The following is a 112,423-nucleotide window of genomic DNA, read 5'->3' as shown; positions in this document are numbered from 1 at the left end:
AAACGTGGACAACTTAAGATATGTAACTTTAAACACAGGAGGGTGGGTAAGAAAGATCCTCAAGAGAGGATCTACGACGTTTGCTACTGCTAAGAATGAAATTCTGGCCACTAACATTTTAATTCACAGTTCAGATTTTAAGACAACGTCCTTGTTTTTTCCATATACATATTAATTTGGAAATTAGGGAGTATACAGTTCAAGAGACATCCAGCTAATAACAGTTTACTAAAAACAGTAATCTTAGATTTATGTCCAGGTAAAACTTACATAAACAAAATCACACTGGCAAAACAAACCTGAATTTTTTTTCAAAAAAGACAGCAATAACTGTGTAGGTTTGAAGTCCAGCGCTATCATTTACTAGCTGTGCTGCTCTAAATAAGCTACTTATTAGCTCTATGCTCTATTCCTCGTTGCTAAAATGAAGAGTATAATAGCAAATACCTCATAATATTATTTGTTTAAAAGATGTAAAAGGAATACCATCTGGCATATAAAAAACCATATTAACTACTATTATGACAGAGGAACACTGAACATTTAGCTGGCTACATAACAAAGTACTAAAGAAAAATATCATTGTTGCAAAATAGATTATATCTACTTAACTCTTCCACTGGGGTAGGGTGGCATCCTGTTTTACAGAGAAAAACGCCCACTATCATCCAACACTTCCACCTTGTGGACATTTCAGGTAACTGCTGCTCATGACTGTTGAGGCATAGGTGCACTTTTGTTAATGTAAAGCGATCACTAATTATTGGAAAACCTGTGGTTTGGTGAAGAAAAAAACCAAAATCTTTGAAATCAGAAAGACTTGAGTTCAAATCCACCCTTGGCCCTTACTAGCTGAATGCTGTTATCTCTGTCTCCCTTAAACCCGTCTTTCTAGATGATACAGTTACAATTTTGTATTTCTCAGAGGATTTATGAGGATTAAGTAATCCATGTAAAGCATCTAGCACTTTAAAAACACTCAGTGTATCCTTATTTTGCTCGCTGCTGGTGACTTTTTTTTGTGATACATTTTGTAACACAGGTAAACGTTCATATTGTCAAAACAATCCATATTTTTATTTGTAATTTTCATTACTTTTATTTTTTAAATTAATTAATTATTTAATTTATTGGCTGTGTTGCGTCTTCATTGCTACATGCAGGCTTTCTTTAGCTGTGGAGAGCGTGGGGCAGGGGCTACTCTTCATTGTGGTGCGTGGGCTGGCAGTGGCTTCTCTTGTTGTGGAGCACAGGCTCTAGGTAGTTGTGGCGCATGGGCTCAATAGTTGTGGCTCGTGGGCTCTAGAGCACAGCCTCAATTGTTGTGCCACACGGGCTTAGCTGCTCCGCAGCATGTGGGATCTTCCTGCAGCAGGGATCAAACCCCTGTACCCTGCATTGGTAGGCGGATTCTTAACCATGGCGCCACCTAGGAAGTCCTATAATTTTTCATTACTTTTAGTTTTACAATTATTTTTGAAAACAGGTCGTACATATACATGATACAAAATTAAAAGGCTGAAGAGTGTAGACAGTGGAAAAAATGTTTCCTTTTAATACGTGTATGACTGATCCACTTTGTTGTACACCTGAAACACAATATGGTAAGTCAACTATACTCCAATAAACATTTTCAAAAAAGTCTTTCACCCCTGCCCACCGCCAACCAGTGCTCTTCCCAGAGATAATCACTGTTAGGTTTCTTTGGTATCTTTCCAGAAATAATCAGTTCAGAGACGAGCATACACCTAAGTGTGACTTCTCCTCGCCCACAACACAAGTGGTGTCACACTATCCACACTGCCCTGCACCCTGCTCTTTCACTTAACATCACTACATCTGAAAGCCCATTCCACATCACAGGGCTGTCTCAGTCTTTCAAAGGCTGCAGAGGACCTCATTGAATGGACATACACAACTCATTACTCTGTCCCCTCTGATGTGCATTTGGAGTATTTCCATTTTCTCTATTACAAACAATGCTATAACGTGTATGCTGTGCAGAATCATTTCAGTACACTTGTGGGATAAATTCCTGTAAATAGCAATTGCTAGGCCAAAGGATATTTGTGCTTGCAGTTTTGTAAGAATGCCAAGTGACTCAGAAGTTCTATTAATTTATAATCTCACTAGCGTTGTACCTCTATTTCCCTACTGCGTCAACCTGTTGGTCTTAGTTAATCTGAAAGGTTAAAAATGGTATTTCAGAATGTTTTTAATTTACATTTCTATTATTTCTGAGGCTGATAGTCTTTTAATATATTTAGGGGACATCCCTCCCTTTCTTTTTATGAATTGCCTGTTTTTCCTTTGCTTATTTTTCTAATAGGTTATTGGCTCCTCCCTTTTTAAAAATTGAATTATAATTGACATATAACACACTAGTGTCAGGGCTCCCCTGGTGGCACAGTAGTTGAGAATCTGCCTGCCAGTGCAGGCAACACAGGTTCGATCCCTGTCCGGAAAGATCCCACATGCCGCAGAGCAACTAAGCCCGTGCAACACAACTACTGAGCCGGTGCTCCACAACGAGAAACCACTGCAATGAGAAGCCCACGCACCACACTGAAGAGTCGTTCCTGCTTGACACAACTAGAGAAAGCCTGAACACAGAAACAAAGACCAATGCAGCCAATAAATAAATAAATAAGGTTTATTTATTTATTTTTTAAAAAATACACTAGTTTCAGGTGTACAACATAATGATTCAATACTTGTATATACTGCAAAATGATCATCACAGTAAGTCTGAAGTTAACATGTCACCATATATAGTTACAAATTTTTTTCTTGTGATGAGAAATTTCAAGAACTACTCTCTTAGCAACTTACAAATATGCAATACAGTATTATTAACCACAGTCACCATACTGTAAATTATATCCCCATGACATTTATTTTATAATTAGAAGTTTGTAGTTTTTGCCTACCCCTCACCTCCCACTTCTGGCAACCGCCAACACGTTCTCTATGAACTTTTTTTCTTTTTTTAAGATTCCACATATACGTGAGAGCATGCTGTATCTGCCTTTCTCTGATTTATTTCACTTAGCATACTGCCTTCAAGGTCCATCCTTGTCCCAAATGGCAAGATCTCTTCTTTTTTATGGCTAAGTAATATTCTATTGTGTGTGTGGGGGGGGTGGTTTAAATCTAGTCAGGAAGACCTGATTTAATGCATTTGTGAGAGGACAGCATTCACTGTACATACAAATTTTTGTTGTTTGATTTAGTCACTATACTTAATTTTTGACAAATCATAAGACTGAAAAGCATACGTTTATTGGAAGAAGAACTGGGTTAATTAGCAATGAGACCCTAGGGGAAAACACCTAAAAACTTCTTTTGGCCTAAGTTAGTTTTCTGCTTCCTATAGAAATTCTTATACATACATTTTATACATGTGTATGTATACATTAATATATAGAAATTTTCTGTTTTAAATGTCCAAATGAAGCCTCAATTCAGAGTAAATCAATCCAAAGAAGAATTAATATTTTTGCAAAGCTGATGTAGCTTAATGATTACAAGCATAGACTGTGAGACTTTTTTATAAAGAGATAGAACAGCTCATCGGTTAAGAGCACACACTCTGTCTGGGTTTAAATCCTGGCTCTGCTGAGTGATTTGGGGCAAGATACCAAATCTCTCTGTACTCCAGGGTCTTACCTACAAAACGGGGCTAACAGTAGTACCATCCTCCTAGGGGTGTTAAGGGTATTCAGTAAGTTAAGAAATGTGAAGCACTTCTCTTGTACATGTAAGCACTCATGAAGCATCCACTATCATTTTAATTATTCCTTGTAGAACAATTTCTATTAAAAGCCAGATCATTAGTGGTTAATTTCTATTGGTTTACAAATATAAATATCTTTATAAACTTTCTTTCAAGTCTGAGTAGGGTTTATTGATTAGGTAACTAATGTATTGCATCAATGTTAATATCATGATTTTATTCTAATTGCAGTATAATTGCTTTACAATGTTGTGTTAGTTTCTGCTGTATGGTGAAGAGAATCAGCTATATGTGTACATATACCCCCTGCCTCTTGGACCTCCATCCCCCACTGCCCCATCCCACCCATCTAGGTCATCACAGAGCACTGAGCTGACCTCCCTGTGCTAGTTCCCACTAGCTATCTATTTTACACATGGTAGTGTATTTATGTCAAACCTAATCTCCCAATTCATCCCACTCTCCCCTTCCCCCAGTGTGTCCACACGTCCCTTCTCTACATCTGTGTTTCTATTCCTGCCCTGCAAATAGGATCATCTGTACCATTTTTCTAGATTCCACATATATACGTTAATATACAATATTTGTTTTCCTCTTTCTGACTTACTTCACTCTGTATGACAGACTCTATCTAGGTCCATCCACATCTCTACAAATGACCCAATTTCATTTCTTTTTATGGCTGAGTAATATTCCATTATATATATGCACCACATCTTCTTTATCCATTCATCTGTTGATGGACATTTAGGTTGTTTCCATGTTGTGGCTATTGTAAATAGTGCTGCAGTGAACACTGGGGTACATGCGTCTTTTTGAATTATGGTTTTCTCAGGGTATCTGCTCAGTAGTGGGATTGCTAAGTCATAGGGTAGTTCTATCTTTAGGGTTTTTTTAATATTAATTTTTGGCTACATTGGGTCTTCATTGTTGTGTGCAGGCTTTCTCTAGCTGTGGCAAGTGGGGCATACTCTTCGTTGCAGTATGCGTGCCTCATTGCAGTGGCTTCTCTTGTTGCAGAGCACTGGCTCTAGGCACATGGGCTTCAGTGGTAGCAGCACATGGGCTCAGTAGTTGCAGCACCTGGGATCTAGAGTGTGCAGGCTCTAGAGCACAGACTCAGTAGTTGTGGCACATGGGCTTAGTTGCTTCATGGCATGTGGGATCTTCCCAGACCAGGGATACAACCCGTGTCCTCTGCAGTGGCAGGTGGATTCTTAACCACTGTGCCACCAGGGAAGTCCCTAGTTTTAGTTTTTTAAGGAAACTCCATACTGTTCTCCACAATGGCTGTATCAATTTATATTTCCACATGAAAGCTCTCATTAAGCATTCACTACCATTTTAATTATTCCTTGTAGAAGCAAATTCTATTAAAAGCTAGATCATTAGTATCTGAGTAAATGTCTACAAATTACCAGTATAAATATCTTTATAAGCTTTTAATGTGCTTTAATAATGAGCAAACTCTACCCTATTACTCCATCTAAAAATATTACTATGTTTTTAAAGCCTAAGTTCTGAGGACTGCCTAAGATCAAGTCCTGTCTCTACCACTAACGTGTGTTAACTTGGGCAAGTTTCTTACTCTCCCTGTGCTTCAATTTCCTTTTATTTTTTAAAAAATAAGTTTATTTATTTACTTATTGGCTGCGTTGGGTCTTCATTGCTGCTTGCGGGCTTTCTCTAGTTGTGGCGAGCAAGGACTACTCTTCGTTGAGGTATGCAGGCTTTTCTTATTGCAGAGCATGGGCTTTAGGTGCTTGGGCCTCAGTAGTTGGGGCGCATGGGCTCAATAGTGGCTAGTGGGTTCTAGAGCGCAGGCTCTTTAGTTGTGGATCATGGGATTAGTAGCTCTGAGGCAGGTGGGATCTTCCCCACCCAGGGATCGAACCCGTGTCCCCTGCATTGGCAGGCAGATTCTTCACCACTGTGCCACCAGGGAGGTCCCCCCGTTTCCTTTTCTAAATGGATAACCTAATAAACCTAATAAAGTTATTGTAGATGTAAATGAGTTTATACATGTACATATTTAGAAGAGTACAAACAGTAAGCACTCAATAAATCTAACTGATATTATTACCAAATACTGAGTATAATGCTCTCAAACTGCTTAAACTATCTCCATCTTTTTCAGACTTTTAGTATTCCCAAGTTGCTTTCCTAAAAGGCCTACTCACACAAACAGTTCATAGAACACAGGGTTCACCACGTCCTTAATAGGTACAACTACTAAAGGTTCCTTTTGCTGACTTGATACAAATATGAAAACCCATTATTGTCTGGTTTGCATTTTAAAAATTACTAGCAGGGTCAAATATTTTCCCTTTTTATTAACTAGCCATCTCCTCTTTCATCTCTCCGTGTCTTTTGTCCACTTATCAACTGAAGTTTAAAATTTTATTCTATTTTATTTATTTTAGGGTTTTCAAGATGCTAATCCTTTGTCATATTTTCTACAAATTTATTTTTCTTTTTTGTCCTTTTGAAATGCAAAATGGTGACTGGATAATACATCCCATAGTGCTACAGTGTTGATAGGAACTTGGGGAGTTCCTCAATGATGAAAAAGGGCTCATCTGCCTAAAGACTTTCTGCTTGGGTGAAATTTATCTAAATTGGTAAATGATGCTTACAAGACATAATAACGAGCAAGTCCCTAATTTTAAAGTTTTACATGACTAACTCACACCCATTTTTGGTGGAAAAGCATTTGAGGACAATAGGGCTGGTCTCCTCAAGTCATTTTGGACTTAAAAGACTTTTAGAACCTAATATGATTACAAGTAGAGAAAGTTCTCTAAGTTCCTCTCCAAAAGCTAATGGTATAATCCTTTGTTCAGGAATACTTTATCATTCCAAAACCTTGCCCCAAAATATGGGCAAAATGTATGTTTATGAATGTTCTGATTCTACGAATTTTACCTGGCATCTCTTTCCCCTTCCATTAACTTTCAGTAGCTTTTGAAATTTTCAAAGAACTCTCACTTTACAAGAGGTATTAAAGCACTTTGTATGACAATTGTACATACAGTATAAGTTTATGTAAAAACAATATGACATAGAGGACTCAAAAAAAAAAAAAACCTAAATCAACTAGATTGGTGCAAAAGTGGGTGATTTCTCTTTTAAAAAAATTTCCTTGCAGAGATAAAAAAAAAATCAGAAGGGGTAAAAATGAGTGTTATGTTAGAAACCAGTTGGTTGTGTCATAAAAAAAAATTAATGTGCCAGGGGATGTAGGCAAATGGGAGGGAAATGTGTCACTGTCAAACATTACATTAGGCTCTCTGATAACTGCAATAAAACACTAAGAAGATCACAAACAGATGGAGAGATATACCATGTTCTTGGATTGGAAGAATCAACATTGTGAAAATGACTATACTACCCAAAGCAATCTACAGATTCAATGCAATCCCGATCAAATTACCAAATGGCACTCCTTATAGAACTTGAACAAAAAATCCTAAAATTTGTATGGAGACACAAAAGACCCCAAATAGCCAAACGAATTTTGAGGGAAAAAAATGGAACTGGAGGAATCAGACTCCCTGACTTCAGACTATACTACAAAGCTACAGTAATCAAGACAATATGGTACTCGCACAAAAACAGAAATATAGATCAATGGAACAGGATAGAAAGCCCAGAGATAAACTATGGTCAACTAATCTATGATAAAGGAGGCAAGAATATACAATGGAGAAAAGCCAGCCTCTTCAATAAGTGATACTCGGAAAACTGGACAGCTACATCTAAAAGAATGAAATTAGAACACTCCCTAACACCATACACAAAAATAAACTCAAAATGGATTAAAGACCTAAATGTAAGGCCAGACACTACAAAACTCCTAGGGGAAAACACAGGAAGAACACTCTTTGACATAATCACAGTAAGATTTTTTTTGACCCACCTCCTACAATAATGGAAATAAAAACAAAAATAAATAAGTGGGATCTAATGAAACTTCAAAGCATCTGCACAGCAAAGGAAACTATAAGCAAGACGAAAAGACAACCCTCAGAATGGGAGAAAATGTTTGCAAACGAATCAACAGACAAAGGATTAATCTCTGAAATATATAAGCAGTTCACCCAGCTCAACATCAAAAAAACAAACAACCTAATCAAAAAATGGGCAGAAGACCTAAATAGGCTTTTCTCCAAAGAAGACATATGGGTGGCCAAGAGGTACATGAAAAGCTGCTCAACATCACTAATTATTAGAGAAATGCAAATCAAAACTACCATGAGGTATCACCTCACGCCGGTTAGAATGGGCATCATCAGAAAATCTACAAACAGTAAATGCCGGAGAGGGGGTGGAGAAAAGGGAACGCTCTTACACTTCTGGTGGGAATGTAAATTGATACAGCCACTATGGAGAACAGTATGGAGGTTCCTTGAAAAACTAAAAACAGAACTACCATATGACCCAGCAATCCCACTCCTGGGCATATACCGAGAGAACACCATGATTCAAAAAGACACATGCATTCCAATGTTCACTGCAGCACTATTTACAATAGCCAGGACATGGAAGCAACCTAAATGCCCATCAGCAGATGAATGGATAAAGAAGATGTGGTACATATATACAATGGAATATTACTCAGCCATAAACAGGAACGAAATTGGGACATTTGTAGGCCACGGATGGACCTAGAGACTGTCATACAGAGCGAAGTGAGTCAGAAAGAGAAAAACAACTATTGTATATTAACACATGTATGTGGAATATAGAAAAATGTTACAAACCAACTGGTTTGTAAGGGAGAAATAGAGACACAGATGTAGAGAAGAAACATATGGACACCAAGTGGGGAAAGTGGGGGGGCAGGGAGGGGGTTGGGGTAGGATGAATTGGGAGATTGGGATTGCCATATATACATTACTAATAAGAAAAAAATACCAAATTGTACACTTTAAATATATGCAGTTTATTGTATGTCAATTGTATCTCAATAAAAGTTCTTAAAGAAAACAAACAAACAAAACTAAGAAGCTAATGTGTACTGAATGTTACAGGCAGGCAGTGTTATATTCTTTGCATGCCCGGACTTGTATCTTGGCTGTAACCTTGGGGCTTTATGAACACCATGAACTTGGGAAAGTCTCTGAAATTTTGTCCCCTCGTCCTTCTGCTACCGCAGTTGTAAATACTGGGGGTAATACTGCCTTTGTAAGGTTGCAGTAGGGACTGAATCAGAGAATCGGGTAAAGCATTCACCCACTGTGCTTACTTCGCAAGGTATCTGCTACTCTTATTATCCTCACAGCAGGTGGGTACTGCTGCCACCCCCCCCCCCCCCCCCGTTTTACAGATGACCTGGGTTGGCAGTGGATGAGCAACAAGCCCAGATCTCCCAGCACCCCACCCCCACCAGGGGATTTTTCCTCTGTAACAATGTCCAGCTCTCCCCCAGGCACCACCGATTTTGTCTCTTTTTTGGCTGGGATGGAAGGGAGGCTGTGACACGTGAAGCTGGGACCCAATGAAACCATGATTTTCCATCTGGGACTTTGATCACCTGGAAACGCGGCTTCAGCCCAAGGTGAGAAGATGTGAGAGTAAACAAGCAGACCCTCCCCAGGTGGCAGCTGGAGGAGCTGGGGCAAGAGAGACACTCCCAAACAGGAGACTCTGGCCAGGCACTGTTTCACTCTCTGGCTGGACTCAGGCCCAAAGCTGGTCATTCTCTTGAACATATTGTCCTACTGAGGCAGGAGACAGATGGGCCCCCCAGGGCAAACAGTCTGAGTTCGTCCCCTGTGGACCGACACTCTGAGACAGGAATTCCAGGACAATTGGGAGAGGAGGCTGGGCCCTGCCCAGAGAGAAGATAAGATATCATGTATTTCTCATTCTCAAAGTCAGCCCACCTTCCCTGACTACACATGCACGGAAAGCCTCCTTGGAGGTCAAAAAAGGAGTGATGCCAAGTGGCCAAACCTACCCATAGGCCTCTTCGCTGGAATCCATCTTGGCTAAGAGATGCCCACGCACCCGTGGGAAAACCCTGAGATACATCAAATATGGACTTTGAAGCAGGCAAATCAGAATGATTGGTCAAAGGAAACATAGAAGAAGTGCCCTATATCAGTGATTCAAACTGCCACGAAGGCACGATTCTCTCTCTCTGAGCCCACCCGTCTGTCTATCCGCAAGTATACTGCTCCTTTTTACCCCAATAAATACTTGTTTCACTACTTTCTGTCTTTGTGGGAATTCTTTTCTGCAAAGCCGTGGGGCCAGGGCCTTGTCGCTGACCACTGATGTAGTAACTAGGATGCAGCGCTCTCACCGCTGCTAGTCGACCTCAAACACCGACTGCGAGCTGAACCCTCGCTCCAAGCTGCTGCCTGGCGGAGGCCACCCGCGATCACTACAGAAGCCGCAGGGCCAGGGAGAGAGACCGGGGCCGGCGGGCTCGCCGCTCCCCTCAGAGGCCCCACTTCTCCCGCTTGGGACCAGGAGGAGGGTTTCTGGCCAAACGAGGACGAGTCAGCGGGACTCTGGACGCTGAGGAACAGCCAACTCCTCAGGGTAGGCAGTCACTGGAAAGGCCACTCAACCCTGCTCAGGCGGAGAGCGGAACGGGAGGGGTGGCAGCGGCGACGCTGTGCGCAGGCGCGGCGAGCTCACGCACACTGCGCACGCGCCGGGCCGCCCCCTCAGGGCGCCCAGGACCAGTCTGAGTTGCCAGGGGCTGAGGACGCCGGGAGTTTCCTGTAGGTCGCACGAACCACCTGGCTTCCTAATGCCCGACAACAATTTCTTTTGGAGGAAACACCTTGCCATCGTCAAAACATTACGGTTTTGAAACTAAGTTCATGAACTCTCGCCCACCCACAGCTTTTCGTTGTGTTCATGCAGAGCGCTCAGACTTCAGGGCTTGAACCGCCGCTTTCTTCCTTTATTTATTTACTGCCTTCTTCCTCTCCTTCCTTCCTTTTCTACTCAGTGTCGGATCTGAGGTCCGTAAAGTGACACAAACCTCCCCTCCCTTGTGCTTCTGTGGTGCTCACTACTTTGCAGGTTAGTGCAGTGCTGAGTTCGTGACCTGCAGTTTAATCGAAGTGTGAGGTGCTTGTCAGAGGTGTGCTCTCCTTTTTCTTCTGTTTTCAGCTGGAAGCGCTTCTGCACTTTTCCCTTGTCTCCTCAAACCTCCAGCCTGGACACCTGCTCTCATTCGGATCAGGTGACTTTGCAGCTCATTTCGACAGAGAAAACAGACCTCCAAGCCACCAGACGTAAACACAAGCTTTCCTTTGCCCAATATCCACCCTCCCTTCCTTTCGTCTCTTCTGTTCCAGAGGGAAATGTCGCCCAGGTTAAAATCAGTCCTTCAGTCAGCGTTCTTGATCTCATTCTTTTTCACCTTCTTGAGGATTTTGCCCCATCAACCACCTCCACTCTGCCGTGTATCTCCAACCTTTCTTCTTAGGCTCTTTCCCTTAAGAAGAGTTAAACAAACTTAAATCTTTCCTGTTACAAACCAGCCAAACACATCTTTAATCCTGCATAGCTCTATCTCTGTATTATCTTTCAAAGTTAACTTTGAACCTGAATTTCACTCTCGCGGGAAGCTCTCTGCCCAGTTACTGACTTTATCAGTAAATCCATCAGCCACTTCCCTTAACTTCCTTGGCTTCTTGACAGGATTTGACACTGCTGTCTACTGCCTCCTGTTATAAATACATTCTCTTGGTTTTTCTCCTCTCTCTCTGGCAGCTGATTTCCAGGTGGTTTAGTCACACTGTCCTCTATGTTTCCATGGTGCCTAAGGGATTGAAACGCTTAAGTTATATATTACTTATTGGTGAACACCATGAGGGCAATAACAGTATCTGATACACCGGTAATGTTCGTAGGCCCTAGTAAACATTTCTAGTCATCAATATAAGTGAATAGTGATTAAGTGAAAAAAGAAGTTAAGAAGACTTGAGGCTCTTTTTCCAAAGGTGGATGAAATCAGTGAGATCTGGTAAAGTTCACTGTCATACAACATCCTTCGTACCACAATACAGGATTTTTTTTATCCCCTGCACCCTCTCCTGGATTTCCAACTTTCATAATGTGATCTCTGAGAACACAGATATGCCCTCCGTAATTATTTCTCTAGCTGTCTTATTTCTGCTTTCCCTTGTTTCTCAAAGAATTTTTTATTCTTTGCTTAAAATGTTACCCTAATTATTTTTAAAGCAAAATAACTTTAATCAAATAAAATTAAGAAAATACGTTAAAACTCATTGGGAACTTTGAGGGAAAGATAGTGGATTGAATACACATCTTTTGCTTCCTTTCAAAATTCCTTTAAAGTAGTGAAGAGATTTTCAAAAAGGATGGGGAGGATGGGAGAAAAGGTAGAAGGAAAATCTTGAAACTTGGAATACAAAAGGCAAGTGGAGAGCTGAGTAGTCAGAGCTCACAGGCTATCCTGTTCTCACTGCAGAAACTCCCCGAATCTCAAGAGTTTGTGGTTATAGGGATCTCTGGAAGTAAGGGGAGGGAGGAGAAGGAAAGGGGCTAGCAAAAAAAAAGACTGGTTGAGATTCTGTTTAAGAACTATTCAGGTCTTTATATCCAAGCAATTACCCCTTATTTACTAGCCCAAAGGGGTAAAAGAGGGGTAAAGGAGGGTCTGTGCATTGAGGATCACCAGACAGAATTGAGGGAGGAGTACCCTACACAAAATAGGTAGATTGGCCAAACACATGCCAGGTACTAAGACCTGCGTCCCTCAGTTAACTCTTAAAATACTGGCAACCAATCCCCCACCCTTCTTTTTTCTAGTGAAGAATAGGGAGAAGCTTCACTTGAGAATGTGACCAGTCTAAGAAGAAAGATCTAAGGAGCCCCAGTGACACTGACTCAGCCACCTTGGTCATCCTTCAGTGAAGTACACATGGCCAAATCCACATAGGCCCTTGGAACTTCAAATTACTTTTTGAGTTTCCCAATGCTAAATTTAAGTAGATAACCAAGGATTACCAAATAACAGAGAAATGCCTCTAATATGAGAGAGATAATCCAAAACAAAGAAGCAAACAAAGGAAACAAAAGTCAACTAAAACCAAAACAAACCCAAACTATTATTATTACTATATCCAGCTAAAATAAGAAATAGCAAACATGACCCAAAAACAAGGAAAAGAATATTCAGAGGACGAAAAAGAGGTGGTGGAAATTAAAACTATGATAGCAGAAATGAGAAAACTTGGAGAAAGCTTAGACTGATGAAATTCTAGCTGCATCTGAAGACCTGAGAGGAGATTTAAACAGAAGACCTAGATAGCTGTGGGGATTAAGATGTGTAAACAACTATGTATAAAATAAATAAGGTGGAAATTCCCTGGCAGTCCAGTGGTTAGAAATCCGAGTTTCCACTGCTGAGGGCATGGGTTTGATAGCTGGTCAAGTAGCTAAGGTCTTGAAAGTGGTGCAGTGCAGTCAAAATAAATAAGTAAATAAATAAATAAGCTACAAGAATATATTGTACAATACAGGGAATATAGCCAATATTTTATAATAACAATAAATGAAATATAACCTTTAAAAACTGCGAAACACTAGCTGTACACCTGAAACTTCTATAATATTGTACATAAACTATACATCAATAAAGAAAAAAAAGACCTAGAGTTGAACTAATGATAGATACAAAGAAATCTAAGAATTTAAGAATCATGCAGTTATTAGCTCTAGGGAAAATAAAATCTTGCATAAGAGAAGAAAGTACGTGTATTCGTGGCTACATAAATACTGAGTATTGACCTTAAAGAGTATATACAATTACACTGGAAGGGTAGGTTTTAGGAGAAGGTGGCATATGTGATAGAGAAGGGGGAGGAGGAAATAGAACGTAATCCTTAACTTCCATAGTGGGAATCAATATCTTAAAATTGAAAAATCAAGAAGGAGCAATAAGATCCTAATACTTAAAAGCGTTGGAGTGTGTGTGTCTGTATATATATATATTTTTTGCTATGCCACACAGCTTGTGTGATCTCAGTTCCCCGACCAGGGATTGAACCCAAGCCACAGCAGTGAAAGTGCCGAATCCTAACGACTAGGCCATCAGGGAACTCCCTAAAATCCTTGACATCGAGCTAAAAGAGTAGAATATGGCTGCATGTGAAGGGGGAGAAATGGGGAGTTACATCTTCCATAATAAACCTTGTACAACTATCTTTAAACATTGAGAATTTACATCCTTGTGAAAATGTAAAATGATTTAAAATATAATTTGCATAATAGACATGCATTTAATTTAAAAAATTATGAATAACAGTCACTCATGATTACAACTTTTAGTAATTTCCTTTAGTAACTTCTAAGAAAATGTTTTTTAAATAAGTCCGCTAAATACAAGTTCAAGACATATGCTCAGGTCTTAGTTATAATTAACCCTACATGAAGAGCCCAGTTATCATCTGGAATATCACTCTGCATTTCAGATAATATCCTGAGGTGAAACTAAGGAACAGAGGAATTGAATTACTCTTAAAACTGATCAAACTTTGATATGGATTTTTACTTTGTTCTGCAAACAAGGGTCAAAATTTGGTTTGGGAACTTGACTGTATTCAAATAACACATATAAGTAAGACATGATATTTATAAAAACACTAAGCAAAATTTCCAACAAGTTGCTTTCCCTCTTAGGCCACCTTTTGCTAATCTCTGATGGTTTCTTCAGTCAGCCATTGATATGGGTCTGTCCTGGTGCTTCTTGGATGTATCCGATCTCTGCATCTGAGCTGTCACTCTTCAGGCCTCTCTCCCCTACCTTGAGTCATTCTTCATACACCTCTGGATATCCCAATATGAATAAACAGATATTCTTTCCCATTTATTCATTGCAAAATGGTCCCAGAAACTTGCAGCCTGAGGCTGCACCTGTGTTGGGGCCCTCTGCTGTCCTCCCATGGCTGGTCACAGAGATTTGAGACCTGACCCTTAGAAGCCCAGAAGCTGCTGTACTGGAATCATGTGGGATCGGAGAGGAAGAAAAATCTCAGAATGCCCATGTGGGGGGAGCATACTAAATAATCAGAGAGATTCATTCCAACAATTAATATTTATTGAGCATGTATCATGTTACAGGCACTGTTCTAGGTGTTTGGAATATGGATGTAAACAAGAGTAAAACACTTCTGCCCTCCTTCCTGTGAGGACAGTGGCCCAGCATGGTGTGTCAGAGATGTAACACAGTAAAGAAGCTGTCCAGATGTGGAGGAAGGGGTGTTGGAATGAGGGGGTATCACAGCCTGAGTGGAGGGCATCTATTCCATGGTGTGGCGGTGTTGGGAGATTGTTTATATACAGGCAAATTGATCACATATATCTATGTGCCAAGGATATATTTTAAGGTTATGAAGGATAGTGGGTCCAAGGATTCTCACTGTCATACAAGGGAATTACCAACATGAAAAAGGAAAACAACTAGAATTAACCTTGTGGTGTGGGATTGGAACTGGAGGCATTATACAAATTCAATTTAAATAGATAAACATTATGTAAATACACATATCCTCTAGCTTTGTCCATTAATGGGGCCTGGGAACAACGACTCTCTAGTGCCCAGAGCTGCTTTTTTAAATACCATTATCTACTATGAGGAATAAGGGCACTTTGGAGAAGTGGCTGATTCCAGGCTGAGACAGGAAAAGAACAAGGTGAATCTTAGAATATCTTATGCCAAAATTCAAAAAAGTGCCCAAGAATGATGGGGGCACGTCAGAATGACCCAGAAGGTAGCTTGCAGAGGCTCTAGTGGCCAAATCAGGGACAATGTGAAGATCTAAACAAATGAGAGTAGTGGATTATGACTCATTATAATTTGAATAAAGTAGGAAGCCAGGGGTCCACACTGATAGAATAAGTAACAGCATACATTGATATTTGAGGAGGAACAAAATTTCTCAAAGTACCTTACCCTCTCCCACATCCTTCACAGAGGAGGTGGCTTGCAGACATCACCTTAATCAAATGATCAATGCAAGCATCATCAGTAAAAGAACATTTCAAAACTGCATGTCCCCTGAATGGATGCAAGAAGAGCACAACATCACATCTGTGGTGTCCATGCCAAAGATGCATAACCTAATCTAATCAAGTGAATATCAGAAATACCTTTGGTCGTTCCTCAACATAGCTGGTTTGTGGTCCTCAGAAGTGTTAAAGTCAGAAAGATCAAGAACAAAAGTAAAGAAGTGATCTAGATTGACGGAAACTGAAAACCGCAACAACCCAATATAACACATGATTCCAAATTAGACCTTTAATTAAGAAGGACTTATGGGGACAATGGAGGAAATGGAATAAGACCTGATGATGATGTGGTCCCAATCTGTCAGTGTTACGCTCCTGATTTGGATGATGTTTTGAGGTTATGTGGGAATTACACACTGAAGGATTCAGAGCTACTGGACACCCTGTTGGCAGCGTATCCTCAAACTGTTCAGAAAACATAAAAGGCTGCATTGTACTTGCAAATTCTGGGAAAGATTGAGATTATGTCAATGTCTTTAAAAAGCGGGAAAAACTCTATTCTTTCGAAAGTTATACTTCAGCAAGAAGACACAAATAAATGAATAAGTAAAACATGTCTATGAAATGGTTGTAGGCTTGAGCCCTGGGGCACTCCCACAGTTCACAATCAAACAACAGAGAAACAGCCAGCCCAGAGGGATTGAGAAGGAGCCATCAATGAGGCAGGATGTAAAGGAGGAGAAGCTGAGGGAGAAAAGGTTTCCAGAACTATCAATATGACGTGGTTCACTGTGTCCAATGCTGCTGAGAGATCAAGTAAGATGACAGAACACAGGTGATCACTAGCACTGGCCCCAAGGCATCACGGAGGGAGTTGTGTTGGAGCAGTTTTCAGCTGAGTGAGGATAGCAGTCAGATTCAGAACAGTTGAAAAGAGGAAGGGAGGTGAGGATGTGGAGCTGGTGAAGATAGGTACCTCATCCCAGAAGTGCTGCTGTAAAAGGGAGTGGAGAATGATGTTGTAGTTGGGGGGTTATGTAGAGCCCACAGAGAGCTCTTTGTAAGCTGGAGGGTTACCAGGGCAGTTTGTACAAGGATGGGGGTGAACCAGCAAAGAGGGAGAAACTCGGGGTGCAGGAAACAGCCTAAATTGGAGTAGTGAGAGGGCTGCAGTGAAGACTGCATGGGGAGACACTGCCATTGGGAAGAGCAGAGGCCCTTCATCCTAGTAATAAAGGGGAAAGAAGAGAGGATGGGCCCAGGGAAAGATGTGACCTCTGTTACAGTGGTGAGCAGGGGAGAACTTTGTATGAGGTTGCTTCTGTTGTCTCAGTGTCATTTGAGGCCAGGGCACCCACTGAGAGCAAGGAGTGTGGAAGGCCAGTGGTTGGGCGTGTGTGCTGGGAGGTTGAAATGAGAAGAGAGGGTGGTTTGGCCTGAAGTGATCCGCCACTGGAGCTTACAGGCTCTTTGGCGGGGCTGATGGCAGACTCTGGGAGGGCTCACGCCAATGAGTACTTCCCAGAACTTCTGCTACCAGGGTCCTTGTCCCTGCGGTAAGCCACAGCTGCCCCCTGCCTCTGCAGGAGACCCACCAACACTAGCAGTCTGTTGCATCTGCAGACATGGATTTCAACCAGCTGGAGGCATTCATGACTGCTCAAACCAAAAAGCAAGGTGGGATCTGACCAAGCTGCTGTCAGTTCCAAATCCTGGAAGAGTCATAAGACAAAAATTCGAGAGAGCCTCCTGAACCAGAGCCGCTGGGACAGTGGGCTTCCAGGCTTGAGCTGGAGGGTTGATGGCAAATCGCAGTCAAGACACTCAGCTCAAATACACACACCTGTTGCCATAATGGAGCTGCACCTAGGGAAACGTGGACAGGCTGTGCTGTGTGACCTGCAGGATCTTAGTTCCCCGACCAGGGATCAAACCCGTGCCCCTGGCATTGGGAGCCTGGAATCTTGGCCACTGGACCTCCAGAGAAGTCCCCACATGTACCATTTATAGAAAGGTTTTAAAAATATCCAGGTCACTTATAAAACATGCATGCGATGGTAAATAGTAGGTACCTCTGAGGAGTGGAGAGAGGAAAATGAGATAAGGGAAGAAAACAGGAGCACAGTGTAAACTCTTATTACTTAAAAAGTACCCAAGAACAGAAAGAAAATCTGAGTGTGTGTGCATTGTGGGGAAGAAGAGGTACTCACAGGAATTTAGCCTAAGGAAACACCCTGAGATCCTACAAATTTTTATTTGTGTAAATATTTATTATGGTATTTATGTGATGGAAAATTAGAAACACCTGAATGTCCAGTAATAGGTGAATGAATGGGGACCAGCGAAGGAGAATAAGTGAAGAACCGAATAAATGGTTAGATCCACTCTATGAAATACACTATAATCAATTTTTTTTAAAAAATAAATGTTATTACAGATTATTTAATGATATTAGAAAATGAGATAATGTTCAGTGTGGCGAAAAAAGCAAAGTACAGAACCATATATAAGTATGTGTAGTATAATCCAAATTTTAAAAAAGTTTATTGTAAGATACGTATAAAATCCACTTTTAATGACATTTAGTACATTCACAATGTGCAACCATGATAATTCAAGTTTTAAAAGTACATATTTACTTGCATAGGAAAAAAAGTCCCCCAAAATAAACAAGAAATGTTCTCAGAGATTACGTTTATGTGATGGAGATATCTGTATTTCTTATTCTTTATCTGTTCTAGTACTTTCCACATTTCCACATGCCTTGTTTTTTTTTTTCTATTCCTAGAGTGATCCTAAGCTTGAAAGTAGTAATGTTTATTTCTTTTGTTTTCAATTATTTAAATAAAATGTTTATTTTCTCTTTATTTTAGTATGTCATACAAAAGACTTGAATAATTCATTTTTGGCATGTGTCCAAGAAAATCCTATGCTGCATCAGGTTAATAATAAGGAAAAAAGTTAATTAAGAAATTGAATGAGGGACTTCCCTGATGGCTCTGTGGTTGAGAATCTGCCTGCCAGTGCAGGGGACATGGATTCAAACCCTGGTTGGGAAAGATCCCACATGCTGCAGAGTAACTAAGCCTGTGTACCACAACTACTGAGCTTGTGTGCCACAACTACTGTGCTCTAGGGCCCGCTAGCCACAACTACTGAAGCCCACGTGCCTAGAACCCATGCTCTGCAACAAGAGAAGCCACTTCACTGAGAAGCCCACACACTGCAACAGAAGAGTAGCCACCACGCGACACAAGTAGAGAAAGCCTGCATGCAGCAACGAAAACCCAAGACAGCCAAAAAATAAAAATAAAAAAAAGAACAAACAAGTAAACTACTATATGTCTTGTAGTATACACAAAGCCATGAAAAAAAGAAAGAAATTGAATGAGGTTTAGAATTAAACTCTTTGATAATGTTTTAGGTTCTTTTTTGTTATTGGACAACATTCTAAAAAGTTAAGGTTATCATTTCATCGAGGATTTAAAATTTATTACTAAATACTTGTGTTAATAAAAAAAAAAAAGAAAGAAAAAAGAAATGAGAGGAGAAGTGAATAGTGATGGTCATTTTGGAGAGTGAGGATACCAACACAGGATTGCAGAGAAGTGAATAAGATGACCAGGCAGACCTGAAGGCCCATTTGAGATCTGTGGTTATGAATTTAAAGTGAGGGGAATTCCCTGGCGGACCAGTGGTTAGGACTCGTGCTTTCACTGCCGAGGGCGAGGGTTAAATCCCTGGTGGGGGAACTAAGACCCATAAGCCATGTGGCGCACCCACCCCCCAAAAAAACAAACAAACAAAAAAAGTGAGATCTGTCAGCATGCTTATGGAGTTTTCTCAGGCAATATCCAGCTCTTGTGGCACAGGTGGGGATGCAGGAAACACTGTGTCAGAACACACATATATTTCTTCAGAGACACTAAATGGCTCTAAACAATGAAAGACAAGGTATGAATTGCAAAGCTTTTAATGAAAATGTTTGCACTTTTTACAGCACGCATAATTTTATATCTATGGTTAATTAGCAATTCTTTCAATACTTGCAACTCATCTGCCTCTGAATTTAGTCATAATACATGAATCTAAGTAAATAACATTAAGGAAACGCAACAGCCCATCTAATCCCTCCTTATATTCCTTCATGATCAGCAAGATGCATAAATGAGTTCTTTAGAAAGGGCTAAACTGGACTGATATGTAAATTGTTTGTTTTTAACGCTGTGTAAATGCAGCATTTCTAAGAAAACATTTAAACCAAAGGTCACACTTTCTGAGAACCAGATTCTTAATTCAGGCTGTTTCCATTTTTAGCCATTGGGCATTCTGCTCCTGTTTAAATTGTATACTGCCCAACAAAGACTGGTTCTCTTTTACTGTTTTTGGAAATGACAGAACATATGAAAGGGTCATATGCATATACAGGTGGGATTTTTCCTAAGATCATTTTGTTTAAAGATATTCTTTTGTTATATTTGTATTGCATATTGGGGAGTGCTTGCATCATTCAAGATTAAGTCTGGGTTATTCCTTTGATTAGGAACTGGATGTACTGCAGATATATTTGATAATTAAGGTTTTAGAGAAATATTCACCAGCATTAGTTCTATTAGCAAATGAAAAATATTGTAGGCCTAATATGAAACAGTAAATGCATGAGGTAAACGTTAAGCCTCTTAGAAGAAAGACCATATGTTCCTGCTTCTGAACAAATGTTATTTATTTGAAAGAATGGTAGACTGATATTTCACTCCACTATTACTTCCTTAATTTGAAAAGGAGACAAAATGAGCTGAAGAAAGAAAACTCCACAGTTACAGTTTGCAACCCTGTATATAAGGCCTGAGATCTTGGTTTTGACAACGACTTCTCCATGCCACCCTGCAGAGAAAGATGAAACAGGTGGTAACAAGGTTAAAACTTATATTCATCATAATATACCTACTTCAAATCCCTTGGGAGAACAAAATAGTTTATCAATACATGAAATACAGGCTATAGGTAGATCCAAGTATTGCTCTTTATTACATGGAGATAAGTGTACCAATACTTCCCATCTCCCCCAGGCCTTCACTAGAGCACAGAATGCTGAACAAAACTGTTGAGTTCTGTGTAGCCCACAAACACAACTGCCAAGTGCATTCCACATTTACTTAATTCCAAACATGATTTCAAGAGATGACAGGGAATTGGTAGTGCGGGGGAATCTTAAAAACTCTAGAAATCCCCTAAAATAAACTGAGGAGGAAATGAATAAGATTCTGAACTAGTTAAAGTAGGTTGTTTCTATGTAATATGTTGTTCAACATAAATCTAAGGCTGCATTTTTCAGTTCTCAGGAGCATCCTTTGGTCTTTGGAGATATCCCCCCACTTCTCTCATAACAGTAGGGTAAAACAGCTCTCCCCTTTCAGGCCTAACACACAGCACGCTCTGTGAGAGGCACTAACACACTGCTGTGGGTCCATTCTACTTCAAACACGAACAAACAAACATACAAATAAACTCACAGAAAAAGAGGTCAGATTTGTGGTTGCCAGAGGTGGGGGCTGCGGGTGGGGTGAGGGGTGGGGAATTGGATGAAGGCAGTCAAAGGTACTACAAACTTCCAGTTATAAGGTAAATAAATACTAGGGATGTCAGTTACAACGTGGTAAATATAATTAACACTGCTGTATGTCATACATGAAAGTTGTTGAGTGAGTAAATCCTAAGGCTTTTCATCACACACAAACATTTTTTTCTTCTATTTCTTTAATTTTATATCCATATGAGAGAATGGAATGTTCACTAAACTTACTGTGATAGTCATTTCATGATGTATGTAAGTTGATTCATTATGCTGTGGACCTTACACTTATACAGTGTTATATGTCAGTTACATCCTGATAAAACTGGAAGGGAAAAAAGACATACCATGCTTTAAGTCCTAGCTGACTGACAATCTTCTTTGCACATGCTACAGCTGGACGGATGTCATCCTGCAGCAAAGCTGAAAAAGAGGTGGTGAGAAATGAAGACAGCATTCATAGCAATTTCATGTTAACTTTAGATTCAGCCAGCTTTATTCTCTTAGGCTGAGGAAAGTACAACTAAAAGTACTTTGTAAGAGTTCGTGTATCTGTCACTGTTGGGGGGAAACTCTTTCTCCATTCCATCCCATTTGCCATGAAATAAAGCATTCTGTTTCTCATTTACCAAAGTCACAGGAAGCTCTGGGATTATTAACTAATGTGATAGAAGGTTTTCTTTTTACTATGCACTGTAAAAAAAAAACAAACCAAAACCAAAACAAACAAACAAGCAGAAACCGATCTAGCAGTTTTTTGCTCAGCAATTCTACTACTGGAAATTTATCCGAAACAAATCATAAGAGATGTATCCAAAGACGTATGTACAAGGTGTTTCATAGCAATTTATAAAAGGGGAAAATGGAAATGGCCTAAGTGCTTGACAGGAAGAGTTGGATTGATAAGTTATAGAATTTTTATATACTAGAATTCTGTTCATCTTAAATAAATAATAGATTGGTATTTGCTGACAAAAATAATTTTGTGTAATAAAGAGCAACTTGTAAAGCAGTAAATAGAGTACAACTTCATTGTCGTTGAAACGCACATTGCTTACGTTTGTATGTGGGTACATACGTGCCCGATATAGCTTTACATTCATATACGTGAGTGATGTCTATCCTGAAAGAATACGTGTGCCAAAAGTTGCCAGTGGTCTTACATCTCTGGGTAGTAAGAAATTTTATTCAATGACCACAGATTATAACATACTACAAAATATTTTTTTAAATACATTAACTGGATACAAAAGACTATTCTAAGACTAATCTCTATTAGGAATTTTAATATTTAAAAATTTAACAATATCGATTTTTCAAAGCTTCCCCAATACTTTATGCACTAAGACTCCCACATGTTATCTCTACTTTAAAGGAACTCAACAGAATATTTGTTTCATTTCAATTAAACAAATCCATAAATTAATTTGTTAGAATGACAATGTTTATATAGGAGCTTTAATTTTTGCAGATGCAAACTAAGGAATTTAGAGATGAAATGTCATAATGTTTCTAACTCACTTTGAAATCACTCCGCCAAAAAAAAAATATATATATATACACATAATGTATACATAAAAGAAGTAAATATGATGAAATGTTAACAGCTGTTAAAGTACATGATGAGCATATTGATGTTTATTATACTAATGTTTCTAATTTTCCACATCTTTGAAACATTTTCTAATAAAAAGTAAAAACGATTTTTTAAAAAGGACCACAGATATTGCTCCTCCTTGGCTAACTACTAATCCTTTTGTTTTCCAATAAAGGAGGGTAGATTTTAAGAAAATTTTTTTACGAAGACCACACAACCAAAGCATCCCTAAACCTCCCCAAACAAAGCAAGTGGAGAAACGACATTATCCTTACAAAGCATCAACACGTCCACTTATAATACAGTGATAGGTCACTCCAGAAACTTTCGTATATTAGAAAACAGCAACCTTTTAGCATACCAGCTGTTTAATTTCTTGCTTAAGGAATGATGAGGAGGATAATAGTTTCTAGAAGTGAAGACAGAGTTTTTCTAGGTCCCTGATGAACCCTTCAAGACCTTATCATTTGCATTGCATCTCTGTTCTCGTAAGTATAACCAGATGGGTTCTGTGCCATCACTCAACATTCTCTTGTCTTACCGCTGCAGGGTATACCACAGCCGTTAACTGCTCTTGGGGTTTTGCCATCGTTGCACCAGTAGCGGCTATTGATTTGAAATATCCCATAATCAGTGCTTCCGTCTCTATTGTGGTTTATAGCTCGTGTGTTATAACTGCTTTCCCATCTGGCCAAACACACCCCTGAAAAAAACATATTTTTAGTCATAAACAGCAACACCACAGGACTTACAGTTCATAGCATAATCCGTTCTACTTAGCTAATTCTATTTTACTAACGATTTACTTTATAAGATGTATTTTAGAACATGTTCACATTTTGGTGCTAAAGGGCCCTTAGGAGAATTCTTTTGTTAGAAAATCATTTGGTAATGCTAATGAAACAAGATAACATATTTCTTAAAATATTAAAAAGCTGTTTCCTCCATTGCTATTACCCTTTGCCTGCTCCCATCCCTCAGGTACGATTCAGCCTAGAATAGAAAAATCAGCGGAGTTGTGGAGTGGGTTTGGTAATCAGCAGCAGATGCATATGCGGATGGAAAAATGCTTTCTATTAAGAAAAGTAAGGATTTTCCTGGCAGAATGGAAATTTCCTATGATACCTAAAAGTGAATTTGGATATCAAATTAGAATCCGGACAGCAGACGTCATAGAACAGGAAAGATTGTGTTATCCATCCATCCATCAAGCCATTTGCTGATTCATTCAAAAATAGTTCTGGAGGGGGAATATCTGAATTCAATCTGAAAAATACACTGATTACATCGACAATTATGGACTAAAATCCAAAGTAACTTTTACTTAGGGCACAGCTTGAATTCCGTGGAAGCAAATGAAAAATAATCATCTAGAGTAAGAATAACAAAATGTCATTTCATGCTGCATTTCAGGGATCCTTATATACATATTGATTGAGGGGAAATAGGTTCCTACTCTCCCTGTTTTCAGAGTTCAATATAATTCTTAAAAACCTTTGCTGTTAAAAACCCAACATCATGGTTGGGGGATTAAAACTGAGAAAAATCCTGCATGACTCAGGCTTGCGGAACCCAAGTTCCAAACTGCAAATGGCTGGAGTCGGACACCAAGGGCTTGGCAGACATACCCCAGGGGCTCAAAGGTATCTCTCAGTCAGCCTACATGTGCCAGCTGGCAAATGTAGTGACACCAGAAAGTACCACAGGTCCTGGCCTGCTTAGAATGGTAGAGAATTTGGCCCTCCCATGCCTCAATCCTTCACACGCTCCATGTGATTCTAAAAGAACAAGTCGATGTTTCTCACCACTGTAAGTGTGCAAACCCTCAAAGGACTAAAACGTCCATTCCCTCAAAGTCCCTTGCTTAGTCTTCATCCTCTATTAGCATCTGTTCGGCACCCGATTAACTATCTGGAAGGATGAGGAGGAGTTAACTTACAGTTTGCCAGGCTAACTCCTTTATAGCCAGCCATTCCAAGTCTTTTCAGAGTGCTGGCAAGTTCACATGGATTATAGACCTTGCCCTGGACAGCGACAGAGAGGAGGAGAAGCCCCAGAATGAGGAGAGCCTTCATGCTGACGGAGAAGCAGGACCTCCAGGCTGAGCAGGGGAGCTGGCCCTGGTATTTAACATCTTTTCACTTCCCTCTTCTCAGAGCCGTTTGGGAACTCCACCCTTTGAGGTATGTGGAAAGCAAACTGTGTGTCACCTGTCTTTAAAAGTTTTCTTCCCTGTGTCTGAAGAGGAATATGCTGATGTCCTAAGAATTAACCTGCAAGAAAAGGATGAAATGGCGTTGCTGAAAGACCTTGCGCAGGAAGAACTGGGATTGGCACTATTGCCAAAAGAGGAACTTCCTCCTCTTTTATCATGAATTTGAGCAACTATAAAGGAAAAAAACAAACCTGAATGAGCATTTTACACAACTGCAAATGAGCTCCAAACTTTGATTAACATTCACCTTCATTAAATTGGTTTACGTGCCTTCACTGTGCTGTCTTCACCTCTTTCACTTAAAAACCTTTTACGTACACTTTCCACAGAAGCACATGACGCACTGCCCGTTGCTGTGACAGGTACACAGCACGACTCCACGCTGCTCAGCCAGATTCGTATACTAACTTTCTTGTTGCTAGTGTGAATTCCTAATTTATAAAGCACTGTTTTACTATTATAAAGAAGCCTCATGTGACCAACATTCCTCACTCCTTTCTGACAATGCCTTACTCCACATTTCCATGTGAGAGCATAACGAGTCATCAGAAAGCAAGGGAACTTTACAGGAAAACCTACACAAGAACACCAGAATATGCCACCGAAAATCTTGGCCGTTGGCATGAGGATTATTCTGAGCTGAAGGCAACTGAGAAGAAGCAGATCCAAGAAAAGTTCTCTGTCCTCCCCGTTTTCCTGAAAGCAGAACATACATTGTCCAGAAATGAATCACCAGCAACCCTGGACTCTTAGCCCCAAGACAGCACCAGAGGACTCCGCAAAACAGCCTTTACTGACTAGCTATTATCTTCCATTGGTTTCTTATATATTGATTGTCCCACAGTGTGCCACCCTTGGAAGCCTAGTGCTCTTTTTCCGCTGTCTTCTTGCTCCTCCAAAAGTAGACTGGTCTCTGGTTAAGATGATCTGGAGGTCCAGGGTGCAGCCACCTCTTTGAGTAACTCGTCCCTGTCTTTCTCATAAGTCTATGTGGGATATACTGATACAGGTTAATAAACTTGTTTTTCTCTTGTTAATGTGTCTTTTGCTGCAGAGCCCTAGCTGAGAACCTGAAAGGGTAGAGGGAAACCAATGTTTCCCCCTGTCCAGTTTCTGGTGATGAGGATGGGAGAGTAAAAGGCTGGAACTCTCCACTCTCCCTGGAGACTGCAGTTGGGATCTGGGATAACTGACAACAGCCCAGCAGCAGGTAGGTACTGTCAACATCCCCACTTGACAGATGGGGAAACAGAAACCCATTGAAGTCCAGCAACTTGCCCACGGCCCCTCTGGGAGTGAGTGGCAGAGCCGCCCTGCCTGTCCCCCGGCTTTCCCTGTGAGCTCTACCCAGGTTTTCAGTAAAGCCGCCTATTAGGGGCCCATCAGGATGCCTCGAACAGGCAGCTCAACGGAAAGCAGGCCTCTTTTGGCACAGTTGGGACTGGTGGGAAAAGGAAGGACAGGCTTGATGTCAGGGTGCTCTATTATCCTTTTTTTGTTGCTGTTTATTGAGCATTCCATTTACGTGCTTATACTAAGTTATGCAGAAGGAGACGCCTAACTGTTTTTTATTCTTATTTTTACTGGGGTGTAGTTGCTTTCCAATAATTTTTTGGTTTTTGCTGTACAGCAAAGTGAATCAGCTTTACACATACATATACCCCTCTTTTTTGGATTTCCTTCCCATTTAGGTCACCACAGAGCATTGTGTAGAGTTGCCTATGCTATACAGTAGGTTCTCATTAGTTATCTATGTTATTCACCGTATCAGCAGTGTATGTATGTCAAACCCAATCTGCCAATTCATCCCACCCCCCTTTCCCCCTTGGTATCCATATGTTTGTTCTCTACATGTGTGTCCAGTTGTGCTTTGCAAATAATATCTTTGCCTACCTGTATTTTAGTTTACAGGCTCTGGTTCTTGCAAGAAACTGACAGGGCAGGTAACCGAAGCCCGTGTTGTCACTGCAATTAGCAAGATAATTCCCTGGAACCACCAGCAGAAGAGCTTCAGGGAGAAGTCACAGTTCCCAGAAGCCACCAAATACTTGCAAATGCTGGAGTTTTACTTCCTCATCAAGGAAAATCCTCTGCAAAGAAGCATGGGAAACTAAGCATTCAAAGTCTTGAAAGTGTACACCTGTCTGGTGTGAATCACTACTTGCTTAATTAGGTGCTTCATTAAGAAAGCACTTTGGGGACTTCCCTGGCGCTCCAGTGGTTAAGACTTTGCCTTCCAGTGCAGGGGGTGTAGGTCCCATCCCTGGCTTGGGGAGCTAAGTACCCAAAAGCCAAAACATAAGACAAGCCACATTGTAACAAATTCAATAAAGACTTAAGAAGAAAGAAAGTTAGAAGGAAAGAAAGAGAGAAAGAAAAAGAAAAAAGTTAAGGAAGGATGGAAGGAAGAAAGGAGGAAAGAAAAAAAGAAAGAAAGGAGCTTTGTATGAGGACGGGAGTGGCGGGCATAGAAATGGGGTGGGTGAGGGTGGAAAGGAGCAGGCAGGTTAAATAACCGTCAGGTGAATTTTTTAATTCTTGTTTGGGTTTTTTGGAGTTGGTGATTTTTTGTTTCATTTTGGTTTGTTTTTTGGCACATCTTTCCCTCTAATTCTATAAGGTGAGAATGGCCAGGTAGAGGACAGACTTATTGATCTTAGTAATAGTCTCCAAAGTCACTTGTGACACAGTTGGTGGCACTTGACCTCCAAAAGCTCCTCTCTTCCCCTTTCTGAGAAAGGTGAGTATTGGCGTTGTTAATATTTGCACACAAACAGAAAACATCAGGGCTCTTTGTAAACTTCAGAAGAAGTTGGGTTTTGGCTTCGTGTTTGGGAGGGAGTTCCTTTAACCAGGAGAGTTGGTTTTGATCTTTCTAAACAAGGACACTTGCCTTGAATGGGCCTCCGTCTTTAGTGGCCATAGGTCTGGTTGTTTGCCCCCTGTGTGCACCCTCCCCTCCCTTTAACCACCCTGTGTGGACGCGGGAGAGTAATTAAAGCCTGTGAAGTTCCTTTTGTCTGAAGTGGACTTCTAGAGGGCTCTGCGTGAGAGGAAACTCATTCTGATTTTCAAGTGAGATAACATTTGCTAAAGTTCTAGTCATTCTGGAGCAGCACGCTGAGGTGTCTAGCCAAAAGTTAGCATCCTTGAATTATGGGTGGGGAGGCAACAGTTTAAATTCAAATCTTTTTCTTGCGTGTGTCGTGTGTAATCTCTCAAGGAAAATGTTCCAGGTGAATGACTTTTAGGTCATTAAATCGAGCATGTCCTTAAATGCCTTACCAACAACAGTGCTTGTCTGAGAACACATGGCAGCCTTAGAGATCAAGGAACTTGGCTATCAGCCTTCAGAAGAGCCCAAGCCTCATTGCCTTTCTTCCAGAAAAACTTGCTGAGGGAGTTTGTGTGCTGGGGAGGGGCCTGTGCTGCAAGGAAGATAATGAGCTAGTGTGTAGGATGTGGTGAGGCCGGGAACGATGTTCCTGTCCCCTGTGTCATGCCTGTGTCACCCGCGTGCCACCCTCCACCCAAGGAGGAGGAAATTTGCATGGAAAATTGTTGTTCTTTTGCAGGTAAGGTGATCCAAGCAGAGGCAAAGTAGGTCTTGGGAGAGAAGTTGTTATGAAGCTAGTAGTTGGGAAAGGGCAGTGTTTAAGATCTGTTGGAAGAGACAAAATGAGGTTATTACTCTGTTTCTTCATGGACCGAACCCCTCCGAAATTACTGGAGGTGCTGATTTTTTAAAGGAAGATTATTCTGTTCCCGGCCCCAAAGCTAATCCTAGGCCCCTAGAATCTGCTCCTTTAACAAGCACCCCATGTTTTTTCAAATACTGACTGTAAATCTTAGAGCTCTCCAGACTATTTCAGAGACTGAAGTGATATATCCATGTGCACAGTTGTACCCATTTCTCTCTCTTTTTTTTTGTTTAAACAAATTACTTCCATATTGAGAGTAATGGCTAGCCTGCAAAAAGGCTCCCTGACCTTCCTCATTTAGCTCTGGAAAGGATACTTCTATATATAGCATGATCCTCTGCCCCAACCATGGCTAAATGGTTCTTAGTTAGACCTGGGATACAAGGCTGTTGATCAATTAGACTTTCTTGAAATTTTAAGTAAAGAAGCAAAGGAATTTTGTTAGTCTGTGGTGGGTACTCATAAACCAGGGAACTGAGTGCACCATTGGGTCTTGTATCAGGGGCAAAGAGAGACTGCAGAGACAAGTTGAGCCTCAACCCCTGGACAGCTTTGCCCTGTCCCATGCACCTACAATTGGATAGGTTTGGGTAAAACGTTTGCCCCAGCTTCTCTTGGTAAACCAGGTTTGGTCATGATATTAGCCATGCATTGCCATACATAGTTACAAAAGTTCCTTTTCTTGGGATGAGGGTGTTTACTATGTACTCTTAGGAAATTTCAAATATGCAATACAGTATTATTAACTATAGTCACTATGCTGTACATTACATCCCCATGCTTGTTTTATAACTGGAAGTTGGTACCTTCGGACCCCCTTCACCTATTTCTCCCCTCCCCGCCCCCCACCACCTCTGCCAACCCATCTATCTGTTCTCCATATCAAAGACCTTGGTTTTCTTTCCTGTTAGAGATGTTGGCTATTTTTTTTTAATTCCACATATAAGTGAGATCATAAAGTATTTGTCTTTTTCTGACTTATGTCCCTTAACATAATGCCCTCAAGGTCTGTATATTGTCACCACTGGCAAGATTTCATTCTTTTCTTTATGGCAGAGTAGTGTTCTGTTGTATCTATATACACAGCATCTTCTTCATCCATGCATCTCTTGATGGGTACTTAGGTTGTTTCCATAACTTCACCATAATGACTAATGTTGCAATGAACATGGGATTTCAGATTAGTGGTTTGTTTGGTTTTTTTTCTTTTTTCAGATAAATACTCAGACGTGGGATTGCTAGAACATATGGTAGTTCTATTTTTTAATTTTTTAAGGAGACTCCATACTGTTTTCCAGAATGGCTATACCAATTTACATTCTCACCAACAGTGCATAAGGGTTTCCTTTTTTTCACATTCTTGTGTTTGTGTTTTTTAGATATATATTTATTTTTGGCCATGCTGCACAGCTTGTGTTCCCACCCAAGGACTGAACCGGGGCCAAGGTAGTGAAAGCACGAAGTCTTAACCACTGGAATGCTAGCGAACTCCCGCTTGTCTTATATTTTTGATAATGGCCATTTGAACAGGGGTGAGGTGATATCTCAGTGTGATTTTGATACACATTGCCCTGATGAGTAGTGATACTGAACATCTTTTCATGTACCCGTTGGCCATCTGCATGTCTTTGGGAAAATGTCTGTTCAGGTGTTCTGCCTATTTTTTAATTGTTTGGTTTTTGCATTTAAGTTGTATGTGTTCTTATATATTTGGAATATTAACCCTTATCATATATGTTTCTAAATATTTTCTCCCATTCAGTAGGTTGCCTTTTTATTTTGTCCGTGATTTCCTTTGCTGTGCAGAAGCTTTTAAGTTTGATGTAGTCTCACTTTTTTGTTGTTGTTGCCTTTGCTTTTGGAGTCAATCCAAAAAATTATGATCAAGACGGATGTCAAGCAACATACTGCCTATGTCTTCTCCCAGGATTTTTATGATTTGGGGTTTTACATTCTTTAATCCGTTTGAGTCAGTTTTTGTGCATGCTGTCAGACCATAGTCTAGTTGCACTGTTTTGCATGTGGCTGCTAGTTTTCCCAGAATCATTTATTGAAGACACTGTCTTTTCCCCACCATATAGTTTTGGCTCCTTTGTCATAAATTAATCAACCCTCTATGCCTGAGTTTATTTCTGGGCTCTCTATTCTGTTCCACTGATCCATGTGTGGATTCCTGGAGCTTTGTAATACAGTTTGAAATCAGGAGCATGATGCCTCCAGCTTTGTTCTTTCTCGAGATTGTTTTGGCTGTTTGGGGACTTTTGTGCTTCCATCCAAATTTTAGGATTGTTTGTTCCATTTCTGTGAAAAATGCCTTTGGAGTTGTGATAGGAATTGCATTGAATCTGTAGACTGCTCTGGCTAGTATGGACATTTTAGCAACATTAATCTTCCAATCCATGAGCACAGAAGACTTTTCCATTTATTTGTGTCTTCTTCATTGTCTTTGCTCAGTGTTTTTAGTTTTCAGGGTGCAGGTCTCTCACCTTCTTGGCTGAACTTACTCCAAGGTATTTTATTCTTTTTGGAAGGCAGCTATGCGCACCACCAAACCACCTGCACTATTTTATTCTTTCTGATGCAATTATAAACGCCATTGATTTTTCTTGATTTCTTCTTTTGATAGTTTATTAGTATATAGAAGCACAAGGTTTTTGGACATTGATTTTTGTATCTTGTAACTATACTGAATTCATTTCTTAGTTCTAGCAGTTTTCTTGTGTGGAGTCTTTAGGATTTTCTGTATATGTCATCTGCAAATAGTCTCAGTTTTACTTCTTCCTTTTTGATTTTGACTTCTTTTATTTTTTCTTGCCTAATTGCTGTGGCTAGGACCTCCAATACTATGTTGAATAAAGGTGGCAAGAGTGGACATCCATGTCTTGCTCCTCTTCTTAGAGGAAAAGCTTTTAGCTTTTCATTGCTGAATAGGATGTTACCTGTGTACTTGTCATCTATGACTTTTATGTTGAGGTACATTGTTTCCTCTATACCCACTCTGAGAGTTTTTATCATAAAGAATGTTGAGTTTTATCAAGTGCTTTTTCTGCATCTATTGAGATGATCATGATCATGTGTTTTATCCTTCTTTTTGTTAATGTGGTGTATCACATTGATTAATCTGTGGATGCTGAACCATTCTTGCATCCTTGTACTAAATTCCATTTGATCAAGGTGTATGAGCCTTTTCATGTATGGCTGAATTCAGTTTGCTAATATTTTTTTGAGGATATTTGCCTGTATGTTTATCAGGGTTATTGGCCTATAATTTTTTTTTTCTTGTGATGTACTTGTCTGGTTTTGGTTTGAGGGTACTGTTGGCCTCGTAAAATAAGTTTGGAAGTTTTCCTTCCTTGTCTACTTTTGGAAGAGTTTCAGAAGGATTTGTGTTAGTTCCACCTAAATGCATGGTAGAGTTCACCAGTAAAACTACCTGGTCCTGGACTTTTGTTTATTGCGAGGTTTTTGGATTACATTCAGTCTCCTCATTAGTGATCAGGCTATTCACACTTTCTATTTCTTCATGATTCAGTACTGGAAGGTTTTGTGTTTCTAGAAATTTATCCTTTTCTTCTGGGTTTTCCAATTTGTTGGCATATAATTAACTGTTCATAGTCCTCCCTTATGATTCTTTGTATACCTGCACCATCATTTGTAATGTCTCCCTTTTCATTTCTGATTTAATTTATTTGAACCCCTTTTATTCCTGGTGAGTCTAGTTAAGAGTTTGTCAGAGGAGGTCTGTTTTCACTTGGTTTTCAAAATTCATGCTGAGGAGGGACTTCCCTTGTGGTCCAGTGGATAAGACTCTGCACTCCCAATGCAGGGAACCTGGGTCCAATCCCTGCTCAGGGAACTAGATCCCACATGCATGCTGCAACTGAATTAGCATTCTGCAACTAAACACCGGCACACTGCAATGAAGATCACATACACTGCAATGAAGATCCCACATGCCACAACTAAGACACAACATAGCTGAAATGACTAATTAATTAATTATTTTCTTAAAAGCCATGCTGTGGAGGAGGACAAGAAGCCATTTGAATGGCAGTGCCAATACTCCTTGTTAGTTTGAAACTGTATTTTCCTCGTAAATACAGATATTGGGGACAAGTTTTCAGTCTGCATAATGATGTCCTGAAAATCAGGAAGAGAATAATTCCCTTTCATAACTCAGCTCACTTCCAGGCAGTGTAGGCACTCACATGTATGGGGGAGAATAAAATCCTTCTTAGACCAGAGAGATAGCAGAGTTTAATAGAAAGATGTCTTCAAAGCCAGATTTTTGAAATCTTGACTCTTTGACTAATTAGCTTTGTGAGCTTGAGTAAATTAAGCTGAGAAATCACCTGGTCTGCAGAACCATTTTTTTCCAGCAAATAATAATTACAACATTCTTTGTATTTCTTTGCCCTTTGAGGACCTATCAGCATGAGTCAGAGCTGCAGGTTATGAGGATATATAAGATCTCAGGTCTCACCAGCAGAAGGTGGTTATGAAAGCTTCCTCTCAACAACTAGGATTTGGAACTGTCATCTACTCTGTGGTACTCCTGAAACCAGCTCCCATGTCCCACATGTAAATCTTGTCTTATATAGTAATTCCGAGGCCATAGGTAAAGGTCTCTGCACAGTGCTTTCAGCTTGGGGCCTTTGGGTTCTCTGCTTTTGCCACAACAGACTTCAAGGTATAAACATGACTGGTCTGTTAAACCCATGGCTGGTAGAGAAAGAAGATGAAACAAATACTATATCTGTATGGTGTTTGGTTCTACAGGGCAGGGTACGGTCTCAGTGGGAACAGGGATGGTACAAATTAGAGAAATAGATCTCGTAAAGTCTGTACATACCCTTACTTTGAGTCTATGCAAATAAACCTTCTCCTCTTCCTTGGTGGCTTGACATTGTGATAAACTCATTTACTTGTTTTTCTGATAGTACTCTGGAAACACTATGGGTATCTTCTAACATCTTGTTTTTCTGCTTGGACTTCAGAACTTAAAAGAGGCAACCTACTCAAGGTTCCTGTGGCTAACAATGACCTTGTGGATGTGCATAATAGCCTGGTGTGCACTGCCCTCTGGGAAAAGCTCAGTGTCTTCTCTGAGATGGAAGCCAACTTCAAGAACCTGTCCCGGGGGCTGGTGAATCTGACCGCCAAGCTGACCCACAATAAGGATGTCAGAGACCTGTTTGTGGATCTTGTGGAAAAGTTCGTGGCACTCTGCTGCTCTGACCACTGGCTGTTGAATGATGTGCGGCTCTTCCTGGATCAGTACACGGCATCAGTCCACTCCCTAGATGGCTTCCAGCACCAGGCCCTCTGGGACCACTACATGGACACCCTTCATGGCTGTCTCCTGCTTCTCTATCATGACTGAGTCCCCTCCCCTCACCCTGCCCACACTGATAATAAAGTTGCCATGACTTTGAAAAAAAATTTTTTTTAAGAAATTCAAATCAGAAAAGAAGAAAAACTGAGACTATTTGCAGATGACATATACAGAAAATCCTAAAGACTCCACACAAGAAAACTGCTAGAACTAAGAAATGAATTCAGTATAGTTACAAGATACAAAAATCAATGTCCAAAAACCTTGTGCTTCTATATACTAATAAACTATCAAAAGAAGAAATCAAGAAAAATCAATGGCGTTTATAATTGCATCAGAAAGAATAAAATAGTGCAGGTGGTTTGGTGGTGCGCATAGCTGCCTTCCAAAAAGAATAAAATACCTTGGAGTAAGTTCAGCCAAGAAGGTGAGAGACCTGCACCCTGAAAACTAAAAACACTGAGCAAAGACAATGAAGAAGACACAAATAAATGGAAAAGTCTTCTGTGCTCATGGATTGGAAGATTAATGTTGCTAAAATGTCCATACTAGCCAGAGCAGTCTACAGATTCAATGCAATTCCTATCACAACTCCAAAGGCATTTTTCACAGAAATGGAACAAACAATCCTAAAATTTGGATGGAAGCACAAAAGTCCCCAAACAGCCAAAACAATCTCGAGAAAGAACAAAGCTGGAGGCATCATGCTCCTGATTTCAAACTGTATTACAAAGCTCCAGGAATCCACACATGGATCAGTGGAACAGAATAGAGAGCCCAGAAATAAACTCAGGCATAGAGGGTTGATTAATTTATGACAAAGGAGCCAAAACTATATGGTGGGGAAAAGACAGTGTCTTCAATAAATGATTCTGGGAAAACTAGCAGCCACATGCAAAACAGTGCAACTAGACTATGGTCTGACAGCATGCACAAAAACTGACTCAAACGGATTAAAGAATGTAAAACCCCAAATCATAAAAATCCTGGGAGAAGACATAGGCAGTATGTTGCTTGACATCCGTCTTGATCATAATTTTTTGGATTGACTCCAAAAGCAAAGGCAACAACAACAAAAAAGTGAGACTACATCAAACTTAAAAGCTTCTGCACAGCAAAGGAAATCACGGACAAAATAAAAAGGCAACCTACTGAATGGGAGAAAATATTTAGAAACATATATGATAAGGGTTAATATTCCAAATATATAAGAACACATACAACTTAAATGCAAAAACCAAACAATTAAAAAATAGGCAGAACACCTGAACAGACATTTTCCCAAAGACATGCAGATGGCCAACGGGTACATGAAAAGATGTTCAGTATCACTACTCATCAGGGCAATGTGTATCAAAATCACACTGAGATATCACCTCACCCCTGTTCAAATGGCCATTATCAAAAATATAAGACAAGCGGGAGTTCGCTAGCATTCCAGTGGTTAAGACTTCGTGCTTTCACTACCTTGGCCCCGGTTCAGTCCTTGGGTGGGAACACAAGCTGTGCAGCATGGCCAAAAATAAATATATATCTAAAAAACACAAACACAAGAATGTGAAAAAAAGGAAACCCTTATGCACTGTTGGTGAGAATGTAAATTGGTATAGCCATTCTGGAAAACAGTATGGAGTCTCCTTAAAAAATTAAAAAATAGAACTACCATATGTTCTAGCAATCCCACGTCTGAGTATTTATCTGAAAAAAGAAAAAAAACCAAACAAACCACTAATCTGAAATCCCATGTTCATTGCAACATTAGTCATTATGGTGAAGTTATGGAAACAACCTAAGTACCCATCAAGAGATGCATGGATGAAGAAGATGCTGTGTATATAGATACAACAGAACACTACTCTGCCATAAAGAAAAGAATGAAATCTTGCCAGTGGTGACAATATACAGACCTTGAGGGCATTATGTTAAGGGACATAAGTCAGAAAAAGACAAATACTTTATGATCTCACTTATATGTGGAATTAAAAAAAAATAGCCAACATCTCTAACAGGAAAGAAAACCAAGGTCTTTGATATGGAGAACAGATAGATGGGTTGGCAGAGGTGGTGGGGGGGCGGGGAGGGGAGAAATAGGTGAAGGGGGTCCGAAGGTACCAACTTCCAGTTATAAAACAAGCATGGGGATGTAATGTACAGCATAGTGACTATAGTTAATAATACTGTATTGCATATTTGAAATTTCCTAAGAGTACATAGTAAACACCCTCATCCCAAGAAAAGGAACTTTTGTAACTATGTATGGCAATGCATGGCTAATATCATGACCAAACCTGGTTTACCAAGAGAAGCTGGGGCAAACGTTTTACCCAAACCTATCCAATTGTAGGTGCATGGGACAGGGCAAAGCTGTCCAGGGGTTGAGGCTCAACTTGTCTCTGCAGTCTCTCTTTGCCCCTGATACAAGACCCAATGGTGCACTCAGTTCCCTGGTTTATGAGTACCCACCACAGACTAACAAAATTCCTTTGCTTCTTTACTTAAAATTTCAAGAAAGTCTAATTGATCAACAGCCTTGTATCCCAGGTCTAACTAAGAACCATTTAGCCATGGTTGGGGCAGAGGATCATGCTATATATAGAAGTATCCTTTCCAGAGCTAAATGAGGAAGGTCAGGGAGCCTTTTTGCAGGCTAGCCATTACTCTCAATATGGAAGTAATTTGTTTAAACAAAAAAAAAGAGAGAGAAATGGGTACAACTGTGCACATGGATATATCACTTCAGTCTCTGAAATAGTCTGGAGAGCTCTAAGATTTACAGTCAGTATTTGAAAAAACATGGGGTGCTTGTTAAAGGAGCAGATTCTAGGGGCCTAGGATTAGCTTTGGGGCCGGGAACAGAATAATCTTCCTTTAAAAAATCAGCACCTCCAGTAATTTCGGAGGGGTTCGGTCCATGAAGAAACAGAGTAATAACCTCATTTTGTCTCTTCCAACAGATCTTAAACACTGCCCTTTCCCAACTACTAGCTTCATAACAACTTCTCTCCCAAGACCTACTTTGCCTCTGCTTGGATCACCTTACCTGCAAAAGAACAACAATTTTCCATGCAAATTTCCTCCTCCTTGGGTGGAGGGTGGCACGCGGGTGACACAGGCATGACACAGGGGACAGGAACATCGTTCCCGGCCTCACCACATCCTACACACTAGCTCATTATCTTCCTTGCAGCACAGGCCCCTCCCCAGCACACAAACTCCCTCAGCAAGTTTTTCTGGAAGAAAGGCAATGAGGCTTGGGCTCTTCTGAAGGCTGATAGCCAAGTTCCTTGATCTCTAAGGCTGCCATGTGTTCTCAGACAAGCACTGTTGTTGGTAAGGCATTTAAGGACATGCTCGATTTAATGACCTAAAAGTCATTCACCTGGAACATTTTCCTTGAGAGATTACACACGACACACGCAAGAAAAAGATTTGAATTTAAACTGTTGCCTCCCCACCCATAATTCAAGGATGCTAACTTTTGGCTAGACACCTCAGCGTGCTGCTCCAGAATGACTAGAACTTTAGCAAATGTTATCTCACTTGAAAATCAGAATGAGTTTCCTCTCACGCAGAGCCCTCTAGAAGTCCACTTCAGACAAAAGGAACTTCACAGGCTTTAATTACTCTCCCGCGTCCACACAGGGTGGTTAAAGGGAGGGGAGGGTGCACACAGGGGGCAAACAACCAGACCTATGGCCACTAAAGACGGAGGCCCATTCAAGGCAAGTGTCCTTGTTTAGAAAGATCAAAACCAACTCTCCTGGTTAAAGGAACTCCCTCCCAAACACGAAGCCAAAACCCAACTTCTTCTGAAGTTTACAAAGAGCCCTGATGTTTTCTGTTTGTGTGCAAATATTAACAACGCCAATACTCACCTTTCTCAGAAAGGGGAAGAGAGGAGCTTTTGGAGGTCAAGTGCCACCAACTGTGTCACAAGTGACTTTGGAGACTATTACTAAGATCAATAAGTCTGTCCTCTACCTGGCCATTCTCACCTTATAGAATTAGAGGGAAAGATGTGCCAAAAAACAAACCAAAATGAAACAAAAAATCACCAACTCCAAAAAACCCAAACAAGAATTAAAAAATTCACCTGACGGTTATTTAACCTGCCTGCTCCTTTCCACCCTCACCCACCCCATTTCTATGCCCGCCACTCCCGTCCTCATACAAAGCTCCTTTCTTTCTTTTTTTCTTTCCTCCTTTCTTCCTTCCATCCTTCCTTAACTTTTTTCTTTTTCTTTCTCTCTTTCTTTCCTTCTAACTTTCTTTCTTCTTAAGTCTTTATTGAATTTGTTACAATGTGGCTTGTCTTATGTTTTGGCTTTTGGGTACTTAGCTCCCCAAGCCAGGGATGGGACCTACACCCCCTGCACTGGAAGGCAAAGTCTTAACCACTGGAGCGCCAGGGAAGTCCCCAAAGTGCTTTCTTAATGAAGCACCTAATTAAGCAAGTAGTGATTCACACCAGACAGGTGTACACTTTCAAGACTTTGAATGCTTAGTTTCCCATGCTTCTTTGCAGAGGATTTTCCTTGATGAGGAAGTAAAACTCCAGCATTTGCAAGTATTTGGTGGCTTCTGGGAACTGTGACTTCTCCCTGAAGCTCTTCTGCTGGTGGTTCCAGGGAATTATCTTGCTAATTGCAGTGACAACACGGGCTTCGGTTACCTGCCCTGTCAGTTTCTTGCAAGAACCAGAGCCTGTAAACTAAAATACAGGTAGGCAAAGATATTATTTGCAAAGCACAACTGGACACACATGTAGAGAACAAACATATGGATACCAAGGGGGAAAGGGGGGTGGGATGAATTGGCAGATTGGGTTTGACATACATACACTGCTGATACGGTGAATAACATAGATAACTAATGAGAACCTACTGTATAGCATAGGCAACTCTACACAATGCTCTGTGGTGACCTAAATGGGAAGGAAATCCAAAAAAGAGGGGTATATGTATGTGTAAAGCTGATTCACTTTGCTGTACAGCAAAAACCAAAAAATTATTGGAAAGCAACTACACCCCAGTAAAAATAAGAATAAAAAACAGTTAGGCGTCTCCTTCTGCATAACTTAGTATAAGCACGTAAATGGAATGCTCAATAAACAGCAACAAAAAAAGGATAATAGAGCACCCTGACATCAAGCCTGTCCTTCCTTTTCCCACCAGTCCCAACTGTGCCAAAAGAGGCCTGCTTTCCGTTGAGCTGCCTGTTCGAGGCATCCTGATGGGCCCCTAATAGGCGGCTTTACTGAAAACCTGGGTAGAGCTCACAGGGAAAGCCGGGGGACAGGCAGGGCGGCTCTGCCACTCACTCCCAGAGGGGCCGTGGGCAAGTTGCTGGACTTCAATGGGTTTCTGTTTCCCCATCTGTCAAGTGGGGATGTTGACAGTACCTACCTGCTGCTGGGCTGTTGTCAGTTATCCCAGATCCCAACTGCAGTCTCCAGGGAGAGTGGAGAGTTCCAGCCTTTTACTCTCCCATCCTCATCACCAGAAACTGGACAGGGGGAAACATTGGTTTCCCTCTACCCTTTCAGGTTCTCAGCTAGGGCTCTGCAGCAAAAGACACATTAACAAGAGAAAAACAAGTTTATTAACCTGTATCAGTATATCCCACATAGACTTATGAGAAAGACAGGGACGAGTTACTCAAAGAGGTGGCTGCACCCTGGACCTCCAGATCATCTTAACCAGAGACCAGTCTACTTTTGGAGGAGCAAGAAGACAGCGGAAAAAGAGCACTAGGCTTCCAAGGGTGGCACACTGTGGGACAATCAATATATAAGAAACCAATGGAAGATAATAGCTAGTCAGTAAAGGCTGTTTTGCGGAGTCCTCTGGTGCTGTCTTGGGGCTAAGAGTCCAGGGTTGCTGGTGATTCATTTCTGGACAATGTATGTTCTGCTTTCAGGAAAACGGGGAGGACAGAGAACTTTTCTTGGATCTGCTTCTTCTCAGTTGCCTTCAGCTCAGAATAATCCTCATGCCAACGGCCAAGATTTTCGGTGGCATATTCTGGTGTTCTTGTGTAGGTTTTCCTGTAAAGTTCCCTTGCTTTCTGATGACTCGTTATGCTCTCACATGGAAATGTGGAGTAAGGCATTGTCAGAAAGGAGTGAGGAATGTTGGTCACATGAGGCTTCTTTATAATAGTAAAACAGTGCTTTATAAATTAGGAATTCACACTAGCAACAAGAAAGTTAGTATACGAATCTGGCTGAGCAGCGTGGAGTCGTGCTGTGTACCTGTCACAGCAACGGGCAGTGCGTCATGTGCTTCTGTGGAAAGTGTACGTAAAAGGTTTTTAAGTGAAAGAGGTGAAGACAGCACAGTGAAGGCACGTAAACCAATTTAATGAAGGTGAATGTTAATCAAAGTTTGGAGCTCATTTGCAGTTGTGTAAAATGCTCATTCAGGTTTGTTTTTTTCCTTTATAGTTGCTCAAATTCATGATAAAAGAGGAGGAAGTTCCTCTTTTGGCAATAGTGCCAACCCCAGTTCTTCCTGCGCAAGGTCTTTCAGCAACGCCATTTCATCCTTTTCTTGCAGGGTAATTCTTAGGACATCAGCATATTCCTCTTCAGACACAGGGAAGAAAACTTTTAAAGACAGGTGACACACAGTTTGCTTTCCACATACCTCAAAGGGTGGAGTTCCCAAACGGCTCTGAGAAGAGGGAAGTGAAAAGATGTTAAATACCAGGGCCAGCTCCCCTGCTCAGCCTGGAGGTCCTGCTTCTCCGTCAGCATGAAGGCTCTCCTCATTCTGGGGCTTCTCCTCCTCTCTGTCGCTGTCCAGGGCAAGGTCTATAATCCATGTGAACTTGCCAGCACTCTGAAAAGACTTGGATTGGCTGGCTATAGGGGAGTCAGCCTGGCAAACTGTAAGTTAACTCTTCCTCATCCTTCCAGATAGTTAGCCGGGTGCCGAACAGATGCTAATAGAGGATGAAGACTAAGCAAGGGACTTTGAGGGAATGGACGTTTTAGTCCTTTGAGGGTTTGCACACTTACAGTGGTGAGAAACATCGACTTGTTCTTTTAGAATCACATGGAGCGTGTGAAGGATTGAGGCATGGGAGGGCCAAATTCTCTACCATTCTAAGCAGGCCAGGACCTGTGGTACTTTCTGGTGTCACTACATTTGCCAGCTGGCACATGTAGGCTGACTGAGAGATACCTTTGAGCCCCTGGGGTATGTCTGCCAAGCCCTTGGTGTTCGACTCCAGCCATTTGCAGTTTGGAACTTGGGTTCCGCAAGCCTGAGTCATACAGGATTTTTCTCAGTTTTAATCCCCCAACCATGATGTTGGGTTTTTAACAGCAAAGGTTTTTAAGAATTATATTGAACTCTTAAAACACAGAGGGTAGGAACCTATTTCCCCTCAATCAATATGTATATAAGGATCCCTGAAATGCAGCATGAAATGACATTTTGTTATTCTTACTCTAGATGATTATTTTTCATTTTCTTCCACGGAATTCAAGCTGTGCCCTAAGTAAAAGTTACTTTGGATTTTAGTCCATAATTGTCGATGTAATCAGTATATTTTTCGGATTGAATTCAGATATTCCCCCTCCAGAACTATTTTTGAATGAATCAGCAAATGGCTTGATGGATGGATGGATAACACAATCTTTCCTGTTCTATGACTTCTGCTGTCCGGATTCTAATTTGATATCCAAATTCACTTTTAGGTATCATAGGAAATTTCCATTCTGCCAGGAAAATCCTTACTTTTCTTAATAGAAAGCATTTTTCCATCCGCATATGCATCTGCTGCTGATTACCAAACCCACTCCACAACTCCGCTGATTTTTCTATTCTAGGCTGAATCGTACCTGAGGGATAGGAGCAGGCAAAGGGTAATAGCAATGGAGGAAACAGCTTTTTAATATTTTAAGAAATATGTTATCTTGTTTCATTAGCATTACCAAATGATTTTCTAACAAAAGAATTCTCCTAAGGGCCCTTTAGCACCAGAATGTGAACATGTTCTAAAATACATCTTATAAAGTAAATCGTTAGTAAAATAGAATTAGCTAAGTAGAACGGATTATGCTATGAACTGTAAGTCCTGTGGTGTTGCTGTTTATGACTAAAAATATGTTTTTTTCAGGGGTGTGTTTGGCCAGATGGGAAAGCAGTTATAACACACGAGCTATAAACCACAATAGAGACGGAAGCACTGATTATGGGATATTTCAAATCAATAGCCGCTACTGGTGCAATGATGGCAAAACCCCAAGAGCAGTTAACGGCTGTGGTATACCCTGCAGCGGTAAGACAAGAGAATGTTGAGTGATGGCACAGAACCCATCTGGTTATACTTACGAGAACAGAGATGCAATGCAAATGATAAGGTCTTGAAGGGTTCATCAGGGACCTAGAAAAACTCTGTCTTCGCTTCTAGAAACTATTATCCTCCTCATCATTCCTTAAGCAAGAAATTAAACAGCTGGTATGCTAAAAGGTTGCTGTTTTCTAATATACGAAAGTTTCTGGAGTGACCTATCACTGTATTATAAGTGGACGTGTTGATGCTTTGTAAGGATAATGCCGTTTCTCCACTTGCTTTGTTTGGGAAGTTTTAGGGATGCTTTCGTTGTGTGGTCTTCGTAAAAAAATTTTCTTAAAATCTACCCTCCTTTATTGGAAAACAAAAGGATTAGTAGTTAGCCAAGGAGGAGCAATATCTGTGGTCCTTTTTAAAAAATCGTTTTTACTTTTTATTAGAAAATGTTTCAAAGATGTGGAAAATTAGAAACATTAGTATAATAAACATCAATATGCTCATCATGTACTTTAACAGCTGTTAACATTTCATCATATTTACTTCTTTTATGTATACATTATGTGTGTGTATATTTATATATTTTTTTTTTGGCGGAGTGATTTCAAAGTGAGTTAGAAACATTATGACATTTCATCTCTAAATTCCTTAGTTTGCATCTGCAAAAATTAAAGCTCCTATATAAACATTGTCATTCTAACAAGTTAATTTATGGATTTGTTTAATTGAAATGAAACAAATATTCTGTTGAGTTCCTTTAAAGTAGAGATAACATGTGGGAGTCTTAGTGCATAAAATATTGGGGAAGCTTTGAAAAATCGATATTGTTAAATTTTTAAATATTAAAATTTCTAATAGAGATTAGTCTTAGAATATTCTTTTGTATCCAGTTAATGTATTTAAAAAAATATTTTGTAGTATGTTATAATCTGTGGTCATTGAATAAAATTTCTTACTACCCAGAGATGTAAGACCACTGGCAACTTTTGGCACACGTATTCTTTCAGGATAGACATCACTCACGTATATGAATGTAAAGCTATATTGGGCACGTATGTACCCACATACAAACGTAAGCAATGTGCGTTTCAACGAAAATGAAGTTGTACTCTATTTACTGCTTTACAAGTTGCTCTTTATTACACAAAATTAATTTTGTCAACAAATACCAATCTATTATTTATTTAAGATGAACAGAATTCTAGTATATAAAAATTCTATAACTTATCAATCCAACTCTTCCTGTCAAGCACTTAGGCCATTTCCATTTTCCCCTTTTATAATTGCTATGAAACACCTTATACATACGTCTTTGGATACATCTCTGATGATTTGTTTCGGATAAATTTCCAGTAGTAGAATTGCTGAGCAAAAAACTGCTAGATCGGTTTCTGCTTGTTTGTTTGTTTTGGTTTTGGTTTGGTTTTTTTTACAGTGCATAGTAAAAAGAGAACTTTCTTTCACATTAGTTAATAATCCCAGAGCTTCCTGTGACTTTGGTAAATGAGAAACAGAATGCTTTATTTCATGGCAAATGGGATGGAATGGAGAAAGAGTTTTCCCCCAACAGTGACAGATACACGAACTCTTACAAAGTACTTTTAGTTGTACTTTCCTCAGCCTAAGAGAATAAAGCTGGCTGAATCTAAAGTTAACATGAAATTGCTATGAATGTTGTCTTCATTTCTCACCACCTCTTTTTCAGCTTTGCTGCAGGATGACATCCGTCCAGCTGTAGCATGTGCAAAGAAGATTGTCAGTCAGCAAGGCATCACAGCATGGTATGTCTTTTTTCCCCTTCCGGTTTTATTGGGATGTAACTGACATATAACTCTGTACAAGTGTAAGGTCCACAGCATAATGATTGGACTTACATACATCATGAAATGATTGTCACAATAAGTTTAGTGAAGAACCATTATCTCATATGGATACAAAATTTAAAAAATAGAAGAAAAAAATGTTTGTGTGTGATAAAGTCTTAGGAATTACTTTCTCAACAATTTTCCTATATAACATACAGCACTGTTAATTATATTTACCATGTTGTACATGACAACCCTAGTATTTATTTACCTTATAACTGGAAGTTTGTAGTACCTTTGACTGCCTTCATCCAATTCCCACCCCTCACCCCACCCACAACCCCCACCTCTGGCAACCACAAATCTGACCTCTTTTTCTGTGAGTTTGTATGTTTGTTTGTTCATGTTTGAAGTATAATGGACCCACAACAGTGTTTTAGTGCCTCTTACAGAGCATGCTGTGTGTTAGGCCTGAAAGGGGAGAGCTGTTTTACCCTACTGCTATGAGAGAAGTGGGGGAATATCTCCAAAGACCAAAGGATGCTCCTGAGAACTGAAAATTGCAGCCTTAGATTTATGTTGAACAACATATTACATAGAAACAATCTGCTTTATTCTTTTCCTCCTCAGTTTATTTTAGGGGATGTCTAGAGTTTTTAAGATTCCCCCACGCTACCAGTTCCTTGTCATCTCTTGAAATCATGTTTGGAATTAAGTAAATGTGGAATGCTCTTGGCAGTTGTGTTTGTGGCCTACACGGAGCTCAACAGTTTTGTTCAGCATTCTGTGCTCTAGTGAAGGCCTGGGGGAGACGGGAAGTATTGGTACACTTATCTCCATGTAATAAATAGCAGTACTTGGATCTACCTATAGCTTGTATTTCATGTTGATAATTTATTTTGTTCTCCCAAAGGATTTGAAGTAGGTATATTACAATGAATATAAGTTTTAACCTTATTACCACTTGTTTCATCTTTCTCTACAGGGTGGCATGGAAAACTCATTGTCGGGGCAAAGATGTCGGGCCTTATCTTAAGGGTTGCAGACTGTAACTGGGGGCTTTTCTTTCTTCAGCTCATTTTGCCTCTTTTTCATATTAAGGAAGTAATAGTTGAGTGAAAGCTCATTCTACCATTCTTTCAAACAAATAATGTTTTTACAGAAACAGGAGCATATGGTCTTTCTTCTAAGAGGCTTAAAGCTTACCTCATGCATTTATTGTTTGATATTAGGCCAACAATATTTTTCAGTTTGCTAATAGAATTAATGCTGGTGAATATTTCTCTAAAATCTTAATTATCAAATATATCTGCAGTGCATTCAGTTCCTAATCAAAGGAATAACCCAGACTTACTCTTGAATGATGCAAGCACTCCCCAATATGCAATACAAATGTAACAAAAGAATATCTTTAAACAAAATGATCTTAGGCAAAATCCCACCTGTATATGCATATGACCCTTTCATATGTTCTGTCATTTCCAAAAACAGTAAAAGAGAACCAGTCTTTGTTGGGCAATATACAATTTAAACAGGAGCAGAATGCCCAATGGCTAAAAATGGAAACAGCCTGAATTAAGAATCTGGTTCTCAGAAAGTGTGACCTTTGGTTTAAATGTTTTCTTAGAAATGCTGCATTTACACAGCTTTAAAAATAAATGATTCATATATCAGACTATTTTAGCCCCTTTTAAAGAACTCATTTATGCATCCTGCTGATCATGAAGGAATATAAGGAGGGATTACATGGGCAGTTGCTTTTCCTTCATGTTATTAACTTAGATGCATGCATTATGAGTAAATTCAGAGGCAGATGAGTTTGCAAGTATTGAAAGAATTGCTAATTAACCATACGAATAAAATTATGCATGCTGTAAAAAGTACAAATATTTTCATTAAAAGCTTTGAAATTCATACCTTGTCTTTCATTGTTTAGAGCCATTTAGTGTCTCTGAAGAAATACATGTGTGTTCTCACACAGTGTTTCCTGCATCCCTACCTGTGCCACAAGAGCTGGATATTGCCTGAGAAAACTCCATAAGCATGCTGACAGATCTCACTTTTTTGTTTTTTTGGGGGGTGGGGGTGCACCACATGGCTAATGGGATCTTTGTTCCCCCACCAGGGATTGAACCCTCACCCTCAGCAGTGAAAGCACGGAGTCCTAACCACTGGTCCGCCAGGGAATTCCTCTCACTTTAAATTCATAACCACAGATCTCAAATGGGCCTTCAGGTCTGCCTGGTCATCTTATTCACTCCTCTGCAATGCTTCTGTGTTGGTGTTCCCACTCTCCAAAACGGCCATCACTATTCACTTCTCCTCTCATTTCTTTTTTCTTTCTTTTTTTTTAATAACACAAGTATTTAGTAATAAATTTTAAATCCTCAATGAAATGATAACCTTAACTTTTTAGAATGTTGTCCAATAACAAAAAAGAACCTAATACATTATCAAAGAGTTTAATTCTAAACCTCATTCAATTTCTTTCTTTTTTTTTTCATGGCTTTGTGTATACTACAAGACATATAGTAGTTTACTTGTTTGTTCGTTTTTTTATTTTTATTTTTTGGCTGTCTTGGGTTTTCGTTGCTGCGTGCAGGCTTTCTCTACTTGTGTCGAGTGGTGGCTACTCTTCGGTTGTGGTGTGCGGGCTTCTCAGTGAAGTGGCTTCTCTTGTTGCAGAGCATGGGTTCTAGGCACGTGGGCTTCAGTAGTTGTGGCTAGCGGGCCCTAGAGCACAGTAGTTGTGGCACACAGCCTCAGTAGTGGTGGTACACAGACTTAGTTACTCCAAAGCATGTGGATCTTCCCCAACCAGGGCTTGAACCCATGTCCCCTGCACTGGCAGGCAGATTCTCAACCACAGAGCCATAAGGGAAGTCCCTCATTCAATTTCTTAATTAACCTTTTTTCCTTATTATTAACCTGATGCAGCATAGGATTTTCTTGGACACATGCGAAAAATGAATTATTCAAGTCTTTGTACAACATTTCAAAATAAAGAGAAAAGAAACATTTTATTTAAATAATTGAAAACAAAAGAAATAAACATTACTACTTTCAAGCTTAGGATCACTCTTTAGGAATAGGAAAACAAAAAAACAAGGCATGTGGAAATGTGGAAAGTACTAGAATAGATAAAGAATAAGAAATACAGATATCTCCATCACATAAACATAATCTCTGAGAAGATTTCTTGTGTATTTTGGGGGACATTTTTTTCCAATTCAAGTAAATATGTACTTCTAAAATTTGAATTATCATGGTTGCACATTGTGAATGTACTAAATGTCATTAAAAGTGGATTTTATATGTATCTTACAATAAAAGTTTTTAAAATTTGGATTATACTACACATACTTATATACGGTTCTGTACTTTGCTTTTTTCCCCACACTGAACATTATCTCATTTTCTAATATCACTAAATAATCTGTTAAAAACATTTATTTTTTAAAAAAAGTTGATTATAGAGTATTTCATAGAGTGGATCTAACCATTTATATGGTTCTTCATTTATTCTCCCTCACTGGTCCCCATTCATTCACCTATTACTGGACATTCAGGTGTTTCCAATTTTCCATCACATAAATACCATAATAAATATTTACATAAATAAATATTTGTAGGATCTCAGGTTGTTTCCTTAGGCTAAATTCCTGTGAGTACCTCTTCTTCCCCACAATGCACACACACTCAGATTTTCTTTCTGTTTTTGGATATTTTTTAAGTAATAAGAGTTTACACTGTGCCCCTGTTTTCTTTCCTTATCTCATTTTCCTCTCTCCACTCCTCAGAGGTACCTACTATTTACCATCCCATGCATGTTTTATAAGTGACCTGGATATTTTTAAAACCTTTCTATAAATGGTACATGTGGGGACTTCTCTGGAGGTCCAGTGGCCAAGATTCCAGGCTCCCAATGCCAGGGGCACGGGTTTGATCCCTGGTCGGGGAACTAAGATCCTGCAGGTCACACAGCACAGCCTGTCCACGTTTCCCTAGGTGCAGCTCCATTATGGCAACAGGTGTGTGTATTTGAGCTGAGTGTCTTGACTGCGATTTGCCATCAACCCTCCAGCTCAAGCCTGGAAGCCCACTGTCTCGCGGCTCTGGTTCGTGTGGCTCTCTTGAATTTTTGTCTTATGACTCTTCCAGGATTTGGAACTGACAGCAGCTTGGTCAGATCCCACCTTGCTTTTTGGTTTGAGCAGTCAGGAATACCTCCAGCTGGTTGAAATCCATGTCTGCAGATGCAACAGACTGCTAGTGTTGGTGGGTCTCCTGCAGAGGCAGGGGGCAGCTGTGGCTTACCGCAGGGACAAGGACACTGGTAGCAGAAGTTCTGGGAAGTACTCATTGGTGTGAGCCCTCCCAGAGTCTGCCATTAGCCCCGCCAAAGAGCCTGTAAGCTCCAGTGGCGGATCGCTTCAGGCCAAACCACCCTCTCTTCTCATTTCAACCTCCCAGCACACACGCCCAACCACTGGCCTTCCACACTCCCTGCTCTCAGTGGGTGCCCTGGCCTCATATGACACTGAGACAACAGAAGCAACCTCATACAAAGTTCTCCCCTGCTCACCACTGTAACAGAGGTCACATCTTTCCCTGGGCCCATCCTCTCTTCCTTCTCATTTATTATTAGCCTGAAGGGCCTCTGCTCCTCCCAGTGGCAGTGTGTCCGAATGCAATCTTCACCGCAGCCCTCTCACCAATTTAGGCTGAGTGTTTCCTGCACCCTGAGTTTCACCCTCTTTGCTGGATCACCCCCATCCTTGTTCAAACTGCCCTGGAAACCCTCCATCTTAAAAAGAGCTCTCCATGGACTCTACATAACCCTCCAGTTACAACACATTCTCCTCTCTTTTACAGCAGCACTCCTGGGATGAGATACCTATCTTCACCAACTCCACATCCTCACCTCCCTTCCTCTTTTCAACGGTTCTGAATCTGACTGCTATCCTCACTTAGCTGAAAACTGCTCCAACACAACTCCCTCCATGATGCCTTGGGGCCAATGCTAGTGATCACCTGTATTCTGTCATCTTACTTGATCTCTCAGCAGCATTGGACACAGTGAACCACATCATACTGATACTCCTAGAAATCTTTTCTCCCTCAGCTTCTCCTCCTTTACATCCTGTCTTAATGACGGCTCCTTCTCAGTCCCTCTGGGCTGGCTGTTTCTCTGTTGTTTGATTGTGAACTGTGGGAGTTCCCCAGGGCTCTAGCCTACAATCATTTCATAGACATGTTTTACTTATTCATTTCTTTGTCTCTTCTTGCTGAAGTATAACTTTTGAAAGAATAGAGTTTTTCCTGCTTTTTAAAGACACAGACATAATCTCAATCTTTCTCCAAATGGTACAGCCATTATGTTTTCTGAACAGTTTGAGTATACACTGTCAACATGGTGCCCAGTGGCTCTGAATCCTTCAGTGTGTAATTCCCACATAACCACAAAACTTCATCCAAATCAGGAGGGTAACACTGACAGATTGAGACCACCTCATCATCAGGTCCTATTCCACTTCATCAATTGTCCCCTCCCCATAAGTCCTTCTTAATTAAAGGTCTAATTCAGAATCATGTGTTATATTTGGTTGTTATGGTTTTCAGTTTCTGTCAATCTAGATCACTTCACTTTTTTTCTTGACCTTTCTGACTTTAACACTTTTGAAGACTGCAAACCAGCTATGTTGAGAAACAACCAAAGGTATTTCTGATATTCACTTGATTAGACTAGGTTATTCATCTTTGGCAGGGATACCACAGATGTGATATTGTGCTCTTCTTGCATCCATTCAGGTGACATGCAGTTTTGAAATGTTCTTTTACTGATGATGGTCACATTGATCATTTGATTAAGATGGTGTCTACAAGTCACCTCCTCTGTGAAGGATTTGGGAGAGGTTAATGTACTTTGAGAAAGTTTGTTCCTCCTCAAAATATCAATGTGTGTTGTTACTAGTCTATCAGTGTGGACCCCTGGCTTCCTACTTTATTCAAATTATAATGAGTCATAATCCATTACTATCATTTATTTTGATGTTCATATTGTCCCTGATTTAGCCACCAGAGCCTCTGCAATCTACCTTCTGTGTCATTCTGACATGCCCCCATCACATCATTCTTTGGACAACTTTGTTCTTTGGTGTAGATATTCTAAGGTTGACCTTGTTCTTTCCCTGCTTCAGCCTGGAATCAGCCATTTCTCCAAAGAGCCCTATTCTTCATAGTGGATAATGGTATTTAAAAAACAAGCTCTTGTGGTGGGAGCTCCCCCAGGACAACACTACGAACCGGAGGCGATAACTCAACTAGAAAGGAATGCAGTTGGATCCTGCCGTTAACATTATGTGCCCATTAACTGTGAAGACCTTCTCACATGGTTCTGTTACTATGTAACTCCCGCCTAACTCTGTAACTTAGCAATGGCCCAGAGGCCATACAAGGGGATGTACCCAATCAGGTTATATGTTCGTTTGCTTGTTATATTATTTGGGAGACACAAAAATTCCAATGTACAGGAATTTAATGAAAATATATAAGGTGAGGCCCCGCTGTGTTCAGGGCTCAGCCTTTGGATATGAATCCGCTGAGCCTGTGCCGGTACAATAAACATTGTTTCCTGCTTATAGCCTCGGAGTCCTGTCTGCTGCTGCCAATTCCTGCTACACTCTGGGCACTAGGGTGTCACTGTCCCCAGGACCCATTAATGGACAGAGATAGAGGATATATGTATTTACATAATATTTATCTATTTAAATTGAATTCATACCATACCTCCAGTTCCAATCCCACATCACAAGCTTAATTCTAGTTTTTTCCTTTTTCATGTTGGTAACTCCCTTGTATGATAGTGAGACACCTGGCACCCACTGTCCTTCATATCCTTAACTATATCCTTAGCACATGCGTATGTATATTTGATCAATTTGCCTGTATGTAACCAGTTTCCCAACACTGCCACACCATGGAATAGATGCCCTCCACTCATGCTTTGATACCCCTCATTGGGCCACTCTTTCTTCCACATCTGGACAGCTTCTTTACTGTGCTACATCTCTGACACACCATGCTGGGTCACTATCCTTACAGGAAGAAGGGAAGAAATTTTTTACTCTTGTTTACACTCCAATCCAAACACCTAGAACACTGCCTACAACAGTTACATGTTCAATAAGTATCAATTGATGGAATGCATCTCTCCGATTATTTGGTACATTACCCCAAGCTGGGCATTCTGAGATTTTTCTTCCTCTCCAATCCCACATGATTCCAGTACAGCAGTCAGGTCTTCCAAGGGTCAGGTCTCAAATCTATGTGACCAGCCATGGGAGGACAGCAGAGAGCCCCAACACAGGTTCAGCCTCAGGATTCAAGATCCTGGGGTCATTTTGGGACTTCCCTGGTGGCGTGTGGTTTAAAATCCACCTGCCAGTGCAGGGGACCTGGATTCAATCCCTTGTCCAGGAAGATCCCACATGCAGATGAGCAACTCAGCCCAGGGGCCTCACCTACTAATCTGTGCTCTAGAGCCCACATGCCACAACTACTGAAACCCACGAGCCTAGAGCCCATGGTGCACAATAAGAGAGAGAAGCCACTGCAATGAGAAGCCCCTGCTCATAGCAACTAGAGAAAGCCCGCTCGCAACAACAAAGAGGCAATGCAGCTCCCCATCCAAAAAGAGAAAGACTCTGGGACCATTTTCATATGAATAAACAGGAAAGAATATAGATTTATTCATATCAGGATATCCAGAGGTGCAGAAGAATGACTCAGAGTAGGGGAGAGAAGCCTGAAGAGTGACAGCTCAGAGGCAGAGATCGGATACATCCAAGAAGCACCAGGACGGAGCCGTATCAATGGCTGACTGAAGAAACCATCAGAGATTAGGATACATTAGCCAAAGAGGGAAAGCAATGTTTGTTGGAGATTTTGCTTAGTGTTTTTGATAAAAAATTATGCCTTACTTATACCTATTAATTTAATACAATCACGTTCACAAACCAAATTTCAACTCTTATTCTGAGAATGAAGTAAAAATCCATATCAAAGTTTGATCAGTTTTAAAAGTAACTCACTTCCTCTGTTGCTTAGTTTCACCTCAGGATATTAACTGAAATGCAGAATGATATTCCAGATGATAACTGGGCTCTTTGTGTAGCACTAATCATAACTAAGCCCTGAGCATATGTCTTGAACTTCTATTTAGCAGACTTATTTTCTTAGAAGTCGCTACAGGGAATTACTAAAAGATATAATCAGGAGTGACTAAGTCATTCATAGATACAATGTTCTCCCATTAAATTCATGTCTATTATGCAAATTATATTTTAAATCATTTTAAATTTTAACAAAGTTATAAATTCCCAATGTTTACAGAGTCAGATAGTTCTCCAAGGTTTGTTATGAAAGATGTATGAGGTTTAGGCAAAAATTATCTGCACTGTGGTTATATTAAAACTTCTGTAGGCCACAGTGTCTTATCAGCGCTTTCCATCCAAGGCTATTGTCTCCCCAGTCACTATTGTGCAGGTGTGAATGTGTTACATCCATTCATTTGTAACTGTGGTGCAAGCAAAAATGGATGCCCCACTTGTGATTTGCATGCAAGAAGAGCATGGTGCAGTGATTTGTTTTTTGTGGTCTGAGGGAGTGCACATCCACACACTTCTGCCCACACTGTTGACACTCTGCAAAAACTTCATTTTGAGGTGTTAAAGCATCCTCCCTATAGTCCTGATCTTCCTCCATCAGACTTTCACCTGTTTGGTCCTCTGAAAACAGCTCTATGAGGATGAAGATTCACTTCTGGTGAAGAAGTGAAGAGAGTGGTGCATTCATCACTCGCTGCTCAGCCGAAAACATTTTTTAATGAGGGAATACGAAAGCTTGATGACAGATGGACAAAGAGTATTGAAAAGCAAGGAGATTATGTCGAAAAATGATATATCTCTCTCTTCTAAAACTTAAATTAAATTCTACAGCCAGAGTGCAGATAATTTTTGACTCATACTCATAACTCCGCATTTCTCCCCCTTCACATGCAACCATTTTCTACTCTTTTAGCTTAATGTTAAGAAGTTTAGGGAGTTCCCTGGTTGCCTAGTGGTTAGGACTTGGCACTTTCACTGCTGTGGCCCAGGTTCAATTCTTGGTCGGGAACTGAGATCCCACAATCTGTGTGGCACCACCCCCCACCCCCCAAAGAATTTTATATTTACTACCATGCTTGTAAGTATTAGGCTTGTATTGCTCCTCCTGGACTATTCCATTTTAAGATACTGATTCCCAGGATGGAAGTTAAGGATTAAGTTCTATTCCTCCTCCTCCACCTCCATCACTCATGGCACATTTCTCTAAAACTCATCCTTCCAATGTAATTATATATACCTTTCCAGATTAATACTCAGTATTTACATAGCCAGAAATACAATTACTCCCTTCTCATATGCAAGATTTTATTTTCCCTAGAGCTAAGAACTACTGATTCTTAAATTGGCTTAGCTTTCTTTGTGTCTCTCATTAGTTCAACTCCCAGACTCTAGATCTTTTTTTTCTTTATTCAGGCATAGTTGATGTACAATATTATAGAAGTTTCAGGTGTACCACATAGTATTTCACAATTTTTAAAGGTTATATTTCATTTAGAGTTATTATAAAATATTGGCTATATTCCCTGTATTGTACAATCTATCCTTGTAGCTTATTTATTTATTTATTTATTTTGACCCCACGGCACTGCTTTTGGGATCTTAGTTACCTGACCAGAAATCAGGTAACTGCCTAACAAAGACTAGTTATCTTTTACTGTTTTTGCAGATGTCAGAATAAATGCAGGGGTCACATTCATACACAGCTGAGATTTTGCTTAAGATCAATTTGTTTAAAGATATTTCTTTGTTATATTTTTATCACATATTGGGGAGTGCTTGTATCATTCAAGATTAAGTCTGGGTTATTTCTTTGATTAGGAACTGAATGTACTGCAGATACATTTGATAATTAAGATTTTAGACAAATATTCACCAGCATTAGTTCTATTAGCAAACTGAAAAATATTGTTGGTGTAATATCAAACAATAAACCCATGAGGGAAATGTAAAGCCTCTTAGAAGAAAGACCATAAGCTCCTGCTTCTGTAAAAACATTATTTGTTTGCAAGAATGGTAGAATGACCCTTCATTCAAATATTACTTCCTTAATATGAAAAACAGACAAAATGAACTGAAGAAAGAAAACTCCTCAGGTACAGTCTGCAATCCTTAACATAAGAGCTGAGATCTTGGTTTTGACAATGAGTTTTCCATGCCTCCCTGTAGAGAAAGATGAAACAAGTGGTAATAAGTTTAAAACATATCTTCAATGTGATATGCTTACTTCAAATCCTTTGGGAAAACAAAATATTTTATCACTATATGAAATACAAGCTATAGGTAGATTCAAGTATTCCTATTTATTAAGTGGTGATATGTATACCAAGTAATTCCCATCTCCCCCAAGCCTTTATTAGAGCACAGAATGCTGAACAAAAATGTTGAGTCCTGTGTAGTCCACAAACACAACTGCCAAGTGCATTCCACATTTACTTAATTCCAAACATGATTTCAAGAGAGGTCAAGGAATTGGTAGAGTGTGGAGAATCTTAAAAACTCTAGAAATCCCCTAAAATAAATTGAAGTTTAAAAGAATAAGATTCCGAATCAGTTTAAATAGGTTGTTTCTATGTAATATGTTGTTTAGCATAAATCTGAAGCTGCAATTTTCAGTTCTCTGTAGCATCCTTTGGTCTCTGGAAATATTCGCTCACTTCTCTCATAAAAGTAGGGTAAAACAGCTCTCCCCTTTAATGCTTAACACATACGATGCTCTGTAAGAGGCACTAACATAGTGTTGTAGGTCCATTATACTTCAAACGTGAACAAACAAACATACAAACAAGCTCATAGAAAAAGAGGTCAGATTTGTAGTCAGCAGAGGTGGGGGTTGTGGGTGAGGTGAGGGGTGCGGAATTGGATGAAGGCAGTCAAAGGTACTACAAACTTCCAGTTATAAGGTAAATAAATATTAGGGATGTCATTTACAACATAATAAATATAATTAACACTGCTATATGTTATATATGAAAGTTGTTGGGAGAGTAAATCCTAAGACTTCGTCACACACAAACATTTTTTCCTCTATTTTTTAAATTTTGTATCCATACAAGTTAATGGATGTTCACTAAACTTATTGTGATAATCATTTCATGATGTATGTAAGTCAAATCATTATGCTGTGGACCTGACACTTATACAGTGTTATATGTCAGTTACATCTCAATGAAACTGGGAGGGAAAAAAAAATACCATGCTCTAAGTCCTTGCTTACTGACAATCTTCTTTGCACATGCTACAGCTTGAGTGATGTCATCTTTCAGCAAGGCTGAAAAAGAGGTTGTAAGAAATGAAGACAGCATTCATAGAAATTTCATGTTAAGTTTTGGTTCAGCAAGTTTAGGTTCAGCAAGCTTTATTCTCTTACGCTGAGGAAAGAACAGCTAAAATTATTTTTTAAGAGTCCATGTATCTGTGAATGTTGAGGGTAAATTCTTTCTTCATTCCAGCCCATTTGCCATGAAATAAAGCATTCTGTTTCTCATTTACCAAAGTCTTTGGAAGCTCTGGGATTATTAACTAAAGTGATAGAAGATTCTCTTTTTACTAGGCACTGTAAAAAACAAAAACAAAACAAAACAAAAACAAACAAGCAGAAATTGCACTAGCAGTTTTTTGCTCAGCAATTCTACTACTGGAAATTTATCCTAAAGAAATAATAAAAGGGACTTCCCTGGAGGCGCAGTGATTAACAATCCGCCTGCCAATGCACGGGACACGGGTTTGATCCCTGGTCCAGGGAGATCCCACATGCCGTAGAGCAACTACACCTATGGGTCACAGCTGCTGAGACCACATGCGGAAACTATTGAGCCCATTTGCCACAATTACCTCATGCCCAGAGCCCGTGTTCCACAACAGGAGAAGCCACCACATTGAGAATCCTGCACACTGCAATGAAGAGTATCTCCTGCTTCCCACAACTGGAGAAAGCCCCTGTGCAGCAACAAAGACTCAATGCAGCCAAAAAAATAAATAAACATTAAAAAAAAAGAGAGAAAAGTTCAACATCCATTTATGATAAAAGCTCTCCAGAAAATGGGCATGGAAGGAAATTACCTCAACATAATAAAAGCCATATATGAAAAACCAAAAGCCAACATCGTTCTCAATGGGGAAAAACTGGAAGAACTCCCTCTAAGAACAGGAACAAGACAAGGGTGTCCACTCTCGCCATTATTATTCAACATAGTTTTGGAAGTTTTAGCCACAGCAATCAGAGAAGAAAAAGAAATAAAAGGAATCCAAATTGGAAAAGAAGAAGTAAAATTGTCACTCTTTGCAGATGACATGATATTATATATAGAAAACCCTAAAGACTCTACCAGAAAACTGCTAGCACTCATTGATGAGTTTAGTAAAGTAGCAGGATACAAAATTAATGCACAGAAATCTCTTGCATTCCTATACACTAACAATGGAAGAGCAGAAAGAGAAATTAAGGACACGCTCCCATTCATCATTGCAACAAAAAGAATAAAATACCTAGGAATAAATCTGCCTAAGGAGGCAAAAGATCTGTATGCAGAAAACTTTAAGACACTAATGAAAGAAATCAAAGATGACACAAACAGATGGAGGGACATACCATGTTCCTGGATTGGAAGAATCAACATCATGAAAATGACTGTACTACCCAAAGCAATTTACAGATTCAATGCAATCCCGATCAAATTACCAATGGCATTTTTCACAGAACTAGAGCAAGAAATCTTATGATTTGTATGGAAACGCAAAAGACCCCGAATAGCCAAAACAATCTTGAGAAGGAAAAATGGAGTTGGTGGAATCAGGCTTCCTGACTTCAAACTATACTACAAGGCCATAGTGATCAAGACAGTATGGTACTGGCACAGAAACAGAAAGGAAGATCAATGGAATAGAATAGAGAACTCAGAAGTAAACCCAAACACATATGGGCACCTTATCTTTGACAAAGGAGGCACGAATATACAATGGAAAAAAGACAGCCTCTTCAATAAGTGGTGCTGGGAAAATGGGACAGCAACAGGGAAAAGAATGAAATTAGAACACTTCCTAACACCATCCACAAAAAGAAACTCCAAATGGATTAAAGACCTACATGTAAGGCCAGACACTATAAAACTCCTAGAGGAAAACATAGGCAGAACAGTCTATGACATCCATCAGAGCAAGATCCTTTTTGACCCACCTCCTAGAATCATGGAAATAAAATCAAGAATAAACAAATGGGACCTAGTGAAACTTAAAAGCTTTTGCACAGCAAAAGAAACCATAAACAAGACTAGAAGGCAACCCTCAGAATGGGAAAAAATAATTGCCTATGAAGCAGCGGACAAAGGATTAACCTCCAAAATATACAAGCAGCTCATGAAGCTTAATACCAAAAAAGCAAATAACCCAATCCACAAATGGGCAGAAGACCTAAATAGACATTTCTCCAAAGAAGACATACAGATGGCCAACAAACACATGAAAAGATGCTCAACATCACTAATCATCAGAGAAATGCAAGTCAAAGCCACAATGAGGTATCACCTCACACCGATCAGAATGGCCATCATCACAAAATCTGGAAACAACAAATGTTGGAGAGGGTGTGGAGAAAAGGGAACTCTCCTGCACTGTTGGTGGGACTGTAAGTTGGTACAGCCACTATGGAAAACAATTTGGAGATTCCTTAAAAAACTACAAATAGAACTACCATATGATCCAGTCATCCCACTGCTGGGCATATACCCAAAGAAAACCATAATCCCAAGAGAAACTTGTACCATAATGTTTATTGCAGCACTCTTTACAATAGCCAGGACATGGAAGCAACCTAAATGCCCATCAACAAATGAATGGATAAAGAAGATGTGGCATATATATACAATGGAATATTACTCAGCTATAAAAAGGGATGAGATGGAGCTATATGTCATGAGGTGGATAGAACTACAGTCTGTCATACAGAGTGAAGTAAGTCAGAAAGAGAAAGACAAATATTGTATGCTAACTCACATATACGGAATCTACAAATGGTACTGATGAACTCAGTGACAAGAACAAGGATGCAGATACAGAGAATGGACTGGAGAACTCGAGGTTTGGGAGGGGGCAGGGGGTGAAGGGGAAGCTGAGACGAAGCGAGAGAGTAGCACAGACATATATACACTACCAACTGTAAAATAGATAGTCAGTGGGAAGTTGTTGTATAACAAAGGGAGTCCAACTCGAGGATGGAAGATGCCTTAGAGGACTGGGGCGGGGAGGGTGGGGGGGACTCGAGGGGGGGGGAGTCAAGGAAGGGAGGGAATACGGGGATGTGTGTATAAAAACAGATGATTCAACTTGGTGTACCCCCCAAAAAATAATAAATAAATAAAAATAAAAAAAGAGAGAGAGAGAGATGTACCCAATGATGTGTGTACAAGGTCCTTCATAGCAATTAATAAAAGAGGAAAATGGAAACAGCCTAAGTGCTTAATAGTAAGAGTTGGATTGATAAATCATCGAATGCTTATATAGTGGAATTCTGTTGATCTTTAAAAAATAATAGGGACTTCCCTGGTGGAGCAGTGGTTAAGAATCCCCATGCAGGTGACATGGGTTCCAGCCCTGGTCCAGAAGGTCCCACATACCACAGAGCAACCAAGCCCGTGTGCCACAACTACTGAGCCTGTGCTCTAGAGCCCATGAGCCACAACTATTGAGCCCGTGTGCCGCAACTACTGAAGCCTCGTGCCTAGAGCCCGTGTTCCACAACAAGAGAAGCCACCACGATGAGAAGCCCATGCACCACCACAAAGAGTAGCCCCTGCTTGCCACTAGCCCAGGCACGCAGCAATGAAGACCCAACACAGCCAAATAAATAAATAAATAACTCAAAAAAAATACAGTAAAAACAATTCTTTAAAAAGGACCACAAATAGAAAGGTATAACCTTCCAAGACAGAATCAGGAAGACATAGAAACTATGAACAGACCAATCACAAGTAATGAAATTGAAACTGTGATTAAAAATCTCCCAACAAACAAAAGTCCAGCACCAGATGGATTCACAGGTGAATTTTACCAAACATTTAGAGAAGAGCTAACACCCAGCCTTCTCAAACTCTTCCAAAACATTGCAGAGGGAGGAACACTCCCAAACTCATTGTATGAAGCCACCATCACCCTGATACCAAAACCAGACAAAGATGCTACAAAAAAAGAAAACTACAGACCAATATCACTGATGAATTCAGAGGCAAAAATCCTCAACAAAATACTAGCCAACAGAATCCAACAACACATTCAAAGGATCATACACCATGATCAAGTGGGGTTTATCCCTGCAATGCAAGGATTCTTCAATATACACAAATCAATCAATGTGACACACCATACTAACAAATTGAAGGATAAAAACCACATGATCGTCTCAATAGATGCAGAAAAAGCTTTTGACAAAATTCAACACCCATTTATGATAAAAACTCTCCAGAAGGTGGGCATAGAGGGAAACTACCTCAACCTAATAAAGGCCGTATATGACAAACCCACAGCAAACATCATTCTCAATGGTGAAAAACTGGAAGCATTCCCTCTGAGCTCAGGAACAAGACAATGATGCTCACTCTCGCCATTACTATTCAACATAGTTTTGGAAGTCCTTGCCACAGCGATCAGAGAAGAAAAAGAAGTAAAAGGAATCCAAATTGGAAAGAAGTCAAACTGTCACTGTTCGCAGATGACATGATCCTATACATAGAAAATCCTAAAGATGCCACCAGAAAACTACTTGAGCCAATCAATGAACTTGGTAAAGTTGCAGGATACAAAATTAACACACAGAAGTCTCTTGCATTTCTATACACTAACAATGAAGGATCAGAAAGAGAAATTAAGGAAACATTCCCATTCACCATTGCAACAAAAAGAATAAAATACCTGGGAATAAACCTAACCAAGGAGGTAAAAGACCTGTACTCAGAAAACTGTAAGACACTAATGAAAGAAATCAAAGAAGACACAAACAGATGGAGGGACATACTATGTTCTTGGACTGGAAGAATCAACGCTGTGAAAATGACTATACTACCCAAAGCAATTTACAGATTCAATGCAATCCTCATCAAATTACTAATGGCATTTTTCATAGAACTAGAACAAGAAATGTTACGATTTGTAAGGAAACACAAAAGACCCTGAATAGCCAAAGCAATCTCGAGAAGGAAAGACAGAGTTGGTGGAATCAGGCTTCCTGACTTCAGGCTATACTACAAGGCTACAGTGATCAAGACAGTATGGTACTGGCACAAAAACAGAAGCACAGATCAATGGAACAGGATAGAAAGCCCAGAGATAAACTATGGTCAACTAATCTATGACAAAGGAGGCAAGGATATACAATGGAGAAAAGCCAGCCTCTTCAAGAAGTGGTACTGGGAAAACTGGACAGCTACATGTAAAAGAATGAAATTAGAACACTCAACACCATACACAAAAATAAGCTCAAAATGGATTAAAGACCTATATGTAAGGCCAGACACTATAATACTCCTAGAGGAAAACATAGGAAGAACACTCTTCGACATAAATCACAGCAAGATCTTTTTTGATCCACCCCCTAGAGTAATGGAAATAAAAACAAAAATAAATAAGTGGGATCTAATGAAACTTCAAAGCATCTGCACAGCAAAGGAAACCATAAGCAAGACGAAAAGACAACCCTCAGACTGGGAGAAAATATTTGCAAACGAATCAACAGACAAAGGATTAATCTCTGAAATATATAAACAGTTCATCCAGCTCAATATCAGAAAAGCAAGCAACCCAATCAAAAAATGGGCAGAAGACCTAAATAGGCAGTTCTCCAGAGAAGACATACGGATGGCCAAGAGGCACGTGAGAAGCTGCTCACCATCACTAATTATTAGAGAAATGCAAATCAAAACTACAATTAGGTATCACCTCATGCCGGTTAGAATGGGCATCATCAGAAAATCTACCAACAGTAAATGCTGGAGAGGGTGTGCAGAAAAGGGAATGCTCTTGCACTGTTGGTGGGAATGTAAATTGAAACAGCCACTATGGAGAACAGTATGGAGGTTCCTTGCAAAACTAAAAATAGAACTACCATATGACCCAGCAATCCCACTCCTGGGCATATACCCAGAGAACACCATAATTCAAAAAGACACACGCACTCCAATGTTCATTGCAGCACTATTTCCAATAGCCAGGACATGGAAGCAACCTAAATGTCCATCAGCAGATGAATGGATAAAGAAGACATGGTACATATATACAATGGAATATTACTCAGCTGTGAAAAGCAATGAAACTGGAACATTTGTAGAGACATGAATGGACCTAGAGACTGTCATACAGAGTGAAGTGAGTCAGAAAGAGAAAAACAAATATTGTATATTAACACATATATGTGGAGTATAGAAAAATGGTACAAATCAACCTGTTTGCAAGCAGAAATAGAGACACAGATGTAGAGAACAAACATATGGACACCAAGTGGAGAAAGTGGGGAGGGTTGGGGGGGAATGAATTGGGAGATTGGGATACCAAATTGTACACTCTAAATATATGCACTTTATTGTAAAAAATAAAAAATAAAAAAATAAAAAGAAGGACCACAAATATTCCTCCTCTTTGGTTAACTACTACTATTTTTATTTTCCAATAGAGAAGGGTAGATTAAAAGCAACCAACCAACCAACCAACAAACAAAACAACCTACACAACCAAATTATCCCTAAATCTCCCCAAAACAAGGTAAGTAGGAGGAATGCCATTGTTGTTTGCAAAGCATCAACAAGCCCAGTTATAATAAAGTGATATGTCATTGCAGAAACTTTCTTATATTAGAAAATAGCAACCTTTTAGGATATCAGCTCTTTAATTTCTTCCTTAAGGAATTATGAGGAGGATAATCAAGAGTTTCTAGAAGTTAAGACAGAGTTTCCCTAGGTCCCTGATGAACCCTTCAAGACACTTTCATTTGTATTGAATCTCTGTTCTTGTAAGTATAACCAGATGGGTCCTGTGCCATCACTCAACATTATCTTCTCTTACTGTTGCATGATATACAACAGGTGTTAACTGCTCCTGGGGTTTTGCCATCAACACACCAGTAGCGGCTATTGATTTGAAATACCCCATAGTCTTTACTTTGGTCTTCACGACTGTAGTTTGTAACTTGTGTGTTACAATGGCTTTCCCATTTGACCACACACACCCCTGAAAAATTATATTTTTAGTAATAAAGAGCAACACCACATGCCTTATAGTTCACAGAGAAATCAGTTCTATTTAATTCTATTTTACTAACGACCTACTTTATAAGTGTAAGGATGTATTTTACTTGTAAAACATTTTCACACTTTGGTGTTAAAGGGCCCTTAAGAGAATTGTTTTGTTAGCAAATCATTTGGTAACACTAATGAAACAAGATAACATATTTTAAACAATATTAAAATAATTATTCCTTCCATTGCTATTACCCTTCCCTTGTTTCCATTCCTCCGGTAAGATTCAGCCTAGAATAAGAAAATAACCAGAGCTGTTGAGTGGGTTTGGTAATTAGCAGCAAATGCATATGCTATTGGAAAAATGCTTATTGTTAAGAAAAATAAGCATTTTCAGGGAGAAAGAAAATTTCTTACGAAACCTAAAGGTGAATTTGGATATCAAATTAGAATCCAGACAACGAGTCATAAAATAGGAAAGACTGTGTCATCCATCCAGCCATCTAGCCATTCGCTCATTCATTCAAAAATAGTCATGGAGGGGAAATGTTTGATCTCAATCTGAAAAATACACTGACAAATACATTGACAAAATGGACTAAAATACAAAGTAACTTTTACTTAGGGCACAGCTTGAATTCTGTGGAAGAAAATGAAAAATAATCATCTAGAGTAAGAATAATAAAATGTCATTTCATGCTGCATTTCAGGGATCTTTTTATACATATTGATTGAGAGGAAATAGGTTCCTACTCTCCCTGTTTTAAGAGTTCAGTGTAATTTTTTTAAAAAAACTTTGCTGTTAAAAACCCAATGTCCTGGTTGGGGGATTAAAACTGAGAAAAATCCTGCATGACTCAGGCTTGCAGAACCCAAGTTCCAAACTGCAAATGGCTGAAGTCGAACACCAAGGGCTTGGCAGACATACCCCAGGGGCTCAAAGGTATCTCTCAGTCAGCCTACATGTGCCAGCTGGCAAATGTAGTGGCACTAGAAAGTACCACAGGCCCTGGCCTGCTTAGAATGGTAGAGAATTTGGCCCTCCCATGCATCAATCCTTCACATGGTCCATGTGGTTCTAAAGGAACAAGTTGATGTTTTTCACCATTGTAAGTGTACAGACCCTCAAAGGAATAAAAAAGCCCATTCCCTCAAAGTCCCTTGCTTAGTCTTCATCCTCTATTAGCATCTGTTCCACACCCGGCTAACTATTTGGAAGTTTGAGGAAGAGTTAACGTACAGTTTCCCAGGCTGACTCCCCTATAGCCAGCCAATCCAAGTCTTTTCAGAGTGCTGGCAAGTTCACATGGCTTATAGACCTTGCCCTGGACAGCGACAGAGAGGAGGAGAAGCCCCAGAATGAGGAGAGCCTTCATGCTGACTGAGAAGCAGGACCTCCAGGCTGAGCAGGGGAGCTGGCCCTGGTATTTAACATCTTTCACTTCCTTCTTCTCCCAGTGGTGTGGGAGCTCCACCCTTTGAGTTACGTGGAAAACAGAAACTGTTTGTCAACTGACTTTAAAGGTTTTCTTCCTTATGTCTGAAGAGGAATATGCTGATGTCCTAAGAATTAACCTGCAAGAAAAGAATGAAGTGACAGTGCTTAAAGATATTGCTCAGGAAGAATTGGGATTAGCCAAAAGAGGAAATTCCTCCTATTTTATTATGAATTTAAGCAACCACAAAGAAAAAAAAACTGCAATAAACATATTACACAGCTGCAAATGAGCTCCAATCTTTGATTAACATTCATTTTCATTAAATTGTTTAATGTGTCTTCACTATGTTTCATCTTTTTCACGAAAAATTATTTTACGAGGGTGAGACAAAAATTATCCACACTCTGCTTATATTAAAACTTCTGTTGGCCACACTGTCTTATCAGCACTTTCCATTCAAAGCTACTGTCTCTCCAGTCACAGCTGTGCAGGTGTGAACGTGTTACATCAGTTCATTTGTAACTGTGGAGCGAGCAAAAATGGATGCCCCACTTGTGATTTGCACAAAAGAAGAGCAGCGTGCCATGATTCATTTTTTGTGGTCTGAGGGTATACCTGGCACTGTTATTTATTGAAGACTTTGTGCCCAGTATGGAGAAAGTGTTTTGTTGCAAAGAAGTGTGTATGAATGGATAGAGAAGTTCAAGGAAGGTTGCACTAGTGTTAGTAGCCCTACAAGGAAGAAGATTCACTTCTGATGAAGAAATGAAGACAGAGGAGCATTCATGGCTCTCAGCTCAGCCTAAAGTATTTTTTAATGAGGGAATACAAAAGCTTGTTGACAGATGGACAAAGTGTATTGAAAAGCAAGGAGATTATGTCGAAAAATGATGTATTTGTCTTTTCTTAAAGTTAATTAAAACAAATTCTCCAGCCAGAATGTGGATAATTTTTGATTCACCCTCGTATATACACTTTCCACAGAAGCACATGACCCACTGCCCGTTGCTTTGATAGGTGTATAGCACGACTCCATGTTGCTCAGCCAGATTTCTATACTAAACTTTTTGGTTACTATTGTAAATAACTAATTTATAAATCAATATTTTACTATTATAAATAAGCCTCATGTGACCAACATTCCTAACTCCTTTCTGACAATGCCTTACTTCACATGTCCATGTTAGAGCATAAAGAGTCATTGTAAAGCAAGGGAGCTTTACAGGAAAACCTACACAAGAACACCTGAATATGCCACCCAAAATCTTGGCCTTTGCCATGAGGATTATTTTGAGCTGAAGGCAACTGAGAAGCAGCAGATCCAAGAAAAGTTCTCTGCCCTCCTCCTGTTGTCCGGAAAACAGAGCATACATTTGTGCAGAAATTAATCACCAGCAACCCTGGACACCTATTAGCCCCAAGACAGCACCAGAGGACTCTACAAAACAACCTTTACTGACAGGCTATTATCTTCCTTCGTTTCTTATGTATTGGTCGTCCCACAGTGTGCCACCCTTAGAACCTAGTACTCTTTTCCTCTGTCTGTTGCTCCTCTGCAAGTAGACTTCTCTGGTTAAGATGATCTGGAGGTCCAGGTTGCAGCCACCTCCTTGAGTAACTCATCCCTGCATTTCTCATAAGTCTATGTGGGATATATTGATACATGTTGATAAACTTGTTTGTTTTTCTCTTGTTAATGTGTCTTTTGTTGCAGAGCCCTAGCTGAGAACCTGAAAGGGTAAAGGGAAACCAGTGTTTCCCCCTGTCCAGTTTCTGGTGATGAGGATGGGAGAGTAAAAGGCTGGAACTCTCCACTCTCCCTGGAGACTGCAGTTGGGATCTGGGATAACTGACAACAGCCCAGCAGCAGGTAGGAATTCTTACCATGTCAGTCTCCCAGATCTCTGTCTGTAGCGCACAGTCAAGACAGGAGGATAAACATCTCTCCTTGTCCCTTCCTTTCCAAATTCACAGTGGCAGGAGAAAAACATGCAAAAATAGGTCTTGAATTGTGACTCTTGTGAATTTGGTTTTGGTAATCAACACCTATGGGTACTGATTCTTAACTTCCCAGAAAGAGTCACCTTTTCCTTTGTCTCTGTCTTTTGTCATTTGTCAGAAGGATGAAAAACCATAAGATGAGAGTCTCTGTTTGTCTTGTTTTATGTACTGAGAACTTGGCTGTGTAACCAGTGAGAATATTCCCTCTGGTTTCTGCCACTTGGGGGTGCAGGTTGTCTGGCAGAAGACTAAGATGTGAAGTGACAGGCAACATTCTCTCTGTCCAACCATGCCGGCTCTCAGGGCAGTTTGTCAATAAAGAGTCTCAGTCCGTAAGGGGCCTTTATCACCTCTACCTTCGTTGCCTTGTTTGTGAGGGAAAAATTCTCACCCCAGTATCCCCTTTCTGGTAACACAGATTAGTAGGGCAGTGAATGAAGGTGTCTCACTTGTGGGAGAGAGAGGTGTCTTTGCCCCCTGTGACAATGAAGCTCTTTGCTTTCTTAGGCTATCTCCTGAGTGCCTTTGCATCTTGAGAGGGCTACATTTCTTAGGGGACACCTCTTGTGTCCAAGTTAAGCCCTAAAATTGGTTTTAAGCCATGAAAAGACTTACTGGTTTGGAGTCACAATTGAAATAGATATATTGAAGATCTGGACTTTTATATCTAAAAGGATTTTTAGGAGAGCTCTCATCTTAAGCAAATGTCTAGTTGGTACCTATGTGAAGATCAGATTGAAAATAAAAAGAAAAGGAAAAAAGGAAGAAAGAAAGAAAGAGAGAAGGAAAGAAAGGGAGAGAAAGAAAGAAAGGGAGAAAGAGAGACACAGGGAGGGAGGGAGGGAAGGAAGGAAGGAAAGAAGGGAGGGAGAGAAATAGATACAGAAGAATACCTTGGCTAGTGTGAGAAAAAAACAAAATATCTCAGTTGGTAAACTTAACTTGTTCCATCTGCCAGAAACACCATTTAGATCCAACTACTTTATAATAGTTAGAAGAATATAACTAATCTTTTATAATCCTTTATAAAACCATTCTTTTCTAAGTTCAGCCCAAGGTGCAGTCGGAACGGTTTGGAATTTTTATCCCTTAAAGGGAGTTAGCTTCCTGCCCTAGGAATTTCTTACCCGTCGGTAATTGTTTAAATGAATATTGTTATGCTGCAAAATTAGTTCTCAAGAACTTACACTTTTCTGGGACGCTGTCAGGTGATTCTCATTAGGAGCTTTGTGTTTTTGAAAGAATGAAGGCATCTATGTACAGATCTTCCTTGATTTACAGTGGGGTTACATTATGATAAACCCATGGGAAGTCAGAAATATTGTAAGTCAAAAATGCGTTCCATTTACCCAACGCACCAAATATCATGATCCTACCTAGCTTACCTTAAACCTGCCCGGGACACATACATTAGCCTACAGTCCCGCAAAATCATCTGACACGAAGCCTGCTTACAATACAGCGTTGAACATCTCATGTAATGTCTTGAATACGGTCCTGAAAGTGAAACGCAGAATGGTTGTCTGGGTACAGAATGGTTGTAAGTATACTTTTGTTTACCCTCGCAAACAAAAAATATCACTAGCCTGGGAAAAGATCGCAATTCTAAAACCAAGTACATTTGCTACTGAATGCATATCACATTCACACCATCGAAAAGTTGAAAAACCATAAGCCAATCCATCATTAAGTCAGGGACCTTCTGTACTATCACAGCAAATTCAAGCACAGTGCTCACCATGTGCCAGGCATTATTCTAAAAAGTTTACTATGTATTAACTCATTTTCTCCCCCATGAGGTAGGTATTGTCAACATCCCCACTTGACAGATGGGGAAACAGAAACCCATTGAAGTCCAGCAACTTGCCCACGGCCCCTCTGGGAGTGAGTGGCAGAGCCGCCCTGCCTGTCCCCCGGCTTTCCCTGTGAGCTCTACCCAGGTTTTCAGTAAAACCGCCTATTAGGGGCCCATCAGGATGCCGCGAACAGGCAGTTCATCTGAAAACAGGCCTCTTTTGGCGCAGCTGGGATTTTGGGACAGGCTTGATGTCAGGGTGCTCTATCATCTGTTTGTTGTTGCTGTTCATTGAGCATTCCATTTATGTGATTATACTAAGTTATGCACTTTCTTTTTTTTAATTAAATTTTTAAATTAACTTTTATTGGAGTATAGTTGCTTTGCAATGTTGTGTTGGTTTCTACTGTACAGCAGAGTGAATCAGCTATACGCATACATATATCCCCTCTTTTTTGGATTTCCTTCCCATTTAGGTCACCACAGAGCATAGGGTAGAGTTCCCGTGCTACACAGTGGATTCTCACTATTTTATGCACATTATCAACAGTGTATATGTGTCAATCCCAATCTCCCAATTCATCCCACACCCCCACTTTCCACCTTGCTATCCCTACGTTTGTTCTCTACATCTGTGTCGCTATTCCTGCTTTGCAATTAAGATCATCTATCCCTACCTGTGTTTTTTCACAAGTATTTCACCAAATACTTGCAAACACTGGAATCTTACTTCCTCATCAAGGATGATCCTCTCCAAAGAAACACGGAAACTAAGTATTCAAAGTCTTAAAATTATACACCTGTCTGGTGTGAATCACTCCTTGCTTAATGAAGTATTTCATTAAGAAAACAGCGTTGGGGCCTTCCCTGGCGGTCCAGGGGTTAAGACTTTGCCTTCCAATGCAGGGGAGCGGGTTCCTTCCCTGGTCAGCGAGCTAAGATCCCACATGCTTAAGATCCCACATGCCTGGGGGCCAAAACACCAAAACATAAAACAGAAGCAATATTGTAACAAATTCAAAAAAAAGAAAAAGAAAGAAGGAAAGAAAAGAAAAGAAAGCAGCTTTGATTGGAGGAGCAAGGGGCTGGGGGAGGGCAGGGTGGTGGAAAGGAGTGGGCAGTTTCTCATGGAGATTTCTACATTGTGGAAACCAAGGCCCCAAATGATTAAAGAATCTACCCTGTGTTACCCAGCTCATTGATAGCAGACAGACCTTGGATTTCTTATCCTGACCCCATGTGTGTGCTCTTTCCAGCCTGCTCTTCTACCTCCATTTTCAAGGAAGAATCTATTATCCAGTGGGTAGCCCATCAGGCTTTACAGGATTGGAAACCAGTATATGTGGAGATGGTTCAAGATGGCAGAGTAGGAGGACGTGTACTCACTCTCTCTTGCAAGAGCACCGGAATTGCAATTAACTGCTGAACAATCATTGACAGAAAGACACCGGAACTCACCAAAAAAGACACCCCACATCCAGAGACAAAGGAGAAGCCACAATGAGATGGTAGGAGGGGTGTAATCGTGTTAAAATCAAATCCCATAAATGGCGGGTGGGTGACACAAACTGGAGAACAGGTATACCACAGAAGTCCACCCATTAAAGTGAGGGTTCAGAGCCCCACGTCAGGCTTCCCAACCTTGGGGTCTGGTAATGGGAGGAGGAATTCCCAGAGAATCAGACTTTGAAAGCCAGTGGGATTTCATTACAGGACCTCCACAGGACTGGGGAAAAAGAGACTCCACTCTTGGATGGCACACAAAAAACAGTGTGCACACCAGGAGCCAGGGGAAGGAGCAGTGATCCCATAGGAGACTCAGCCAGATCTACGTCTGGTTTTGGAGGATTGCCTATAGAGGTGGGGGCAGCTGTGGCTCACGGCAGAGACAGGGCCTCTGGCAGCGGAGGTTCTAGGAAGAGCTCACTGGCATGAGTGGGAATGCAGCCCCACCCACTGGGAGACAAGGAAATTAAAGTTTACATTGAGCTCTTAAAACAGGGAGGGTAGGAACCTATTTCCCCTCAATCAGTATGTATAAAAGGATCCCTGAAATGCAGCATGAAATGGCATTTTATTATTCTTACTCTAGTTGATTATTGTTCATTTTCTTCCACAGCATTCAAGCTGTACTGTAAGTAAAAGTTGCTTTTTATTTTAGTCCATATTTGTCAGTGTAATCACTGCATATTTCAGATTGAATTCAGACATTTCCCCTCCATAACTGCTTTTGAATGAATGAGCGAATGGCTAGATGGAGGGATGGATAACACAGTCTTTCCTAGTCTATGATTCTTGTCTGGATTCTAACTTGATATCCAAATTTACCTTTAGGTTTCATAAGAAATTTTCTTACTCCCAGAGACTGCTTATTGTTCCTAATAAAAAGCATTGTTCCTTTAGCGTGCGCATCTGCTGCTAATTACCAAACCCACTCAACAGCTCTGGTTATTTTTCTATTCTAGGCTGAATCTTACCTGAGGGATGGGAGCAGGCGAAGCGTAATAGCAATGGAAGGAATAGTTATTTTAATATTTTAAAAAATATGTTATCTTGTTTCATTAATATTACCAAATGATTTGCTAAGAAAAGAATTCTCTTAAGGACCCTTCAACATCAAAGTGTGAAAATATTTTACAAGTAAAATACGTCTTTAAGCTTATAAAGTCATTAGTAAAATAGAATTAAACGAGCTGTAAGTCATATGGTATTTCTGTTTATTATCTTTTTCTCAGGGATGTGTTTGGTCAAATGGGAAAGCAGTTATAACACACAAGCTACAAACTATGGTCCTGAAAGAACTAGATACGGGATATTTGGAATCAATGGCCACTACTGGTGTGATGATGGGGGAACCCCCAAGGCAGTTAACGGCTGTGGTATACCCTGCAGCAGTAAGACGAGAAAATTGAGTGATGGCACAGGACCCATCTGGTTATACTTACGAGAACAGAGATTCAATATAAACGAAAAGGTCTTGACGGGTTCATCAGGGACCTAGAAAAACTCTGTCCTAGCTTCTAGAAACTCTTGATTATCCTCCTCATAATTTCTTAAGGAAGAAATTAAAGAGGTAGTATCCTAAAATGCTGCTGTTTTCTAATATACAAAAGTTTCTGGAATGACCTATCACTTTATTATAACTGGACTTGTTGATGCTTTGTAAAGAACAATGCCATTCCTTCTACTTACTTTGGGGAAATTGAGGGAAATTTTAGTTGTGTGCTTTTTGTCTTTTTTTAATCTACCCTTCTTTCTTGGAAAATGAAAGGATTAGTAGTTAAGCAAAGAGGAGGAATATGTGTGGTCTATTTTTTTTTAAAGAGGTTTTATCAAGATACAGTTAACATACAATAAACTGCATATATTTAGAGTGTACAATTTGGCATCCCAATCTCCCAACTGATTCCCCCCAAACCCCCCCACTTTCCCCACTTGGTGTCCGTATGTTTGTTCTCTACATCTGTGTTTCTATCTCAGCCTTGCAAATCGGTTGATTTGTACCATTTTTCCATTTTCCGCATATATGTGTTAATATACAATAGTTGTTTTTCTCTTTCTGACTCACTTCACTCTGTGTGACAGTCTTTAGGTCCATCCATGTCTCTACAAATGTCCCAGTTTCATTGGTGTGGTCCTTTTTTTAAAGAATTTATTATTTATTTACTTTTATTTTATTTTATTTATTTTGGCTGTGTTGGGTCTTTGTTGCTGTGTGCAGGCTTTCTCAAGTTGCAGCGAGTAGGGGCTACTACTCTTCATTGTGGTGCACAGGCTTCACATTGTGGTGGCTTCTCTTGTTGCGGAGCATGGGCTCTAGGTGTGCAGGCTTCAGTAGTTGTGGGACGTGGGCTCAGTAGTTGTGGATCATGGGCTCTAGAGCATAGGCTCAATAATTGTGGCGCACAGGCTTATTTGCTCCGTGACATGTGGGATCTTCCCGGACCAGGGCTCGAAACTGGGGAGCCCTGTGTGGTCCTTTTAAAAAAATGCTGTTACGTTTTATTATGAAATATTTTAAATATATAGAAAATTAGAAACAGTATAATAAACATCAATATGCTCATCATGTACTTTAACAGTTGCCAACATTTTGTCATATTTACTTCTTTTATGTATATATTTTATATATATATATACACACACACTTTTGCTGACTGACTTTAAAGTGAATTAGAGGGACTTCCCTAGTGGCGCAGTGGTTAAGAATCTGCCTGCCAATGCAGGGGACATGGGTTCAATCTCTGGTCCAGGAAGATCCCACATGCCAAGGAGCAACTAAGCTCGTGCACCACAACGACTGTTGTGGCCTGTACTCTAGAGCCTGCAAGCCACAACTACTGAGCCTGCATGTTGCAACTATTGAAGCCCGTGTGCCTAGAGCCCATGTTCTGCAACAAGAGAAGCCACTGCAATGAGAAGCCTGCGTACTGCAATGAAGAGCAGCCCCCACTCACCACAACTAGAGAGCCTGTGCACAGCAGTGAAGACCAAATGCCGCCAAATAAATATATAAAAATTTTTCTTAAAAAGTGAATTAGAAACATTATGACATTTCATTTCTAAATTCTTTAATTTGCATCTCCAAAAAATACAGTTCCTATATAATTGTCATTCGAACAAGTTAATACATGGATTTGTTTAACTGGGATGAGTTCCTTTTAAATTAGAGATAACATGAAATCTTTAGTGCATAAAATATTGGAGAAGAATTGCAAAATTAATATTGTTAAAGTTTTAAATATTAAAATTCCTAACAGAGGTTAGTCTTCGAATATTCTTGTATATCCAGTTAATTTATTTTTAAAAAATATTTTGTATTATATACTAATCTGTGGTCACTGAATAAAAACTCTTACTACCCAGATATGTAAGACCACTGGCAACTTTTGCTATATACATATTCTTTCAGGATATACATCAACATGTATATGAATGAAAAGGTATATTATGCACATATGTATCCACATACAAACATGTAAGCAATGTGTGTTCCAACAAAAAGGAAGTTGTACTACATTTACTGCTCTACAATTTACTCTTTATTACACAAAATTATTTTTGTCAACAATTACGAATCTTTATTATTTATTCAAGATGAATAGAATTCCACTATATAAATATTCTATAACTTATCAATCCAACTCTTACTGTTAAGCACTTAAGCTATTTCCATTTTCCCCTTTAATTAATTGCTATGAAACACCTTGTACATACATCTTTGGGTACATCTCTTATTATTTCTTTAGGATGGATTTCCAGTAGAAGAATTGCTGAGCAAAAAGCTTCTAGACTTGTTTCTGCTTGTTTGTGTGCTTGTTTTACAGTGCCTAGTAAAAAGAGAACCCTGTATCACATTAGTTAATAATCCTTGAGCTTCCAATGACTTTGGTAAACTAGAAACAGAATGCTTCACTTCATGGCAAATGGGATGGAATGAAAAAAGTTTTCCCCCAACATTCACAGATACACAGACTCTTAAAATATACTTTTAGTTGTTCTTTCCTCAGCTTAAGAGAATAAAGCTGGCTGAATCTAAAGTTAACATGAAATTTCTATGAACGCTGTTTTCATTTCTCACCACCTCTTTTTCAGCTTTGCTGAAAGATGACATCACTCAAGCTGTAGCATGTGCAAAGAAGATTGTCAGTAAGCAAGGACTTAGAGCATGGTATGTTTTTTTTCCCCTTCCAGTTTTATTGAGATGTAACTGACATATAACTCTGTATAAGTGTAAAGTACACAGCATAATGATTGGATTTACATACATCATGAAATGGTTATCACAATAGGTTTAGTAAACATCCATTATTTCATATGGATACAAAATTAAAGAAATATAAGAAAAAAATTTTTGCGAATGATGAAAAGTCTCAGGATTTACTCTCTCAATAATGTTCATATGTAAAATACAGCAGTGTTAATGGTATTTATCATGTTGTACATGACAACCCTAGTATTTATTTACCTTATAACTGGAAGTTTGTAGTACCTTTGACTGCCTTCATCCAATTCCCCACCCCTCACCCCACCCACAACCCCCACCTCTGGTAACCACAAATCTGATCTCTTTTTCTATGAATTTGTTTGTATGTTTGCTCATGTTTGAAGTATAATGGACCTACAACATTATGTTAGTGCCTCTTACAGTGCATGCTGTGTGTTAGGCATGAAAGGGGAGAGCTGTTTTTCCCTACTGTTATGAGAGAAGTGAGTGAATATTTCCAAAGACCAAAGGATGCTACAGAGAACTGAAAATTGCAACTTTAGATTTATGCTAAACAATGTATTACATAGAAACAATCTACTTAAACTGATTCAGAATCTTATTTTATTTTTCACTTTATTTTAGGGGATTTCTAGAGTTTTTAAGATTCTCCACACTCTACCAATTCCTTGTCATATTTTGAAATTATTTTTGGAATTAAGTAGATGTGGAATACACTTGGCAGTTGTTTGTAGACTACACAGGACTCAACATTTTTGTTCAGCATTCTGTGCTCTAGTGAAGGCCTGGGGCAGATGGAAAGTGTTGGTACACTTATCTCCATGTAATAAATAGCAATACTTGGATCTACCTATAGCCTGTATTTCATGTATTGATAAACTATTTTGTTCTCCCAAGGGATTTGAAGTAGGTATATTACAGTGAAGATATGTTTTAAACTTATTACCACTTGTTTCATCTTTCTCTACAGGGTGGCATGGAGAAGTCGTTGTCAAAACAAAGATCTCAGGCCTTATCTTAAGGGTTGCAGACTGTACCTGGGGAGTTTTCTTTCTTCAGTTCATTTTGCCTCTTTTTCATATTAAGGAAGTAAAAGTTGAGTGAAAGCTCATTCTACCACTCTTTCAAACAAATAATGTTTTTACAGAAACAGGAGCATATGGTCTTTCTTCTAAGAGGCTTAAAGCTTACCTCATGCATTTATTGTTTGATATTAGGCCAACAATATTTTTCAGTTTGCTAATAGAACTAATGCTGGTGAATATTTCTCTAAAACCTTAATTATCAAATATATCTCCAGTACATTCAGTTCCTAATCAAAGAAATAACCCAGACTTAATCTTGAATGATACAAGTAATCCCCAATATGCAATAAAAATATAACAAAAGAATATCTTTAAACAAATTGATTTTAGGCAGAATCCCAGCTGTATATGCATGTGACCCCTTCATCTGTTCTGTCATTTCCAAAAACAGTAAAAGATAACCAGTCTTTGTTGGGCAGTATACAATTTAAACAGGAGCAGAATGCCCAATGGCTAAAAATGAAAACAGCCAGAATTAAGATTTGGTTTTCATAAAGTGTGACCTTTGGTTTAAATGTTTTCTTAGAAATGCTGCATTTACACAGCTTTAAAAATAAACTCACAATTTACAAATCAGTCTATTTTAGCCCTTTTTATAAAGAATTTGTTTACACATCTTGCTGATCATGAAGGAATATAAAGAGGGATTAGATGGGCTGTTGCTTTTCCTTAATGTTATTAACTTAGATTTATGCATTATGACTAAATTCAGAGGCAGATGAGTTTGCAAGTATTGAAATAATTGCTAACCACAGCTGTAAAATTATGGGTGAGTGCTGTAAAAAAATACAAACGTTTTCATTAAAAGCTCTGCAGTTCGGAGATAGGATTAAGATGGCAGAGTAGGAGGACATGCGCTCACTCCCTCTTGCAAAAGCACCAGAATTACAACTAACTACTGAACAATCATTGACAGAAAGACACTGGAACTCACCAAAAAAGACACCCCACATCCAGAGACAAAGGAGAAGCTGCAATGAGACAGTAGGAGGGGCACAATCGCGTTAAAATCAAATCCCATAAATGCTGGGTGGGTGACTCACAAACTGGAGAACAGTTATACTGCAGAAGTCCACCCGCTGAAGTGAGGGTTCTGAGCCCCACATCAGGCTTCCCAACCTGGGAGTCCAGCAACGGGAGGAGGAATCCCCAGAGAATCAGACTCTGAAAGCCAACGGGATTTGATTGCAGGACCTCCACAGGACTTGTGGAAACAGAGACTCCAGTCTTGGAGGGCACACAAAAAAATGTGCTCAGCAGGACCCAGGGGGGAGGAGCAGTGACCCCATAGGAGACTGAACCAGACCTACCTGCTGGTGTTGGAGGGTTGCCTGCAGAGGTGGGGGGGGCAGCTGTGGCTCACCGAGGAGGCAGGGGCACTGGCAGCAGGGGTTTTGGGAAGTGCTTATTGGTGTGAGCCCTCCCAGAGTCTGCCATGAGCCCCACCAAAGAGCCTGTGGGCTCCAGCACTAGGTGGCCTCAGGCCAAACAACCAACAAGGTGTGAACACAGCCCCACCCATTAGCAGACAAGCAGATTAAAGCTTTACTGAGCTCCACCCACCCAGCCCTACCCACCATCAATCCCTCTCATTAGGAAGCACAAAGGAGGCTCCTAGATAGCTTCCCCCACAAGAGGACAGACAGCAGAATCAAGCAGTATCAGCAGTATTTCACCTTGTGGAACTGAAAACTGCAGCCACAGAAAGATAGAGAAAATGAACAAGCAGAGGACTTTGTACCAGATGAAGGGACAGGATAAAGCCCCAGAAAAACAACTAAATGAAGAGGAGATAGGCACCCTTACAGAAAAAGAATTCAGAATAATGAGAGTGAAGATGATCCAGGACTTTGAAAAAAGACTGGAGGCAAAGATCGAAAAGTTTACCAAAGACCTAGAAGAATTAAAGAGCAAACAGAGATATGCAACACAATAACAGAAATGAAAAATACACTAGAAGGAACCAATAGCAGATTAACTGAGGCCGAAGGGCAAATAAATGACCTGGAAGACAGAATGGTGATCATCACAGATGCAAAAAAGAATAAAGAAAAAAGAATGAAAAGAACTGAAGACAGCCTAAGAGACCTCTGGGACAATGTTAAATGCACCAACATTCGCATTATAGGGGTCCCAGAAGGAGAAGAGAGAGAAAGGACCTGAGAAAATATTGGAAGAGATTATAGTTGAAAACTTCCCTAACATGGGAAAGGAAGTAGCTACCCAAGTCCAGGAAGTGCAGAGAGTCCCAGGCAGGATAAATCCAAGGAGAAACACACCAAGACATATATTAGTCAAGTTGACAAAAATTAAAGACAGAGAAATGTTATTAAAAGCAACAAGGGAAAAATGACAAATAACATACAAGGCAACTCCCATAAGGTTAACAGCTGATTTCTCAGCAGAAACTCTGCAAGCCAGAAGGGAGTGGCATGATATGTTTAAAGTGATGAAAGGGAAGAACCTACAACAAAGAATACTCTACCCAGAAAGGATCTCATTCAGATTTGATGGAGAAATCAAAAGCTTTACAGACAAGCAACAGCTAAGAGAATTCAGCACCACCAAACCAGCCTCACAACAAATGCTAAAGGAACTGCTCTAAGCAGGAAACATAAGAGAAGAAAAGGACCTACAAAAACAACAACAAAACAATTAAGAAAATGGTACTAGGAACATACATATCGACAATTACCTTGAATGTAAATGGACTAAATGCCCCAACCAGAAGACACAGACTGGCTGAATGGATACAAAAACAAGACCCATATATATGCTGTCTACAAGAGACCCACTTCAGACCCAGGGACACATACAGACTGAAAGTGAGGGGATGGAAAAAGATATTCCATGCAAATGAAAATCAAAAGAAAGCTGGGGTAGCAATACTCATATCAGATAAAATAGACTTTAAAATAAAAAATGTTGCAAGAGACAAGAAAGGACATTACATAAAGATCAAGGGATCCATCCAAGAAGAAGAGATAATTATAAATATATATGCACCCAATATAGGAGCACCTCAATACATAAGGCAAATGCTAACAACTATGAAAGAAGAAATAAATGCAAGGCAGAAATAGAGACACAGATGTAGAGAACAAACACATGGACACCAAGTGGGGAAAGCGGGGAGGGTTGAGGGGGAATGAATTGGGAGATTGGGATACCAAATTGTACACTCTAAATATATGCTGTTTATTGTCTGTTAACTGTATCTCAATAAAAGTTCTTAAAAAAAAAAAAAAAGCTCTGCAGTTCATACCTTGTCTTTGTTTAGAGCTATTTAGTGTCTCTGAAGAAATACTTAGGTACATATTTGTAAAAAAAATGATCTGACACTTAGTATTTCCTGCATCTTCACCTGTACTAAAACAGCTGGATATTACTGGAGGAAACTCCATAAGCATGCTGAGAGATCTCACTTTATGTTTTTTATTTTTTTGGCTGCACCGCATGGCTTGTGGGATCTTAGTTTTTATTTTTATCTTTTTTGGGGCCGGAGGGGTGGGGCTGCATTGGGTATTGCTTCGTGAGGGCTTTCTCTAGTTGTGGTGAGCGGGGGATACTCTTCATTGTGGTGCACAGGCTTCTCAGTGTGGTGGCTTCTCTTGTTGTGGAGCACGGGCTGTAGGTGCATTGGCTCAGCAGTTGGGGCACAGGGGCTCAGTGGTTGTGGCACACAGGCTCTAGAGTGCAGGCTCAGTAGTTGTGGGGCATGGACTTAGCTGCTCTGCAGCATGTGGGATCTTCCCCAACCAGGGCTTGACCCCATGTTCCCTGCATTGACAGGTGGATTCTTAACCACTGTGCCACCAGGGAAGTCCGAGATCTTAGTTCCTGACCAGAGACTGAACCCACACCCTCAGCAGTGAAAGCACAGAGTCTGAACCACCTTTATCCATTGATGGGCATTTAGGTTGCTTCCATGTCCTGGCTATTGTAAATGGTGCTGCAATGAACATTGTGGTACGTGTTTCTTTTTCGATTATGGTTTTCCCAGGGTATATGCCCAGTAGTGGGATTGCTGGGTAACTCATATATATGGAATCTAAAAAAACAGTATTGATGAACGCAGTGACAGGACAAGAATAAAGATGCATATGTAGAGAACGGACTTGAAGACATGGGGTGGGAGGTGAAAGGGAAGCTGGGACAAAGTGAGAGAGTAGCACTGACATATATACACTACCAAATGTAAAACAGATAGCTAGTGGGAAGCTGCTGCATAACACAGGGAGATCAACTCCATGCTTGGTGATGACCTAGAGGGGTGGGATAGGGAGGGTGGGAAGGAGTCACAGGAGGGAGGGGATATGGGGATATATGCATAAATACAGCTGATTCACTTGTTGTACAGCAGAAACTGACACAACAGTATAAAGCAATTATATGCCAATAAAAAGTTTAAAAAAAGAGTTAAATGAGAGATGCAGGGCTTAGTAACTGGCATGTGTTTGGCTAATCTGCCTGTTTTGTGTAGGGAACTCCTCCCTCAGTTCTGTCTGGTAACCCTCAATGCACAGACCCTCCTTTACCCCTGTTCTATCCCTTGAGGATAAATAAGGGATAATTGCTTGGCTGTAAGGACCTGAACATTTCTTAAACAGAATCTCAACCAGTCTCTTTTTGCTAGCTCCTCTCTTCCTCCTCCCTCCCCTTACTTCCAGAGATCCCTATAACCACAAACTCTTGAGATCTGGGGGGGTTTCTGCAGTGTGAACTGCATAGCTTATTAGCTCTGACTACTCAGCTCTCAGGACTGCTCTACACCACTTGCCTTTTGTATTCCAAGTATCAAGATGTTGTTTCTGCCTTCTCCCCCATTCTCCCCATCCTTTGTAGGTTTATGCCTTTTTGAAAATCACTTTACTTATTTCAAAGGAGTTTTGAAAGAAAGCAAATGATGTATTCAATCCATTATCTTTCCTTTAAAGTTCCCAATGTGTTTTATTTTCTTAATTTTATTTTATTAACTGTTATTTTGCTTTAAAAAATACTTAACGGTAACATTTTAAGCAAAGAATAGCAAATCCTTTGAGAAATGGGGAAAGCAGAAATAGGAAAGCTGGAGAAATACTTACAAGGGGCTAATTTGTGCTCCACAGATCACATTCTGAAAGGTGAAATCCAGGAGAGGGTACAGATGACAAAAAATCCTGTATTGCATAGAAAATCCTAAAGATGCTACCAGAAAACTACAGTGCTAATTGATGAATTTGATAAAGTATCAGGATACAGAATTAATGCACAGAAATCTCTTGTATTCCTATACACTAACAATGAAAAATCAGAAAGAGAAATTAAGGAAACACTCCAATTTACCATTGCAAAAAAAAAAGAATAAAATACCTAGGAATAAATCTACCTAAGGAGGCAAAAGACCTGTATGCAGAAAACTATAAGACAATGCTGAAAGAAATCAAAGATGATACAAACAGATGAAGAGATAGACCATGTTCTTGGATTGGAAGAATCAACACTGTGAAAATGACTATACTACCCAAAGCAATCTACAGATTCAATACAATCCCTATAAAATTACCAATGGCATTTTTCACAGAACTAGAACAAGAAATTTTTCAATTTGTATGGAAATGCAAAAGACCCCAAATAACCAAAGCAATCTTGAGAAGGAAAGACAGAGCTGGAGGAATCAGACTCCCTGACTTCAGACTATACTACAAAGCTACAGTGATCAAGACAGTATGGTACTGGCACAAAAACAGAAATATAGATCAATGGAACACAATAGAGAGCCCAGAGATAAACCCACACACATATGGTCACCTTATCTTTGACAAAGGAGGCAAGAATATACAATAGAAAAAAAGACAGCCTCTTCAATAAGTGGTGCTGGGAAAACTAGACAGCTACATGTAAAAGAATGAAATTAGAACACTCCCTAACACTATACACAAAAATAAACTCAAAATGGATTAAAGATCTAAATGTAAGGCCAGATACTATAAAACTCAGAGGAAAACAAAGGCAGAACACTCTATGACATAAATTAAAGCAAGATCCTTCTTGACCCACCTCCTAGAATAATGGGAATAAAAATAAAAATAAACAAATGGGACCTAATGAAACTTAAAGGCTTTTGCACAGCAAAAGAAACCATAATCAAGACAAGAAGACAACCCTCAGAATGGGAAAAAATATTCGCCAATGAAGCAACTGACAAAGGATTAATCTCCAAAATATACAAGCAGCTCATGCAGCTCAATATCAAAAAAACAAACAACCCAATCAAAAAATGGGTGGAAGACCTAAATAGACATTTCTCCACAGAAGACATAGAGATGGCCAAAAAACACATGAAAAGATGCTCAACATCACTAATCATTAGAGAAATGCAAATCAAAACTACAATGAGGTATCACCTCACACTGGTCAGAAAGGCCATCATCAAAAAATCTAGAAACAATAAATGCTGCAGAGGGTGTGAAGAAAAGGGAACCCTCCTGCACTGTTGGTGGGAATGTAAATTGGTACAGACACCATGGGAAACAAAGGAGGTTCCTTAAAAAACTAAAAATAGAACTACCATATGACCCAGCAATCCCACCACTGGGAAGATACCCTGAGAAAACCATAATTCAAAAAGATATATGTACCACAATGTTCACTGCAGCACTATTCACAATAGCCAGGACATGGAAGCAACCTAAATGCCCATCAACAGATGAATGGATAAAGAAGACGTGGCACATATATACAATGGAATATTAGCCATAAAAAGGAATGAAATTGAGTTTTGCAGTGAAGTGGATGGATCTACAGTCTGTCATACAGAGTGAAGTAAGCCAGAAAGAGAAAAACAAATACCATATGCTAACACATATATATGGAATCTAAAAAAATGGTACTGACGAACCCAGTAACAGGGCAAGAATAAAGATGCAGATGTAGAGAACAGACTGAGTACACGGCAGGGGGAAGGGGAAGTTGGGACGAAGTGAGAGAGTAGCATGATATATATACACTACCAAATGTAAAATAGATAGCTAGTGAGAAGCTGCTGCATAACACAGGGAGATCAACTCGATGATGGTTGATGATCTAGAGAGGTGGGATAGGGAGGGTGGGAGTCAGGCTCACGAGGGAGGGCGTATGCGGATATATGTATAAATACAGCTGATTCACTTTGTTGTACAGTCGAAACTGGCACAATAGTGTAAAGCAACTATATTCCAATAAAGACCTGAAAAAAAAATCCTGTATTGTGGTATGAAGGATGTTGTATGACAGTGAACTTTAACAGATCTCACTGATTTCAACCACTTCTGGAAAGAGTCTCAAGTCTTCTTAATTTCTTCATTTCTCATTTATTCACTATTCAGCAAACATTGATGAGGAGAAATGTTTACTAGGGCCTAAGAACATTAAGGTGTATCAGATACGATTACTGCCCTCATGGAGTTCACCAATAAGTAATATATAACTTAAGTCTTTCAATCCCTTAGGCACCATGGAAACATAGAGGACAGTGTGAGTAAACCACCTGGAAATCAGCTGCCAGAGAAATAGGAGAAAAACAAAGAGAATATATTTTAAAAAAGGAGGCAGTAGACAGCAGTGCCAAATCCTGCCAAGAAGCCAAGGAAGTTAAGGGAAGTGGCTGATGGATTTACTGATAAAGTCAGTAACTGGGCAGAGAGCTTTCCGTGAGGGTGAAATTCAGGTTCAAAGTTGACTTTGAAAGATAATACAGAGATAGAGCTATGCAGGATTAAAGATGTGTTTGGCTGGTTTGTAACAGGAAAGATTTAAGTTTGTTTAACTCTTCTTAAGGGAACGAGCCTAAGAAGAAAGGTTGGAGATACACGGCAGAGTGGAGGTGGTTGATGGGGCAAAATCCTTAAGAAGGTGAAAAAGAATGAGATCAAGAACGCTGACTGAAGGACTGATTTTAACCTGGCCAACGATTCCCTCTCGAACAGAAGAGAAGAAAGGAAGGGAGGGTGGACATTGGGCAAACGAAAGCTTGTGTTTACGTCTGGTGGCATGGAGGTCTGTTTTTTCTGTCGAAATAAGCTGCAAAGTCACCTGATCCGAATGAGAGCAGGTGTCCAGGCTGGAGGTTTGAGGAGACGAGGGAAAAGTGCAGAAGCGCTTCCAGCTGAAAACAGAAGAAAAAGGAGAGCGCACCTCTGACAAGCACCTCACACTTCCATTAAACTGCAGGTCACGAACTCAGCACTGCACTGACCTGCAAAGTAGTGAGCACCACAGAAGCACAAGGGAAGGGAGATTTGTGTCAGGTTACGGACCTCAGGTGCAACACTGAGTAGAAAAGGAAGGAAGGAGAGGAAGAAGGCAGTAAATAAATAAAGGAAGAAATCGGCGGTTCAAGCCCTGAAGTCTGAGCGCTCTGGATGAACACAACGAAAAGCAGCGGGTGCGTGAGAGTTCATGAACTTAATTTCAGAACCGTAATGTTTTGGCGATGGCAAGGTGTTGCCTCCAAAAGCCAACTTCCCAGTCATCAAGAAGCCAGGTGGGCTGGGCTGGCGACAGGCCAACAGGAAATTCCCGGAGTCCTCAGACCCTGGCAACAAAGACCGATTCTGCGGCGCCTCAGGGCAGCGGCCCGGCGCGTGCGCAGTGTGCGTGTGCTCGTCGCGCCTGCGCACAGCGTCGCCGCTGCCACGCCTCCGGTTCCGCTCTTCCCCGGAGCCGGACCGAATGGGCTTCCTGGACGCCGTCCGCGGTGACGAGTAGGCGATTCCTCAGCGCCCGGAGCTCCGTTGACTCTTCCTCCTTCGGCCAGAAACCCTCCTTCTGATCCTGCGCGAGAGGAGGGGGGGTGGGGGTCTCTGAGGGGAGCGGCGAGCCCGCCGGCCCCGGTCTCTTTCCCTGGCGGCGGCGGCTTCTTCCGTAGGACAATATGTTCAAGAGAATGGCCGAATTTGGGCCTGACTCCGGCGGGAGAGTGAAGGTCAGTGCCCGGCCCACGCCTCCGGCTCCTCCTGGCGCGGCCTGGGGAGGGTCTGCTTGTTTCCTCTCGCGCCTTGTCCCCTCGGGCTGGAGCTGCGGTTTCCAGGCGGAAAATGGGAAGTCGTGGTTTATATTGGGTCCCTTCTTCATGGGTCGCTGCCTCCTTCCATCCCAGCCAAAAACCGGACTTAATCGGTGGTGCCCGGGGGAGAGCTGGACTTTGTTGCCGAGGAGAAAGCCCCTTGGGGCGCTGGGAGATCCCGGCTTGGTGCTCATCCGCTGGCAACCCAGGTTACCTGTAAAACGGGGGTGGGGGGTACCCACCTATTGTGAGGATAATAAGAGTAGCAGATCCGTGCGAAGTAAGCACAGTGGATGAATGCTTTACCCGATCCTCTGGTCAGTCCGTAATGCAAAAGCAGTATTACCCCCAGTATTTACAAGTGTCCTAACGGAAGAACTGGGGGATAGAAAAGTTCAGAGACTTCCCCAAGTCCATGGTGTTCATAAAGCCCCAAGGCTACAGCCCGGATAGCTAATCAAGGCCTGCAAAGAACATAACACTGCCCGGCACACCGGGAACATTCAGTACAGATTAGCTTCTTAGTTTTTAATTAAAGTGATCATAGCGCCGAACATAATGTATGATACTGTGACATATTCCCCTCCCAGTTTCCTACATCCCCTGGCACAATAATTTATATATATATATGTGTGTGTGTGTGTGTATATATATATATATATATATATATTTTTTTTTTTTTTTTGGCTGCGTTGGGTCTTTGTTGTTGCGCCTGGACTTTCTCTAGTTGCCACGAGTGGGCGCTGCTCTTCCTTACCGTGGGCAGGCTTCTCATTGAGGTGGCTTCTTTTGTGGAGCATGGGCTCTAGGCGCGGAGGCTTGAGTAGTTGCAGCAGGCTTGGGCTCTAGAGCACACGCTCCGAAGTTGTGGCCCACAGGCTTAGTTGCTCTGGGGCACGTGGGATCTTGCCCGACAAGGGATCATCGAACCCATGTCCCCTGCGTTGGTAGGCATATTCTTAACCACTGAGCCTACAGGGAATTCCCCCTGGCACATTAATTTTTTATGAGACAACCAACTGGTTCCTGATATAACACCTGTATTTACCCCTTCTGATTTTTATATGCCGCAGAAAGGAAAATTTTCTTTAAAAAGAAATCACCTGCTTTTGCACCAGTCTAGTTGATCTAGTTTTTTTTTTGAGTCCTTCTCTATGTCATACTATTTTAACATAATTTTATATTGTGTATACAGTTGTCATACACAGTGCTTTAATACCTCTTGTAAAGTGGTTCTTTGAAAGTTTCAAAAGCTACTGAAATCTAATGGAAGGGGAAAGAGATGCCAGGTAAAATTCATAGAACCAGAAGGTTCATAAACATACATTTTGCCCACGTTTCGGGGCAAGGTTTTGAAATGATAAGAAAGGACTACTGAGCAAAGGATTATAACACTAGCTTTTGGAGAGGAACTTACAGAACTTTCTCTACTTGTAATCACGTTAGGTTCTAAAAGTCTTTTAAGTCCAAAGTGACTTGAGTAGATTAGGCCTGTAGTCCTCAAATGCTTTTCCACCAAAAATGGGTGTGTTAGTCATGTAGAACTTTAAAATTAGGGACTTCGTTCTCCTCCTTGCTGATTGTTATGTGGTTTTGTAAGCATCTTTTTCCAATTTAGATGTTTCATCCAGGTAGAAAGTCTTTAGGCCGATGAGCCCCCTTTTCCTCACTGAGGGAACTCCCCAAGTTCCTAGCAACACTAGCGCTACAGGATCTGTGAGGGTGAGTCAAAAATTATCCTCACTCTGGCTGTAGAATGTACAGAAGTTTTAATATAACTGGAGTGTGGATAGTTTTTGACTTACCCTCGTATTATCCACTCACCATGTTAGTGTCCCTTGTAGTTGTTCACTCAGGCCTTAGATGCGAGGCCCCATCTTTGGGTGCCACAAAAGGGCACTTGCTGTGATTTTTTTTTAAGTTCGTGTGCAAATTGCTTGCCTTCTTCTGAACTAACTTGAGGCTAATAGGTGTTGGATTTATTTGTGAATTATCTAGTCACAATGAAAAGATTTTCCATTTTTTCACTGCTTTCCCTCATTTCTTATTAATTGTTGATTATATTTGCACAGCTCTTTTCACATGTGATGTATCTTGCTCTTGGACCTCACATAATTCTTACTATTGAACAATTGGTCTCAAATTCATGAGCCCTCTTCAGCATTTTCTCTTCACTTGAAATTTTTTCTCTCTCCTTTCCATCATAATCTGCCTTTACGCTTACCAGATGTGATGAGAAACATGTATGGCCATCTCAGAACTGCACACAAATGTAGCAAACATGCCATCAGTCCAGGGTTTACCAAGCTTGAGTCATCCAGGTGCCTCTTTGCCATTATCTGAATCGAAAAGTAGTGTTTAACAGTTTCGTTTAAAACAATTTTTTAAAGCCCCTTCCTATGCATCACTACTTTTGAAATTGTGGGTTTGAATTGCTAGTTATAGTTATGGTTTTTCTAACACACATTAAACACAAATAATAAAAGGAAAACGATTCCCTTATTCTACCTAAAATCCTCTTCCAAGCTGCCTTTAATTTTTGTACTGAGCTTTGGAAAACCCCCTGCTGTAAGCTGGTAAATAAGGACTCTACTGTCAGGTCATGGCAGTCAAAGTTGGTGACTGTTATTCCAGACTGGTCTTTAAAGTTTGTAAACAGAGCCTTTTCTGTTTCTTTAAAAAAAAAAAAAGAAAGAAAGAAAGAAAAAGGAAAAAAAAAACTTCTCAAAGTACTTTACATGATTTAAATAGACATTTTCAGAGTGGGAACATTGTAATTAATGTGATGTTAATTATTCATGGTAATATGAAATGAGGCTAATTGTCTGGAAATGATTAGTTGAGGGAAATCCATGTTATAAGTAAACTTTAGGTTTTTAGGTTGCTTCCCATTTGTGAAAACAAACTTTCAGAGTTCTCATTCTGTTTATTTGGGTAATGATACAATGTTAATTGGTGTTCAAATTATTTTCCTTGTAGGGGGTTACTATTGTTAAACCAATAGTTTATGGTAATGTTGCCCGATATTTTGGAAAGAAAAGAGAAGAGGATGGGCACACCCATCAGTGGACAGTGTATGTAAAACCATATAGAAATGAGGTAGGTACTTGTTTTTCCTAAAACTTTTTTGAAGCTATAGGTTTTTTTTTTGCTCAAAGATAAATTGTAATATTATTTTATGGTAACTGATAATAAAATTGGCCCATTGTAGAAATGTTACCAAAAAAGTTGAAAGAATAAAGTAAGAGCTGTCATCTTTGTATAATTGTTAGTAGAAATCAATTTTCCAAAAATGTTTTCTAATTAAAATTAAGTTATGGTAACAAGAACTATGCTATATATACACAGTATGTCTTCCAATCACCACATCTTAAGGTAGCCTAGTATATAATAAGGTGTTTCAGGAATAGTAAATTTAAGTGATAATTTGGTAATCAGACCATCAGAAAACATGAAAGACAAACCTTCATAATCTAGCTGCTGGCAATTTGGTTTTGCTACTGAATCTCTAAAGCCTGGAATGCAGTCAGTACATAGTAGGTATTCAACAGATACTCCCTGAATGAGTAAACTATTCCTCTATTTAAAACCCTGCATTCTGCATTTCAACTATCATTCATCCCGTATAGTGGAAGCAAGCAGGCAGGTGAGAATTTATGTTATTGTAATCATTTGACACCTTTTGAAACATCTGAAAAAGGACTTAGATATGTCTTAAAGAGTTGTTACTTCGAAAAAGGTGAAAATGGTGCCACATGGCCCAAGGGTAGATTCAGAGCTTGATAATGGTAAAGGTAGTCTTCTTCAGACACTGTGAATTATATTTTACCACATGTAAGAGACTAGAATTTGGGACATACATTTACTTTATCAAGGAGGTACATGTTTTGAATAAATTTAATAATTATTCAAAATAACTTTATAGCATCAGTTTTAAGGGTAGAGATGCTAACTTAGCATTCAAAATTACTTCCAATGCTGAAATATTTCTTCCCATGTAACTCCATAGTATGTTCAGCCACATTTAATAAATTAAGAGATGATAAATTTAGAGGTAAATCAAAAGAGGGACAATATGCCACACATTAAACTGCCATGTAGGACAGTTTACAGTGGCTGAACTCATTGAAGCTCTAGCCACAATTTAAACCTGACCACTTGAATTAGACCTCTTGAGCTGAAATTAAACATCAATAGGACAAGTAGTGATGCAACCCAAAGTTATCTTAATTTCAAGGACAAAGAAGACTCCAGTTGACCTTTGAGTTCTATTTATCTTTTCTATATACATTCCACAAAAAGAGTGAATTAATGCATGTTGAAACCAATTAAGCTTGATAATGTTTTTTCTTCAGCATTTATACTGTCCTCTATCAAATAAAGTTAGAAGACAAAAGAAAAAATGAAAACCTTCGAAGTCTACACAAAAACTTGTATATGAATGTTCATAGAGACATTTGTAAGAGCCCAAATGTCTTTAAACTGATGAATGGATAAATAAAATGTAGTGTATCCATACAGTGGAATGTTATTAAGCAATAAAATAAAGTGTTGATACATGCTACTACCACATGGAAGAGATTAGGAAACATGGCAAGTGAAAGAAGCCAAACACAAAAACCACATACTATATGATTCCATTTTTATAAAATCTCCAGAATAGGCAAATCCATAGACAAAGAACAGGAATTAGTGGTTGATGGTGGGTGTTCCTGGAAGAACAGGTATGAGGTTTCCTTTTGTGTGATAGTTATACAACTCTGTGAATATATTGAAAAATTATTGAATGGTAAACTTTGGCTAAATTGTGTAGTATGTGAAATCTCAGTAGAGCAGTTATTTTTAAAAAACAAAACAAAAAATACCTTCAGTGACTACCTATTGCCTTCATGATAAAGTTAAAGCTATCATGTTTAGAAGGCCTACCATGACCTTTCCCTGTCCTATCTCAGCAGCTTTATCCTTTGTCTGTTTGCCTCATTGCTTTATATCCTACCCTCTACCAATACTAAATTACTCTCAGCTTCCTAAAGGAACACCCTTAAACCTTTTCCTTCCCACCCACTCCATTCTTATTGTTCCCTTAGGTCTTAGTTCAGGTGTATTTTCTTTAGACCCACTTTCTTGATCTCCAAAGACTAAATTAGGTGCCCCTCCTATGGATTTGTACCTAATGTCCTCATAACACATGACCCTAATATACACATAACAGATTACACTGAAATGCTGATTTTCTTGTCTGCCCTGTACTCTACAGTGAGATCCTAAGGACAAGGTTTTGTTATTTATCATTATAGTATCTACCAATATTGGCAGTCACTCATATTTGTAGGAAAAAAATGAATGAAAGTATTCCCAAAATACTCTTCAAAGATGCTAATGAAAATCTGCCTCAGGAAAAAATTCACAAAATAATGTTGAGATGAAGGCAGATGGTAATATATTATTACAGTAGGATCCCAGTTTTAAAATATATGTAGATAATAAGCACATAAAAATTCCTAAAAGCAAATAGAAAGATTAATGAACATTACTGTTGAGTGTGACTTACTCTGTTTTCTGTTTTCCTGTTTTTCTGTAATGAATTATTTTTGAAAAAGCCACCTTCAGTAGCAGAATCCCTTTTGTGTGCCGGAACTAATGAATATGCTTTTGTGCTTCAAAATAAAATTTGGGAAAGGAAGCGTTTTGTAGGCAACAGTTTTAGGTTGCTTAGTTTAGTTGACATTTATATAATATAATTTTGGTTTTTGAGGTTGCTTAGTTCTTAGATTTTCTTTGGTGTATATGTTTATTTCTATAAAAAATATTGGAAATGTACTATTGTTCTTATAGAAAAATCAAAATTGATTTTAAGTATTGTCTACGGAGATATGTAAAAACAGGATTGCAGAACAGTGAATTAGGGACATATATACTTCTATATATTATGAGTTATGAAAGAACTCAGCACAGGCTCCCTTTGTTTAAAATAAAAAACAAACCTCCAGGGTATAATTCATGTTTCTTAGAAAACTGGTTTCCATAAAATTTAAGGGAAAATGTATGTTATAAAATTGGTACGTGTGCTCAGTGGATTTCCCTCCTAATTTTCATGTGTAGGTGGCAGAACTAACTAATTCCTCTGTGTTTTAGGATATGTCAGCATATGTGAAGAAAATCCAATTCAAATTACATGAAAGCTATGGCAATCCTTTAAGAGGTACGGTAGTTTTTTGATTCATAATATACAGATTTTAAAAGAGTTAGGAAACTATCAATAATTTACAATTAATAATTGTTTTATTTTTTCTTTCTTTTAGTTGTTACTAAGCCTCCATATGAAATTACTGAAACGGGATGGGGTGAATTTGAAATAATCATCAAAATATTTTTCATTGATCCTAATGAAAGACCTGTGAGTAATATTAATCTTTGCACATATAAAATGGAGTTTTTAGTAATTGTGAAAATTTAACACTATTCAATAGCTTGTTATATGTTGACATTTTTATTCAGGTGTACTTTATGTCAGCTTATGATTTGGTGTATCTTGCCATGAGTTAAAGTTTTTCATTTTTAAGTGAAGTGCCTTTCAAAACTCCTATTTTTCAAGTGTAAAAAGAAGGGATACAGTGTGAACAGGTATTGGAAAGAAATCATGGAAATTACATGATTACTACAGCAAAAAACTTTAAAATCCATTAGTATCATTTGGATTTTAGTAATAAACAAGTGGAGTCCATGCGCTTTCTGAAATTAGAGTGTCCAGTGTTTTATAGTTAAAAGCCCTAGAAAATCTTTTTACTTTTTCAAACTATCATCAGTACTAGCAGCTTTATCTTATTTCTGAATCCTTCTTTATAAGCACTGATGTTTTCATCATTTGCTCTGTTCTTCAGATTGTTGCTTGATAGTGTAAAAAGTCTCTCAAAGCTTTTACTTTGACCCCTTAGCAACTTTATGAGGTTGGTAAGATCTTCATTTTAGAGATGAGGATACGAAGGCTGAGAGAGTCACGTGCTCAAAAACATGCAGTTAATTGTGGTGGAGCTAGTTTTTGAACCCAGGTATTTGCATTCAGACCTCACACTCCTTCCTTTACTTTTGTTTTTGACTAAAACCACTAAGTCTGTTTTATTTTTAAACCTAAGGGATCACAACTCAGGCTCTCTCATTGCACATTTGTGTGGCTGGTGTTTAACTCCAGTTTCAGGGCTTTACCATTCATCACAATTAATTTTCATCTTGATAGAGTCAGCTCATTCCTTTAGCACATTTACACTTTATCAGATTACATTTTTAAAACTATGTGCTTTTAAAGAAGTTGAATATCACCTGGGCCAGTGGTACAGAGAATTAGTACCTAACTGACTGCATCAGAAATACCTGAGGTGTTTTTTAAAAGTTAAAACTTCTAGGCCCCATTCCCCAGAGCATGATTCATAGGTTTCGAGAGGAGCCAGCACTCCAGGTAATTGTGATGCACAGTGAGATTTACGACCCGTTGAGGTAGACCACACTATTCCCACATAGAAGTTCCTTTAGGCAGTCCAGTATAGCAAGAAGAGAATGTTGACTTCCATCATTAAGTGAAACATCCTACTTAGGTTTGGGGTAGTTCTAGTTTTAAGAAAGCTCTACTTTAAGTTAAGCTTCCTTGAACTTTTTACCGATAACTATTCATACTTTTCTTTTCTCCTGAAGAACCATCTGTAGCTCATTTAAATATCTTCTATGTGATAAGGATTCCAGATCTCCTACCATTTTTGTCCTGGCATACTCTCACAGACATTATATTCTGCTTGACAAGAAATTATTAAATATCCATATTTGCAAGATACTGCTCAAGGGGTGTGATGGAAAGATGAGACAGTACACCTGTTCTTAACCAATGAGTCTGGTAGGGAGAAAAGACACAGAATATGGCAGATGTTGAGAGAGAGGGAGAAGAAGTTGGTCATGTTACTAGAGCAGAGGTTCTTGATAACTTTGTCAGATTGCTTTGAATTCATTTTATTTTCGGAATGTGCTGCCTTACCTCTCTGCCTCCTCATCTGTCTTCCCCTTCTCTCCTCCCTGCCTTCCCCCCGATTGAAAATACATCTCTGAAAGAAATCATTATATCATGTAACCTCATTATGAGACAGCTCTCAAAGTCTGCTCTTGGGAAAGAAAAGTAATATGATCTTTTGCATTTCTGGAGTGGTTAATTTGTTGAATAGGTTTCCATTTACATCTACATGGGCCTGAATTTTATCTCCTCCAACCTGTTGTAGTGCTCTTTTAATGCAGTGAAAGCATTATAGTTTTTCAATAGTTGACTCTTAACAGAAAATAAGTCATGTGACGTTTTATTTAAAATATAAAAGAAAGACACAAGCAACTTGTAATTTACTTCTGTTATCTAGGCACCTATTACAGGTCAATCTATTATAAAAGGAATGGTTGTTTCTAAAAGCAAAATGCTAATATTTTTATTCCTAGAAATCTCTCTGACAAGTATAGTCATTTTCATTGCTCTAAGAATCTTCAAACACCACTGAAAATTAAACATGTCTGTCTTGAAATTTTTCATTGCCTATATCTGCATAAATGACTCTCAAAGTCTGAATAATAAATTTAGGAAAGGACAGTTTTATGTAGTTTTTTTTTTTTAAGGTTTATTTATTTATTTATTGGCTGTGTTGGGTCTTCGTTGCTGCACACAGGCTTTCTCTAGTTGTGGCGAGCGGGGGCTACTCTTCGTTGTGGTACAAGGGCTTCTCTTTGTGGTGGGTGGCTTCTCTTGTCGCAGAGCACGGGGTCTAGGCACATGGGCTTCAGTAGTTGTAGCATGCAGGCTTCAGTAGTTGTGGCTCGCAGGCTCTAGAGCGCACACTCAGTAGTTGTGGCGCACGGGCTTAGTTGCTCCACGGCATGTGGGATCTTCCCAGAGCAGGGATCGAACCTGTGTCCCCTGCATTGGCAGGCGGATTCTTAACCACTGCACCACCAGGAAAGTCGCTCTGATGTAGTTTTTAATACTTCTTAAATTATAAAAGACATACATATGGTTTTTTTAAAAGATTTAAAAAATAAAAAGTACAAGTCTCCTGTATTAGTTCCCTGGGACTGCCATAACAGAATACCACAGTGAGGGGAGGTGGGTGTTTGGGCCATGGCTAGATGCCAGCTCAACCCACATATTTGCCAAGCTGTTTCCCCTGCCCTCTCCTGATTCCCGTACTCTCTCACAAGTTTCAACTGACAGCAGTTCCCCTCAATAAAGCACTTTGACAAGAAAACAAACAAACAAACAAAAAAACCCCAAAGTACCACAAACTGGATGGCTAAAAACAACAGAAGTTTATTCTCCCAGTTCTGGAGACTATAAGTCCCAAATCAAGGTGTTGGCCATGCTCTCTGCAAAGCTTCTAGGGGAGGATCTTTTCTTGCCTCTTCTAGTTCCTGGTCACCCCAGGCGTTCCTTGAGTTGTGGCAGCCTAACTCCCATCTCTGCCTCCATTGTTGCATGACCTTCCCCCCCCCCCCCCCACCCCGTCTCTGTGTCTCTTCTGTTTTTATGAGGACACCAGTCATATTGGATTAGGGTCCACCCTAATGACTTCATCTTAACTTGATTACATCTGCAAAGACTCTGTTTCCAAATAAGGTCACATTTACAGATACTGAGGGCTAGTACTTCAACATATCTTTTGGGGGACACAATTCAACCCATAACATCTTCTTTCCCCCCTCTCTGACCCCTTCCTCAGGAAAACCACAGTCACTGTTTTCAGTTCCTCTAGAAATTACTCCCATACATTGCATGTATTGAAATCCCTAAGTCTGAATTTTTCAGTTTTAGATAGTGCCTGTCAGCTCCTGGTGATGACAGATGATCCTTTTTCTTCATCTTTGTTGGTTTCCTTTTTCATTTTGCTGGAGGAATTTCTTCAGAAAGGATGCGTGAGAAGTGAAATTTCAGAGCCAATGCTGTCTGCAAATATCTTTATTTCTCCTTCATGCTTGATTGTTTGGGTGAGAAATTCTAGGCTCCACAGGAGGACATGCTGTCCTGTCTGTGAGTGAAGGGAGAAAAGGGAAGGCTAGCCGGCCCAGCCACCCCACAGCATGCTTGGTTTCTGTAGCTGCCAACTTTGAGCTTGCAGCCTCTCTGGGGCTCCACTGGGGGCACTGGCTCCCACCTCCAATGCAGTTTTCTTCCTTAAGTTTTTAGGTTATGGATTTCCGTGTTATGCTTTATCCATCAGTGTAGTCTCATCTGATTTCCGTCTCTTCGAGAAATTTGTCAAAGTATCTGCTTTAGATATGGCATGTGATGCATACTCTTATGATGGTTTTAGGTAACTTTTTGGCAAATTCTTTGAGGCCTCTGAATTGGTTGCTACAACTTCAACATGAACTCTGTTTTACCAGCTAGGTTTTGTTTTGCTCAAATAGTCACGCGTTGTGCTGCCAAGCTTTTCTTTTGATGTCTTACTGTATCTGTTTTTAAGTATTTTGAAGACATGTTGCTCTTACCGAAGTGAATTTTCACTAACTTTTTTGTTTATTGTGCTACTTATGTATTAATCTCATCATTACACTAAGGAAATTAACTTGTCCTCCTTGAGCACTTTCGTATTGATCATTCCTTTTGAAAGTATCAAATCTTTTTCCCCATTGTAAATTTGTAAACTTTAACCATCACAATTAATCAAATTTCACTTGTGTAAGTATAAGAATTCATCTTAGTGATTTCCCAGTTTAATTTCCATAGCTGTATCTTGTGTTATTTGTATATCTAGTCACTCCCTAGAGATGCTTTGTAACCAATCTTTACTTACCCTCTTCAAAACATACATATTGAGTAGATGTGGACAGATGGTAATACCTAATAGGAAAATAAAAGTATAGAGAGGTCAGGTGATCTGCCACAGTAAATTGTAGCTGAGACAAGATCCTGAATTTGAGATGTTTACTAATTCAGTCTCTAAATCAGTTACAGAAATGCCGATGTCTCATGATGATGATATAAACATTGCACAGATGCCATGTCTGTTTTCATTTCACAGGTAACCCTGTATCATTTATTAAAGTTGTTTCAATCAGACACCAATGCAATGCTGGGAAAAAAGACAGTGGTTTCAGAGTTTTATGATGAAATGGTAAGAATATTTTATAACGAGAGTTTTTAAAGCATTTTAAATTGTAGATTTTGAAGTCATTGGGCTTTTTTTCATTCTGTCCCATTAGATATTTCAAGACCCAACAGCAATGATGCAACAACTATTAACCACATCTCGTCAGCTTACCTTAGGCGCCTATAAGCATGAAACAGAATGTAAGTGCCATGAGTTCATAATTAATCCTGAAAATAATGTATTCTGTGATGGTGAAAGCATTGTATGATTAGTGACTACTAAATTTTTTTCCTTGTTATATATAGGTAAAATTTTTAGGAGTTAAAAAATAAAATATGTATTACTAAAGAACAGGTAAGAAGAATGTTTTAAATAGTTCTCAGGTAGGCCTACTTTCAAAAAGGTAAAAGGCAGCCTGTCACATACTCTGAAATACTGTTTGTCTTTTATTCACTAATTACGTTTAAGCATAGATTTTCATTAATCTTGCTTAACCTGCACTCAATCATTTTCTGTTTATTAGTCTTTGCTAGCAAAATCAGCGTGAAGAACCTTGCAGGACATAATTATACTTGAGTATACTGTGAACTGGTTTCTCTCTCTCTGTCTCTCTTTTTAACCTGTCACTTTACATAGTTCTGTGTTAACGCTGGTGAAGACCAGAATGCCATGTTGATAGTCAGCCATGGTGTCTTTTCCCTTTAAGCTGACAAAGCCTCAGAATGCCCTACACATCATTTCATGCAGCTGTTGCCAATCATTTGCAGTTGTCATTCAAGATGAAACGTGTTTACCAACCCCATGTTGACATTTATGTCACCATTTATTCATTTGTTCCTTTGATCTTTCATTTATTTGCTTACAGTATATATTGAGCACCAGTAATATGCCAGGCATTGTTCTAGGTTCAGAGGATAGAGCAGTGTCTAAACAGACAAAATCCCTGCCCTCATAGAGCTTATATTCTAGTGGAAGGAAGACAGGTATTAAATAGAACAATAAAGTGTAAGGTAGTGATTGGATGGCATGGGGAAAACTAAAGCAGGGGAAGGAACACTTTTGGTGGGAGGAGATGGTTAGAGTCTTAAATATCAGGTCAGAGAATGCTTCCTGAAATGGTGGCATTTGATCAGATCCCAAAAGGAGAGGGGAAATGCCCCATGCGGCTCCCTGTGGGAAGAATGTTACGTGTAGGGGCAGCAAGGGCAGGAGCCCTGAGGGAAGAGCACGCCTGGCATATCTGAGGAACAGCAAGAAGGCCGGTGTGACTGGAGCCCAGGGAGCAGGGGCACAGGGAGTGTGAGCTGAGGCCAAAGAAGTTAACAGGGGACCCGCTCATATAGGGACTTGTGGGGAGGGAGATGTGAAGGCTTTTGTGGGTTTTGAGCAGAAGGGTGACATTATATGACTCACATTTTAAAACGATCAATCGCCGTGGTTGCTGTGTTGAGAACAGACTGTAAAGCAGAAAGGGTAGAAGCACAATAGTTAGGAGGCTATTGCAGTAATCCCGTCATGATAGAATTGCGGGTCGTACCAGAGTGATAGCAGTGGAGCTGGTGGGAAGGGGTCAGGTTCTGTTTTGAAGATAGGTACAATAGGATTTGCTGATCGTTTGATAATAGGATGTAAGAGAAGGAGATGAACAAAGAATGACTCTTAAGGTTTGGGGCCTGAGGAAACAAAACAGTATTGTTGTTGCTTTTCCTAGAGATGGGACGTCTGGGAGGGGCAGGTTTCAGGGGAAAGATGAGGAGTACAGTTTTGGACATGATGGTTGTGTGGTGCCTGTAAGTGGAGATGTTGAGAAAGGAATTGTACTCAAAGCCTGGTATTCAAGGAGAGATCTAGGCTGAAGATATAAATTTGGAAGGTAATATATAGATGGATTTATAAATTGTGAGGTTAAATGGTATCATCACAGGAGTAAGTGAAGATACAAAAGAGGTTCAAGGATTGAGCCCTGGGCACTCCAACATTTAGAGATTAAGGAGATGACCAGCAAAGGAATTAGGAAAAAACAGTGAGTGTGGAGGGAGAAAAGCTAGGTGCACATAATATCCTAGAGCCAAGTGAAGAAAGTGTATCAGGACATAGTCATTAGCCAGTCCAGTAAGATGAGAGCCAAGAAGAGGCTAGAGCCAGGTGGAGATCCTTGGTGACCTTAACAGGAGCAGTTCAAGGAGAATATCAAGGACAGAAGATCAGTTGAAATGGATCAAGAGAGAATGAAATGAGAGTTCCCTGGTGGTCTAGTGGTTAGGACTTGGCACTTTAACTGCCATGGTCTGGGTTCAATCCCTGGTCAGGGAACTAAGATCCCACAAGCTTCATAGCATGGCCAAAAAAAAGAGAGAATGAGAAGAAACTGGAGACAGGCTCTGTGGACAGCTCTGTCTTGCAGCTTGACTGTAAAGGGAAAGTAGCCCTTGAAGCAGTAGCAAAAGCAGGATTTGGGGTCAAGAGAACAGAGTCTATTTCCCCAATAGACCAGTATCATTGTAAGCTGAAAGAATTGATCCAGTAGAGAAGGGGGGGAGGGGGAGAGGTTGCTGTTTAACCATTATTGATTATAGTATTGTTTTGTTTGTATTTTCATGAAACCCATGACTAAGAGTTAAAAGATCTGAATACTGATTATAATTGCCACTTGATAGTCATTTAAAATTGAAAATCCCACTCATTAAAAAACTTTGTTTCACTTGCTACATCTGAAAAAATGTTTACTTGAACTACTTTGTTATGAACATACAACAGTATGTATATGATCACTTTGAAAAGATGAAAAGCACTAGTCATATGCTATTTTACTGTTATCGGTGAGTTTTTCTCCATTATAGATCTTCTTTCTCCCATACTATGAAATGTGCCCAATTCATAGAGCAAACTTCTCTCTTAAACTTCAAGTGCCCACATTTCTGTGTTTTCAGCAAAACTAATATCATTAATTCATATCTGTGTAGCAGTAGAGACAAATGTGTTTTATAAAAAGACTTTTCTACAGATTAATTTTCAATGTGTTAAAACTTAACATGTGGAGCTTTATAACCTTGGGAAGTTTTCATCAGTAAGTTGCATGTTTTGTATTATCTGCAGGTTATTTTCTCAATAGTATCAAATCCATAAAGAAGAAAAACATAATTCTGTAAATGGTACTGGAACAATTGATAAGTTTTGAGAAGAAAACTTAATTTAGATCATTGCTTCATAGCACTTATCAAAACAAATTCCAGTTTAATTAATGATAGTTAACTGTTTTTTTAAAGTCACTTAAGCTATGTGAAAAATAAGAGAAATGACTTTCTGTCCAGACTAGGGAAGACTTTCTAAATTTGAGGTGTTAGAAGAAATCACATTAAAAGAAAGACAGACTTGATTTTGCAAAAAAATTTAACTTCTTCATTTCAGAAGGGCAAAAAAGAAAGATAAATTTGTAGAAAATATGAAAGGATGAATATCTTTAAAACCCTAAAATAAATAAAATAGAATAAAGTTTTTTTTTTAATTTATTTTATTGGCTGTGTTGGGTCTTCGTTGCTGCACACGGGCTTTCTCTAGTTGCAGTGAGCAGGGGCTACTCTTCCTTGTGGTGCGTGGACTTCTCATTGCGGTGGCCTTTCTTGTTGCAGAGCACGGGCTCTAGGCGCATGGGCTTCAGTAGTTGTTGCACATGGGCTCAATAGTTGTGGCTCACGGGCTCTAGAGCGCAGGCTCAATAGTTGTGGTGCACGGGCTTAGTTGCTCCACAGCATGTGGTATCTTCCTGGGGCAGGGATCGAACCTGTGTCTCCTGCATTGGCAGACGGATTCTTACCCACTGCGCCACCTAGGAAGTCCATTAAACTAGAATAAAGTTTTTTTCTTGTTGTTGTTGTTTTTATAAATTTATTTCTTTATTTTATTGGCTGTGTTGGGTCTTTGTTGCTGCACACGGGCTTTCTCTAGTTGAGGTGAGTGGGGGCTGCTCTTCATTGCGGTGCACAGGCTCCTCATTGCCTTGGCTTCTCTTGTTGCGGAGCAGGGGCTCTAGGCACATGGGCTTCAGTGGTTGTGGTACACAGGCTCAATAGTTGTGGCGCAAGAGCTTAGTTGCTCCGTGGCACGTGGGATCTTCCTGGGGCAGGGATCGAACTCCTGTCCCCTGCACTGGCAGGCGGATTCTTAACCACTGCACCACCTAGAAAGTCCCTAGAATAAAGTTTTAAACTTCAGTTGATAAATGGACAGAAGACATGGGCAGAGGAAAGAAGAGATGACTAGAAAATAAAAAGGGAAAATAATTGACCTTGCTAGTAATTTTTAAAATGCAAACCAAATAATAATGAGTGGTTATATTTGTATCAAATAAGCAAAAGGAATTTTTAATAGCTGTACCTATTAAGGATGTGGTGAACCCTGTGTTCTATTAATTGTTTAATTAGGCCTTCTAGGAAAGCAACTTGGGAATATTAATCAAAGGTCTGAAAAAGATAGGTACACTTACCAGTTTGAGAGCGTTCTACTCAATATTTGGTAATAATATCAGATTTATTGAGTGCTTACTATTTGTACTCTTCTAAATCTGTACATGTATAAACTCATTTACATCTACAATAACTTTGCTCAGTAATCCATTTAGAAAAGGAAACTGAGGCACAAGGAGGGTAAGAAACTTGCTCAAGTTAACACGAGCTAGTGGTAGAGCTAGGACTCAATCCTAGGCAGTCCTCAGAATTTAGGCTTTAAAAACATAGCAATATTTTTAGATAGAGTAGTAGTCAGGATAGAGGTTGCTCATTATTAAAACACATTAAAAGTTTATAAAGATATTTATACTGGTAAACCTATGGAAGTTTACTTAAGCACTAATGATCTAGCTTTTAATAGAAATTACTTCTACAAAGGAAAAGTTAAAAAGATAGTGAATGCTTAGAGAGAGTTTACATGTACTAGGTAAGTGTTTTTCATTTCTTAACTTATTGAATACCCTTAACCTTAGGAGGAAGGTAATACTGTAGCCCCATTTTATAGGTAAGACCCTAGAGCATAGAGAGATTTGATATCTTGCCCCAAATCACTCAGCAGAGCTAGGATTTAAACCAAGGTAGAGTGTGTGCTCTTAACCAATAAACTGTTCTATCTCTTTGTAAAAAAGCCTTACAGTCTGTTCTTCTAGTCAGTAAGTACATTGGCTTTACAAAAATAATAATTCTTCTTTTGATTGCTTACTCTAAATTGAGGCTTTATTGGAAATTTAAACAGAAATTTTATATATATTGGTATATACATATATACATACACACACATGTATATATCTTAAATGTATGTATAAGCATTTAATATATAGGAAGCAGAAAACCAGAACAGGCTAAAATAAGTTTTTTAATGTTTTCCCCTAAGATCTCATTGCCAATTAACCCAGTTTTTCCAATATATGGTACCCTTTGCAGTCTTATGATTTGTCAAAAATAAAGTATAGTGACTAAATCAGACCACAAAAATCTGTATCTATAGTGAATGCTGTCCTCTGACAAATGAGTTAAATCAGTTCTTCCTGACTAGATTTAATACTACCTGTCACAGTCATACAGGGCTCTGTTGTTTCCCAAATCTTTCTGTACTCTTTCCAGGGCCTGCTATGTCCACTTCATCTACCTAATTCCTTTCTCATTCTTTAAAACTCAATTCAGATTTTACTGCTGCCAAGAAGCCTTCCTTGATGTGCACACACACCCTTTCCACTCGGTATGAATCCTGTCTGCTCTCATAGCTCCCTGTGGTTACCTCTTGACACTGTAATGCATCTTTCTTTCTTGTCTATCTCCTACCTCTGTATCCCAGCATCTCACAATGTGCCTTTCACTCCATATAATGTTTTATAATTGATATGGAGAGAGAGGGAGAGCAAGGGGATAAAAATTTCTGCATAGTAAGAAAAGCATTGTCAACAAAGTCTAAAAACAGACAAGCCGTGAAAAAATATTGTACTCATGTCACAAATGACTACTTTCTATAATGTATAAAGAGCTCCTGCACATCACTGAAAAAGACCGATAACCAAATAACTAAAAAGCTTCTGCAGAGCAAAGGAAACCATCAATGAAATGAAAAGGCAACCTACTGAATGGGAGAAAATATTTACAAATCATGCATCATAGGGGTTAATATCCAAAATATATAAAGAACTCATACAAATCAATGGCCAAAAAATGCATACAATTCAATTAAAATGGGGCAGAAGAGCTGAGTAGACATTTTTTCAAAGAAGACATGCAGGTGGCCAGCAGGTACATGAAAAGGTGCTCAGCATCACTAGTCATCAGGGGAATGCAAATCAAAACCACAATGAGGTATCACTTGAGAGACTGGCTATTATCAAAAAGACAAAAAATAACCCGTGCTAGCAAGGATGTGGAGAAAAGGAAACCTTGCGCAGTGTTGATTGGTGCAGCCAGTATGGAAAACAGCATATAGGGTCCTAAAAAAAAAAAAAAAGAAGTAGGACTACCATATGATCCAGCAATTCAACTTCTGGATACGTATCTGAAGAAAACAAAAACACTAACTTGAAAAGATATATACACACCCATGTTCATTATGGCATAATTTACAATAGTCAAGGTAGGTAAACAAAAGTGTCCACCAACAGATGACTGGATAAAGAAGAGGTGTTTTTTTTATATATATATATATATATATACACACACACACACATACACACACATATGTACACACACACACACATATATATATATACAATGAAATATTACTTGGCCATGAAAAAGAAGAAATCTTTCCGTTTATGAGAACATGGATGGACCTCGAGGGTGTTATGCTAAGTGAAATAAATCAGAGAAAGGCTAATACAGTATGATCTCACTTAAATGTGGAATTTAAAAAAAAAAAAGCTCATATAGAGAACAGATAGGTGGTTGCCAGAGGCAGGAGGTGAGAGGTGGGCAAAAAGGTACAAACTTCTAGGTGTAAAATAAGTAAGTCACAGGGATGTAATTTATAGCATGGTAACTGGAGTTAATAATGCTGAGTTAATACTGTATTGCATATTTGAAAGTTACTAAGAGTAGATCTTAAAATAGCTTATCACAAGAAAAAAAATTTCTTAACTGTGCAGTGACAGATGTTAACTTCAGACTTACTGTGATCATTTTGCAGTATATACAAGTATTGAATCATTATGTTGTACACCTGAAACTAATGTTATATGTCAATTATACCTCAGTTTTTTAAAAGGGTGGTGGGGAGCCAATAACCTAATAGAAAAATGAGCAAAGGAAAAACAGTTCATAAAAAGAAAGGGAGGAATGTCACCTAAACATATTAAATGATTGTCACCTTCAGAAGTAATAGAAATGTCAATTAAAACTATTCTGAAATACCATTTTTAACCTTTCAGATTAACTAAGACCAAAAAGTTGATGCAGTAGGGAAGTAGATGTACAACGCTAGTGAGATTATAAATTAATAGAACCTCTAAGAGTCACTTAGCATTCTTCCAAAATTGCAAGCACAAATATCCTTCGACCTAACAATTACTATTTATAGGAATTTATCCCACAAGTGTACCAAAATAATTATGCACAGTATACACGTTATAGCATTGTTTGTAATAGAGAAAAATGGAAATACTCCAGATGTACATCAGAGGGTACAGATTAATGAATTGTGTATGCCCATTCAATGTGGTCCTCTGCAGCCTTTGAAAGACTGAGACAGCCCTGTGATGTGGAACAGGCTTTCAGATGTAGTGATATTAAGTGAAAGAGCAGGGTGCTGAGCAGTGTGGATAGTGTGACACTGCTTGCCTTGGGGGTGAGGAGAAGTCACACTTAGGTGTATGCTTGTCTCTGAACTGATTATTTCTGGAAAGATACCAAAGAAACTTAACAGTGATTATCTCTGGGAAGAGCACTGGGGGGCAGGGGTAAAAGGATCCTTTTTTTTTTTTTTTTTTTTTTTTTTTTTTAATTTTTATTGGAGGATAGTTGACTTACAATGTTGTGTTAGTTTCAGTTGTACAGCAAAGTGAATCAGTTGTACACTTATTAAAAGGAGACATTTTTTCCACTGTCCACACTTTTCAGCCTTTTAATTTTGTATCATGTATGTACTATTTTCAAAAATAATTAAAAAAATAAAAGCAATGAAAGATTACAAAGAAAAATATGGATTGTTTTAGCAGTATAAAAGTTTGCCTTTTATGTATTACAAAAAGAAAGTCACCAGCAGTGAGAAAAATAAGGACACATTGAGTGTTTTTAATGTGCTAGATGCTTTGTAATATTACTTAATCCTCATAAATCCTCTAAGTACAAAGTTGTAACTGTATCACATAGAAAGAAGAGAGGAAAGGAGACTTAGAGATATCAGCATTGAGCTAGTAAGGGGCCAAGGATGTACTTGAACTCAAGCCTTTCTGCTTTCAAAGGTTTAGATTCTTTTTTTCTTCACCAAACCACACTGCTTCCTATTAGTGATCCTTTTATATTAACAAAAGTCCAACCATGCCTCAGCAGTCATCAGCAGCAGTTACCTGAAATGTCCACAAGGTGGAAATGTTGGATGATAGCAGGCATTTTTCTCTGTAAAACATGATGCTACCCTATCCAAGTGGAAGAGTTAAATAGATATAATCAATTTTGCAGTAATGATATTTTTCTTTAGTACTTTGTTATGTAACCAGCTAGAATGTATTAAATATTCAGTGTTCCTCTGTCATAATAGTAGTTAATGTGGTTTTTTATGTGCCAGGCAGTATTCATTTTAAACCTTTTAAACAAATAGTCTTATGAAGTGTTTGCTATTAGAATCTTCATTTTAGAAATGAAGAAGTGAGCATAGAGCTAATAAATAGCTTATTTAGAGCAGCACAGCTAGTAAATGGTAGAGCTGGACTTCAAACCTACACAGTTATTGCTGTCTTTCTTGAAAAAAAATACAGGTTTGTTTTCCCAGTGGTTTTGTTTGTGTAAGTTTTACCTGTACATAAATTTAGGAATACTGTCTCTTGGATTGTATACTCCATAATTTCCAACTAAATGTGTATATGGAGAAAAATAAGGACATTATGTCTTAAAACCTGAACTGTGAATTAAAATATCAGTGGCCAAAATTTCATTCTTAGTGGTAGAAAACATCTTAGATCCTCTCTTGAGAGTTCAGACTTTCTTTTCACCCTCTTGTGTTTGAAGTCACATATCTTAAGTTATGCACATTTCATCATGGAAACACTGACCTAAGGAAATGCCATATTTAGTACTGTATGACATATCTTGTACATGTGAGAAAAATGAAATAAATCAGTAAAAGTGTTTGTTTTCTTTAGTTGCAGAACTTGAAGTGAAAACCAGAGAAAAATTAGAAGCTGCGAAAAAAAAAACAAGCTTTGAAATTGCAGAGCTTAAAGAGAGATTAAAAGCAAGTCGTGAAACTATAAATTGTTTAAAAAATGAAATCAGGAAACTCGAAGAAGATGATCAGACAAAAGAAATATAAATGGTTCTGAAGAGAATTCGATAGTAAGCAAAATGAAAAATAAGGTGCACTGTAAAGGACAGATGGATTGCGAATGCTGCCATGTTTCTTAGGGAAACTGCACATACAGTTGTCGACCATAGATTTCTCAGCAATGGGGTCAAAGTATTTGTACTTTACAAGCAATCTTTAATGTGAAATGTGTGTGTATAATAACAATGAATGCTGTATAGGCATTTTATCAACCCATTTCCAGGTAGTTCTGTGATATTAAGCACAATTTTAAAACATTTTTATTGCATTGTATGTATAGATTATCCTTTTGACAGGCGTCAAAATTTCATTATAAAGTATAACGTACAAATTTTGTACTTCCCTAGTAGTTAGAATTCTTGGTAAAGTTAATGTGTCTACTTAATTTCTTAAGTTCTTACCTGCCCCCTTCCCAACTCTTTTGTATCTGATGTGCCCAGTGCCCAGTAAGCACTCAATAAATGCAGTTTACAGATGATGTTTCTGCCTCCTGATGTGTTTCTTTGCCTTGAAGCACCAGGAACTCTCTCCTTACAATCAGTGTATCTCCATAAGTATTGTGACCGTGCATCTCTTATTTGCAGTCGTAGCATACAGAAGCTCTCTGATGGCCAAGATCATATCAAGTTTTGTTCTGCCTAACTACCACAGTGTCATTGGTTTTCACATAGAACAATATTCAATCCCTCATGCATGTTCCAAAGACATATAGCAGGGGTCCTTGACCCCCTGGGCTGCACAGCAAGAGGTGAGCGACAGGCGAGCTAGCAAAGCTTCGTCTGTATTTACAGCCGTTCCCCATCGCTCACATTACCACCTGAGTTCTGCCTGCTGTCAGATCATCGGCGGCATTAAATCCTAATAGAAGCAGGAACCCTACTGTGAACTGCGCATGTGAGAGATCTAGGTTGCACACTCATTATGAGAATCTAATGCCTGATGTTCTGAGGTGGAGCTGAGGTGGTCCCATCACCCTCAGATGGGACCATCTAGTTGCAGAGAAACAAGCTCAGAGCTTCCTCAGATTCTGCATTATTGTGAGTTGTATAATTATTTCATTGTGTATTACAGTGTAATAATAATAGAAATAAAGTGCACAATAAATGTAATGCACTTGAGTCATCCCCAAACCATCCCTCCCACACACACATACCGCCGCCCCCCACCCCAGTCTGTGGAAGAATTGTCTTCCATGAAACCAGTCCCTGGTGCCAAAAAGGTTGAGGACCACTGACATATAGGATGGAGCTGAGCATCAGTTTCACATACTACTGTTAACTTCTCTACCTTCTCAGGCTGTCCTGTTCGCATCCACATGGTGAGCCCTCTACTTTTGACTCATCTAATTTGAACTGTTAGTGGTACTTAATTTTTAAGGCCATGTTGGCTGACTCATCTTGGCAACCCAGGAAGGACAGTAAGTAGGAAAGTATTTTGGAAAACATGTAATGTTAGTATGTTACAAAGCTCCTAAAAATGGAAACTGTGCCTATGCCTAATGCAGATTCTATACCTTCTGTAGAGTGATAACTAGCCACTCTAGTAGTTTAAGATACTTTTTATCTGTATGCCCTGGTGGATTGGTTAATTTTTACTTTGTTGCTTTATTTTCTAGGTCATGACATTTATAAGCATTATGGAGGTTGGACAGAGCTCTGTGTGGTCTGAGATTTCTGCTGGGGGTTCTCTGGGGGGTTGGAGATGGCACTTCTAATTGTGTCAGGCATCATTCAGCTTCCCCCGACCTCTTACCCCAATACCCACAGTATAGGGTAGGACTTGCGGAGAGATCAGAAAAAAGAATGGGGAAAAGGTCCCATTCTATTGGGTTGACCAAAAGTTTCGTTCATTTTTTCCATAAGATGGCCCTAGTAGCACTTAGTTGTCTTTTTAATTTAATTTGAAACAGTTTTGTTAGATTGTATGTGACAGCTGTCATAGTGTACATTTAAAAAAAGACATCGAAATTGGTGAATTTTTGTGTAGCCATTTTAATATTGAAGATGGAAGAAAAAAAACAACATTTTCGGCATTTTATGCTTTATTTTTTCAAGAGAGGTAAAAACGCAACCAAAACGCAAAAAAAGATTTGTGTGGTGTATGGACAAGGTGCAGTGACTGATCAAACATGTCAAAAGTGGTTTGCGAAGTTTCATGCCAGAATTTCTCGCTGGACAATGCTTCACAGTCGGGTAGACCAGTTGAAGTTGATAGCGATCAAACAGACATTGAGAACAATCAACATCATACCACCCAGGAGATAGCCCACATACTAAAAATATCCAAATCAAGTGCTGAAAATCATTTGCACCAGCTTGGTTATGTTCATTGCTTTGATGTTTGGGTTCCACATAAGTTAAGCAGGGAAAAAATGCTTCTTGACCATATTTCCTCATGTGATTCCCTACTTAAACGTAATGAAAACTTATCATTTTTAAAACAAATTGTGACGGGTGACGAAAAGTGGATACTGTACAATACTGTGGAGTGGAAGAGATCATGGGGCAAGTGAAATGAACAACCACCAACCACAACAAAGGCCAGTCTTCAGCCAAAGAAGGTGATGTTGTGTATATGGTGGGATTGGAAGGGAGTCCTCTATTATGAGCTCCTTCCAGAAAACCAAACAACTAATTCCAAAAGTACTGCTATCAGTTAGACCAACTGAAAGCGGCATTTGAGGAAAAGCATCCGAAATTAGTCAACAGAAAATGCATAATCTTCCATCAGGATTATGCAAGACCACATGTTTCTTTGATGACCAGACAAAAACTGTTACAGCTTGGCTGGGAAGTTATGATTCATCTGCCGTACTCACCAGACATTACACCTTTAGATTTCCATTTATTTCGGTCTTTACAAAATTCTCTTAATGGAAAAAATTTCAATTCCCTGGAAGACTGTAAAAGGCACCTGGGACAGTTCTTTGCTCAAAAAGATAAAAAGTTTTGGGAAGATGGAATTATGACGTTGCCTGAAAAAATGGCAGAAGGTAGTGGAACGAAAGGATGAATACATTGTTCAATAAAGCTCTTGGTGAAAATGAAAAATGTGTCTTTTATGTTTACTTAAAAACTGAAGGCACTTTTTGGTCAACCCAATACTTGAACCCTTGCATGGGAGATCATCCCTCCATTATTCTTGTCAGCTTAGCCCCAAGAATGTATTGATTCATAAAACTAAAGTTCATGGAGGTAATTTTGACTTTATGCATGGATGAATACAAAAGTTCAAAATACATCATCATGAGTCAATCTTGCCCTTTGTCAGCTCTTATTCTGTGTTGGCTTTAATCTAAGTAGGACCTACAATAAGTATGCAAAGAACTCTTACACGTAACTCAAAATAACAACCCAATTTTTACATGGGCAAAGGACTGAATAGACAGTTATCCAAGGAAATACAAATGGCTAATAAGTACACAAAGGGATGCTGAACATCACTGATCATTAGGTAAATGCAAATCAGAACCAAAAGAATGTACCAATTTACACCCACCAGGATGGCTATAATTTTAAACAAAACAAAAAGTAAGTTGGTGAGGATGTAGAGAAATTGGAACACTCATACATTGCTGATAGGAATATAAAATGGTACACCCACTTTGAAAAATGGTTTGGCAATTCCTTAAAGAGTTAAGCTTGATTAATGACCCAGTAATTAGACTCCTAGATGTGTACCCAAGAGAAATGAAAAGACAAAACTTGAATGTACATTTATGTTCATGGCAGAACTATGCAATGATAGTCAAAAAGGAAACAACCCATGTATTCATCAACTGATGAACAAATGAATAAAAGTAGTATATCTAAACAATGGAATAGGGAGTTCCCTGGTGGTGCAGTGGTTAAGAATCTGCTTGCCAATGCAGGGGACACAGATTTGAGCCCTGCTCTGGGAAGATCCCATATGCCACAGAGCAACTAAGCCCATGGGCCACAACTACTAAGCCTGCAGGCTGCAAGTACTGAAGCCCACGTGCCTAAAGCCTGTGCTCCTCAGCAAGAGAAGCCACCACAATGAGAAGCCCGCACACTACAACAAAGAGTAGCCCCCACTCACTGCAACTAGAGAAAGCCCTTGGGCAGCAATGAAGACCCAACACAGCCAAAAATTTTTTTAATGTAAACAAACAGACAAACAAATGATGGAATAGTCTTCAGACAGAAGAAGGAAATAAGTACTGATTGTGCTAGAAAATGAATGAATTTTGAAAACATATGCCAAGTGAAAGAAGCCAGACACAAAAGCCACATACTGTATGATTCCATTTATATGAAATGTCCAGAATGGGCAAATCTTAAAAACAAACAAACAAAAAACAAACAAAAACAATTGATTCATTGTTGCCAGGTAATGAGGAAAAGGGGATTTCCATTTGGGATGATGAAATGTTCCGGAATTAGTGGTGATGATTGCACAATCATGTGACTGTATTAAAAACCCTCAATTGTACATTTTTAAAATGGTTTCAGTGAATACTGTGTGAATTTTATCTCCCCAAAAAAGTTTTAAACATTTAAGTGGCATATTTTGTTTGGAATTATAAAAACTTTAAAGGTATTCTACAAGGTCCTGGGACTTCCCTGGTGGTCCAGCAGTTAAGACTTCACACTCCATGCAGGGGGCCCAGCTTCGATCCTGGTCAGGGAACTAGATCCCACATGCCAAAACTAACAGCCCACATACCACAACTAAAGAGATCCCTGTGCAGCAACTAAGACCTGGCACAGTTAAATAAATTAAATAAATAAATAAATAAATAAATAAATAAATAAATAAATAAATAAAAATAAATATTTGGAAAAAACACAATAGATCATTCAGAAAGAGAATTATTAAAGTAAATAAAAATATTCTACAAGGTCTTGATTTCTATTTCTCCATTCTTCTACAAGTAGAAGAGAATATTTACCAAAGATTAATTACAATACTTCATTGAGATGAAGACTAAGAATAATTAAAGGAAACTCATGTAATTAGGCAGCTCCCTTCTTTAAAAAGGATCAAAGTATAAATCTCATTTTTGTAAGCAATGTGGTAGTGTAACAGGAAAAAGCTGGATTGGACTCCATGTTGGGTCTGTTTCTTTGACTTTAACCTTTGTATTCTATTGATTTTGCTACAAGTTTAGAACCTTGCTTTATAGCCTGAAATATACAGGATAGCCCATTCGCAAGCCTCTGACCTTTAAAGGTATAACACTTTTCCATTCATATAAAGTTGCAGAACAGAGAATACCATTTGTCTTATTGGAGGTTTACAGGAACATCATGACCTGACCTATGTGGACACCTGCAAGAACATAGGATTCTGACACCAGGAAGTTTGCAACAACCCCACCCCTCTCCTTGTAGCATAAAAGAAACTGGCATCCAGAGCCCAGCAAGATGATTTTTTGGAGACACTAGTCTGCCATCTTCTCGGTCTATCAGCTTTCCAAATAAAGTCATATTCCTTGCCTCAACACCTCATCTCTGATTCATTGGCCTGTCATGCAGTGAGCAGAGTGAGCTTGGATTTGGTAACAGTACATAGGTAGTGCTGCTATCCATATTTTAGAGATAGGAGCTTAAGGGACTATAGCTATATGTTGAGTCAACAAGCAATGTGACTAAGTCTAGTAATGTTTCTGCCTCAATAATACTTAATTTTTTTCATATTCAAAGCATTAGCATTTTTAATTGCCTGATGCTTATGCCTAAATACTCTTCAAATCTCCTTTCTTTAACTAATAGGAGTAATTTATGACTATATGAACATCAGGTGGCATGGATGTGAAACACTGAGATAAGAATCTTGCTAACCAGTAACATGTGAGAAAATTCTAGTGTTAAGTCCCATTGGATGGAATATTAAAGAATACATATTTGAAATCTCTTGTAGAAGACATTTCAGGCACCTATTCCTTAGTGTTACCCCAAATGTCTTCAGTTTGATTGTTGTGTTAGCTTTTTTAAAAAATAGTAATAGACTTCAAACTCTTAAGATTGAAACCATAGAAAATGAGATCATACAAGTACTAGCTAGAAAACACATGAGTAAATATTTTTCTGGAGGTGGAAAGAAATTTTAAAGTACAATGGGAAGCCCAGAAATCATAAAGTTCTGGCTCTCAAATTGAATGAGTTTAGGAATCTCCTAGGATTTACTTTAAAATAATCTGGGGAGGAGAAAGATGGCAGTGAAGTAGAAGAACATGGAATGCATCCCTCTCCACAGATGCATCAGGAATACATCAAAAGACACAATAATTCCCACAGAGAACAAGCTGAACACCAGCAGATGACCTCAGACACCAGAAAGGACTGCAAATATCCTGATATAACTGGGTAGGACAGAGGGGAAAATAAAAAGGAGAAAGAGGAGGAGAGGAAAGGAAAGAGATGGGTCCCACTCCGGGGGTGAGGGGATCTGAAACAGAGGGGAGATTGCTGAATTCGTGGAAACGTTCTTTGTCTTATGGGGAAACCCCTTCTCCAATGGGGAGTTTCCCTGGTTCAGAAGGGAGGCATTTGGGACTGTTCAAAGAGGGTGAAGTGGCTGAGCTGTGGCAGACAGGAAAAAGCGAGAAACACACTGAGTGTCCACACCATGGCTCAGTGTGTCCGGACTGAGACGATGGTTCACAGCTGAACGGGGGTCTGGGAGCTGGAACATGGGAACTGGAGAACTGGTTCAGGGTGAGAAACATTGTTCACAGTGGGGAGATGGACTGAGAGGATGGGGGGAAGAAATTGCAGCAGAGAATGCCTACAGCAGAAAGCTGGGCAGCCATGGCGGCAGCTCAATACTGCTGACTCACAAGCAGGGGGGAGGAGCCACGGGTGTAGCCTCTCTCTTGGCACCTGCGACGGACAAAGGAAGGACCCCTCTGGGCCTGGCTAACGCACTCAGGGATAACAAAGGCCTCTGGGTGGGGCTGGCCTACAGTGCCTGCAGCCGAGAGCCAAAAGTCCACAGAGTGTCCCAGCTCTGGAGACATTCTGTTTACACCTGAGCCTCTGGCGTCCCTCAGCAACAGGCACCACCCCTGACAACTGAGCCACTGTTACCCAGGCGGGGCGCCCTGGTGGAGTTGTAGCAGGGGGGAGGAGCCGCAGTTGTAGTCGCTCTCTCTCGGCCTGAGCCACCAGTGTCCCTCTGCAACAGGCACCACCTGAGCCACCCGAGCTGCTGAGACCCAGGCAGGGTGCCACTGCTCACTCACTCCCAGGGGAAGGAGCCACTATTGTACCCTCTCTCTCCCCATACACTGGCACTTACAGATGAACAATAAAGGAAGCTCTGCTGGTTGCAGAGTAATACAAAAAGCCCAAGGCAAGTAGACGGACACTTACAGCTGAGATCCCAAGGAAACAGAAATATTATTAATTCTATTGATCTGGTCCATTCTGGGGTCAGTTCTAGTTTTTCTTTTTTAATTAATTATGTTCTTAGTTCTAAGGGATCTACACATTTCACAATATATTTTTTATTCCATTTGTTATTCTATTTTTATTTTTAGCCTTTTTATATATTTCTATTTCTAGCTAAGATTTTTTAGTGCTGACTGTGTCTCTCCTACCTTCTTTTCATCTCTATCTTTTATACATTTCTATTTTTCTCTTTTTCTTTTCATATTTCCAGTCACATGATGTTCTTCTGTTGCCCTGTCTTCTATCCTTTTTTAGTTTCTTTTATCTTAATATACTTATAATCAATATTATCACTTGGCTCTGTTTCCTTGCTTTATTCTCCAGATGACACACTGCTTTGGTTTTTATTATTAGCTTTGGTCTTTATCTTAGTTCTGATTATAATTGTCTGATTTTGTTTTTGGAATCTTCAGTCTGTCTGATTGTACTCTTGCTCTTTATTATATTTGATCCTAGCTTTCAAAATTTCCCTGGATATGTGTTTGTGTGTGTATGGTTTTTTTTTTTTTAATTAATTATGATCTTAGTCCTAGGGAATCTACACATAACACATTTTTTATTCTTTTATTCTATTTTTTCTTCTATTTTTATTTTTAGACTTTTTACATATTTCTATCTCTAGCTAAGTTTTTTCTGGTGCTAACTTTATCTCTCCTACCTTTTCTCCTTCTCT

General features: G+C 39.5%; 4 protein-coding genes and 1 pseudogene across 6 annotated transcripts; 3 read left to right on the top strand and 2 right to left on the bottom strand.

Moving 5' to 3' along the window:
- Positions 1–20,441: 20,441 nt before the first annotated feature.
- LOC130856817 (lysozyme C, milk isozyme-like) lies at positions 20,442–25,045 on the bottom strand. The gene is made up of 4 exons (XM_057741696.1): positions 24,848–25,045; positions 23,450–23,611; positions 21,659–21,734; positions 20,442–20,623 (listed from the first exon to the last, which is right to left on the bottom strand). The coding sequence occupies exons 1-4, from the start codon at positions 24,981–24,983 to the stop codon at positions 20,557–20,559; spliced, it is 441 nt and encodes a 146-aa protein (XP_057597679.1). The 5' UTR covers positions 24,984–25,045; the 3' UTR covers positions 20,442–20,556.
- A 3,577-nt stretch (positions 25,046–28,622) lies between these two features.
- LOC130857606 (acidic fibroblast growth factor intracellular-binding protein-like) lies at positions 28,623–34,225 on the top strand. The gene is made up of 2 exons (XM_057743349.1): positions 28,623–28,698; positions 33,822–34,225. Exons 1-2 carry the CDS (start codon positions 28,623–28,625, stop codon positions 34,205–34,207), a joined length of 462 nt encoding a protein of 153 aa, XP_057599332.1. The 3' UTR covers positions 34,208–34,225.
- Positions 34,226–40,826: 6,601 nt separating this feature from the next.
- On the top strand, positions 40,827–74,710 carry LOC130856515 (lysozyme C, milk isozyme-like). Of its 2 annotated transcripts, none has more exons than XM_057740940.1 (4): positions 40,827–41,050; positions 42,287–42,448; positions 73,478–73,553; positions 74,581–74,710. In XM_057740940.1, exons 1-4 carry the CDS (start codon positions 40,915–40,917, stop codon positions 74,693–74,695), a joined length of 489 nt encoding a protein of 162 aa, XP_057596923.1. In that variant the 5' UTR covers positions 40,827–40,914; the 3' UTR covers positions 74,696–74,710. The 2 variants fall into 2 exon arrangements, with proteins under 2 accessions (XP_057596923.1, XP_057596924.1); XM_057740941.1 differs by lacking the exons at positions 73,478–73,553; positions 74,581–74,710 and adding exons at positions 44,166–44,241; positions 45,251–46,179 and having other exon boundaries at positions 40,838–41,050.
- Positions 54,543–64,080, bottom strand: LOC130856516 (lysozyme C, tracheal isozyme-like; annotated as a pseudogene).
- An 8,605-nt stretch (positions 74,711–83,315) lies between the features above and the next one.
- YEATS4 (YEATS domain containing 4) lies at positions 83,316–104,810 on the top strand. 2 transcript variants are annotated; one of them, XM_057743434.1, is made up of 7 exons: positions 83,316–83,639; positions 86,700–86,819; positions 89,856–89,922; positions 90,023–90,117; positions 94,760–94,852; positions 94,941–95,028; positions 104,151–104,810. In XM_057743434.1, exons 1-7 carry the CDS (start codon positions 83,589–83,591, stop codon positions 104,318–104,320), a joined length of 684 nt encoding a protein of 227 aa, XP_057599417.1. In that variant the 5' UTR covers positions 83,316–83,588; the 3' UTR covers positions 104,321–104,810. The 2 variants fall into 2 exon arrangements, with proteins under 2 accessions (XP_057599417.1, XP_057599418.1); XM_057743435.1 differs by lacking the exon at positions 86,700–86,819 and having other exon boundaries at positions 83,370–83,639.
- Positions 104,811–112,423: the final 7,613 nt, after the last annotated feature.

Source organism: Hippopotamus amphibius, chromosome 7, assembly GCF_030028045.1.
Source record: "Hippopotamus amphibius kiboko isolate mHipAmp2 chromosome 7, mHipAmp2.hap2, whole genome shotgun sequence".
NCBI lineage: Eukaryota > Metazoa > Chordata > Mammalia > Artiodactyla > Hippopotamidae > Hippopotamus > Hippopotamus amphibius.
This window is presented reverse-complemented; position numbering and strand designations above follow the sequence as displayed.

Excerpts from the sequence above, each read along its gene's own strand:
- LOC130856515 (XM_057740940.1), top strand. The coding sequence starts at position 40,915 with ATGAAGGCTCTCCTCATTCTGGGGCTTCTCCTCCTCTCTGTCGCTGTC. Across the intron at positions 41,051-42,286 it reads GGGAGTCAGCCTGGCAAACT|GGGTGTGTTTGGCCAGATGG; the intron begins GTAAGTTAACTC and ends TGTTTTTTTCAG. Across the intron at positions 73,554-74,580 it reads AAGCAAGGACTTAGAGCATG|GGTGGCATGGAGAAGTCGTT; the intron begins GTATGTTTTTTT and ends CTTTCTCTACAG.
- YEATS4 (XM_057743434.1), top strand. The coding sequence starts at position 83,589 with ATGTTCAAGAGAATGGCCGAATTTGGGCCTGACTCCGGCGGGAGAGTG. Across the intron at positions 83,640-86,699 it reads ACTCCGGCGGGAGAGTGAAG|GGGGTTACTATTGTTAAACC; the intron begins GTCAGTGCCCGG and ends TTTTCCTTGTAG. Across the intron at positions 95,029-104,150 it reads CTATAAGCATGAAACAGAAT|TTGCAGAACTTGAAGTGAAA; the intron begins GTAAGTGCCATG and ends TGTTTTCTTTAG.
- LOC130857606 (XM_057743349.1), top strand. The coding sequence starts at position 28,623 with ATGCCTGTGTCACCCGCGTGCCACCCTCCACCCAAGGAGGAGGAAATT. Across the intron at positions 28,699-33,821 it reads AAATTGTTGTTCTTTTGCAG|AACTTAAAAGAGGCAACCTA; the intron begins GTAAGGTGATCC and ends CTTGGACTTCAG.
- LOC130856817 (XM_057741696.1), bottom strand. The coding sequence starts at position 24,983 with ATGAAGGCTCTCCTCATTCTGGGGCTTCTCCTCCTCTCTGTCGCTGTC. Across the intron at positions 23,612-24,847 it reads AGGAGTTAGCCTGGCAAACT|GGGTGTGTTTGGCCAGATGG; the intron begins GTAAGTTAACTC and ends TGTTTTTTTCAG. Across the intron at positions 21,735-23,449 it reads CTGTGGTATACCCTGCAGCG|CTTTGCTGCAGGATGACATC; the intron begins GTAAGACAAGAG and ends CCTCTTTTTCAG.